General features: G+C 43.3%; 1 protein-coding gene across 1 annotated transcript; it reads left to right on the top strand.

Annotated features, from left to right (window-relative positions):
- Positions 1–30,770: 30,770 nt before the first annotated feature.
- Positions 30,771–98,135, top strand: LOC145417508 (dnaJ homolog subfamily C member 5-like). Its single transcript, XM_080286216.1, has 5 exons — positions 30,771–30,892; positions 43,739–43,877; positions 82,442–82,594; positions 94,805–94,939; positions 98,034–98,135. The coding sequence occupies exons 1-5, from the start codon at positions 30,771–30,773 to the stop codon at positions 98,133–98,135; spliced, it is 651 nt and encodes a 216-aa protein (XP_080142342.1).
- Positions 98,136–131,799: the final 33,664 nt, after the last annotated feature.

Raw genomic sequence — 131,799 nt, 5'->3', positions numbered from 1 at the left:
TCTTCCAATCCCACAAGGTCCTACAACTCCATCAACACCCCTGGAGGAAGTAAGTTCTCCGAATTTTGTTGATATGTATATTGACCTATTATCATTACCTGTATAATTTTCAGGCAAATAACCGTCTTCTACATATTACACATATGACAGAAAGTAAAGCTTCTTTAGCAGTAACTTGGAAAAAGTAGTGTTCATGTGTAGTAGGTTACAACCATAAAAAAACAACCTCGGAAGATATTTACAGTCTGTACATAAAAAAAAAAAAAAAAAAAAAAAAAAAAGGCTTTGAGGGCATAGTCTTTAGGCAAAGGGGGAGAAAACAGTTTTTTTTTTGTGTGTTTTTTTTTCACTTCCGGTAAAAGTAGGTACCGACTGGAAGAGTAATCTACCTTTGTCGTCCTATTACTTGAAAACTATTGGGCGTATCGACTTCCTGTAACAACCATGATGAAGAGCAGTAAATTCTACATATGTTCATATGCAGAATATAAGCCTTTGGGAGCATTTTCTGTTGGAAAAGTTGAGGGAACAGACTTTGTTTTGTTCCTCGCTAGCAGTAAAGTTGGAAGCTCTCGGAGGAGTAATCTCACTTTGTCAGCCAATTACTCGAAAACTCTTGGACGTATCGATTTCCTGTAAGAACCATGATAAAGAACAGTAAATTCTACGTAAGTACAAGACATAAGAATGTAATATCTATGATAAGAATTCGTTGTTACGTAGGCGGGAATATTGCATATGCTATGCACACATCATGAAAGTGACATACGGGCGTGAGTTCCCAGTCGTTTTTGGCGATTTACTCGAAAACTATGAGGCGTATCGAAACCATTTTTAGATCATTAGAAAACTGGTGAAATTCTGCATAATATTATGCAATAAAAACATAACATGTGCGAGAAAAGTTCAGAATTTGAGCTCCTTGAATTTTTTTCAAAAATGGCTTTCAATTTTTGGCTATTTTCTCGAAAACTACAATTCATATCACAAACGGATTTGTCTCTTTAGAAAGCTGACGAAATTCTATATCAATACTTTTAATAACATTTTCCTGTATGAAGGAAAACATTCGAATAGTGATGTTGGGAAGTGAACGTGACGTAGCGAAATGTTTATTCACGGCCGCCTAATGTTGTTTTATTCCTGTTTTTGTTTTTTTGTGGTGCTTCTCAGCTAGAACAAACATCGACGAATAAGATGACATAGGTTTCATGGCAGTATATTGATGTTTGGGTGGAGAAAATAAGGAGAGAATATGTGTTATTTGCCATGCACAGGCAGCCAGGCCAGTGTATCATTAAATCGTGAGGACTGTGAAAACCTGAGGACAAGGGCACCAGGCACACCCCAAAAATTCTCTTCTCGACTAATTTTCACCATTCATAAGTGTATTCATTGCCATAAAACCTACATCTTCGTCTTTGTCGATGTTTTTTCCAGCTGATAAACATGAAAAAATGGGGGGAAAATCAAATACTAGCACCCTAAGGTGAGGAAAATATATACTCATGCACAGTTAAATGAATTCCCAACGTCACAGCTAGAAAGTTTTCCCGGACACCCTATAATGTTAGGACATATATCGATAGAGAATTTTATCAGCTTTCTAATGAGACCAATCTCATTGTTGTATGATGAATAGTTGCAGAGAAAATAAGAAAAAAAACAAGAGACATTCTAAATCTTTTCAAATTTAGAATATGTCGTCTTGCTTTTTTCTTATTTTCTCTGCAACTACTCGTCATACAACAATGAGATTGGTCTCATTAGAAAGCTGATAAAATTCTCTATCGATATATGTCTTAACATTATATGGTGTCCAAGAAAACTTTCGAGCTGTGACGTTGGGAATTCATTTAACTGTGAGTATATATTTTCCTCACCTAGTATTTGATTTCCCCCCTTTTTTTTCATGCTTATCAGCTGGAAAAAACATCGACAAAGACGATGATGTAGGTTTTATGGCGATGAATAAACTTATGAATGGTGAAAATTAGCCGAGAAGAGAATTTTTGGGGTGTGCCTGGTGCCCTCGTCCTCAGGTTTTCACGGTCCTCATGATTTAATGATGGGTGGCCTCGCAGAAAAAGTCGTGCGCTGGAAAACTTACTGAAACTTATCATGCGCAAGAGGGTAAATTTACTTCGATAGAGATAGTTATTCTTGCTAGATTAATGTAGACGGACAAAAAGACAGGCAGACAGACTGACATATAGATAAACTGATATATAGGTATGCTTGTATGATTTCTTTCTCAATTCCCTACATATCATAACAATAATAATAAATAATAATAATAATAATAATAATAATAATAATAAACATGATGCTCAACATAATCACCATCATCATCACCATCATCCGCCATCTTTCATCCATCAGTAACCGTCATGTATCATCATCAACATCGATCATTATCACCCATCATCATCATGCATCATCATCGTCATTATCATCCATCATCATTATAATCTATTATCTGTTATCCACAATCCATCATCACCATCTATCTTCATAAACCATCATTTCTCATTCGTTGTCCATCACCATCATCATCTGTTATTCATCAGCAATAATCAATATCATCATCAGTCTCATCATCATCCATCACCATAACTCATCCTCTATCATCCATTGTCCATCATCATTCATTCTCTAGTATCCTTTGTCCATCATCCATCATCGAACATGCATCATCTCCCATGATTCGTCATCATCATTATCAATCATTATCATCATCCATCTTCATCATCCACGATCAGCATCTGTTCTCATAATTCATCTTTTCCCAAGCGCTGTCCATCATCATCATCACCATTTGTCATCCATGATCCTCATCCATCATCATCCATCATCATCATAATCCATCGTCCATCATTATCATCAATCCTCATCCATCACCCTCATTTATCATCCAACATCTAAAATCCTTCATACTATATATCATCTATCATCCATCATACATCATCGAACATCCACAATCATACATCGTCTATCTATCTATCTATTGCCAGACGCCTCAATCCCGTTTGGGGTGGCCACAAACAAATCGCCTCCAAGTCGCCCTGTCCCCCGCCATTTCATTGCTCTGCTGCCAACTCACACCCCCCTCTCTCATATACCTCTCCACCCCATCCCTCCATCTCATCCTCGGCCTCCCCCTCCCTCTTCCCCCCTCCACCTCACTCACATACACTCTCTTCGTCAGTCTTTCACCCTCCATCCTCTCCACATGGCCAAACCACCTCAGTGTGTTCCTCATAACGCTTCCTATCACATCCACATCCACACCACAACGCTTCTTTATATCCTCATTCATCAGCCTGTCTCTCCATGTGACTATACAGGCTCCTCTTAAATAACTCATTTCCACTGCTCTCACTCTTGACTTGTGTCCTTCCAACAACGTCCAAACTTCACTTCCATACGTTAGAGTTGGTATCACAATACTGTCATGTAGTAACTTATTCACTTCCATGCTCATTTCCCTGTTTCTTATCACTGCTTTCAAAGAACCAGCAACCTATCTTCCCTGCTGTACCCTTTCAAGCACTTCACCCTCCAAACCTCCATCCTTACTCATCACACTATCCAAGTACTTAAACGTACTCACATTTTCCAATTCCTCACCATCCAACCTCGCTGTACATTCACTGACTTCACCTCTCTCAAAGACCATCACTTTACTCTTCCCTACATTAACCTTTAGATTCCGTTTCTTACACACTCTCCCAAACTCATCCACCAAGCCTTGCAACTCCCCTTCATCTTCACTCAACAACACAGTATCATCTGCAAACAACAGTACAGGGAGTTTCCAGACACTATCCTCTCTCACCAGGGCCACTCCAACATCCACTACCCTACCTTGTACCTCTTTTATTACCCCATCCATGTACAGATTGAACAACCATGAAGATATGACACATCCCTGTTTCAACCCAACTTTCAAAGAGAAAAATTCACTTAGTTCACCATCCACACGCACTGCAGCCTTTGCACCATCGTACATACTCTTCACAGCATTCAACAACTTCCCATCTACTCCATATATTCTTAACACTTTCCACAATCCTTGTCTATCCACCCTGTCATAAGCTTTCTCCAAATCCATGAAAGCCACATACAACTTCTTTTCCTTCTCTAGAAACTTTTCCACTAAAGATCTAAGAATGAATATCTGATCTACACAACCTCTTCCCTTCCTAAAGCCTCCCTGTTCTTCTCCAACTAATTTCTCTGTTCTTTCTCTAACTCTGTCAATAAGTATCCTACCATACACTTTTCCTATTATATTAAGAAGACAAATGCCCCTATGATTACCACACACTTCTTTTTCCCCTTTTCCTTTGTACAAGGGAATAATTATACCTGACTTCCAATCCTCCGGGACTCTACCTTCCTCCCAGGCCAATCTGCACATCTTCCACATCCATTCTACTGCTATCTCTCCCCCATGCTTCAGCATTTCACCACACACTCCATCAATTCCCGGGGCTTTTCCCAATTTAACTTTCTTCATTGCTTCCACAACTTCTATCCTACTGATTTCTTCCTGTCTTCTCACCTCCCTCCTTCTCCCAGTCATTCCCCAGCCACTTATACTCGCATTACTTCCATCCTCTATGTTCAACAATTCCTTAAAGTGTTCTCTCCATCTGCTCACTTTTTCTCCCTTCTCCACTAGTAATCTACCATTTTTATCTTTCACTCCCCTGCTAACTTCACTTCCACCCTGTCTTACTCTCTTCACCTCTTTCCAGAACATTTTCTTACAGTCCCTCCATTTTACGCTCAAATTCCTTCCAAATTCCTCATCCACTCTCTTCTTACTCTCTCTTACTAATCTTTTCACCTCTCTCTTTCTTTCTACATATAACTCTCTCTTCTGCCTCTCAACTTCTTCCACGCCCCTATTTCTCATCCATTCATTGTATGCTTTCTTCTTTTGTGCCATAGCCTGTCTCACCTCTTCAGTCCACCACGCTGTTCCTTGCACCCCCCCCCCCGTCTTCTCTTCCTTCAACACACCACATCACATGCTGCACATATTTCTTCTGTAACTATCCTACACACACCTTCCACGTCTCCCATCTGCTCCAATTCATATTTGCCCAATCGTTCCTCCACTTCTCTCTTATACTCTGCCTTTTTCTCATCCTCTTGTAACCTTTCCACTCTCCTTGCAAATACTCCTTCCTCTCGTCTTTCCCTTCTTCTATTCCTCCATCTTACTTGAATCCTAATTCTGGCCACCACCAAGTAGTGGTCAGAAAGTCCACTCCCCCAGCCTCTATAAGCTCTTGCATCTATTACACATCTTCGCATCCTTTCATCCACACACACATAATCAATCATTACCTTCCTTTCATTCAGTTCACCATCCACCCTTCTCATCACTCGCCATGTATACCTGTGGATCATTTTATGCCTGAAGAGGGTATTGGCTATCACCAACCCCCTCCCAGCACAAAGTCCACTAACGTACTCCCATTCTTATCTATCTCAGCAGGCACACCCCACTCACCAACTATTCCATCCACCTTCTCATTACCAACTTTACCATTCATATCACCAATCAAAAACACTCTCTCATTCCTTCCAAACTTTTCCATGCACACTTCTACATTTGTCCAGAACTCTTCTCTCACTCTTCTAGCACGATCTTGCTTTGGTGCATACACACACACAATCGCCCACATTTGTATTCCAACTTTCATCTTTACCCACACAATCCTTGACCCAACTGATCCATACTGTCTTATGCTCTTCTTCCATCTTTTACTCACAACTATACATACTCCTTCCTTTGCCCTCTCACTCTCACCTACTCCTGCACATATACCCCATCCATACTCCCATTCTCTGACACTTTCTCCGCTCTATTTTGTTTCAGTTATTCCACATACATCCACTTTCGCACCCTCAAGCACCTGGACAATCTCTCTCTCTTTCACCTCGTCATTCGCTCCTCTTACATTCCATGTACCCATTACCAAGTCCTTTGTCCGGTCCTGGGTCGTCATCGTTTGGTCAGTCCTTGTCCGAGGCTTCTTGTTTGTTTTTTTAGTTAGTTGTTTTCCGGGGAGGGGCACTAACCCTCCGTTAATCAGCAATATTCACTATCCATCATCATCATTCATTCTCATAAGCTCATCATCATTATCATCGTCATCACCATCACCATCCATCATCATCATCATTATCTATCATCCAATATACTTTATATATCACCCATTCTCCTTATCTCTCATCCATCATCATCATCATCGTCATCCATTATCATCATCATCATCATCATTATTCTCATCCATCATCATGCATCATCCGATATACTTCATATATCACCAGTTACCATCATCCATCTTTCTCACCATCATCATGTCATCCAATATACTTCATATATCACCCATTGTCATCCATCATCCTCATCCTCATGCATCATTCGTTGTCCATCAACTATCATCCATCATCACATCCAATATCCTTCATACATCATCTATCATCCATCAGCATAATCCTCCAATACCCTATATAAATCATCCATTATTGTCATCCGTCGTCTGTCATTCACCATATATCATCCATTGCCCTTCAACTTTTAATCATCATCGATATCATCCAACATACTCGTATATCATCTATCATCCCTCATTAGTTATCATCTGTTGTCATGAACTATCATCATCATTTACCAACATCACTGGTACCTTCAGTCATAAGGCAAAGGTAAGGTGTATCACTTCCGTTTACCTGAGGTTGATAAACATTCCTCACCCACCCCAATCACTGGAGGCGAAACTTGTTACAGATGACAATGCGTCAGTGCCATTTGTCAGGGAAAAGACCAGACATGTTCCATCCTCCCCCGCCACCTGTGAAACTGCCATCTAGCAGTAGTTAAGCACTGCAAGGCCTCATTAGAGAATATAGGTCCGAGATCAGGATGAAGATGTCACCACGCCTCTCCTCATTACCTGCTTAGGACTGTCTTCGGGACAGTGCAGGTCATTAAAAAAAGGTCACACCATAATCCTCAGGTTGAAAGGGTCACTGGTTACAGCCAGTTCATACCTGGGAACCTCACCACGTGCTCCATGTGACACCTCCCTTCCTGGAAAATGAAATTTCGGGGAGAAATATTGTGTTATAAAGTCCTCGATAGACAGTCGGTGAGGACGTTGGTCACCCCTTTGTTATGGTGCATTTCCTGTGAATATTCCTGTAAGAGGAGGGCCCGACGGGTCATCCTCGAGTTTATGTACTTAAATTTGGTCAGGAATTTAAGGCAGTTATGATCGGTGTAGACTCTGATTTGGGTGGAGCCAGAACCTACATAAACAGAGATATGTTACAGGGCTAGTATGAGTGCAAGTAATTCTTTTTCACAGGTAGAGTAATTCTGTTGGGCCTGATTAAATTTCTTACTAACGTAACATACTGGCATTTCCACACCGTGACGGTTATGTTGCAACAACACTGCACCAGCCCCGACGCCACTAGCAACAGTTAATTTGAATGGCTTGCTGAAGTTGGGGCCCTGAAGTACAGGCTGAATGGACAAAACTGATTTTAGCTTAGACAAGGCCTCCTCACACTCTTATTTCCACCCATACTTTACATTCTTTTGCAACAAGGCAGTCAAGGGGTTACAATATCAGAGAAATTAAGGACAAATCTCCGAGTGTAACTTGCCATCCCCACCAAATTTCTGTAATTCTCTTTTGTACTTGGGTTGAGGGAACTGGTTTATGGCCTGAATTTTGGCATTAGGTGGACAGACCTAGCCTAACCCCATCGTGTAACCGAGGTGTTGAACCTGGGCCTTCCCAAACTCACACTTTGTCAAATTAAGACCTAGGTTGGCAGAGGACAGTCTCTGCAATACAACTTCAAGTCGCTCAAGGTGTTTCTCCCAGGAGTCACTGAAAATCACATCATCAATATAAATTATACATTCCTCAAAACCCCTGGTAACGTTGTTCATCAACCACTGGAAAGTGGCAGGTGCATTTCTCACACCATAGGGAATGACTTTGCACTGACAGGTGTTGCCACCAACTGCAAAGCAAGAGATTTCCTGAGCCCACTCAGTCAGGGGGACCGTTTTTTTTTTTCTTTTTTTTTATGTGCTCGACCTGCCAGTACCCTTTTGGCAAGTCAAGCTTGGTGATGAACTGGGCACTGCCTATACTACTGTCTACCCCAGGAAGAGGACAGCACTCTGACTTGGTGAGATCGCCTTCCTATAGTCAATATCGGCCTGGTGGGACCCACAGGGTTTCGGAACCAGTGTGACGGGGGAGCATCACTCGCTCTGGCATGGCACCACCAGCCGCTGTCGCAGCATGTAGTCCAGCTCTGCCTGTAGGATGGGCTGCTTGTGAGGGCTGGCCTAGTAGGGGAACTGCTTCACTGGCTGGGAGTCTCCCAAGTTCATTTCATGTTTGGTAACCTCAGTCTGCCCTGGGGTGTCTCTGAAAACTCCCAGAAACTCTCCAAGGAGGGTGATGAGAGAAACTTGCCTTTCTTCAATCATATGGGAGAGTTTATTAGTAAGTGCCCCCCCCATGCATTAGGACTGTTCCTTCAGCCAATAATGTCCAGTGGGCCACCCTTGTTCTCCTTAGTCTCCATCATAGACATGACACGCTGCGCCTGGGGAGTCTGTGTCTTCTCAGCAGAGGTATTCTTTCATGATATTCGCATGGCACAGTCTGAATCCATCATGCTGGTCTGGAGTCCTAACCACATAATTAACTTCCCCTACTCTCTTCTCTATTGTGTAAGGGCCAGAAAATCTAGCCTGCAGAGGTTGACCATGGGTCGGGCTTAAAGTTAGTACTGTACCTGATCTCCTAGGGAAAACTCCCTGAATGCTGCCCTATGGGAATGATTATCACCTTTTCATCTTTCCCTGGGCTGACTCCAAGTGAGTCATGGTTACCTCCAAACTACCGGCCAGTCTTTCTTTGAATTGGGTAACATATTCCAATAAACTCTCCTGGTCATCAACTTGGACCCACTGATTCTTAAGAAGCTTGAGAGGTCCTCTCACTTCATGTCTGAAAGTCAGCCGGAAGGGAGAGTAACCTAAGGATTCGCTTGAGGCCTCCTGCGTGGCGAACAACAACAGAGGCAGACCCTTGTCCAGATCCTCCTGACTGATACAGAACTTTAATCATGGATTTCAACGTTTGACGGTATCTCTCTAAGGCTCCCTGGCTCTGATGATGGTACGCAGAGGACGTGACCTGGGAGATTCCTAGCTCCTTTAGAGCCTGACGGAACAGTTGGGATACAAAATTACTCCCCTGATCCGACTAGACTTCCTTAAAAAGGCCAAATCAGATAAAGAAATTTATCATCTCCTTAACCACTGTTTTTTCTGAACTATTCCTCAAGGGGATCGCTTTGGGGTATCTAGTGGCCATGTCCATCATAGTGAGAACATATTGGTGTCACGAGGAGGTCTTAGGCAGGGGCCCAACAATATCAACACGGACTCCAGTGAATGGGTCCTCAAACACGGGGAGAGGAATCAAGGGGGCAGCAGGAACGGGATTGTCACCCTTACCCACCAGCTGACAGGTGTGACAGGAGGGTCAATAATAAGAAGACATCTCGGTGGATTCCCGGCCAGTAAAAATGTTGCCAGATGTGGAACAGCATTGTCCTCCCAAGTGTCCTGCTAAGGAAGTCATGAGCCAGAGACAAAATTTCTTGTCTTTACTCATTGGAAGCAACTACTTGGTGGACAATTTCCCACTCATGATCATATGGTACATTAGGGAGTCTCCAGTGACGCATTAATATGCCATTCACTGAGAGGTTATGACAGACAGCTCGACATTGCATTCTCTCTTATTCATGGCCGACCCAGTCAGAGCAGAATTCTCCGGATCCGACCTCTGTAAACTAATCAGTCCTCCATCAACATCAGAAGGTGTGTTATCTATCACAGACTCAGTCAACCTAGCAAGAAAAGTATCTCCAAAAAGGATCCCGTATCTGGTACAATACTAAGGTGACTAACACCTTCATTCTTAAATTCACCCTCTTAGTTAGACTTTGTTGCCATGGATCTCGTCACAGCAGAGGCAGGGAAAAGTTCTGAACACCCTAGCTCCTAACTCTGGGGGTTCCACGACACATAGGGAACGGCACTCACTCGTCCTCCGGCCCATCATTACCTAAAGAGAAAAGTAACCCCTTCGACTGGTAGCTGGTGTTCAGCGCCCAAATGCACTGCTCCTGTTACTAAGTCTGACTGGAGCTTCACTTCTACTAGGGGAACAGTAGCATAATTAGCAATACCCTCTCTATCGGAATTTCAAGGGTGTGTATTAAATGAAAGTGATTAAAAGAATTACAGTACAAACATACATGTAGGTCAGTAGCAATATTTTGTTCCACTGACCGATTTTTTCGTAATATCTAACTGTTTCACGAAAATTACAATGAATCTGTCACCATATCACCATGAAATTTAAGTGTTATGCTAAATGAAAACGGTCATGGTGCAATGATAATGCTTCAGAATTACGTTTGAAGTGACTGAGTTTACAGATATTCCATTGGCCAATAACAAACACCTTACAGTTGATGATAATATTTTGTCTAGAGACAAGACAGTCCTGTTGATATGTTACGTGACCATTTGATGTTCATAACTGAACGTAAATTCCCTAATAATTAATCTTATTGGTCCAGTACATTTCACAGTAAAACTATTCACTCACTAGGTACTCCCTTGTTCTGCAGGCAAATTTTGATCCAGGATTGCTCCAGGCTTTAGCAACTTTTTTTTTTTTTTTTTTTTTTGATTGGTGGCAATGTCTTTAGCAGGCAGTTTTGCAGATCCCTTGCGGATTGTTCCTAACTGAAAACGCTTTCATAGACACAGCCGTGGGAAGCAACCTTGTCCCTCTGTCCACACGAATGTATGCACTTTACCATTTCCATTACCGAAGTGTCGGTCATGTGACGTTAGCGGCCATGGAATGCCATCTTCCTCTATCCTCAACAATCCTGATTAACTCCACATTGCTGATTCTTTCTTTTAAATTGCTTCTTATACTATCCATATACTTTAATCGTTGTCTTCCTCTTGCTCTTCTTCCCTCTATTCTTCCAAGTAAACAGTCATTTTCAAGTTCTTTTACTCTTATAACATGTCCAAAAATTCCATCTGTCTTTTCCTTCTAGTCTTCATCACTTCTCTTTCCACTTCTGCCCTTCTCAGAACTTCTTCATTTGTTACTTTTTCCATCCATGATATTCGCATGTAAGTAGAAGGGTGAGTGAAAAAGAAGCTGGTAGGTAAGTGGGCGTGTAGATAGATGGGTGGGGCAGTAGGTCGGTACCAGTATTAGGTGGATAGATACACAGGTAGGTGGGTGGGTGGATAGCAATACAGGTGGATGAGTAGCTTCGGAGGTGGGTGGGTGGGTAGAAAGGTAGGTAGGTTGATAAGTAGGTGGGTGGGTGTGTACGTGGGTAGCTAGGGCGTTGGTTGATTGGGTGGGTGAGTGGTAGCGTAGATGGGTGTGTAACCAGGTAGGTTTTGGTAGATGCATAGGTTGGTGGGTGAGTAGAGGGCTAGGTAGGTGGATGGGTGGGTAGATAGCTAGGTAGGTAGGAAGGTTGCTGAGTAAGTGAGTGATTGAGCTGATGAGTAGACACGTGGGAGCTCAAGCAGGTAGGTATGGAAGACCGGAAGATAAGTAGATGGGTTGGTAGGATGGAAGATAGGAAGGTACGTAGGTAAGAAAGTATGTGTGTGGGGGGGTAAAGACGTTGATAGGAAGGAGGGTGGGTGGGTGGGAGGGTAGGTAGCTAAGTAGAAAGGAGGTAAAGTGGGTAGGTGGGTAGCTCTCCGCCACATTCAAGTACCAAATCCACCCTAGGGACCCTATGGAAAGAGAGACTGGACAGCCATTACTTTCAGCTGCTTGCTGATTGGTCAGCCAACATGGTGGCATTTTGGTTCAAATGGCTCACAGCCTGGGTGCTGACCACTGAGTTCTATAGTATGGAGGGGCTATCTCCGGTGCGAGCATGTGATTTTGGCAGCCATATTGAAGCACCTACACTCATTGCTTATAATACAAAAACATGTATGCACTGTGACTTTTTTTTTTTCGGCATAGTTCAGCGAATTATATGGGGTACATTTAGTCAATGAGTGTAAAACAACGCCATAAGTTGCTGCAGTGCAGAATTTACGCTTTACGGCAATAAGGAAGAGAAGGGTAATGGCAGAAATGGAAAAGGTAGCGTGGTATTAACGTTGAATGATGGTGATGTTGAAGCTGTTTTACGTCGAAGTACGGTGCTGAAATGGTGTGGGAAGTCGTTAGACTCTCATGTCATGAAACCGAGTGTCCAAAATGATAAAGGCAGGAAGAAACATGGAAATATCTACAAGAGTGTGTGAACGGAAGAGGAGACATGGAGAGAAAGACTGGAGATATTCATGCAGGGACACAGAGGAAGAATCTTCCCGCCAGACCGCAGGGGTCAGTAATGTTATAGAATTAGCAACAAGATATATTTCTTACTTGTGAAATGTAACGTCATCGCTCTTCAATGAATTCCCGTGCCCATTTTTGCACCTGTAAGCTGCACAGTGGACCATGGCACTATATTTTCCGGAATCATCAGCTGCTTTCAAAAACCCACAGAGCAACTCAGTACAAAAACGGGACATCAGGCGTGGTGTAACATGGCTCCCACTACACCAGCCCCACCCTGGTGGCGGCTATATAAATTACGCAGTGCTACCCATGAGAAAGCCACTTCATCCTATAGAGCTCAGTGGTGCTGACTGACTGCAGATTCGTCACCTGCCGGGATACATGATTCGTTGATCACTAAAATGTTGCAAAACTTGTAGTATATTTCGAAATTTGAGCTACTGAAGATTTCAGTTTTAATCTTCATCTCTACATATGGATTTGACTTCAAGGTACACGTAAACCCCGAGATATCCGCCAAATTATAATGCTGACAAATCAAACTGTCAGTAGCCACAAAATGGGTGGTGATGTGTTCTTTAGCAGGTGCTTTTTTGCCCTTCTTAATGGTTTGATTGTGCTGCATTTGGGACCTTCTATGCGACTTTTCCAGCTTCCTTGTGATCCACCAAGAAGGAAATTATGGGACATTAAGGGGAAGATAGCAAGCTCTGCGAATGAGCATTGTCTGCTTTGCTTGGCAAGTTTTATATATTTTACATGTATTTGGCCCACATCTACATAGGGGAGGTAAGCCTAGATAATATCCTGATGTAAACCACAATTACCGATATCAAGGAGAACAACAATCTTTAACTTCAACCAAAACTCCATCAAACTTAAAACCCCCCGGTCAAAATAAGTAAACACTGCTGGTGTTACTCGATCTAGCGTCGTCTGGCAACTCATCCCAGATCTTTATATGCTTCGAAATTAGCCCAGCTGATACACAGAGGAAAACCTCATTTTTATACAGTTTTACATATTAAGAAAGCACCACTTGTGCAAACATTGCATAACAGATGTTCAAAACGCACCAAAAAATATGAAAAGCAGTTAAGTAACCTGGTGTTATCCAGTAGTGATCACTGATCTTGTACATACGAGTACTTGAGTTGGGTGATGTGCTACAGGAGCCACACGCCACTACTCTGACGGGCTTCACTTGCCCGTTTCTATCTATCTATTGCCAGACGCCTCAATCCCGTTTGGGGTGGCCACAAACAAATCGCCTCCAAGTCGCCCTGTCTCCCGCCATTTCACTGCCCTGCTCCCAACTCACCCCCCCCCTCTCTCATATACCTCTCCACCTAATCCCTCCATCTCATCCTCGGTCTCCCCCTCCCTCTTCCCCCCTCCACCTCACTCACATACACTCTCTTCGTCAGTCTTTCACCCTTCATCCTCTCCACATGGCCAAACCACCTCAGTGTGTTCCTCACAACGCTTCCTATCACATCCACACCCACACCACAACGCTCCTTTATATCCTCATTCGTCAGCCTGTCTCTCCACGTGACTCCACAGGCTCCTCTTAAATAACTCATTTCCACTCTCACTCTTGACTTGTGTCCTTCCAACAATGTCCAAGCTTCACTTCCGTACGTTAGAGTTGCTATCACAATACTGTCATGTAGTAACTTTTTTACTTCCATGCTCACTTCCCTGTTTCTTATCACTGCTTTCAAGGAACCAGCAACCTTTCTTCCCTGCTGTACCCTTTCAAGCACTTCACCCTCCAAACCTCCATCCTTACTCATCACACTACCCAAATACTTAAACGTACTCACATTTTCCAATTCCTCACCATCCAACCTCGCTGTACATTCACTGACTTCACCTCTCTCAAAGACCATCACTTTACTCTTCCCTACATTCACCTTTAGGTTCCGTTTCTTACACACTCTCTCAAACTCATCCACCAAGCCTTACAGCTCCCCTTCGTCTTCACTCAACAACACAGTATCATCTGCAAACAACAGTACAGGGAGTTTCCAAACACTGTCCTCTCTCACCAGGGCCACTCCAACATCCACTACCCTACCTTGTACCTCTTTTATTGCCCGTTTCCACAGGTGGATAAATCTATGACAACAACAACAATGGTGATATGCCCAGCAAACATCCATTCGCTGAACCAACATGCCGGCTGTCAAGTCTCTCTTCCTATAGGGTCTCTAATCCGCCCTAGTACATCATCCCTCCCTTCCACCCACCCTCCAGACCCTGTCCACTTAGTCACCCCACCCTACCCACCCACAGTACATGAGGCGTTGTGTGTAGAAAGGGCCCAACACGCCAATCCCAGCCAAACCTGTTTTATTGCATATAACACTATTTTCACCTTTCTTCCATGTGCTGGGCTTGGATGGAAGACCCTTGCTCCACTTGACCTATGGCTCATAGTCTGTACAAAACAACATGTGTGAATCGACCTTAGAGGCTGGGCAGTGGTTGTCCCAGGCAGCCTGCATATATTGGGTCCAATATCCCGTTAACTCAGTGAGCGGCGCGGAGAGTAGGGGGTGGGAGGGTGGTGACCTCATGCTCGGCAGGACTCGTATGCCAATCAGCAAGCTGCTCATGAACACACCCCCCACTTTCACCCAATCATCACCCAGGATGGAGCCCAGGAACATGCCAGTCCATTGCTACACTGGCATCTTTTTACATGTGCATAAGGATCTTCGCACTTTTGCGCTTATTACCCAGGTTTACTGTGGTTTATTCTCAGAAAAGAAAGTGAAAAGTACTGAGTAAGTGTTGGCTTTAGTAAAATTTTTGTTGAAGACACACAGACAGAGGGAGAATGTGAGAGAATGCAGGACACTAACAACAGGACTGTAATGTTATTATTCATAATAATGCTTAATATTATCATTATTACTATTATAAGACTAGTATTGCCTGTATTATTACTGTGTCTGTTATGCTGAATACAGAGTGACTGAAAACATTAATGGTGAATGGACTGAGGGACAGACAGAGGGAGAATGGGAGAAAATGAGGGATAATAAGACCACCATTGTATTACTACTCTGATTATGAATATTATTATTATTAAGATGTTTTAAAACCATATTATTATGCATATGAACATGTACCACCATTTATGAACCAATACTGTGCCAGAAAATACACTCAAAGTTCAGTAAGAGAAGATGGGAACAATTTGGAATTTATTAATTTTTAAGCATTAGTTTTTTTTTATTACACAACAGTAATATAAATTTCTGAACTAAAAAAGTACTAATGCATTTCCATTTTCAAAAATTATACATTTCAGGCTTCAAAAAAAAAAAAAAAAAAAAAATGAAGGCGCTAGCTCTTAAAGTAGTAACTGAGTAACATTCATTTTCATGTTGCCGAACTTCGCGTTTTCTGCCAAATTTTAAAAGTGGCGCGTTGGACCATTTTTTATGCGCAACGCCTCATTATCTACTCACCCGTTGCCCCCTGCCTACCCTACCCATTTACCCACTCTGTCCTACCCACCTACCACACCCCGGCCATTCACCTTGCCTTGCCTGCCCCCCCCCCCATCCACTTCACCCACTCCACCCACCCAAATCACCCAACCTACTTGTCCAGTCATCCTTGCCGCCTCATTCAACCAACTAACTCACCCTTCCCATTCACCCACCAACCTACAGACTGGGCCGCCAAGCTTGAAGCGCCGTATGATGACATACAGCTTCACACACACACACACACACACACAGCTAAAATATAACACTCGCTCTTGCTTTGTGAACGTGGGTGTAAAACCTGTGCATAACGCATGAACACGTCCCTTATTTTTTATGATGGCAACACGTACGGGGGTAATATTTTACCTGAATTTCGGAAAATAAAAAAATAGTTTTACGTGACATTAAATGGGAAACTTAAAAAAAAAACTCCATAACTGACCAAAATTGTACATGCTTAGGTACGGGGGGGAAATTTTACCCCAGTACACTCCTAACGCCCACACTAATAGTCACAGCACCAAGCACATACCTCTCACCCACAGAGCAAACACCAAACTGAAGGTATAGCCTTACCCAGCCTGGTCTCTCTATGTCACATAGAATGCCACGTGATCAAAGTTGGCGTGGAGTAAAATTTTGCCCCCGGACGAGTATTAAGGTTAATGGTGGTATGTTCACTTTCCTGGATCAAAACTGGCACATCTCTGTCTTGAATGCTGAGTTATGTTAGAAGATTAACACAAGAAGAGGATTCTACTGTTTTTAGAAAGAAGAGGTAAGGAGTGGATGTCAAGGTGCAATATATAATTCGTATCCTGCCGTTGAACTACCCGATACCGAATGTAAAAAATGAAAAACTACGACAGTTCAGTTTGGAATGGTTTTAGATAGAAATAAAATACGATAATATTTCCAAACACGGTTATAAATATTTAATTTTATATGAATATATTAAAATATATATTACACGGCGTGTGATTATTTGAACAAATATATTACACGGCGTGTGATTATTTGAACAAATATATTACATGGCGTGTGATTATTTAAACAAATATATTACACGGGGTGATTATTTGAACAAATATATTACACGGCGTGTGATTATTTGAACAAATATATTACACGGTGTGTGATTATTTGAACAAATATATTACACGGTGTGTGATTATTTGAACAATGATAAGAATAGCCTTAGAATAATAGGCCTAGTCTCTGCGGCTCATCGAAAGAAAATAATTTCTGCGACTCACTGTAAGAAGAGTCTATAAGTAAATTTTATTACTGGCTTCAGCCCTTCCACTGTCAAAGATTTTTTATAATAACTAAACATTGGTGTGTTTTCTTGGAAGTATAGTTTGAGTGAGGTAAACAGGCTTTTTTAATTTGACTATCAAGTATAGATTTATAATTACTCTTAAACAGGTGTCGGTTCATCAATACCGTCGGTTTAAAACAGCTGAATAAACGGCTGCACGACAGATGAGTTATTTGACAGGAGCATGTGCATGTGCAGTTCCATGAAGGATCAGCCACACAAATGAAGTGAAAGAGCATTGTGGTGCTGAAGTGGGAGTTACTGAAAGTGATAAGATAAAACTGAGATGATTTGGTCATGTGGAAACGATGGAGAATGAACGACTGACTGGAAGAGTTTATGTCAGTGAGGGGGAGAAGGAGAGAGGGTGACCAAGAATGAGATGGGGAGAACTGAATGGAGAGATATATGATAGAGGACGGTGTGAAAGGAGAGGCAGTTAAACTGCAAAGGACAGGGTGACATGGTGATTTGTTTTCTTCCATCCTTTAACTACCTACCCAGACACACACACACACACACACACACACACACACACACACCGCTCGCTGGTGCAGTGGTAACGTTCTCGCTTGCCATCTGGTAGACGGGAGTGCGCGCCTCGCTCGGGTTGCGAAAATTTTCACTGACGAAGTGGGTGGTTACTGTCCCCCTTAAGCAAGGGGACGGGTGTGTGGGTGTGTGAAGGTCACAGCCTTGCCCTTAGATCGGACTATATTAGCTCTCAGCTCCCTTCCGGGAGGATTAAAGCTGACGATCACGACCAGCAAGTGATCCTGACCGACCCGGTGAATTACACACACACGTCATGACAAGTATATAAACAAGATGATTAAGTTGATGTACTCAAATGTGGATGGAATGGTATCTGTATTATTGGAGATGAATGATTATGTCAGAGAAAATGAACCACATATAATATGCCTAACTGAACAAAATTAACACCAAGGATATCAAATGATATACTAAACTTAAAGGAATATAATATATGGAGAAGAGATAGAAACTTTAAAAAAGGAGGAGGAATTATAATATTAACTAAGAAAAATCTAAAGATCAATGAAATAAAACTAGATATACCATCACAAGTAGAACTGATTGCAGTAGAGATCAACACATCTGAAGGGAAAGTAATTGTAGCCAATTTGTACATGCCACCCAGATCAAACACATGGGAAAGAGACGAATATGAGGACCTGGCAGAGGGTACAATTCAGAGTTTAAGATCATTACTACATAAAATGGAAGAGAAATCGGAAAGAATTATACTAACTGGTGATTTTAATACAAATATGAATTGGAATACTCTAGATATAAATAGCCAAGAAAGCTGTTGGGACCAAAAGCTCCTGGATCTCGTGCAAGAGTTTTTCTTAACGCAACATGTGAGGGAAACCACCAGAAAAAGAGGACTCGATGTACCTTCAGTGCTAGATTTAATATTTACTGGGCAAGAAAATGATATTGACAGTTTAATATATCACCCTCCACTCGGCAAAAGCGACCATGCAGTACTAAATTGCAACTTCAGGATGGCATATGACATAGTTAGCAGCAATGAAAGTTACAAAAAGAGCCTAAACTATAAAAAGGGAAATTATCAAGACCTAAAGAAGTATTTCTTAGAAGTTGATTGGGAAAATGAGCTTAGAGGACAAGATTTAAATGCTGTATATAAAAAATTCTGTTAATTTTATGAAATAGGAGTCCAGAAGTACATCCCACAGCACAAAGAAGCAGTTAAGAAAATACAGAAATGGTTCAATACAGAATGTAAAAAATCAAAAGAAAGAAGAGATTTGTTGTGGAATAGATACAGAAGACACAATAGTGAAAGGGCATATAATAATTACAAACAGGCAAGAAACGATTATACAAGAATAAGGAGGGAAGCCTAAAAACAGTTTGAGGAGGATATCATAAATAAAAGTATTGATCAACCGAAGCTATTTTACAGATACATCAGGAGCTAAACCAAGGTAAAAGATATAATACAATCCATTACGGACGAGGGAATCACCAATACACAAGAGAAAGATATTTGTGAAGCACTAAATAAGAATTTCCAATTAGTTTTTACAGAAGAAAAAAATTTTGAGACGGACTATGTGGAACATGCATGTCCACACATACTACCAGATATACAAATATCAGAAAAAGTAATACAGGAGGAGTTAAGTAAATTAGACAGCGGAAAAGCAAGTGGTCCTGATGAAATTTCATATTAGGTGCTACGAGAATGTGCAAGTAAACCATTATTTTTAATTTTCAAGAAATCCTTGAGTCAAGGTAAACAACCTGATATTTGGAAGAAAGCAAATATTGTCCCCTTATTCAAGAATCGGAATAGACAAAATCCACTCAGCTACCGATTAGTATCACTGACCAGTGTTGTAAGCAAGGTATTAGAAAAGCTTATAAGAAAAGCTTGGGTAAATCATCTAGAAGAACACAATATGATAACAGAAAGACAGTTTGGTTTCAGAAAAGGAAAATCATGTGTTACTAATCTGTTGAGTTACTCTGACAGAGTAACAGACACAATACAGGAAAGAGAAGGATGAGTGGATAGTATCTGTTTAGATTTCAAGAAAGCATTTGACACAGTACCACACCAAAGACTTTTATGGAAACTGTACCATCAAGGAGGAATTTGAGGCAAACTGTTTTGTTGGATGCAAGATTTTCTAAAAAAAAAAGAGAAATGAGAACAGTACTAAGGGGAAACTACTCATCATGGAAAGAAGTGACTAGTGGAGTACCACAGGGCTCAGTGCTGGCACCAATCATGTTTTTTGTGTATATAAATGATATAGACAGTAATACTGGAAATGAAAGCTATCTAGATATGTTTGCAGATGATGCAAAAATACAAAGGAGAATTACTAACAGACTCTTGTAAAGAGCTACAAGAAGAATTAAATAAACTTCATGAATGGAGTAATACATGGCAAATGGAATTCAATGTGGACAAGTGTCATGTAATCAAATTTGGTAAAAGTGGAAAAAGACCTGATTGGGATTATACGTTAGGAAATAAACCCTACACACATCAGAAAGAGAGAAGGACCTAGGTATGATTATCAATAACAGACTATCTCCGCCTGACCACATCAGTGAGAAGGTACGGAACATGTATACACTGCTTGCAAATATGAGAATAGCATTCACATACATAAATGAAGACATGCTAAGAAGGACAATAACATCATTCATCAGACCAACCCTGGAGTATGCATCAATAGTCTGGAGTCCTCATCTCAAAAAACACATAGACAAGATTGAAAAAGTTCAAAGGGTCGCTACGAGATGGATACCAAGCTTAAGGGATCTAAGCTACGAAGAAAGACCAAATAAACTGAATCTACCAACACTACAGGAGAGAAGGAAAAGTGGTGACATGATAATGCTATATAAATGCATATCAGGGAAGGAGAAAATAGACATAAATGATTACTTAACATATGGGGAAGCATCAGCAAGAGGACACCGCAACAAACTGCATAAGAAGAGAGGTGATAAAGACGTGAGGAAATTCAGTTTCCCAAACAGAGCAATTGATCAATGGAATGCACTACCGAATGAAATAGCGTGTGCCAAAACAATTCACAAATTTAAGGATATGTACGATAAATATGGTTTAAGACACGGAACAGTACGAGCTTGACTCATTCCTGTAAAGATACAATTAGGTAAGAACAATTAGGTAAGAACACACACACACACCTATACACCCTCCCACCTATCTATCCGCTCATCTATCTACCCATTCACCTACTACATACCTACCTACCTACTTACCTTCCCACCCACTTTTCTATCGACCTACCTACAAACCCAAACCATCTTCCTATCTACCTTCCTAACCACCTACTTACCCACCCACCCTCCCATCCACTTACCTATCTACCTACCAGCCCACTCATCCAGCTACCTACATATCCACCCATGCACCTACTGTACCTATCTACCAAGCGTGAAGCTACCTACTCATTCACACACCTACCTACCTACCTACCTACCTACCCACCCATGCACCTACTGTACCTACTTACCAACAGTGAAGCTACCTACTCATTCACACACCTACCTACCTACCTACCTACCTATCCACCCATGCACCTACTGTACCTACCTACCAACAGTGAAGCTACCTACTCATTCACACACCTACCTACCTACTTATCTACTTAGCTAACTACCTACCTACGCACCTACCTATGTACCTACCCCCCTACCTACATACCTACCTGTCTTCCTACCTACCTACCTACCCATCCTAATACTCAACCTACCTGCCCACCTATCTACCTATCTTCCTACTTACCTACCCACACTCATCCATCAACTAACTTATCTGTTTACCTGTCCACTCACTCAGCTACCTACCTTCCCATCCAGCCTTCCAACTACCCACTCACTGACCTACCTTCTTCCCTACCTATTTATTTACCCACCTATCTACCTACTCAATCACCCACCTACCTAAGTACCTACCTACCTACGTGCCCATCCACTTGCCAACCAGTACCCAGTCACCCATCCTTCTGGCCAACCTGCCTACCTACCTCCCCCACCTATTTACCTACCCACTTTAATGCACACCAACCTATATATCCACCTACCCACATAAAGTACTTACCCGTCTTCTCACGTACGTACAGTACATAAGTAAGTACTGTACATATCCAGCTACACTTACTTTAAAAATTTTTTTAAAATGGCGTAGAATAACCAAACTTCGGAGTCCCCAGGTGGGGGGGCATAAATGCCCCCATCCGCCCCTCTCCTGGTGACGACTCAGCGAAATGCCTGGAACCACTGTCTGACTCACTTCGTCTTCATTTCAGCAGCATTCGCGACCTTTCTTCGAACTTTCTCGCAGACACCACCTCTCCTCTAAACTTTACCTTCTCTTCCTGACAGACTCAGCTGTCTGAGGCAACTGACAGCAAACCGTTTTCTGTTTCCTCTTACTTTCTCTATACTCATCTCAAAGCCAAAGGTGGTTGTTGTGTATATGTACAGTCCTAAGAAAAACTATCGTTACCCCCAGGAATATTCGATGCAAAACGAACATTAGCTGGGCTATGTGGGCGGGTCCTTGCTGTTCTCCCCTCCCCTATCTAGTGTTGCCATATCACAGTCCCATTACAAGAATTGGAATAATGAGCAAGAATGAGCCATATGGCGGGGAAATATATAGGATGTGTTTGCATTATCCTGAGTGCCCCTCCGTGTATTGATAACGAAATTAGGCACATTTATTATTTTCCTTCTATTCAACACTATTATCTATAGAATACAACAAATAAATTATTTTTAAAGGTATTAAATCTATAGGCATCAACTGTGTTTTTTTTTTTCTTTTTTATGATAATCTAACAGGTGTGCACGAGTTCATTTGTTTGCTTTAGATGGTTGGTTTAATGCTTCAGATGGATGCTTCAGACGTCTAGAGGCTATTTTGGAAGCTGGGGTTGGGTATACAAAATATTAAACCAATGAGACTGAACACGTATTATTATTTTCCTTCTACTCAACATTTATTATATATAGAAAGCAATACATATTATTATTATTACATTGAAATTTGCTAACTTGGCTTGTATCGGCTGAAGTACTATCATACGTCTGGAATGGGTGCACATACTCATTGCCCACCTGCATTTGTGTTGCCGACTCTACACCATTCTGTTATATTTTTATTTAATGAATCGGTGCCGGATAATAAAATGTATTGTCTCTATGCACCCAAACGATCTATTTAGCTTTTATTACCTCTAGCACAAATTCTAATATCTGTGTCTCACATAACCGACCTTGACGGGTTTGCGGTACAAACTTTCCTGTCCCGTCATTCCACAGCACTTTGTCGTTGTGTCATAGTGCATAGCTCTGAAGGGTAACGATAGTTTTTCTGATGACTGTACTCAACAACTAATCTTGCTCTCATGTTCATGAACTTGATTCTTCTGAATTCTCTACTCTCTGACTTTAGCTTTCCAGTCATTCTCTGACTAAGTATATCTGTGCTGTTTACTTATCTCCTAATTCTACTATGAAAAATTCTTCGACTATCTTACTTCTACGATGGAACACATTCTATCCATTTCTCCTTTCTCTGAAATCTCCATTCTAGGAGATTTCAATGTTCACCAACACCTTTGGCTCTCCTCTCCTTTCACTGATCCACCTGGTGAACAAGCCTACATCTTTTCTATCCTTAATGACCTAGAGCAGCTTGTACAGCCCGTATCCCTGACTGCCTTGGAGAAAGCTCCAACATACTTGACCTCTTCCTTACAACTAATCTTTCTGCATACGCTGTTAATCTTTCCTCTCCGTTAGGCTCCTCTGGTCACAACCTTATTACCTTGACCTGTCCTATCCCCCCAGTACGGCCTGCAGACCCTCCAAAGAAAAGTCGACTGTGGCACTATGGAGCTGGAGATTGGGAGGCCCTCAGGCAGTACTTCTTTGATTTTCCCTGGAATGATTATTGCTTCCATGGCCGGGAGCCATCTGAGTGTGCTTTGTGCATTATGGAGGTTATTCTTTAAGGCATGGAAGCACACATTCCCTTCTCATACCCTTTGACTAATGCAAGAAAGCCTTGGTTTAATCACGCTTGTTCTAATGCTGTCAGCAACAAGGAGAGGGCCCATCAAAGGTATCAGAGTCAACCCACCCCTGAATCACATCTTGTTTATGTTTCTGCCTGGAATCGTGCTAAAGTCTGTTCTTCACTCTGCTAAATATAATTTCATCCATAGTAAATGCTCTCAACTCTCCAATTCGAATTCTTCCCGCTCCCTCTGGCACCTTGCCAAAAACCTTTCTAACAACATTATCTCATCATCCTTCCCTCCTCTTTTCTACTCTGATGGCTCTGTAGCAAATTTTCTTCTAATGATAAAGCAGATCTCTTTGCTCAGACTTTTTCCTCCAATTCCACCTAAGACGATTCCGGTGCTGATCCTCCATCACATCCCCTCTCTGACTTCCTCATGGCTGACATTAAAATTTTTTCAGCTGATGTATTTTCTGCCATCACTGGCCTTAATACTAACAAGCAGGGTTGGAAAAAATCACCGAATTTTCTTTAAATTAAAAAAATCGATTTTTTAACATTTAAAACGGATCTTTTTTATTTAAATCAAATTTTTAAAAATCTTTAATGCTAGGTGTTTTAGGCTCGACTTCTCGATCCTTAAACACCTAACATGTAGCAGGGTTCTCTTTCGAGACCGGGGCTTAGGACAAATAAGAGAGAGGCAGGACACAAAAACTCCAGGCAATAACCTTACACGTGTATTACTCAGTCAGACAAGGGGCAACAGCAGATGTTACAAGCACAATATTTGGTTGATCATAAACACTTATATCTAGGCAATGGAATTAGTATCTCAGGATACTATAGGTGAATATACTAAAATAACACTCAAGGCGGAGTATTCTGAATTAGTACGGTCCAAGGTCTCTGAGCGCGTGGAGGAGTTAGAGATGATGCTCATTAGGGGAGGGTGTAAGGCACTGGGGTCTAATTATGGTTATGGTAGTATGAGGTGGAGTTTACTGGTAGTGTGTGCACTTTATTATTTTCTAGCGGCAAGGGACTTTTGGTTAATTATTATTACTAACTCCACGGCTTGGGTATTTCTCTGTGTGATATGATGGTTATAATGCATCAATCTTTCTCACTAGCACTTAGCTTCATGATTGACTATTCACTGTCCGGCTTGTTACTGTTAGACCACTATTATTCCAGTTCTGCTTAAAACACTTGGTCCAGTACAATTAATACACTATTCTGCCTCGCCACTGTCGCACTACAGTATTGTCACAGTCACTGTCTCATGGGTCACTGGGCAGCGGGTGTGGCGGAGAGACAATCTGGCTTTATTCCTGCCGGGGCTGGGGCACCGCCAGAGGAGGCCATACCGAGAGGGCACAGGATCACGCGCAGGGGCGTCTTCTCTCGTTCGGGGCTGCAAGTGGCAAAGGGGTCCATACTTTCTGGGCTGGGGACAGGAGTGTGGCCCTCAGGGCTAGGACTGAACAACTGCCTGAATCTCTCGTTCAGGCTCCTGAAGGAGGTGGAGGTCCTCCGCCGACGAGGCATGGGGTGTTCCCGCCTGGGCGTTCTGGGGATGGCCTGGGGTTCCCGAGGGCTGCAGCCCTCAGAGCTGGGTAGCGCCAACAGGGAGGGGCAGCGGCACCGGTCTGCATTGGGGTCTGTCAGGTGGGTCTCCTCTAGGGCCAGTTGTAGAGAGCAGAGGCTGGGGGAAGCTATAGGGTCTCTCCAGTATTCCTCTAAGCCCTCGGCGTCAGGGGTCGGGAAACTCATCTCATGCTGGGATGGCTCTCTGCCGCTTCCGGCCGTAGGGCCCGGCTACTGGCCGTGGCTTCCCAAGGGTGCAACCACAAGGCACCAAAGCCCAGCTACTGGCCATGGCCTGAGAGGGTGAGTAACTGCCAGCAAACCCAGGGACACCTTTGGAGCAGCTACCGGCCGTCTGACGAAGGCAGGAGCAGCTACAGGCTGACTCCTGCAGGAGGGGTGTGGAGCAGCTACAGGCCGACTCCTGCAGGAGGGGTTTGGAGCAGCTACAGGCCGACTCCTGCAGGAGGGGTGTGGAGCAGCTACAGGCCGACTCCTGCAGGAGGGGTGTGGAGCAGCTACAGGCCGACTCAGGGGCAACACCTTCGGAGCGGCTACCAGCCGTCTGATGAAGGCGGGAGTGGCTACAGGCCAACTCCTTCAGGAGGGGGTTTGGAGCGGCTACCATCCATCTCCGGAAGGACACCTTCTGACAAAGGTGGGAGCGGCTACCGGCCGTCTCTTGGTTACCCTCAGGTCAGCTACTGGCTGATTCCTTAGCGAGGGGTGAGCAGCTACTGGCCGTCTCAAGAAAGAAGACACCTTCAGTGAGGCTACTGGCCATCTTAAGAAAGAAGACACCTTCAGTGAGGCTACTGGCTGTCTCCTGTAGAAGGTGGGAGCAGCTACAGGCCGACTCCATATGGGTGCTGGCAGGAGCTGGACAGACAGCTCCACCCCGAAGGTGGTTCGTGGAGGCTCGTCCGGAAGGTAGTGCAGGATTCCTGCTATGGTGACGGCTGGCGGGCTCTGAGTCATAGGGGCCCACGACCCAGGCTGACTTGGGCCGTCGTCGCACCGAGTCTCGGTGCGCTGCTGCTGTTCCTCCGTGGGGTCCTCGTGGGGGGTGTCTGGGAGTTCACGGGGGCACTATGCTGAATTCCTGGTGGAGGTGGTGTCCGCTTGGAAAAAGTCATGTCCCTGTGACTGAAGGTGATAAACGTGAGTATCGTGGGTGGCGTACATGGACTGGAGGTTTCTGAGGATGGCGTGCCAGGTAGTGGTGGCGATGTTTTCATCCTGCTCTGCATCACAGGTGAGGAAGAGGGTGGAGGTGGTGGTGGAGGAGCGGAGGAGGTGGAGGAGGTGGTGTGGTCCTCGGACTCTGCGGTTTTGACCAAGGGAAGGTGTCTATACAGCCCGTCGGATCCTCATGGTGGTGGTTGTTGCCCGTGGTGTGATGTGGTATTCTATCTATCTATCTATTGCCAGACGCCATAATCCCGTAAAGGGTGGCCATTTGACTTTGAGTTATTTGTTTTATGGGGAGGAGCACTAACCCTCCACGAACCCACTTGTTGACAATGTAGGGAGCCCATATCGTTTGGTTATATGGTTACCACCCAGCATTGTAAATGGTTTCTTGGCTTACAGGAAACCATTTGGCTTATCACTCAATGTAAAGCCACCTGTAAAGGAAAGAAAAGCAATAAGATGTGACAGGAAAGATGGGAGAAATAGGAAGAGAGGAGGGCAGACACAGAAAAAGAATGATAAAGGCTAAGGAAGAAGTAGGCAGCACTACATCAAGTGAGTGGATGATGGTCACCACCATGCTGGAAACAGATGGTAGGAGTCGGGTTTTGTGCCAGGGCAATGCGGCGTAGTGTCTCTGGGGAGTATAGGTGGCTGGGATTTGGGCCTGATGTAGCATGAGAGTGCGAAGTTGTGGGGAAGTGGGTGGGGTGGGGGAGTGGGGGGTATTGGGCAGGTGGGCATGAGGCAGCCAGAGCTGGTGATGGTTGTTTTAAAGGTCGGCATGGGTGACGACGTGAGTGTGCAAGGTGGGTGTGGGTGTGATGCACATGTGGTTGGGCACGGGGTGGTTGAGGCGGGGTGTGGGGAGTTAGGAGTGGGGGTGTGGGGGTGCGGTGAGTTGGAGGAGGCGGCGGTGGGTGAGGGTGGCAGTGGAGGTGAGTGGGTGTGGGCAGGACACGTGGTGCTGGGCGTGGGGGAGGGGGTGGCGGGTAGGGAGGGGGTGGAGGAGCAGCCGGGTGTTGGTGGTGCAGGTGAACTGTCAGGTGAGGTGTGATGCGGCGTGGCAGCGGAAGTGGTGAGCCAGGGTGGGGTAGTTTCGGGCGGCACTCCAATGGTGGGCGTGGGCGAGGCGGTGGGGCTTGAGGTGGGTGGTGTGTGGGGGTGTGAGGACGATCTGGCACTGGAGGTTGGGTAGCAGTGGTGAGGTGGCAGGTGAGGTGGCTTGAGGTGTAGGTGGTGGGGAGGGAGTGCGGTCTAGTGGCGCCATCCCGGTGTTTGGTGATGGGGTGGTTTGGGCGGTAGGAGGTTCTGTGCTCGCGGTGTGGGGTGGGCAGTGGGTGCGAAGCCAGGGGATGGTGTGGGTGTGAGGGTTGTGGCAGGCGGTGTGCGGTGCTGGAACCGTGGTGGCCTGGCAGGGGCTGAGGAGTGGGGTGTGGCGGGTGGCGTGTGTCGTCGGAGGCGAGGAAAGGTGGGGTGAGGTGTGGGGGGAGAAGGAGGGTGTGGTGGTGGGGAGGTGCGGCCTCGCGGTGTTGTCTGGTGCAGGTGACAGCAGGGGGCTGAGCTCGTGAGAGAGTGGTGGGTGGTGAGGTGCGGGGTGCGGTGGGCGGAGAGGCATCTGATGAGGTTATTGGGGACGAGCTGGGGGTCCGTGGGGATGGTGAGGTTGAGGATGGGGTAGGGGAGGTGAGCAAGAAAAAAGAGGTGGGTGAGGATGAGGAGGAGGAGGGTGTGATAGGGAAGGCGAATGAGTTGACCATGTTGGTGGGGAAGGCGAGTGGTGGTGAAGTGATGGAGGTGAGTTGTGCGGGGTGGCAGGTGGAAGGCAGTAGACAGGAGGAGGTGGTTTTAGTAAGTAGGTTAGGGGAAGATGAGGTAAGGGTTCTAGGAGGCCTGTGAAGGGGGAGCAGACTTTGTGTTGAGGGGGGATCGGAAGGGGGGAGGCGATGGTAGTGGAAAAAGTGGTGTGTGAGGTGGGAAGGTTAGGAATAGGGGTAGGAATAGGGGAAGGTAAAACAGAAGAGATAGTGAGAGGAGAGGAAAAGGAAACATGACGTTTCCCCCTGTCGTAGACTGGGGGAGATGTGAGGTGGCTCCCGTCATTACGGTGGGATGCAGGGGCAGTGGGGGGGTGCCTTCTGTGCCTTCTTCTTGGTATTTTCTTTCCCTGAAGCTCGGGGCAATCGGTTTATGGTGGGGAGGTTGGTAGGTGCCCTTGTGTCATTTTGCTGTGCCGGGCAGCTTTTAGCTGCTCACGGATGCCGTGGATTGGGCATTCGTGGCAGCAAGGAGAAAATTCCCATGGGTTGACGGTGATGAGATTCACGAGGAATTGCTTTATTTCGCCGATGCGTTGAGAGGTGGCATGGACGGTTAGAAGGCGCCTCATTAAAATGATTTCTTTATCCAGGTCTCCCGTTGGTTCATGCATTATAAAATGTTCTTTAATGAAACCAGGGAGAATCCTGAGGAGTGTGTGAAACATAAGTTGTTCCTGGGTTTCATCATCTGCCCCCGGGTAGGCAGCGGTGACCAGGCGTCTTGTCTGGATTAGGGTATCATCTACATTCCCGTCAAACATCAAACTATCCAGTTGGGATAGTGCCACCTCTTTCCCTAGCGATGGGGTGATGGCTTGTATCACGAATTTCGTGAAATTCTGCTAGGTGAGCTCCGGAACGATTTTCGGTGCTATATAAGCCGTCACTTTGCCCAACAGCAGGAGAGTGACTGCAGTTTTTTGTTGATCATTTTCAAAACCAACATCTAGTAAAGGTTTAATGATCGTCAGATATGTGTGTACATCATACTGTTCGGGGTCGAACTTAGTCAGTTGCACATGTGGTTTAGTTGCCATTTTTCCGGTATTTCCTGACTACATCTCTTGTATGCCTGGGTCAAGAACCACCTCTGTCCACCAGTGTAATGCTAGGTGTTTTAGGCTCGACTTCTCGATCCTTAAACACCTAACATGTGGCGGGGTTCTCTTTCGAGACTGGGGCTTAGGACAAATAAGAGAGAGGCAGGACACAAAAACTCCAGGCAATAACCTTACACGTGTATTACTCAGTCAGACAAGGGGCAACAGCAGATGTTAGAAGCACAATATTTGGTTGATCATAAACACTTATATCTAGGCAATGGAATTAGTATCTCACAGGATACTATTGGTGAATATACTGAAATAACACTCGAGGCGGAGTATTCTGAATTAGTACAGTCCAAGGTCTCTGAGTGCATGGAGGAGTTAGAGATGATGCTCATTAGGGGAGGGTGTAAGGCACTGGGGTCTAATTATGGTTATGGTAGTATGAGGTGGAGTTTACTGGTAGCGTGTTCACTTTATTATTTTCTAGCGGCAAGGGACTTTTGGTTAATTATTATTACTAACTCCACGGCTTAGGAATTTCTCTTAGTGTGATATGATGGTTATAATGCATCGGTCTTTCTCACTAGCACTTAGGTTCGTGACTGACTATTCACTGTTCCGCCTTGTTACTGTTAGACCACTATTATTCCAGTTATGCTTAAAACACTTGGTCCAGTACTATTAATGCACTATTCTGCCTTGTCACTGTCGCACTACAGTATTGCCACAGTCACTGTCTCATGGGTCACTGGGCAGCGGGTGCGGCGGAGAGACAATCTGGCTTTATTCCTGCTGGGGCTGGGGCACCACCAGGGGAGGCCGTACCAAGAGGGCACAGGATCACACGCAGGGGCGTCTTCTCTCATTCGGGGCTGCAGGTGGTGAAGGGGCCTGTACTCTCCGGGCTAGGGATAGGAGTGTGGCCCTCAGGGCTAGGGCCGAACAACTGCCTGAATCTCTCGTTCAGGCTCCTGAAGGAGGTGGAGGTCCTTCGCCGACGAGGCGTGGGGAGTTCCCGCCCGGGTGTTCTGGGGAGGGCCTGGGGTTCCCGAGGGCTGCGGCCCCCAGAGCTGGGCGGCACCGACAGGGAGGGGCTGCGGCACCGGTCTGCATTGGGGTCCGTCAGGTGGGTCTCCTCTAGGGCCAGTTGTAGAGAGCAGAGGCCGGGGGAAGTTATGGGGCCTCTCCAGTATTCCTCTACGCCTTCGGCGTCAGGGGTCTGGGAACTCGTCTCATGGTGAGGCAGCGGGGTGGCTCTCTGCCGCTTCTGGCCATGGGGCGCGGCTACTGGCCGTGGCTTCCCAGGGGCGTGACCACAAGGTGCCAAGGTCCAGCTACTGGCCTTGGCCAGAGAGGGTAAGTAACTGCCAGCAAACCCAGGGACACCTTCATAGCAGCTACCGGCCGTCTGATGAAGGCGGAAGCGGCTACAGGCCGACTCCTTCAGGAGGGGTGGAGAGCGGCTACAGGCCGACTCAAAGGCAACACCTTCGGAGCGGCTACCGGCCGTCTGACAAAAGCAGGAGCGGCTACAGGCCGACTCCTTCAGGAGGGATGAGGAGCGGCTACAGGCCAACTCAGGGGCAACACCTTTGGAGCAGCTACCAGCCGTCTGACGAAAGCAGGAGCGGCTACAAGCCGACTCATTCAGGAGGGATGAGGAGCGGCTACAGGCTGACTCAGGGGCAACACCTTCGGAGCGGCAGCCGGCTGTCTGACGAAGGCAGGAGCAGCTACAGGCCGACTCAGGGGCAACACCTTCAAAGCGGCTACCGGCTGTCTGACGAAGGCGGGAGTAGCTAAAGGCTGACTCCTGCAGGAGGGGTGTGGAGCGGCTACAGGCTGACTCAGGGGCTACACTTTCGGAGCAGCTACTGGCTGTCTGATGAAAGCGGGAGCGGCTACAGGCCGACTCCTTCAGGAGGGAGTTTGGAGCGGCTACTGGCCATCTCCGGAAGGACACCTTCTGACGAAGGTGGGAGCAGCTACTGGCCATCTCCTGGTTACCCTCAGGTCAGCTACTGGCCAATTCCTTAGCGAGGGGTGAGTGGCTACCGGCCGTCTCAAGAAAGAAGACACCTGCAGAGATGCTACTGGCCGTCTCCTGTAGAAGGCGGGAGCTGCTACAGGCTGACTCATTAGGGGCGCTGGCAGGAGCTGGACAGACAGCTCCACCCCGAAGGTGGTTGGTGGAGGCTCGCCCAGAAGGTAGTGTAGGATTCCTGCTATGGCGACGGCGGGCGGGCTCTGAGTCATAGGGGCGCATGGCCCAGGCTGACTTGGGCCGTTGTCGCTCCGAGTCTCGGTGCGCTACTGCTGCTCCTCCTTGGGGTCCTCGTGGGGGTGTCTGGGAGTTCACGGGGGCACTATGCTGAATTTCTGGTGGAGGTGGTTGGACATTCCAAGGGACACTATGCTGTATTTCAAAATCCGTGATTTTTTCCCAATCTTGTTTGTGCCTTTGGTAATTCTGTCAGAAGAGTACCATACTGGGTCTTTTTTTCCTCCCACTTGCTGCAATGCGTCCATTAGGCATGACAATATATCACTATTCAATTAAACAGACTTACATAATTGAAAATAATAAATGTGAATGCAAAGTGGGAGTATGGCAGTGCACCACAGGCTAGCACTTCTTGGTATGGGGAAGGTTACTCACACTCAAGGTTGGAAAAAATGGCATATATATATATATATATATATATATATATCCCATTGGAGCCCAGTGTCCGGAATATTGGACAGAACTGGGATTCTTCAAGTCTTCATAAAGTAGGGAACCCCCGGGTGGGGACCTATGAGCTTTGCGACTATGAGCCGATAGGCAGAGGGCAGTACGCTTAGTACCCACCCAGTGCCATGCCTCGCCCAGCACCCCTGGGTTCCAATGGGTTAATGACTGGCAAACCTATCAGTCTCTTTAACCCATTGGAGCCCAGTGTCCGGAATATTGGACAGAACTGGGATTTTCCAAGTCTTCATAAAGTAGAGAACCCCCGGGTGGGGACCGATGAGCTTCGCGATTATGAGCCGATAGGCGGAGGGCGGTACGCTCAGTGCCCACCCAGTGCCATGCCTCGCCCAGCACCCATGGGATCCAATGGGATATATATATATATATATATATATATATATATATATATATATATATATATATATATATATATATATATATATTGTTACGGAACAGAGAAAGATAATGTACACTTTAAGTGAGAATACGAAGAGTCACTACTGTCCCGTAAAGTTCCAGGTTCAAAACAAAAGAGTTAGGTAAAATTACAAGTTAAAGTTTAATGCACAAACTAACAACAAAACATTCAGGACTCATAAGGATAATGTAATGGCAAATAAACAGGTTAAATATATGGTTAACTGCAATAGCCTCTATTAACACGAAATTAGCAAGAGTAAATTTATCTAAGTCAGCCCTGATAAAATGAGATACCAGAGAATACTCAGTGAATGCCAGATAAATAATTACAGATACAAACTATTATCAAAAATGACTGACATAAAGATCCATACATGAATTACAAAAACTTCACTAAGCCTACAAATTAAACTTATGCTATACAGTACAAGAAAAAATGCAACAACAGTTATACTCAAATTACACACAGCTGCTAGATGGTTGGAGACTTCTTGAGCACTCACAATAATAATATCTGTACAGGGGAGGACAGAGATGTGAACAAAATGAGGAGCAGATCTAAGTGGCAATGATGCAGAGACTGAGCTCATTATATAGGGGCCGGCAGAGCTTGATACAACTTGTAATAAGGACGCGCAAATGAAGCCACGGGGACAAAGAGATGAAAATCCCGCTGTATAACAGAGAGAACGACTTACTCTACTATAACGGCAGAAGGGGGGGACTGAGGCAGAACACGCTCGTGATCAAACATGCAGCAACTGTGCGTTAAAATTACACAAAGGATGATGAAATCATAGGCTATGTAACACCTCCCCACAAAGAAAAAAGAAATTTACAAAGGAAATTTCTTATTACTCTAAAACAATCTGTATATGGCATTACAGACCATGCAAAGGTCTTTCCTAATGTTACAAAAAATGAGATCTCCCTAGCACGTTCAGTCATAGGTACTTGCCAGTATCCCTTTAACAAATCAAACTTACTTATGTACCTAGCCTTTCCGATCTTGTCTGTGCAATCTTCCACATGAGGGAGAGGGTAAGTGTCTGTTTTGGTTATCTGATTAACACGTCTGTAGTCGATGCAAAGCCTCTGTGACCCACCTGGCTTAGGGACTAGAGTGACAGGAGAACTCCACTCGCTCTGACAGGGCTCAATCATCTTGTGGTCCAACAGGTAGCCAAGCTCCTTCTGGATGAGAGGAACTTTCACTGGGTTCACACGGTAAGGAGGCAATTTAATTGGCTTTGCGTCTCCAACATCGACATCATGCATCAACACAGTAGTTCTTCCTGGAGTAGCACGGAACACTTGCGGGTACTCCTGCAGTAATGCCGAAAACTCCTGCCTTTCCTTGGGAGGTAGATGAGAAAGCTTAGTCTGGAGATCATTCATGATATCAGGATTCTTCCCCAAACTATCACTCAGGCTCATACTGCATGGGAGAGCTTCACTTGCAGACTCGGGTGGAACAGCTACAGTGCAGACTGGATTATTTTCGTCCCGCCTGTGATATAACTTTAGCATGTTGATGTGACATAGTTGCTTGCTCTTTCTACGATCTGGTGTGGCGATGACATAGCTGACATCACTGAGTTTCTTCTCCACGAAATAAGGACCACTAAACTTGGCTTGAAGAGGTTGCCCATGAACTGGTAGCAGAATCAAAACCTGATCTCCTGGCTGAAAGTGGCGTAACCTGGACTTCTTATCATACCAAGTCTTCATCTTCTCCTGAGCAGCTCCTAAATTCTCTCTCGCCAGCTGTAAAGCAGTGGACAGCCGTTCTTTGAACTTCATCACATACTCCAGCAGGTTGACGTCATCTTCCTCCGACAGCCAGCATTCCTTGAGTAACTTAAGGGGTCCTCTTACTTCATGGCCAAACAGTAGTTCAAAAGGTGAGAAGCCCAGTGATTCATTTGGAGATTCTCTTGCAGCAAACACAACGAATGGAAGACCTTTATCCCAGTCTTTCTGATGTTCCAAATAGTATTTCTTGAGCATCGATTTGAGTGTTTGATGATATCTCTCCAACGCTCCTTGGGTCTGGGGATGGTAAGCTGAAGACGTGATCTGGGTGATGCCCAACTCTTTCAGAGACTGCTTGAAAACGTTTGACATGAAATTACTTCCCCGGTCTGACTGTACCTCCTTGGGCAGACCAAACTTTGTGAAGAACCCTAGCATTTCCTTAACCACGTTCTTTGCTGAGATGTTTCTAAGTGGAATGGCTTCAGGATAACGAGTAGCCATATCAATCATGGTCAACACATAAGAAAATCCTGAAGAAATCTTAGGAAGAGGGCCCACAATATCCACCAACACACGGGTGAAAGGCGCCTCAAAAGGAGGAATGGGAACTAGAGGTGCAACCTTTTCGGTCTGATTACACTTCCCCACAACTTGACAGGTGTGACAAGACTTACAATACCAGGAAACATCCCTGAAGATACCTGGCCAGTAGAAGTGTTTCAAAATGCGTGCCACAGTCTTCCTCACTCCAAGGTGTCCTGCCAAACTGGAATCATGAGCCACTCTAATGATATCCTGCCTACAAACACGAGGGATGACAACTTGATGTACAACCTCCCATTCACAGTCGGCTGATGCTGTTGGGGGTCTCCACTTCCTCATAAGTACTCCTGACTTTACATAATAACAAGTAGAAGCACCGGCTGACTCTTCTTCACTGTAAGCAGAGTTAGCTAGACCTTTCAACTCAGGGTCAGCAACCTGCAACTCAACCAACTCTTGACGAGACAAATTATCAACACTACGGGGTACTGCCTCATCTGGTGAGTGGTCCAAATTAGCAAGAAAAGTGTCAAATAGGATAACATCATCATCATCATTATCCTCTAAATCACCAGTAACTTTAGACTTAGCCCTAGTGACAGCACATGCAGGGAACACATCAGGGACATCACAATCCCGGGACGCAGCCACTGGCTCACCAGACAACCGAGGAGCTGGACACACTTGACTTCCACCAATATCATTTCCAAGTAAGAAAGTTACACCTGACATTGGGAGTGTCTCAACCAACCCAACCATAACAGAACCATTAACAAAACCAGACTCTAAATTCACTCTGCACAGAGGAACAGAGAAGTAGTTATTCCCTACACCTTGTAAGATTACAGTTTCATCAGAGAAATTAAAATTAGAGCCTAGAACACTGGTCAGCATAAGGGATTGGCAAGCACCTGTATCACGATATATTTTAACTGATTTCCTGTCATTACTGTCCAGAGGACTGACAAAACCATCAGACAGGAAATTAGGACAGGAACTCTTGAGAGTGTCACCCACGTTACTGCTCAAAAGAGGAGCTCCATCATGAGAATTTAAGTTACCCCTCAAAGCAGGTTCAGTTAACTCAGTTAAAGAATTCTGGGAACTCTCAAGAGTGGACACTAGACCAATTGACTGAATATTTAAAGACTCCTTTTTGTTCACATCACGCCTTCTCCTGAAACATCTCTCCGTAGTATGACCAAGCTTACTACAATAAGTACATTTACTTTTCTGAAATCTAGAGGTGAAGCTGGTATTTACTTCCTGAGAAACATCATCCTTATTCTCTTTCCTGTTACCTGTACTCTGAGTAGAGGCAACGTACTTACTCTCAGCTTTCCCTTTTTCTCTAGAATATCTCTTGTGAGTGAGAACATACTCATCAGCTAAGACTGCATCATCAGACAAATTATCTATTTTTTTCTCATCAAGATATAGGCTTACATCTTTATAAATACACCTTTTGAAATCCTCCAGCAAAATCATCTGCTTAAATTTACCAAAATCAGAATCCGCATTCTTAGAATTTAACCACTGCTCTAACAGATCTTCTTTGATTTTTGCATACTCAACATGGGATTGCTTATCTTGCTTGTAAGTTGTCCTAAATTTTACTCTATAGGCTTCAGGAACAAGCTCATAGGCCTTAAGAATCAAGCTCTTAACTACATCATAATTATCAGATTGATCCTGAGGGAAAGATGCATAAGTTACTTGAGCTTTACCGGTGAGAACAGTTTGAAGGAGTACTGGCCAATACTTTTTAGGCCAATTAAAACCTGTAGCTACCCTCTCAAACAACTGAAAATACTTTGTTAAATCAGATTCATTAAAAGGAGGGACAAGTTTAACATTTTTAGCCACATCAAAATCATCAGAGCTAGATGATCCAGTTCCACCTTGTTTCATGCGATACTCATGGTCTGCCTGAATCCTGGCAAGTTCAATTTGTGCCTGAGCCTGTATCTCTGCCTCTTGAATACGAGCATTTGCCTCATTAACACGAGCCTCCTGCAGGGCTAGCTGTAACTTAGCTAATTCAATCTGCGTTTGCTCATTTGGAGGAGTTACATTAAACAAGCTTTCATTAATCATGTCAACAATCTGATCTTTAGAATGATGAGAGCGAACAACAATTCCCAATTGTTGAGCAACAAGCTTAAGTTCATTCTTTGTTCTGTTTTCTACATCACACACTGTTTGCACATTTGACAAAAAATCTTTGGCTTCATCAAGTGTAGTAATAGTAGCCATCATGAATATATCACAGTCACAAAATATCGAGCAATATCCTTATGATAATATCCTGAATATCCTGATATGAGGTCGCCAAATTTATGTTACGGAACAGAGAAAGATAATGTACACTTTAAGTGAGAATACGAAGAGTCACTACTGTCCCGTAAAGTTCCAGGTTCAAAACAAAAGAGTTAGGTAAAATTACAAGTTAAAGTTTAATGCACAAACTAACAACAAAACATTCAGGACTCATAAGGATAATGTAATGGCAAATAAACAGGTTAAATATATGGTTAACTGCAATAGCCTCTATTAACACGAAATTAGCAAGAGTAAATTTATCTAAGTCAGCCCTGATAAAATGAGATACCAGAGAATACTCAGTGAATGCCAGATAAATAATTACAGATACAAACTATTATCAAAAATGACTGACATAAAGAACTCTACATGAATTACAAAAACTTCACTAAGCCTACAAATTAAACTTATGCTATACAGTACAAGAAAAAATGCAACAACAGTTATACTCAAATTACACACAGCTGCTAGATGGTTGGAGACTTCTTGAGCACTCACAATAATAATATCTGTACAGGGGAGGACAGAGATGTGAACAAAATGAGGAGCAGATCTAAGTGGCAATGATGCAGAGACTGAGCTCATTATATAGGGGCCGGCAGAGCTTGATACAACTTGTAATAAGGACGCGCAAATGAAGCCACGGGGACAAAGAGATGAAAATCCCGCTGTATAACAGAGAGAACGACTTACTCTACTATAACGGTAGAAGGGGGGGACTGAGGCAGAACACGCTCGTGATCAAACATGCAGCAACTGTGCGTTAAAATTACACAAAGGATGATGAAATCATAGGCTATGTAACAATATATATGTATATATATATATATATATATATATATATATATATATATATATATATATATATATGTATATATATATATATATATATATATAGATATATATATATATATATATATATATATATATATATATATATATATATATTTATGGGAGGAAGAAGGAACCAAAGGCCATGAGCCCGCAGTAACAGTTCTTTTCAAGAGAAAAAGAAAATACAATAGAGAGCCAAATTCAAGATCCGATCATTTTGAGATGCCTGGACACACTGCGTTTGAAAGACTGGAGATCATAGGCAGCAGGGAATACAGACAGAGGGAGACAGTTCCAGAGTTGACCTGTTGCATAAATGAAAGACTGGGAGTAAAGGTTAACTCTTGCATTAGAGAGTTGGACAGAAAAGGGATGAGAGTTTGCTGCCAGACGGGTGCTACTCGCCCGTCGTAGAGGTGGAGGAATGCAAGCAGAAAGTTCAGAGGAGCAGTGACCATTAAAGTAGCGATAGAAAAGAGATAAAGATGCAACAGTGCAGCAAAGAGACAGAGGTTGAAGGGAGTCAGTAAGAGGAGGAGAGTTAATGAGACGAAAAGCCTTTGACTCCACCCTATTGAGAAGAGCTGTATGTGGGGAGCCTCCCAACACATGAGAGTTGTACTCCACACAGGGGTGGATAAAACCCCTGTATAGAGTCAACAATTGTGCAGGGGTAAAGAAAGAGCGGAGTCGGCTTAGCACACCCAATCTCTTGGAAGCAGATTTTACAAGAGATGTAATATGATCTTTCCAAGATAAGTCCTGAGTAAATGAAACCCCAAGCATGTTCAAGGATGATGCAGGATTAAGCTGAATATTATTAAACATTAGTGGGTATACCTGTGGAAGATTTTGTCGGGTTGATAGGTGTAATAACTGAGTCTTAGATGCATTAAAAACAACCATATTATTTTTACCCCAGTCAGAGATACGAGCCAAGTCAGACATTAGGTGTGCCATAGCCTCATCCCTTGTTTGTTGAAGTAACTGTTGAGATGGGCGTTGCGGGAACCGAATGGAAAGGTGAAGGGTGGAGTCATCAGTGTATGAGTGGATAGGGTTAGATGTACAGCTTAGAAGATCATTGATGAATAAAAGGAAGAGAGTTGGTGATAGGACAGAGCCCTGAGGAACACCACTGTTGATAGATATAGGAGAAGAATGATGGCCGTCTACAACAGCGGCTATAGAACGACCAGAAAAGAAGCTAGCGATGAAGGCACAGATGGAAGGATAGAAAGCGTAGGAGGGCAGTTTGGAAATTAAAGATTTATGCCAGACTCGATCGAAAGCCTTTGAGATGTCAAGTTCAGTGGCAAAGCTTTCGCCAAAGTCCCGAAAGGAGGATGACCAGGAGTCTGAAAGGTAGGTGAGAAGATCGCCAGTGGAGCGTCCCTGACGGAACCTGTACTGACGATCGGAAAGAAGGTTGTGATAGGAAAGATGCCTTAAAATTTTTCTATTGAGAATTGACTCGAAAACTTTTGAAATACAGGACGTTAAAGCAATTGGACGATAGTTGGAGGGTTGGGAGTGGTCACCCTTCTTTGGGACTGGCTGAATGAGAGCAAACTTCCAGCAAGAAGGAAAGGTACAAGTTGACAGACAAAGGCGTAAGACTTTGCCCATTCATCTATCTATATATATTTCTCTCTCTCTCTCTCTCTCTATTTATCTATATCTATCTATCTATCTGTCTATATCTATCTATCTATCTATCTATCTATCTATCTATATATATATATATATATATATATCATTCTTTATCTATATATCTATATCTATCTATCTATCTATATCTATATATATCTATCTGTCTATATCTATATCTATCTGTCTATATCTATCTATCTATCTTTAATATTTTATTTAAATCAGATTTTAAAATTTAAATTGATGCTTTACTTAATTGGATTTTTTATTTTTTTTTATGAACTTTTTTTTTTTTTTGTACTAAACCTTTACCATTGTCAAATGAAATCATATATTTGTATCATACATTCATTACCCAAAAGTTGCTATGCAACTTGAAAAGACCCGATGCATTAAAGGCTTTCCTAACCGGAGCACTTATTATTATCAAAGAGCCTTCTTTCCTCTGTTTTTTAATATTTGCCTTGTAACAAAAGGCAATCACTTGTGCCTGACTTGATCAAGATCAGTACAGGAAGAGTACAGGCCAAGCAGACTTGATGCATCCGTACAATACACATCCATCACATTCTGTCTCCTTCATTTTTACTGTGTTTATATTAAAAAAAATCAATTTTGATTTAAATCATGATTTTTTTTCACTCTGATTTAAATCATGTGATTTAAATCATAACAATCCTGCTAACAAGGCATATGGGCTTGATGGAGTCCCTCCTGTTGTCCTCAAGAACTATGCTTCTGTGTTTACACCCTGCCTGAGTAAACTCTTTCGCCTTTGTCATTCAACTTGTACATTTCCTTCTTGCTGGCAGTTTGCTCTCGTTCAGCCAGTCCCAAAGAAGGATGACCATTCCCAACCCTCTAACTATAGTCCAATTGCTTTAACATCCTGTGTCTCAAAAGTTTTCGAGCCAGGATTCCGTTGGCTTGAATGATGAGTGAATGGAAGCGTGGCCTATTTGGAGTGGGCAAGTTTGTGCTACCTGGACATTGCTACTCCTCACCCTGCCCTTGGGTGGGAAAGGAGGTCCGGATGATGATGATGATGATGATGATGACTTTCTTATCGCAACTTTCTTTCTGATCGTCAGCATGGGTTCCGTCAAGGACGCTCCACTGGCGATTTTCTCACCTACCTTTCAGACTCCTGGTCATCCTCCTCTCGGGACTTCGGCGAAAGCTTTGCCATTGCACTTGACATCTCAAAGGCTTTCGATCGACTCTGGCATAAATTTTTAATTTCCAAACGGTCCTCTTACTGTTTCTATCCTTCTATCTGTGCTTTCATCTACGAGTATAGCTTCCTATCTGGTTGTTCTATAGCCGCTGTTGTAGAAGGCCATCGTTCTTCTCCTAGATCTATTAACAGTGTTCCTCCTCAGGGCTCTATTCTATCACCAACTCTCTTCCTTTTATTCATCAATGACCTTCTAAGCTGTACATCTAACCCTATATACTCGTATGCTGATGATTCCACCCTTCACCTTTCCATTCAGTTCTCGCAACGTCCATCTCAGCAGTTACTTCAACAAACAAGGGATGAGGCTATGGCACACCTAATGTCCGACTTGGCTAGTATCTCTGACTGGGGTAAAAATTATCTTGTTTTTAATGCATCAAAAACTCAGTTTTTACACCTATCAACCCGACACAATCTTCCACAAGAGTACCCACTAATGTTTAATAATACCCAACTCAATCCTGCATCATCCTTGAACATGCTTGGAGTTTCATTCACTCGGGACTTACCTTGAGAAGATCATATTGCATCTCTTGTAAAAATCTGCTTCCAAGAGACTGGGTGTGCTAAACCGACTCCGTTCCTTCTTTACCCCTGCACAGTTGTTGACTTTATAGACGGGTTTTACTCGCCCCTGTGTAGAATACAGCTCTCATGTGTGGGAAGGCTCCCCACATAGCTCTTCTCAATAGGGTGGAGTCAAAGGCTTTTCGTCTCATTAAGTCTCCTTCTTTTACTGGATCCCTTCAACCTGTCTCTTTGTCGCACTGTTGCATCTTTATCTCTTTTTCTATTGCTACTTTAATGGTCACTGCTCCTCTGAACTGTCTGCTTGCATTCCTCCACCTCTGTGATGGGTGCGTAGCACCCGTCTAGTAACAAACTCTCATCCCTTTTCTGTCCAACTCTCTAATGCAAGAATTAACCGTTACTCCCAGTCCTTCATTTATGCAACAGGTTAACCCTGAAACTGTATCCCTCTGTCCGTATTTCCTACTTCCTATGATTTCCAGTCTTTCAAACGCAGTGTGTCCAGGCATCTCGAAATGAATGGATCTTGAATTTGGCTCTCTTTTGTATTTTTTTTCTTGGAAGGAACGGTTTGTAGGCTCCTGGCCTTTGGTTCCTTCTTTCTTGCATAAAAAAATTAAAACTACCTTCCTTCCTATCAACCTCCCCACCCACCCATGCGCACCGACATCCACAATCCCACCTACCTGTCTACATACCTGCCTAGCCATGTACGTATCTTCCTACCTGCCTACCCATCCACCTACCAACCTACTTACCCATCAACTCACCGACCACCGACCATCACCTACTTGCATACCACTTAACTACTTAGCTTCCCATTGTCACCCACCGATCGATGAACCCACCTGCCTTCCTACCTGCCTGCCTACTTTCCTGCCTACTTGCCTAGTTGTCTGCCTATTTATTTGCCTGCCTACCTAAGTACCTGCTTAACTACCTTTCTTTTTGTTATAATTCCCATGACTGGTACGATAGTTTAAGGTATGACCGATCCACAGATAATATTAGGAGGTGTTAAGAAGTACGAGTAGTAACTCAGGCCTTCATGGCTGGTAGGTCCATCATAATTATGTATTTATAAATTACAGTAACAATATGTTAAATTTCGTTATCTGTTGTGGAAACTAATTATTTGCAGAAGAAACCGGAGATCAGAAAATTATGTCTGTCTATCCGTCCCCATCAGGAACATAGGACCGTGGGGTCAAGATACTTAGTTCGGACAATGAAGGCGAGAATGACCAGTTGCACAATCTTCAGTAGCACTTTGTAAGCAGTAAGCCCTAATCGCTCCTGTCATGTAAAACCATGTGGGCCAATTCAGGTTGGATCGCCATACGTGTAGATCACTATACGTCCATTTATTGATGTGGTTGCTATCCAGCTTTGGAAATAGTTTCCTGGGCTAAGAGAAGCCATTTTGCTTGCTATTCAGTGGAGAGTCACCTGAAGGTAGCACTGCATCAGTAAGTGAGTACCCTCACCTAACACCATAAAAATAGTGGAGAAAAATGTGAACAGTAGATAAAGCAACTGTAGCGGCTCGATGGGTAGCACATTTGGCTTGTGAGGCTTATGTCCCAAGTCTAGAGTACAAACCCAAGTCGTGGCGGAGATTTTACAGTGGATGGTGGTAGTATGTCCATTCATGTGTTTCCATCTGTTTGAACAATCTCGGTTCTACCAATGACACAAAATCCAGTGCACACAAAGACAGTCACAGCAACATTGACTTTCACTTGCATCACTTTCGTCAGACACCACTTCCCCATTCATACGTCGTCTGTATGGGAAAGGGTTAATTCTCTCCCTCCAAATTCTCTCCCTCCAAAGAGAAGATCCGGCTCTGCAGTGGACCTCATCATATGGACTGCTACAGATACAGATTCTTGCATTACTTAACTCCCGCAGTCCGAGAATGTATGCTAATCTTGCTTTCTATCAAAAGACGAATTTTTCATAATGAGACTTTTCGAACTGGAGGGGTTAGAGATAGCTTTCATCGTAAGGGTCACCTTTCAATCGTTGAAAAAGTCGACTGGAGTTAACGAGTAAAATAAAATACGCTATCGATTTGAAGAGATTAACAACATTTCAAAATATTACATGAGGGTCATGGAATCTACAGCAGTGAATAACGAAGTACTTGTTGTGTTTATTGCAGGACGGGTAACGTGTCCTTGTACGAGGTGCTGAACGTGGACCGGAAAGCCACACCAGACCAGATTAAGAAGGCGTACCGCAGGATGGCCCTCAAGTACCACCCAGACAAGAACCCAGACGATCCTACCGCAACAGAGAAGGTCACTGTTCTGTTTATCATCCAACCCTTTATAGTGTCGGGGCCCAGACATTTAGGGCTATACTGACCAACCACTTTTCCGTGATTGATATTATGTGGCAAATACACCTCTGCCACCCCTTGATAAAAAATTCTTACCTGCCATATCCAGTTGGAACAACTTCACCCACAAGACCACCAGACATTCATTTGGTTAATAATACATGGTTACCATCCAACGTAATAAACTGTTTCTTAGGTTACAACCACACTAATATAATTATATGGACTGAATGATTTTCAGGGAATGTTTGTTTTCCGATGTTACACAAAGTTTTGGGACTAATGAACTTTTATGGCCTTATTTCTCATGGGGAAAAATTAAGTGCTAAGGAACCCGACGGTGGAAAACGCTAACTCATATGGGTAATGGAATTCGCGACGATATTACTGGGATTTAGAGTGAGTTGTTTAGTATTCTTCTACAAACTCACTCACACGCCGTGAAAATACTATCTCTGTCGTCAATACACTGCACTGATTGAGAATCCGTTTCCCCAAGAAATACAAGTAGCAAACAGCGCCCAGATGGGGTCATGAAGTTGTATGCATTTTCATCTGTTGACACATCAGGAAAACAAAGGCTGATGGGCCTTAGGGAACGGACTGATAGTCTACGCCTATGATCATCATCATGATCATAATCTTTCTCACAAACCTAATGAGATGGCTTGTGAGAAAGCACATATTTCGTTTTTGTGTTCTTTGTTGGTTTACTTCATAAGTAGGACCGACAGTTGAACATTCATTCCGTAGACTAATAAGCTAAAAATGGGGGCAACCCTTGTCACGTGCATTATCATACACAAACCTGTATTTCATCTGTATATATCGATCCTGTATTAATTCCTTTGCCTCCTCCAACTTCTACACCTCGCTTTCTCTAGACTTAGCAAAGAAAAAACATAAAACAGAAGAACTCTCAAGATAACACCCAGTGAAAAGGACCACTAACCCATCTCCATATCACTGAAACTCTTGAAATTTTGGCTCTGCTTCACACGCAGAAATAACTAGCACATATTTCTTTTTTGTGTTCTTATTTGGTTTACCTCACAAGCAGGACCGACAGGTGAACATTCATTCTGTAGATTGATAGGCTAAAAATGGAGGCAAACCTTGCATTATCATACACAAACCTCTATTTCATCTGTGTATATCGATCCTGTAGCAATTCCTTTGCCTCCCCTAACTTCTACACCTCGCTTTCTTTCATATTCCCTGAAAACATTGGTACATTCTTACTTCTGCACCAAACTCATACAGGATAAAACCAATAGACCTACATTATATCTTCTATTATCCCAAGCAACATTTTTTTTTTCTATAATTATTCTTCGAAAATTAAATGTTTCCATGATATTATTTAACTTAATGTCTTTACACCAGTTGGCAAGACAGCCTTCATTTTTAAAGAAAATGGATAAAATATTAACTAATCACACAATTGTAATAAGAAAAGCCGTGTTTTGGCATTAAACTAACAGAACCCCTCGTTACCTGACCTTTATCTACCTTGTTTTGGCTGTGAGAGAAAATGGTGGCTTCCAAGGAGGACGACGTCATTTCCAGTGTAAACAAACCCCAATGTTTCAAAGGAAATTAAGAGTCTGCCAATAGAGGACAGCTTAATCGCGCACGTCCCCCCCCTCCCCCCGAACTCTCCCTCGTTACCCCCACCAAACCACTGATCTGTTAGGCGGATGGAACGGAGATCAGAAGCTACGCTCACTCTCATGTCTTGCCTTATGTAACGTTTCTTTCATTTATCCTACTATTAGGTGTAATATTACGTGCACAGATCCACCTTCAGTTTCAGGAGAGTAATTATACTGAAGCTTAAGCTGATTCAAGTTGAATGACCCCAATATGTAGAGTCTGGTTTCCAAATTTTAATCCAACGTCTTCTAAATGACATTTTAAAAGCCATGTAACGGCGAGAAGTAACATGATTACTTGCCAGATAACTCCCTCTCTTGTCATCTGGGGAGCCACATATCCACCCATCCACTCATCCACCTACCCACTCAGCCCATCCAACACAAACCACCGATCCCATCCCGGCCACTTACTCTGCCCAGCCACGTGGTCGACCCACCCATCCCACCAGCCCTGGTCATTCACCCTGCTCACTCACTAATGCCATCCACGAAGCACACCTGTCACTGCCACCCAACACATCCACCCACTAGCCTACCCATCCAACCATCCAGCCAACCCATTCAACCACCCAGCCCACCAACCCAACCACCCCTCCAGAGCACCCCGACCTTGCAATCTTCTCAGTCCCCCTGGCGACCTACCATGCCCACTTACTCTGGCGACTCACTCTGCTCACACATTCCGACGATCCATCTTGTCCATCGACCCCTACCACCTACCCTTCCCAATCCACGAATGCCGCCCACCCCGCTTACCCAACAATGCCATCCATCACATCCACTCACTCATTCCTCCCACCGTACCCAAACAAACTCTCCCTGAATATTCACCTACCCTGCCCAGCCACTCTACCTGGGAACCCATCCATCCTATCCACTCACTTTTCACTCCTCCCACCGTCCCATCCGCCCATCCACATGCCCAACCACCCTTCTTACCCTACTACATTCATCCCCCTCCCTTTCAACCCACCCATTCGAATCCGGGTCACCCACCAAACTCATCCCATCCAAACCTAACTTAACGATCCCACTCCGACCACCCACCTATCCAGCCACTTACCCACCCAGCCTTCCCAACTCGAATTCTTCCCGCTCCTTCTGGCACCTTGCCAAAAATCTTTCTAACAACTTTACCTCATCATCCTTCCCTCCTCTTTTCTACTCTGATGGTTCTGTAGCTATTTCTTCTACGGATAAAGCAGATCTCTTCGCACAGACTTTCTCCTCCAATTCCACCTTAGACGATTCCGGTGCTGTTCCTCCATCACTTCCCCCCTCTGACTTCCCCATGGCTGACATTAAAATTTCTTCAGTTGATGTATTTTCTGCCATCACTGGCCTCAGTACTAACAAGGCATATGGGCCTGATGGGGTCCCTCCTGTTGTTCTCAAGAACTGTGCTTCTGTGCTTACACCCTGCCAAGGCAAACTCTTTCGCCTTTGTCTGTCAACTTGTACCTTTCCTTCTTGCTGGAAGTTTGCTCTCATTCAGCCAGTCCCAAAGAAGGGTGACCACTCCCAACCCTCCAACTATCGTCCAATTGCTTTAACGTCCTGTATTTCAAAAGTTTTCGAGTCAATTCTCAATAGAAAAATTTTAAGGCATCTTTCCTATCACAACCTTCTTTCCGATCGTCAGTACAGGTTCCGTCAGGGACGCTCCACTGGCGATCTTCTCACCTACCTTTCAGACTCCTGGTCATCCTCCTTTCGGGACTTTGGCGAAAGCTTTGCCATTGGACTTGACATCTCAAAGGCTTTCGATCGAGTTTGGCATAAATCTTTAATTTCCAAACTGCCCTCCTACGCTTCCTATCTTTCTATCTGTGCCTTCATCGCTAGCTTCCTTTCTGGTCGTTCTATAGCCGCTGTTGTAGACGGCCATCGTTCTTCTCCTAGATCTATCAACAGTGGTGTTCCTCAGGGCTCTGTCCTATCACCAACTCTCTTCCTTTTATTCATCAATGATCTTCTAAGCTGTACATCTAACCCTATCCACTCATACGCTGATGACTCCACCCTTCACCTTTCCATTCGGTTCCCGCAACGCCCATCTCAACAGTTACTTCAACAGTCAAGGGATGAGGCTATGGCACACCTAATGTCTGACTTGGCTCGTATCTCTGACTGGGGTAAAAATAATATGGTTGTTTTTAATGCATCTAAGACTCAGTTCTTATACCTATCAACCCGACAAAATCTTCCACAGGTATACCCGGTAATGTTTAATAATATTCAGCTTAATCCTGCATCATCCTTGAACATGCTTGGGGTTTCATTTACTCGGGACTTATCTTGGAAAGATCATATTACATCTCTTGTAAAATCTGCTTCCAAGAGATTGGGTGTGCTAAGCCGACTCCGCTCTTTCTTTACCCCTGCACAATTGTTGACTCTATACAGGGGTTTTATCCGCCCCTGTGTGGAGTACAACTCTCATGTGTGGGGAGGCTCCCCATATACAGCTCTTCTCGATAGGGTGAAGTCAAAGGCTTTTCGTCTCATTAACTCTCCTCCTCTTACTGACTCCCTTCAACCTCTGTCTCTTTGCTGCACTGTTGCATCTTTATCTCTTTTCTATCGCTACTTTAATGGTCACTGCTCCTCTGAACTGTCTGCTTGCATTCCTCCACCTCTACGACGGGCGAGTAGCACCCGTCTGGCAGCAAACTCTCATCCCTTTTCTGTCCAGCTCTCTAATGCAAGAGTTAACCGTTACTCCCAGTCTTTCATTTATGCAACAGGTCAGCTCTGGAACTGTCTCCCTCTGTCTGTATTTCCTGCTGCCTATGATCTCCAGTCTTTCAAACGCAGTGTGTCCAGGCATCTCAAAATGATCGGATCTTGAATTTGGCTCTCTATTGTATTTTGTTTTTCTCTTGGGGGGAACTGTTACTGCGGGCTCATGACCTCTGGTTCCTTCTTCCTCGCATAAAAAAAAAAAAATCACTCACCAACCAGTCTACCCAGACAACCCACTCCCAACCACTCCAGACACTTCTCGCAACCCACTCACTCCATCCTTATCAACCATCCTGCCCATCCACTCTGGCAATGCACCAATCACCACACCCACCACTCCAACCTCATCCACCTAACCCACCCACCAAACTGACTCCAACACACACACACACACACACACACACACACACACACACACACACACACACACACACACACACACACACACACACACACACACACACACACACACACACACACACACACACACACACACACACACACACACACACACCGCTCGCTGGCGCAGTGGTAACGTTCTCGCTTGCCAACTGGTGGACGGGAGTTCGCGCCTCGCTCAGATTGCGAAAAGTTTCACTGATGAAGTGGGTGGTTACTGTCCCCCTTGAGCAAGAGGATGGGTGTGTGTGTGTGTGTGTGTGTGTGTGTGTGTGTGTGAAGGTCACAGCCTTGCCCTTAGATCGGACTATATGAGCTCTCAGCTCCCTTCCGGGAGGGTAAAAAGCTAACGATCACGACCATCAAGTGATAATGACCGACCCGGTGAATTACACACACACACAGCATAAGACACAATAAAACTCAGAGAGGCCCCATGTGCCTTTAAACGTGCATCACAAAATATATACAGATTTGATTGTTTAATATTGGTTATCCGCCTGGGAACGCCCATCTTTGTCGAGTTTTCATATTCCTCCTTGACCTGTTTCCACTCTTCTTCACACCCCTCATCCAGGTTAATACCCCAGTCCAAATTCTCACGCCATGCTTCTTGAGCCAAACATTTGTCCCTATTATTTACAGGACTCAGCAAACCTACTAGATCAAGGACCTTTTAGTGAGGGTAACTTCGAGAAACTTTACAGGTTTCAATCTCAGCTCAGCAGAATGAATATTCCAAATAAGCCCCAACTCATTCTGAGAACTGGGGATATCATATTCTGGATAGTCCTTACTTGTTATATCATTCAAAACTGGTGTATTGGAACTTCAGCTGCGTAGAGGTAAATTTACCTTTCTACACTGTTTCATCATAAGCTTTTAATGCTTTTGTTTCAGTTTTTGTTACACTGAGTACTGACCATGTAAAATGGCTGTCCTATTTAGAGGCATTCAGCATTCTGAAAATAGTATTTTAATGTTACGTAACAGGAAAGGACTAGCGCAACAACCAAAATGTACTGATCTGAAACGATAAGTTTTCAAAGGACTCTCCTGGTCTGATGAATTTTTAGGTCAGAGGAATTTAGTAAATTTCTGTCCTCTTCTCTTAATCCTATTCTGAGACAACCTTACTTATATCTGCTGTGTTAGCATATGGGTTTTCTCTGAATTTCAGTAAAATATTCCAGTTTATTTGTGAGTGTTGGTCAAACATATATAAACAGTCATTAAGGCTAGCTTTACCCTTGGATGCTTTGATAGCACAATTAAAAACTATCCTTACAGGAGTTTTTACTGAATATTTACTAACTGTGTGGTGACGCGAACAGTGTCCATTCTTATTAATCTGATTCTTCACGTCTGTAAATGTATTTTTCAACTGACCTTTTATGATGTCATAAACTGTCAAGTGGTCAGATTTTTCTCTCAACCTTCTTAAGAGGGAATTTAAATGAGCCTTACCTGCATGATAATCTGTTGGTAACTCAAGGCTACTTAACTTCCAAGGTAAACCAACCCAATGTTGTCTATCGTTACACTTAACAAGTCCAGAGATTTAGTATACAAATCCATGGTAATCTGACTGAGTGGCGGTGGTTCTTCATGATGTATTCCAATACTATTGAAGTCCCACAGTTTAAGAACTGGTTCAGTGTTCTCATTTATTAAATCACCTATTTGGGTTGATTCCAACTCGGCTTCTACTATGGCTACAAATAAGGACTGAATAGGTATGACAAATACTGAGTCTACCAAATTAGCCTACTTTTTGTCTTGTTTAGGAAATGGTAATGAATCCAAAATTACATTATCCCATGGGCTTCTGAACATCTGAACATTTCCGTTTTTGAAGGTTCTATGAAGGACTCTTCCAAAGATGTCTGATCCGTTTTCCAGTTTTATGGAACCCACTGCATCAGAATGAATTTTCTGGTTAGTCACCCTTACTCTTAGGCTCTCCAAGTGGTCTGAAGTTTCCTCCAGTCCTTTGATATAGATCTTTGTCCATCTTCTCCAGTACAGCTGCTGCTATATGGCACACCACCTACCTGATTTGGTCAATAGTTTAACCGAATCAAAGGACTGGAATTCCTTATTGGTAAAAAAAAAAAAAAAAAAAAAAAAAAAAAAAAAGAGTGTAATGGCTTACCTTTGCGTACTGAGGTAACTTTAGTTCCTTCACAACCTCCACATGTGTTAAGGATTTTTGTGCACCAGTATCAAAAAGAGTAGATGCACATACAGTTAGTTATCATTGATTACCTGTACTTCTGTAGCTGGAACTGCAGATGGCAGTATTGCTTAGCTGTGTTTGAAACTGTTATATTGGCACTTGCAGTTTTGTTAACTCCATCATCATTTGCCTTTAGACAGAGTACATTGGTGTTTATCAATGTTGCACTTGAAGGAAATATTCATTCTAGGTTTAAAATCTGTGGATCTGTGTCTTGGGCTTAAACAAATCATTCAGTGTCCCATAACCTTTAATTTTCTCAGTCTTGAGACTAAATCAGGACGTTTCTTGGCCAATATAGTGGAATGTTGTTCACCACAAATGACATATTTCTTATTAGGTTTTACTAGGCTTTTATTCCTTTACTTTCAGGCTTTCATACGATTTTTCATTCTTAGTTCTAGTAAAATTCTCGTCCGTTTTTATAGAACTGATGAAAGTACCAAATTTTTCCTTCACTGTCCCAACAGAACTAATGGCTGGTTAATCTTTTCCTTCACTTTAACTTTCAGGTTACTTTCAGCAATCTTAGTTGTGTCTTGTAAATACAGGTATTTGCAAAGTTGCATTTGACCATCCTCAGTCTCGTTACAGGTTTAGTGAGCTTTTGGTTTCTATTATGGAATACATCTTTGGTTTTAGGGACTAGCTATAGAACCAGTCAGATGGATCAACATTCCAATAAGTACCTAAGGTCTTTAAATTACATTGAACACAATCCGAAAGTTTTGCTGCCAAATCATATGTGGGAATGGGTAACTCAAATTGTTAGTTCATCTAATGACCTACTCTTTATCCCCGTAATTATCCCTGTGGATAGAGCCACTTCATACTTTTCATCTTCAACAGACAATTTCCTTATCAATTTATAGGGCGTGCCTTTGACTTGCCCTAACAGATACGAGAATTTATTAACATTTGAGACGTCTTCTATCATGGAAATGATATTTAAATTTATCCCAGAATATACTCCAGTTTAGCTTACCATTAAATTCTGGAAGTAAAATCTTTGAGGGTGTGGTTTTACAGCGTACACTGACTGTTTCTTTATTCAGTGTAGCCGTTTGATCTTAAAATGATTACACATTTACAAAATAACTTTATAAAACTTCTCGTAATGTTTTATTTTATACATTTTCCTCATCATCTTAAGATCAACTGCCTCCAGCTTGCCATAGGCCTCATCATATCTAGTCCCTCTCTTTTAAAGAATTCAGGAGACAAATTTTTCCTTTAACAGCAAGGTCTCTTTTGCTGCTTCATCAGTCATTGGTGGCTCTCGTCAGTCGTCACCCACCCTTGCCTTTGACATGCTGACTAGTAACTGAATGGATATTACACTGCATGTTTCACTTACTAAATTGATTAGATCTTGATGACAATAGAGACAATGGGGCCCACTTTTCCTTCGGGGTTTAAAAATCGCTGGGAGATTGTTTATTATATCCACATGACAACGAAAATTTTCACATACGAAATAGTTGCTCTGGATACCTGCATTGTCTCGATCATGGAAAGCATATTTATGATAAATATGTAAAGCAAATTCTAATCTTGTTGATCCGTAATCTGAATGAATAATCGAGACGAATATTTATACATGATTCGTGATCAGAGGCAAGCTTTTCTCCGCATACTTAAACTGACGACTGCTCGCCGCCACAATGAAGCACGAATACGGTTACATCTCATATTGTCCCACAGAGTAATTATTGCCCTTTAACTCCGTTTTGCAGTCAGCCATGGCACACATCACAGAAAATCCTCACTCAGGGATGTAAAGATTTTGAGAGGCTGACAATGACAGGCCAACTTACCTATCTTGACCACCCCAGGTGGTTCACTCAGATTTCGTGGCCAATGAATATAGAAATGACTTGCTCTTTGACTCAGTTGTTACTTATGAAGTCAGACTTTGGATGACGACGGGCAGACGCTGGAATGGCTTTCCTTCTGGGGAAGAGTGGACAGTATAACAGAGCAATCTGCCGCCTCAGGATATTTACACTTTGATGACTTCCTCAACAATAATGCTGACAAAATGGCGGCCGTGGATCCTTTCAAGCCCATTTGCAGTTGCCACTTTTTACTTTAATAATTTACGTGAATTAAAACCACGACTTATTACGTCATGAAATTAACAATATAAACGTAACTTTGTGAACTTACATTAGTTTTATTAAAAAAAAAAAAAAAAAACTACAGCCACGCTGAATAATTTTTCCGTTTCTCACTGGAAAGTTCCTCGCTAGCAAACGCTTGTTCGTGTATTTTAACGCATGGACTAACTTCCATACATTACAGTTATTTTTATCCCTCTTTATATAAATCATATGCTCTAATTACAATGTACCTGTCTATGACGTCTGTGGCAGTAGCATTTTATAATTGTATTAATTACGAACCATTAATCAACGAAAGGAGTACCAGTTCCTGGGTTTCAAAGCAACTTAGAATCATCAGTCCATCGTACTTTTAACCATGACAATTATACTGTATCTGCGAGGTATGCATTTACCGCTCTCATGCAGGACACTTTCACTGGGGGAAAATATTTCCAGAAAACCAGACAACAAAAACCTCATCGCAGATCCTGTTAGAAAATGACTGCCACCAGGAAATGGACCCTGCAAGAGTGGCAAAATGTCCGCCATAACCTCTCTGGCCCAAGAACAGGAAATGAGATATGGTGGAAACTTGAGGAAAACAAGAAATGGGTCACAAGGCAAGAAAATATCTAGCTACCAAACAAGCTAGAGAGGACGGTAGTTTCGACCAGTCTTCAAAAAACTGAACTGCTGTGTAGAGGGCTCAGCAGTAAGATCAATGTCCCTGACCCCAACAGGTCACCCCCCTCACCTCCCACAAGTGTGCCAAGAACAAGCGTCCAACATTCATGTTCAGTGAGAGAATGTGAAAGGTTTTTCCGCAAGATCAGCATCAAAAAGGCAACAAAACCAGATGATGTGAGCCTTCATATCCTACTTAAGTGTAATGTTGACCTTACAGATCTGAAGACATCCCACTCCAAGACTTGTGCAGAGAAAAATACTTGGCTTTTGCTTTAAATAGGATGGAAAGTAGTCAGAGTCCACAAGAAAGTCTCCAACTCCAAAGACTACCAACCCATCTCCGTACTCTGTTCTCAGTTAGGTCACTGAAAAAGTGATTGCTATGAAATGCCTCAGCATACCGAGCCGCACAACCTATTACCAAGAAGACAGTTCGGTTTCAGGCCCTCTTGTTCACCTTCTCGTCTCCTTAACAAGGACGGCCAGGAGTCCTTAGATGGCGGTCTCTATATGCTGGTGTCCGCCCTTGGCTCTGCAGGGGCCTGTGATTAAGTATGGCATAGTGAACTTCTGTCGAAGCTGCATTCCAGGGGCATTTACTGCAGCACATTGAAGACTACCACACGAGAAGGACTCTCGGAGTGGTGTTTTCTGGTCTGACTTCAAATCAATGTCAAACTATAGTATTTGTGCCTCGGATCAGTTCTTGGATCAGCTCACTGGAACGTCTTCATTGACGACTTACTTCAACGATATCCTGTAATATTACCCATTGCTAAATTTTTTGTTTATGCCAACAGAAAGGAACCAAAGGCTAGAAGCCTGTAAAAACGTTCTTTCCAAGAAAAACTACACAAAAGACACCCATATTCAAGATCCGTTCATTTGAGATCCATGTGCACCGTGTGTAAAAGACTGGAGGCCATAGGCAGAGGGAAATACATACTAAGGAAGACAGTTCCAGAGCTGATCTGTTGTATACATGAATGGCATATTGATTTATTCTTGCATTAGACATCTGGACAGAAACGAGTGCTGCCAGATGGGTGTTACATACCTGTCATAGCGGGGGAAGGATGCAGACCGTTCAAAAAACAGTAACCACTGAAGTTGTGACAGAAAAAAGATTATGATGTAACAGTGCAGAGAACAGAAAAAGAGGCTGAAGGGTGTCACTAAGACGAGGGGAGTTGATGAAACGAAAAGCCTTTGACTGCACCCTGTTTAGAAGAGCTGTGTATGGGAGGAGCCCACACACGTGAGAGTGGTACTCCACAAAGCGGAAATAAGATCCCTTTATAAAGCCAAGAACTGAGCGTGGGTAAAGGGGGCATGGAGTTGGCTTACCATACCCAGTTTCTTGGGAATGGATTTTGCATGGGAGAAAATGTGATCTTTTTACAATAGGTTCCGAGAACAATAAACTGAAAGGAAAGGCTAAACTGTATATTGTTGATTATTAAAAGCTACTCCTGCAGATTTTGGTGGGTTGAAAGATGTACTTGAGTTTTAGATGCACAAAAAATAAAACATGGTGTCATTTACCACAGTCAGATATATGAGCCAAATAAAAAATCATGTGTGTCATAAGCTCATCCTGTAAATGCTGTCGTTATGTTGTGAAAAACCGGTGGAGATACGAAAGATAGTCATCAGCATATGTGTGGATAAGGTTAGATGTGCAGCTAAATAGGTCATTGATGAAAAGAAGAGAGTTGGTGTCAGGACAGAACAATTCGGAACACCAATACTGATTACTCTGGAAGAACAGTAACCATCTACAAAAGCCAGTATAGAACGACCAGAAAGGAAGCTATAGATGAACGCACACATAGAAGGATAAAAACCGTAGGAGGACAGTCTGGAATTAAAAATTTGTCAGATTCTGTCGAAAGCATTTGAGATGTCAAGTACAATGACAAAACTTTTGCCAAAGTCCCCCATAGAGGATGACTAGGAGTGTGAAAAGTTGAAAAGATTGACAGTGGATAGCCCCTGATCAAACCGATACTGGCAGTCGGAAAGAGGGTTGTGATAGGATAGGCGCTTCAAGAATTTTACCAAAAAGAACATATTTGGAAACTTTATAAGTACAAGATATTAAAGCATCTGAGCGAAGGTTACAGAGCTGGGAATGGTCACCCTTTGGGACAGGCTGAATGAAAACAGACTACCAGCAAGAAGGAAAGGTATAAGTTGACAGGCAGTGGGTTAAAGAGTGCGCCTATCGACAGGGTATCAGCACTGTGCTAATGAGAAATGACAACCACTTACAAATGAAAAGTGACCAGTTCATTTAAATTTAAGGAATTATGAATATTTGAAATATTTGAGAAACTATTATTAGTTATACATTTCAAAGCAATAATAAATGGACCTAATAAAGATGGGCGTCCACACAATGACTTGAAGAAGGGTATAAGATATATGTGGTGTGTTGACCCTTCAGTTTATGAGACATCCAAATTCTTGGCTTCTGAGAATTTTCTATTGTATTTTCTGGGAAGGAGAGTAGAGTAATGCAGGAGGTCAACGAAACACCTGACTGTAGATGATGGTCCTTTATTTATGTTCTGCGTCTCATACTTGCTAGATGACAACAGGGAGGTTGGACTTGTTCCAGGTCTGGGCAAGACTTGAAAACTGCTTAAAAACCTGACAATGGCCATGCTAGACCCAGTGTCAGAAGTAAAATACTCTGCCAAAACTTGGTTGAAATCCACTGCCAGACTTATATCAAGACTTGCACCAAGACTCACTCCTAGACTTGCACCTCTGAAAGTGTTAGAACTTCCAGGTGGTTTCAAACAAAGTAATAAAAGTATTATACTTTAATGTGAAAAGATAAAACTTTTCGTAGGAATATTTCAAGGAATGAGATACTGCAGCTACCCTTTGACCACCCTAACCCCTAGGTGTTAGGGTGATACTTCACAGGACAAGAATTCGTCACCTTATTTCATAATTACAGTTTTTAGTATCAGGGTGTTGTATGTGACTGGCTGGCCTTATCTCGCGGCGTCAAACTGCTGACAACAGCTGTTTCTGCCTCTCCTCAAATACAGCTGCTCTGTACTCTTCTCATATCTCACTATTTCCCGGGCAGATATTACTTTCAAAAGATTACTAACATAGGTATAATACAATCAAAATACCTTTTAGGGGATTAAAAGTCGGTACACTAACTCGTAATAGGGCTAGAAGGAAAGCTCCAGGGAGAAGGCCGTGATCCTGCTCCTGAGAAATCAAAACACAGAAAGAGACCAGGCATCTCCTTGTCTCCCCTCACATCAAGCGATCACCCTCCCCTAAGGGACCCTAATGATAAAATTTTTAAAACATGTAATAGGCGTCCACACTCAAAGTGTGGAACGTGTTCGAGTGAGCGAGCGAGCAAGTCAGGCAGTGGTGAATATTGTCTCATGTAGCTCATCATCTTCCGCTGTATTTCTGACCTGAAAATAATAAAAAAAAACTTACTACATTACACCAAAAATATTCCCTCACATTTGCTAAAACCAATACTCCTCTTGTATTAATTTTAAGTCTAGGGCTTAGGACCTAGCAGGTTAATAATTACTTTGCTTTTTGCTCACTCACCAAAATTACTTTCACCAGATCTTTCGATGTGCTCCGATTCGAATCAGAAATAAGAAATTCAGAGTTTCTTTCATCGATTGGTTTGATTCGGATGCAGTCAAAAATATCCCACAAAAGCCAACCAGAAGGTACTATTTGTTTTGAAAAGGCAAAACCTGGTTGCTCTCAGCAAGTCGAAAAATACTGCTGTGCTACCCATGCAACCTTAGACAATTACTTCTTGCGCATCCGGCTGCTACACTAATCTGCCTTATAAAATATCGTTTCCTCAATTTACAGAAAAACTATTGGGAATTATGGATTATCTATGACATGAAAATAATAGAGGATTTTTATGTGATTTCCAAATTGGTGTCTACATTTCTTGTAATTTCAAAATTGGCAGAGATGTCCAAAAAAGTTTGCTACCGTACCACAGTTTTCCTCCCGACTCTTGCCCCTATTTCTTGCTGATGTGATAAATCTTTTGCTCCGGTACATATGTCGGGGGTCCAAACTGTGACTAAATTTGGTGTATGATATGTTCTTCTAAAAATGTGGATGAATAACACTAAATATATGGGAACTCAATGATAATATATTTGTTAGTTACTATCACTGTAGGGGGTCTTAACTATTAACTAACAATGAGGAATAGCAACTCACCAGTATATGGAAATGGCGTTTTGATTAGTACTCAATATAAATATTCTAGGGCCTAATAAATATGCTGAGTACAGTAAAAGCTTGATTAACCGGAATGCATGGGGATTCTTCCATTCTCGATATGGAATTTTCAGGATAATCGAATGTTACTCTTAGAAATTTTCTGGGAGGTCAAACAAATGAAACTACCAAACTTGGGACTTTATTTCATAAAGTACATTATTCAGTATTAGATACAGTACAGGTAAGATACAGTACAGGTACAGTCACGATTACTAATCTCTGACCAGAGGTGAGTGGCGGGCAGTGTTATGACCACACACAAGCCACGCATTCGAACACGGCCTCTGCACAACTGGGCGGGGCAAAGAACTGTAACCAAGTGGTCTGAAGCGTACCATTCCTCATACCTTTGATATTACCATATTCTTATGGTTTCTCCTCCATAATATAATAATCTGTGTTTATTGACAGGGGCCGACATTGCTTCAATCAATCTGCAATTTAGCAATTTCCAAGAAGTAAAAAAACATGTGCCACTATATGTGGGTATTGGCATCATATATACCACAATAATTATTTATAAATTAACGGCATTAACTGACACACATTTTGACCAGAGGGGGCATGCAGCTAAGACGTCGCGTAGGAATAGGGCAACCATTCCCACTGGATGGCAACGGCATAGATATAAACAAGACTAGATGCCGCATCACCCATTCTTCAGTACAGCGGCTATGCTTCTTTGCGGCAGCCATCTTGGAGTGGTCAAGTATGTAACAGTGAGGCTTGTTTTAGAGTGAATTCAGACTTCGAAAATGAATATTGTTGTGGTGGAGGTGGTGATGGTGGTTATTAATGTGGTGGTGGTGATGGTGGTTATTAATGTGGTGGTGGTGATGGTGGTTATTGTCGTTGTGGTGGTGATGGTGGTTATTGTAGTGGTAGTGGTGGTTGTTGCTGTGTTGGTGGTGGTCGTGATGGTGGTTTTTGTTGTTGCTGTTGTGGTGGTAGTGAAGGTGATTTTTCTTATTGTTGTGGTGGTGGTGGTTGTTGTGTTAATTGTGGTTGTTGTTGTGTTAGTGGTGGTTGTTGTGGTGGTGGTTGTTGTTGTGATGGTGGTTATAATGGTGGCTGTTGTGGTGGTGATTGTAGTTGTTGTAGTTGTGGTGGTCACTGTTGTGATGGTGGTTATAGTTGTTGCTGCTGTTGTTATTGTGGTGGTGGTGGTTGTGGTGATGGTTGTAGTGGTGGTGGTGGTTGTTGTGGTGATGTTTTTTGTGGTTGCTGTCGTTGTTGCTGTTGATGTTGTGGTGGTGGTGATTGTGGTTGGTTGGGTTGTGTTGGTTGTTGTTGTTGTTGTTGTTATGGTGATGGTGGTTGTGTTGTTGGTTGTTGTTGTGGTCATTGTTGTTGTGGTTGTTGCTGTGGTGGTTATTGTGGTGGTGGTGGTTGTGATGGTGGTTGTTGTTGTGGTGGTGGTTATTATTGTGGTGATTGTTGTTGTGGTTGTTGCTGTGGTGGTTATTGTTGTGGTTGTTGTTGTGATGGTGGTTGTTGTGGTGGTGGGTGTTGTTGAGATGGTGGTTGTTGTGATGGTGGTGGTGGTAGTTTTTGTGGTTGTTGTTGAGATGGTGGTTGTTGTGATGGTGGTGGCGGTAGTTTTTGTGGTTGTTGTTGTGGTGGTGGTTATTGTTGTGGTGGTAGTTATTGTGATGGTGGTTATTGTTGTGGTGGTTATTGTTGTGGTGGTTGTGGTGATGGTGGTGGTGATTGTTGTGGTGGTGGTGGTTGCTGTTGTGATTGTGGTTTTTGTTGTGGTGGTGGTTTTTGTGGTTGTTGTGGTGGTGGTGGTTTTTGTGGTTGTTGTGGTGGTGGTGGTTATTGTTGTGATGGTGGTGGTTGATGTGCTGGTGGTTGTGGTGATGGTGGTGGTTGTTGTTGTGATGGTGGTGGTTGTTTTGTGATGGTGGTGGTTGTTGTTGTGGTGGTGATTGTTGTTATGGTGGTGACTGTGGATGTTGTTGTTGCTGTTGTTGTGGTGGTGGACTGGTGCTGGTGGTAGTAGTTGTTGTTGTGGTGGTCGTAGTGGTGGTGTTTGTTGTGGTGACTGTTATGGTGGTGGCTGTTGTTGTGGTGGTAATGGTTGTGGTTCCCGGTTCATCTGAAACGTGAACTCGGTGGACTGCAGACTTAAATTTCCCTTCTGCAACCCACCATCCTGCTTTCGGAGGATAGAGAAGCAGCTGAGGGACGTTTGCATAACCAGACAGTTGAGCCGCTCATGGTATCGGTGTCACCATAGATATATTCCGACGCTTTGTACACCCAAAAGCAGCACAGTGCTGTTGCATTTCTAGGTAAATAGTGGTCAGCTTTGAACATCGTCAGGAACACAACATCGTCTGCCTCGACCGTTCCAAGATGGCGGCCGCGCAGACGCATCTCAAGTAGTGTCATGCGGCATCTAGGCTTATTCATAACTATGGGCAACGGGGCCTGGTATCACTAGAGAATAATATTCAGTTCAAAGTATTATAGTAAATTTTTGTCAATAAGTATTATAAAGCATTCTTACTTAGAATATGTCGTGTGAATGCCGGCTGCTGTGGCAATCGTGGATATTTCTTTGGTATAACCTACCAACAGCATGGTTAAAGGCTCGCCTCAAGAAATAGGTCAGTGAAATAATAAACAGATTAATAAAACACAGTATGAAATTCAACTATAATCACGCACTCATTATAGACAAAAAATAACAGCTATAACCAAATTTGTCATTTCTTGCCATGCATATATTACTTGAGAAAGTAATATAATATGTGAAACAAAAGCGCTTCAGTGATGCCTATAAAATTGTTAATTGAAGCATTAACTCTTTCTGAAACGATGGTGGACTGTGTCCGACTGTGTAGCCTACGCCTGGCCACGACTTTGGCTAACTCTCTGGTCAGAGATTAGTGATCATGAGTGTACACACAGCAAAAAAACTATCGTTACAGGGGGGTCCGATGTGTTTCATACTGAACAACCTGGCTGTCTCGCTAGGGATAGTAAGCCTGACAGTGGGTGAGTTGCCAAATAGGACGAGGTAGAAATATGCATGGAAGAAGCAATGGATATAGCTTATAATAAATATGCAACAAACACACGCAGGGATACCAATGGAGGAGGCTGTTATCAAAAACCTTCATTCGTAGTGTCATTTTATATCGCGCAGAAGGTGTAACGATAGTTTTTTTGTTGTGTGTACACTCGCGCTCACTAATATCTGCCCAAGGGTGCCCCCTTCCTACCTCAGAATATCCAGGAAAGAGGGAAGGGGGGGACGAAACGAGCTCTACCCGCCACTACCACCAGCTCCCGACCATCCCCCATACCCCTACCCAACCCCCCATCCAACCCGTCATTCTTAACCAGTAGTTACCTCTCAAGCTGATTTCATGCTGAACACTCTTGGTGCCACTACTAATACAAAGAACATTAGGATATGTTAAAAGAATATAGCTATCAACATGTTACAGCAAGAAATTAATGCATTATGACTTTGACAGTAAAACAAAAACGTTAACAACGGCCACCTCAGGCCTCCTGTGTTGGGTGCACTGCTTTGCAAGCACACACACACACACACAGAGGGAGTCAAAGGAGGCAGACGTGCGACATCGCCGCTCGGTACCGAACCAACACGGCCAGTGGCATTATCTAAATTAGTATCTTTATATGAGTCAAGCTCTGTACCAGGTTAGACTAAATAATTTTTCATTATTAAAAGAAAAAAAAAAAAAGAAGTTTAAGCAAGACTTGTTCAAACAGAAAAGAGAACCAAGACGAAAGAATGCACTCAGTCAGCTGAGGTTTGTTTAGACTACAGTAGCACGGGGAATGTAAGTACATACTCTGTACTTTTAGTATTGCAAAATGGATACATACTTTAGTAAAGCAAATTTGGAAAAGAAAATTTATAAAGGTAGAAAGCAAAATGATGATTTCTACCAAGAACTGGTTGAAGTGGAGACCCACAATAGACTGGTTGAACGTGTACACAAACTAGAAATGGCTTTCAAAAATGAAATTGATGAAATAAAGAAGCAGATGCACTTGCAAAAGGAAGAAATATAAAAACTACGAAGGGAGGCCAACAAGAAAGACAAAACCATCAGTGAACTAACAGTGGAATTGAATACCTTTAGGAAGAAAATGAGTGAAATGGCAAGTACAGTAGTCAATCACGAGAGTGTTATGGAAGAGTTAAAAAATGACAGAGACAATTAGGCAAGTAAGCAGTCTGATAGACCAAAGCAGTGATATTGAGGAGAAGATAACACAGGTGAATGAAGCTGTGCAAAGCTACAAAAATGATGTGGAAACCACGTATGCTGAAATGGTGAAAGTAAAGAAAGACTTAGAAACAAGGGTGGAGGAAAAAAGCATTAAACAGGAAGTGAAAAGAATAATCCAAAACAATCCAAAGTTAGTCAGAGATTCAGTAAATATAAACAAATCTATAGTAATCACTGGTATAGAAGAGAAAGAAGTAAAAAACAAGATCACAAGAGACAAAAAGGAGATGGCAAATGTAATGAGCTTACTGAAAGAAGTATCAGATGAAATCTTTAGTAAAGACATAGAGGAACACAAAAGGTTAGGGAAATACGAGAAAAGCAGGACAAGACCTCTAAAGGTGACTTTCCAGAGTGTAAACACTGTGGAAGAGATACTAAAAAATGCAAAGAATCTTATGGAAAAAGAGGAGTTCAAAAATGTATGGATAAAAAGATGCCTAACACAAGAGGAACTGGATTTATTGAAAGAGAAAAGGGAGGAAGCAAAAACAAAAAATGTGGGAAGATCAGAAGAGGAGAAGAAGAATTTTTTTTTTTTACAAAGTAATAGGATTGCAGGTACGAAAGTGGTACACAAACAGGATGGAATAAAAAGGAGGAAGGTAGTAAAACCATGTCATGACAAGTATATAAACAAGATGATAAAGTTGATGTACTCAAATGTGGATCGAATGGTATCTAAATTACTAAAGATGAATGATTATGTCAGAGAAAATGAACCACAAATAATATGCCTAACTGAAACAAAATTAGCACCAAGAATATCCAATGACATACTAAACTTAGAGGAATACAAAATATGGAGTAGAGACAGAAATATAAAAAAAAGGAGGAGGAATTATAATATTAACTAAGAAAAATCTAAAAGTCAATGAAATAAAACTAGATATACCATCACAAGTAGAACTGATTGCAGTAGAGATCAACACATCTGAAGGGAAAGTAATTGTAGCAAATTTGTACATGCCACCCAGATCAAACACATGGGAAAGAGACGAATATGAGGACCTGGCAGATGGTACAATTCAGAGTTTAAGATCATTACTACATAAAATGGAAGAGAAATCGGAAAGAATTATACTAACTGGAGATTTTAATACAAATACAAATTGGAATACTCTAGATATAATAAGCCAAGAAAGCTGTTGGGACTAAAAGCTCCTGGATCTCGTGCAAGAGTTTTTCCTAACGCAACATGTGAGGGAAACCACCAGAAAAAGAGGACTCGATGTACCTTCAGTGCTAGATTTAATATTTACTGGGCAAGAAAATGATATTGACAGTTTAATATATCACCCTCCACTCGGCAAAAGCGATCATGCAGTACTAAATTACAACTTCAGGATAGCATATGACATAGTTAACAGCAATGAAAGTTACAAAAAGAGCCTAAACTATAAAAAGGGAAATTATCAAGACCTAAAGAAGTATTTCTTAGAAGTTGATTGGGAAAATGAGCTTAGAGGACAAGATTTAAATGCTGTATATAAAAAATTCTGTGAATTTAATGAAATAGGAGTCCAGATGTACATCCCACAGCACAAAAAAGCAGATAAGAAAATACAGAAATGATTCAATGCAGAATGTAAAAAATCAAAAGAAAGAAGAGATTTGCTGTGGAATAGATACAGAAGACACAATAGTGAAAGGACGTATAATAATTACAAACAGGCAAGAAACGATTATATAAGATTAAGGAGGGAAGCCTAAAAACAGTTTGAGGAGGATATAATAAATAAAAGTAGTGATCAACCAAAGCTGTTTTGCAGCTATATCAGAAGCAAAACCAAAGTAAAAGATATAATACAATCCATTACGGACGAGGGAATCACTTATACACAAGAGAAAGATATTTGTGAAGCACTAAATAAGAATTTCCAATTAGTTTTTACAGAAGAAAAAAATTTTGAGAGGGACTATGTGGAACATGCATGTCCACACATACTACCAGATATACAAATAGCAGAAAAAGTAATACAGGAGTTAAGTAAATTAGACAGCGGAAATGCAAGTGGTCCTGATGAAATTTCATGTTGGGTACTACGAGAATGTGCAAAGGAGTTAAGTAAACCATTATTTTTAATTTTCAAGAAATCCTTGAGTCAAGGTAAACTACCTGATATTTGGAAAAAAGCAAATATTGTCCCCTTATTCAAGAAAGGAAATAGACAAAATCCACTCAACTACCGACCAGTATCACTGACCAGTGTTGTAAGCAAGGTATTAGAAAAGCTTATAAGAAAAGCTTGGGTAAATCATCTAGAAGAACACAGTATGATAACAGAAAGACAGTTTGGTTTCAGAAAAGGAAAATCATGTGTTACTAATCTGTTGAGCTACTATGACAGAGTAACAAACACAATACAGGAAAGAGAAGGATGGGTGGACGGTATCTATTTAGATTTCAAGAAAGCTTTTGACACAGTACCACACCACAGACTTTTATGGAAACTGTACCATCAAGGAGGAATTCGAGGCAAATTGTTTTGTTGGATGCAAGATTTTCTCATAAAACGAGAAATGAGAACAGTACTAAGAGGAAACTACTCATCATGGAAAGAAGTGGCTAGTGGAGTACCACAGGGTTCAGTACTGGCACCAATCATGTTTTAGTGTATATAAATGATATAAACAGTAACACTGGAAATTAGAGCTATCTGAATATGTTTTGCAGATGATGCAAAAATACAAAGGAGAATTACTAACACTGACTCTTATAAAGAGCTACGTTCAAGGATGATGCAGGATTAAACTGAATATTATGAAACATCTGTGGGGACTCCTGTGAAAGATTTTGTCGGGTTGATAGGTGTAAAAACTGAGTCTTTGATGCATTAAAAACAACAAGATTATTTTTACCCGTCAGAGATACGAGCCAAGTCAGACATTAGGTGTGCCATAGCCTCATCCCTTGTTTGTTGAAGTAACTGCTGAGATGGACGTTGCGGGAACCGAATGGAAAGGTAAAGGGTGGAGTCATCAGCGTATGAGTGGATAGGGTTAGATGTACAGCTTAGAAGGTCATTGATAAATAAGAGGAAGAGAGTTGGTGATTGGACAGAGCCCTGAGGAACACAACTGTTAATAGATCTAGGAGAAGAACGATGGCCGTCTACAACAGCGGCTATAGAACGACCAGAAAGGAAGCTAGAGATGAAGGCACAGATAGAAAGATAGAAACCGTAAGAGGGCAGTTTGGAAATTAAAGATTTATGCAAGACTCGATAGAAAGCCTTTGAGATATGAAGCGCAATGGCAAAGCTTTCGCCAAAGGTCCGAAAGGGACCCCTTTACTTCCATGCTCGCTTCCCTATTCCTTATCGTTGTTTTCAACGAACCAGGAACCTTTCTTCCCTGCTGTACCCTTACAAGCACTTCACCCTCTAAACTTCTATCCTAGGTCATCAAACTACTCACGTACTTAAATGCACTCACATTTTCCATTTCCTCACTATCAAACCTCACAGTGCATTCAGTTACTTCATTTCTCTCGAAGACCACAACTTTACTCTTCCCTACATTCAAATTTAGACTCCGTTTCTTGCATAATCTCCCAAACTCATTCACCAAGCCTTGCAATTCTCTTTCGTTTTCACTTAGCAATACAGCATCATCTCCAAACAACAGAACAGGAAGTTTCCAAACGCTGCTTTCTCTCATTTGGGCCACTCCAGCATTCACTGCTCTACCTTATATCTCTTTTATAACACCATATATACAAATTGAACAACCATGGAGACATGATACATCCCTTTTTCAATCCAACATTTAGACAGAAAATTCACTTAGTTCACCATCCAGTTACTGAAGCCCTAGTACCCTTATAGTCTTCACGGCAATCAACAGCTTCCCATTTACTCCACATATTTTTAATATTTTCCACATTCCTTGGGGGGGAGGCGGTGGCTCAATCGGTAGAGAGGTGGCCTGCAGTCCTGACGGACCCAGGTTCGAATCCCGGCTGGGGCAGGGAACAGTTTAAGGATTTGAATTTCATTAAATCAGGCTTTACTGAACTACCAGAAGACCCGCCGACATGTCGTAAAAATACCCCCGCTAATACCAATACACCAGTCCTGCATGAGACAGCCCTAGCATGTATTCAATATGGACGGTGGGTGTTAGCGCCGAAGTGGTGACATGTAGAGGTGTATGGTATGTAGGAGAACTGCTGGGCCTTGATAGCAGGCTGTGAAGCCTATGCCCTGAGTCGGACACATAAAAAAAAAAAAAAAAAAGTCTACTCTGTCATATGCTATCTCCAAATCCATGAAGGCCGCACACAACTTCTTCTTTTTCTGTAGAAACTTTTCCACTAAACACCTTAGGATGGATATCTGATTTACCCAACCTCTTCCCTTCCTGAAATCTCCCTGTTCTCGCCAACTATATAATTCCACTGTTATTTCCCTAACTCTTGTCAATAAATATCCTACCATATACTTTTCTTATTGCACTAAGAAGACAAATCCCCCTATGATTACGACACACTTCCTTTTCCTCTTTTCCTGTGTACAGGGAAATAATTATACCTGACTTTCAGTCCTCTTGTACTCTAGCTTCCACTGCATCCTGTCGTTTTTCCGAACGTGCTTTGTGAGGTAGTCTGTAACAAAGTACAATATAACATTTACTACAATACGAGTTCAAAGATCACAAGTTGGTCGTGATCAACACCGGGTGTACATCCTTGTTGATTCCTTCACTGTGTATCTGGAGCCATCACTAACAGAGGTCACACATCAAGGCTTCATCATTTTGTTTTACTATTCGTTCACAAGTTCCTCATCCATAAACTTGCGTCTTCTGTTTACAACCACTAGTTTCTTCATTGCCAGTGGACCTCCTTCACTCATCTTATTGTCATTAATTTAATTTACTGATTTCACAGATTTCTCTTTATTTTGCTGTTAGTAGTTTCTGAATAGCAAGAATTCCACTATTGGCTAAATTACTTGCAATATACTAGTAACTGTTGACAATAGTCCAGAAGCTACAGCAAAACACGCCCGAGCCCTGCCACTCCCATGTCACCTATAACTGTGATTCATTGACTTGCTTTCGATTGTACTTTATCTTCTGTTATCATGGCATCAGGCGATTTTCAAGAGTACCCTGCATGAAGAATTCCAGTTTTAAAAAAGTTGTATTTTGTTTAGAAGACCTGAGAACTACTTACACGGATATGATTTTGGCATTTGTACGAACATGGCCACCACCGGCTCAACCAACTCTTTGTAAACAAGAATATCCACCATGGTAACTCAGAGCCCCATGGTATGTTCAAACGTTTGGATTTTCAAAGAATTCAACTGGAGCTCCAGGTTAACTTCAGAATGGTCAACCCCACCATCATCAAAAACATTAAAAACGTATATGTTGGAGTTCAGGTGTATTCCATTACCCCGGGAAATAAAGAAAAATAATTCTACGTTGGCTTTCTATTTTTGTTTGTAATGAACATAAATAGGTAACATCTTAATATTCATAATTTTAAAAGTAATTTGCATAAACTAAAATTTTGAATAATATCTTTGTAACGAATGTCAACAACCAATTACGTTACACAAGATTTGTGAAATTCATACTTGAGTACATAAAACTGAGCACGCATCAAGGATATTAACATGTTTCTGCCAACATTATATATATATATATATATATATATATATATATATATATATATATATATATATATATATATATATATATATATATATGGGTGCTGTGGTTGAACCAGTGTCGCTTACTATAAAGTATGCTTGCACCCAGTCGGCTTGCGCAGGCCGATTACACTTGGTTCACAGGCTATACACACATACAAAGCCACTACAACACTACAGTTACACTTACAAGCACTTCTCACCCTACATACAATCTCTACCAGACAACCTAAGCCACTTGATAGAGATACATTGGCTGTATCGTCCCGACTTCAGTCGGGATAGGCCGGTCCTGCAGTGGATACTCAATCGGCTGATGATATATATATATATATATATATATATATATATATATATATATATATATATATATATATAAGGTGGCAAAAGGAATGGCAAGGGTCGGGATGGGTTACGCACTACACCCAACTCCAGGCAGGAGGTTGGTAAAGAGTCTACTGATTGACTAACTAGTCTGATATAGATCACAGATCATACCGTAAATCGACACTCTTACGATGTTCTGTTTGAACGATTGACTCTGGAAAAATTTGTGATCCTCTATGAATCCACCTCTAGACTGGGGTTGATTGTGATGGAAAGTAGTTTATCTCCTTGCTGCAACAGTACAACTCATACATACTGAAATACGTCAGCCACTTAGCACATAGGCCTTAACATAACAGCAGGTATAATCTAGGGTTTGTCCCAGATTTCACGGGGAAGCTGTGTTTCTCTACTTTCAGTAGTGCATATTATAGTTGTTGTTTTTATAGCACCATACACTTCCCTCTTGTCAACTACCGTACTGATTGTCAGAAGTGACTGTGAAATGTTTTTTATGAAAATGTTGTTGATGGAACATTTTCCATTACTGCATTTATTTCAAACTGTCATGAGGCTTGGGTATTCTCTGCATGATACTAATGTTACTGTATTGTTCTAATGAGGTATAATAATAATAATTTACGCTTCTTAATGACAACATGTTCTTGCACAACTATAACTACACATTACGAAGGAAGTAGACAATCACATTTCTGGAAAAAAAAAAAAAATATTTAGCCATTCCAGTAACAACTAAACAAGTTCAGAGTTATGAACTTATCATTCTAAATGTCAGACCATTGGTCCATATTGTGAACAAGCTTTTCCCTTTCATTTTAGAAGGCATCTGCATTAGTATTGTGCATGAGTTTCCGTATAACTTATGCGGTATTCATCTCACCATGGCTGTCGTAAAATAACTACGGCAATAATATTAATCACAGTTTTAATTTTCCCCAACATTCTCATTTATAGCAAACAGGCTTAAGGGAGCAGTGGAAGTACTTCGCGGGAAGGACCGACCTCACTTCCGGGAACTGTTGTCATAATCTTAACGGATTCTCCTATACTGTCATCACGAACCGGATGAGGAAAATCCAGATTCACCTCCGAACTAGATTGTAATCTGCTCGGTGTACAAGACACCTTTAGTCGTTATTTCAGCACTTTATGTAAGTTCACGGTATGGCAACACGTCACAGGGAATTTTGTAAGACGTTAACTTTGAAGGCTGAATAAACTTCTTAGTGTACCTTTCTCATTGGTTGGTGCTTCATACACTATGGATGGCATCAAATTTCCATGGAACACTTCTGCTCTGAGCTACTGGAAGAAACTGAAATTTGAAACATGGACATGTTTTCGAAAAGAGCGGCACCTCAAAAACCCACGGCAGACGTTCAACCTCGTTTCCTTCATATAAGGAGTGAGCTGACGAGGAATGCATTTGGAATATATTTAGTGATATCTCATTTCTGCAATGATCATTTCAATTGCGTTGTGACCTCATTGTAAATCAGCAGTAAGTTTGTGGACGATTATGCTCCTGTCTGCACGAATAAGGTCATCAACTCGTTGAGGACTGGCATCAACCACAACTGTCGCAGGTCGTCCACTGCGTGCTTTGTCTTCCACTGACGTTTCTCATTCTCGAAATTTCTTCACTCACCTTTGCACATTGCTGACATCAATTGTTTCACTGCCATACACCTTCGCAAGCCTTTGGTGGATCTCTGTGAGAGCGCATCCCTCTTTCATCAAGTAATCTGATACAGTTCTCTGTTTTAGCTTCGTATCCATGATGGCACTCCGGCGTTCTTGATGAAAATAACAACAATTAGGTACTATTGCGGACAGGAGTTCTTAGCCACCCTCGTCCAGCCAACCCGTGTATGTGGCAGCGTCGCATTCACGAGCACAGAAGTTGCCTTCGATGCATTTCTGTCGAAAAATATCCCTTCAGCTTTGGGCTTGTACTAATGGATAAAGCAATAGTAATATGTACTTTGAAGGTTTGTCCCTGATAACAGGAATATATCATACTAATTATTTAATAACTTGTTTCTCGTGTAGAGCCAAGCAAGTGACAAATATGTATATTTGGTTCCACTCCACGACTTCTTGTAGGTTTGAACCACCGAACACAGAGTGAACAAGTTCGAAGCATTCATTTGTTTCCAGGAGAGAGAGAGAGAGAGAGAGAGAGAGAGAGAGAGAGCGTGTATGGTGGGCGCCTGTGAATTTTGGAATAATGAGGTGGAGGCAGACTGGCGCAGGGAAATGCAAGGGAGGAGAAACCCTGGATTCGTGTGATCCATTGGAAACAGGCCACAGTGTGAATATTTCTTCCATCAGTCACTAGAACTTGCCTTGTTTTGTGATATATATTTTTTCTTTTTAGGGTTCGTTTCGTTGGAATAATGAATTAGGAGATAAAGCATGTTGATTTAACAAAAAGCTGTGCTTAAGTAATTTGCCTCTCTGTCCAGAGAGAGATATCCAGTTAATGAGAAAAATACTCATGAGTTTGCCAAAAATCTCCAGGTGCCAACCACCAGAGAGAGAAAAAAATGCGAACATAAGGCATTTAACAGAAGTTACGCGGCCTGCCAAATTATTTGACAAAGTCAACTGGCGTTACTCAGAATAAAACCCATCTTTCATTTTGTCCGAGGAGACGTTATCCTGGGATAAATAAACTCCTTCGTTATTAGGCAAAGGAAAAATTCCCTGTTTAGCTCGAGCACCTTATTTACTCATATCGCATAAAATCATGTGTATGTAGCCGGAATGAAGTCTCTTATCAACGGCCTGACAAACTCCCTGTAAAGAGTACCCGGTACTATTTTCTACCGACAGACTGAGTTATGCGGTGAGACTCATCTTTCTTGTAAGGAAATCCACCCCGACTCTGTGTGTGTGTGTGTGTGTGTGTGTGTGTTGAATTGAGAGTCATCTGACTTGTGGTGCATGGTATGCGGATTGGTAGGTTGGTGACTGGGTGGGTGGATTGGTGATTGTGGGCTGGTTGTTTCACAGGCGGATTAGGTGGAGTGGGTGGGCGAGAGGGAGGGAAAGGGCTGTTGGGCTGGTTAAGCGGGGTGGAGTGGGGTTCCTGCATTGTTTAAACGGGGTGGGTGGTGGGGCTACCTGTAGGACAAGGCAACAGACGGGTTTGTGTCGTCCTACTTTTGAGACATACTGTATTGAGTAAAGTTGTGGGTATGTGCGTTGATGGGTGGGTGTGTGCGTGGATGGACGGATTGTGGGAAAACAGGCCACTGCAGTTGGGTGATTTGAGTTAATGTCCGAGTTGAGAATATCGGTGCACAGAGGATATTATTCTGGAATCATGCTGAAGTAGGTATATAAATCCAGTGAGTTACAACAGTTCCATCGAGCAATACGTCTGTTGGTTAAGAGGTCTGTGTTTGAACTGCAGGCATCAGTGGGTGATATAACCACGTCGGATAACAGGTTTATGGGGAATATAGGTTCATTGTGACAAATACATCCATGGGTATACGACCATGTAGGAAACCTGCATCCATGGAGAGATTCAAGGTCGACGGAGAAATTGGTCCGTGGGGAGAAAATACATCAATGGGGAAAATTAGTTCGTGGGAAAATAGGTTACCTAGAAAAGTAGGCGTCTTTGAAAAAAAAAAAAAAAGTCATTAAGGAAAATAGATCCATGGGGGATTGTGCTCCGAGTGGTGAAAATGTCCATTGATAAAAATATTCATGGGGTGAAAATAGGTCCATAGGGGCATACACGTACTGTAAACATACATGGGGATATTTACAATAAATGGGACTTAAAATATCCAACTTTTAACAGCGATCTTTGCCTGAAATTAGGCTTACCAGACCCTATTACCAGACCCTATTAGGCTTACCAGACCCTATTACCACTTTGTCATCCAGTCATTATATTTCATAATTTACCTTCATTTAGTCATTTAGGCATAGAAAGCCAACCGAAACGAAAGGAAAAATCCCTGTTTAACTGTGTTGAGCACCTCATTTCTCCACCTCATTCCTCTAAAATTCATGGGCTCCCGCCTCTCTCTCTCTCTCTCTCTCTCTCTCTCTCTCTCTCTCCTGGTAACAAATGAATGCTTCGAACTTGTTCACTCTGTGTTCGTTGGTTCAAACCTACAGAAAGTCGTGGAGTGGAGTTAAATATACAAATCTGTCACTTGCTTGGCTCTATTCGAGAAACAAGTTATTAAATAATCAGTATGATATAATCGTGTTATCAGGGACAAACCTTCAAAGTAAATATTTCTATTGCTTTATCCATTAGTACAAGCCCAAAGCTGAAGGGATATTTTTGGACAGAAATGCATCGAAGGCAACTTCTGTGCCCGTGAATGCGACGCTGCCACATACACGGGTTGGCTGGACGAGGGTGGCTAAGAACTCTTGGCCGCAATAGTACCTATATATGCTCATTTACTGTGGCGAGTTCCGTCGTTATCAGTAAAATTCTAACCAAGTTATGGGCCAGAAAGCGTTACTCTTCGTACGACCGACTTATAATACACAATTATGCATTTTACTTGTTTCACTGGTATCGCGACCCTTTCAAACCTCGTAAACCAATACATCCAACAAGCCTGCCACCTATTCTAAACATCTGCATCCTAGAGTGGACTGTCTGCCCAGGCTGAATATCACTGGCAGGGTTGCCAGATGTTTCAGAGCAAAAGGGGCCAATTTCTGTCCAAAAAAGAACCAAATTGCTCAGATTGGGGCCAAACTTCATTTTCGAATATTATCGTGGGAAATAATTTGGGTTAAAAATAGTGTAAATCTTCTTTATTGACACAGTAAACACAATAATTCATGGAAAATTAAGTTCTGTAATTGTATCACTTCAGTATCCACATACTTATTCTACAAAAAAAATATTACTCTGCATTATTGCCAACCAGATAATTATAATGAATGATTTAGCTGTAAAGTAGCACCTTGAAAATTAAAGCCCTATCCTTTTTTTAGTAACAACAATTTCTTAAATGAATATCCGTACTTATATTACTGATGAAATTTATAAATGATATGTAAAGACTTAAATTACCATAATGAAACAGATACAATTTTTTTTTTTTTTTACTGAATAAATCAAACCAGTATGAGCACCAGGCAAATGAAATTGTATTTAAGCATAAATTGCCCCATATGGAAAAAGACAGATAATAAAGGTACCGTACATTACTAACCTTCACTAGTCTACAAGCACATTTTATAAGTATTCACATACATCCTCCTCTGTGTCATCATATTTATTACAACTGATATACATCTGAGCTGTAAACAATTTCAGCATCTGCACAGATGGAGTGAAATCCTTACAGTATAGCTCTCTAAACTGGAAGTGACATTAGATGCGTATGATTGCATCAAGCATTTTTGTTCCCGTCCTGTTCCTCTGTTTAAACTTCACTACAGTGACACGATAAAATATTCTCACGACAGTAGCACTGCTCACTGGTGTTATTAAACATGACAGGGAGTACTTTGCCATATCTTGGAAACGGTATTCACCATGTCCATTGCTGTAAGCTCTCGGTCCAGCCCAAAACTGGAGTGAATCATTTGGAATTTTACAGTTAAAAACACTTTCTTCACACCAGTTTTTATCATATTTCTGTATTGCTACTGGAATTGGTCACGGAAAACTTTCATTTCAGAAAAAATGTTTTATAGTTCGGAAAAACAAAAAGGGGCAAAAAAAAGAAAAGGCCATATACACAAAAGGCTCAAACCATTTTTTTTTTTTTTTTTGAGGGCCAAACAGAGTAAAAAATTGCCAGATTTCAGGAGTTTGGCCTCAAAAGGGCCAACCTGGCAACCCTGATCAGTGGCCTGTGTCGTTCAGATATGTCTTGAGTGTCGCTGTGTTAGTATTCGTCTGAAGGGTAATTTGCAACCATAGATTTGACACTGTCTTAGAATGTAATGTACTGTACACTTCTTACAAAATATAGAAATTAGTAAAGCCCTTAATATCATCCCCTGACGCAAAATAATGGCTGGATTCTACAACACAAACATGGAGAACATCACCAAATGCTGGCTTGCCAACCGTCAAGCAGACAGTCACATGTAACATTCCCCAAGGGCTCCCATGGGCTCTTCTCTCACCCACAATCTCCAGCCTATGCATGGATGGCATTCTCACCACAACTGCACACAAACATTTCCTCATACTGGACAGTGAGAGTACTTCCCATAGGAATCCTAAGATCAAGAAAGGTAAGAAAAATGTAGTCATTGTTGAAGACTCTCAAGTAAAATGTCTAAACAGAGCAGTGTACACGCCACTAACTAAACATGTGTGTCTTCCAGGGGCCAGGGTGGGTAATGTGTTGGGAAAAATTGCAAATATCGTGAAGGATAGTGGAGATAAACCCACTGTCTGCCTCAGCGTAGGAGGCAATGATGTTGGTAGGCATATGAGTGAGGTGCTGTGGCACCAGTACAAGGATATGTTGGTTAAGGTTAGCGAGAGGGGAGCGGCCCCTGTAGTGCTGGGTGTTTTGCCTAGGAGGGGGGTTGGGAGGGAATGGTTGCCCAGGACGATAGGTTTTAATTGCCACCTTGATGGGTGTTGCAAAATTAATGCAAACCTTTCATAGCTGGGACAGGTTTTATGGACGGAGTGCCATGCATAGTTGGGATGGGACTCATCTCAGTGGGCAGGGAGTTACTGTTTTAGCTAGAAAGATAGATAAGGAGTTAGATTTTTTTTTTTTTCGGGGTTGAAAGTTGAAGTTGTAACAATTCCACTCAGAAATCGTCATCATCAGGTTTAGATAGATGCATCGAGACTTGCAAATATAAGAAGAATAGTTTAACCATTAGTGTAGATACATTCAGTCAGGCACCTCAAAATAAGTAGTCAATGATGGAGGACAGAATAAACGATGATAGAGGAGCGATACGTGATAGTTCAAAAAATTGTTATATTACTAAAGAGTTGCCCAGTATTTAACAAAAACACAAAAAGTAAATCCCAAAGTAGAGGTATAACTACTCGTAAGAGTCTGAAAGAATACTACACAAATAGCAGGAATTTATGTAATAAAATGTATGAACTGAGGGCTTTAATTTGTACAGAGAAAATAGACATTGCTGCTAATAGTGAAACTTGGATGAATATCTACACGAGAATTATTTGCAGAATATCAGATAAAGTGTCAAACCGTCTTGGAAGAATGGGGGGCGGGGTAGCTATCGATGTAAAGGATTAATTAAACTGTTACATTAAAGCCAACATTAAAGTAAATAGGGACACGGAAAGTGACTGGGTTGAAATTTGTAAGAACAGGAAAAAATATGTCTTAGGAGCCATTTACAGATCTCCAAAATCAAGCAGAGCACATAGTAAATACCTCTGGGAGGAAATTGGGAAAATAGCAATAATTGTAAGGGATCTTAACCTGCCAAGGATAGATTGGCAAAATCAGACAGGGGATGCTGTCAGAGGAAATTCTGGAGGTAGTACAGGATAATTTCCTTTATCAGTATATCAGGGAGCCCACCAGACGTAATAATATACTGTATTAGGTTTGGTTTTATCTAGTAAAGAAAAAGTAATTAGCGATATAGAAGTTGGTGAACGACTTGGTAATAGCGATCCTGGAGAAATTAAGTTCAAATTTATTTGGGATGTCTGTTCTACTGAAAACCCCTCGACCGTTCCTAATTTTCGTCTACGAAATTTTGATGGATTAAGAGCTTATTTTAGAACCGTATTCCATGGGGAGACTAGTTACTTTGGGGAGAGTCAGGTCAGTGGGGAACCCCAGGTCATAGGTGAGGGGCAGGAAATAGATGGCAATCTGTGCCAGGTCACTGGGGAAGCTCAGGTCATAAGTGAAGGACATGATACAGGTCGGAGTTTAGTTCAGGTGATGGAGATTAATCAAGCAGCCGTTCGGCCAGTGAGAAATATAATGAGTTAGTAAATATAATACACAGAAGCCAAGATAGATATATCTCTTCAAAACCGTTTAGAACCAATAAATAAGAACCAAGAGGGTTAAACAGATTAAAATCTCTCATAGGCCAAAGGAGAGGAGTATATGGAAAAATAAAAAGTGGAGAGGAACATTTACGTAACAGACACGCAATTTTGAATAGGGATGTAAAGAGGGAGATATGGAAAGCAAAGCGATGTTATGAAATAAGGTTGCTAGTGAATCGAAACAAAATCCTAAGGATTTTTACCAAATGTACCGTACGAATTATAAAGATAGGATAGGACTTCTCAAAACAGAATCAGGTAACGGTACCAGTGAAGATAAAGAAATGTGCTCGATCCTAAATAATTATTTCATATCAGTATTTAACGAGGAAAATTTAGACCTGGTCCTTCAAGCAGCAAATAATTAAGATGATAATACGGACAATATTCTTAGTAAAGTAACCATTAGCAAAAAGGACGTATTGAAAGAAATTAATAAGTTAAAACCTCAAAAATCGCCAGGTCAGGACGATATATATGCAAAAATTATAAAAGAAACCAAAGAAGAGTTATGACAGCCACTTTTAACGTTATTTAATGATTCTTTAAATTCAGAAGAAGTTCCAGAAGCGTGGAAGACCGCAAACGTAGTGTCCATTTTTAAAAAGGATGATAAAGCAGCTGCATCGAATTATCGTCCGATAAGTCTAACGTCAACCGTAGGAAAAATGCTGGAGTCAATTTTGCAAATAAAATTAAGGAACACTTAGAAAGCTTTAATCTTATAAATGAAAGTCGGCACGGATTTAGGCAAGGACGATCCTGCCTCACAAACTTGCTATCATTCTTCTCGGAGGTCTATGAAGCTGTAGATAGCGATAAAGATTACGAAATTATTTATCTTGATTTTAGTAAAGCTTTTGTTGGGGTCCCACACGAAAGGCGAGTCAGAAAGGTTCGAGCACACGGCATAGACGGCGATATTCTAAAATGGATAGAGTGTTGGCTGAAGGGAGGAAAGCGGAGAGTTTTAATAAATGGAACTAAGTCGATTAGTAACTAGCGGTGCACCACAAGGATCAGTACTCTGTCACTTATTATTTATTACCCGTCCCTCCCCTTGAGGAGCTCAGGAACGGGTATTGTTTCACTCGGTTTGTCTGTCTGTTTGTTTGTTTGTTTGTTTGTCAGTCAATCTGTCTGTTGTCTGTCTGTTAACGACTTTATGCGAAAACTACTGGTGCGATTTTGACCAAAATTACAGAGATGATGGGCTGTGACCTTCTAATCACCTGATTAAATTTTGGGCCAAACTGGGCCAAGGCCCAGGCTGTATGCCCAAAAATGAAAAAAAAAAAAAAAAATAGGGAGGGGGACGGGTAAAAATCGTTATTTTCGCCATAACTCCTTTCAACTTTGTCATATCGACATGAAACCAAAACCTAAATTTGCATTTTTCAAATCTGCCTCCAGTAACATGCCTCATTACATCAGGGGGGTCACCCTCCAGTTAGCGGTAGGGAGGTCAGTGTCAGGTGGGTCGGGCCTTATTCCAAATTTGATATGAGACATCTTTGACCAGATTTTCTGTTGTGTTTATACATCAGCACTAAAATGACTTCCAGGGACGGGTTTGCTGCGTCTTCGCAACGCTTCTTGTTATATCTGTATATATAAATGATTTAGACTTAGGAATCACTAGCAGTATTAGTAAATTTCCCGATGACACAAAAATAGCGCATATCATTAACTCAACTGACGATTGCCTTAACTTACAAAGGGACCTCCATATTTTGTCCAAATAGCAAAAAAATTGACAAATGGAATTTAAAGCTGAAAAATATAAAGTACTTTAACGTAGCAAAGATCCCTGGAGATACTAACTACAACTTAGATAAAGAAATCAGTAAATCGGAATGGGAGAGGGGTCTAGGAGTTATGGTTAGTAAAGACCTCAAACCAAGGCAACAGTGTATTAATGCGAGAAATAAAGTGAATAGGGTCCTAGGATTTATTTCGCGAAGCGTGAACAGTAGGACATCTAAAGTAATACTGCAACTTTATCAACCATTAATAAGGCCACATCTAGCCTACGCCGTGCAGTTTTGGTGTCCGTACTATAGAATGGATATAAATTCCTTAGAAAGTGTACAGAAAAGAATGACAAAATGATACATGATGCTTGGAACCTGTTATATGAGGACAGACTAAAAAGACTAAATTTGCACCCACTAGAAAGGCGTGGAGTACAGTAAGAGGAGACTTAACTGAGGTGTTTAAGTGGATGAAATGAATAAATAAGGGAGATATTAGCAACGTACTTAAAGTGAACATACAGGATAGAACTAAAAGTAATGGTTTCAAATAAGATCAAATCCGTTTTAGTAAGGAAATAGATAGAAATTGGTTTGGCAATGGAGTAATAGATAAATGGAATAAGCTGCCTAGTGATGTAGTTGCTGTCCCTTACATTAAGAGTTTCAAGCATAGGCTAGATAAGCATATGACAAATAAGGGGTGAGTTATAAAAAAATCTTATAATCAATATTAATTCATTCTTTTTCCTTTTCAGGTTGCACTAACATAGTATCTTTTTCTCTTTTCACACTTTACGATAATATGTCCAAGCCAGTTTTTCAATACTGCGTGGTGTTCCTACTGATTTTTTCCTGCCGGCCTCCGCTGGAGGGTTTGGATGGCGGGGGAGAGCCTTCTTCTTTGCAATCCTTATCTCATTCTAGTTGGTCAGTTACTTTTTTAGGAGCTGCCTAGCATGCGCCAACTGGCCCATTGCAGTTATCCACAATTATATTGTTCTTATGTTCTTGTATATACTGTACATATTTCCGCAGCAACCACACATCACATTGCAAACTCAGTCTGCTCTCTGCAACTAGCATTTCTTAACCTACTTTCGATTTGGATCGAGGATAACAGGTTGACGATTGCTGTAACCAAATTCACCACCTCACACACCGCCCGAAACAATCACGAACGCTAACGATATACTTGTCACACACTCCCACACCTACTAAGTTCCTTGGAGTGATATGACACTGGAAACGCCTTCTAGGACCACATAATAGACAAAGGAGTGATGTACTGTCAAACTAAACGCATCTGGGGCACTTATAGGAACAGGCTTTGGGCAACAAACTGAAACACTTTCCCCACTGCATAGATTATTAAATCAGTGATATCCTGGGTTTTCCGGGATGGGCTACCATCCTATCTAACACCCACTAAAAAACATTGCAGACCAAATAAAAACAACGCTCTCTTGATCATCACTGGCTGCACCAATAGTACTGTACTCATACAGCTCACTTATTCTCTGAAACTAAAGTGCTCCTTGTTAGAGAATATCTTGATATCAGGGGCACACAGTTTTAGGCGAGAGTCTGGACAAAACATCCCTGTCATTATATGACAGAGCCACACAACACAAGTAGGCACATAATCTCGATAGGATGGTCGAAAGTAATTGTAGGGAGATAGGGAAGTCGATTGTGGATCGTTATGCACAGCCAGAATAAAGTCGTGAGACGTAGTGTCAACGAGGTGAGTTACAGCACTCTTGGGTTACGGAGTTTTACGTCACAGTTATATCAATAGTGAGTTACAGCGTAACGGAGCGTGACGGCCTAATGACCCTAATGTCGGGCCTTCTCTCTGGCCCCTCTCTCCCCTTTCTTATCTGATGGGAATCTCTCTGACATTATATACAACTTGGAGAGGATGTGTGTGTGTGTGTGATGTAGTGTGTGGTAGATTTCCATTCACGTGGACTAACCGACTAGGGCTGGTTACTCCATGTGTTTGAATACGTCATGAAATTCTTGGTCGTCTGGATTGAAAAGAGATTGTTTAAGATACATCATATGTTGAGAATTCTTGACGGTCTGTGACAACAAGATTGTGGATATACATTATGTGGATTGACATTCCTAGTGAGAAGCTGTGTATATTTCCAGCAGACACTACATCCTGTATATTGTGTTTATGAGATATATACTAATGCCTATATAATGCCTACAACAAAAGCTTCGCTACACAAACATTACGAGACTCTTTTCATTTACATCCCTCCTCCAGACATTCCTACGTAAGCAGTGAAGAAACTACAGACCCACTTCATGCACAAAGCAATGCAACGCCTCGATCAGATCACTGTACTACAAGCGTCTCTTCCTGATGTATAACCATTATAACATAACCTACAGCTGCTTTCACACAAGCGATTTCTGCCGCGGCAGTTCTTGCTACGCGGTTTAAAAATGCATTGAGTCCAATGGGACCATTTACAAAAGTCGGGAGTGGCAAAATAGCCTCCGTGGCAGCTGCCATCGACCTCTCATGGTTCACTAGACTGCGGTGGCAATAAAACTGCCAGGCAGGCTGGTAGCCACGCGTTGCTATGGGTCCATTCACAACTTCACACGAGTGGTTTTGCCCGCGGCGACAGTTACGTTTCAGCTCTGGGACGACAACACCAAACAACTGCTCTGCAGTATCAATAGCTAGCATGTCCTAAAATCGCGCAAATAATTATTTTATATTTTTCAGAACATATTGAAAATATAATTACAGACTTATGAACCCTGTAGCTCTATGTTTATGAACACGGATGACCTTAAACTACAGAACTGTCATGGCATCATCAGCTTTCAGGTCTTCATATAGTGTGCAAAATGCACCTGCAGGAGTTGACAACTGTTCAAAGGATGAATCCAGAATTTCCGATGTTTCTTTTTCCTTTTTTTTTTTTTTTTTTTTTCATGACCTCGTTCATTAAATAAACACACACAACGCTCTTCCTCACGTCCTCCATCATGAAGAGACACTAGTTGACTGACACGCAATGGCTAAAACCGTCCGTGTGAAAGGCTGACCAAAATCGCACATCCAAGCTAGTGGGTAAAACCGCCGGAGCAGAAATCGGTCGTGTGAAAGCAGCCTAAAGCAGAGCTGATCGAGTTCACCTAGTTAAACGTACATCAGGATATCACCAAGTTCTTGAAAAATATCAGCATATATTTGGGTTGGGTGGAACCCCGGATGATATGTGCCCCACTTGTAGAATTGGTTCTCACAACAGAACAGGCATACACTACAACATAGACACAACATCATCGGTGTAGGGAACCATTGGGAGAACCCCATAGAGGTGGTTCGACGGGTCTGCTTGTTTTATCGGATCGGGGTTAATCAACAACAACAACCAATCAGCATTACCTTTTTTTAACGTAATTGACTATGTGCGCAAACAGCCTGGCAGAAGGAGAAGCATTAATGTCGGGTCAGAGAGAACGGCAAAAGGGGCTTCAGACTGTAATGATTGTGTAGGTAACAGACGTATATTGGAAAGGACTTACCTACTGCGGTTGAGCACTTCATCAAGTTGGAAGTGATGAATGTATAAGTAAAATACTGGAATGAATGGTGCTACATAGAGTAAGGTTATTATATACCGGTGCATTAAAAATAAAATGTAATGTGACGGTTTTGTATATTGTGGAATCTACACATGCGGTTACATAATCTGAGAAAAAAGTGATCAATTTTTTTCCATTTTTATCTGTGTTGTTGCAATCTGCCTGCGGTGGCTCAATCGGTAGAGAGGTGGCCTGCAGTCCTAACGGACCCAGGTTCGAATCCCGGCTGGGGCAGGGAACAGTTTAAGGATTTGAATTTCATTAAATCAGGCTTTACTGATCTACCAGAAGACCCGCCGACATGTCGTAAAAATACCCCCGCTAATACCAATACACCAGTCCTGTATGAGACAGCCCTAGCATGTATTCAGTATGGACGATGGGTGTTAGCGCCGAAGTGGTGACATGTAGAGGTGTATGGTATGTAGGACTGCTGGGCATTGATAGCAGGCTGTGAAGCCTATGCCCAGAGTCGGACATTAAAAAAAAAAAAAAAAAAAAAACATAACTCTTGACAGTGTTCATCGTGGGCATTGTCTAATCAGCGTTAATCTTGTAAGTAAGAATAGGTGCCTCGAGATAGCCAGAAGGGGATCCATGGACAACTAAACAAATAAACAAGTTAAAAAAATCGAAAAACACAAACATATAAATGTAGATGAAATGATGAAATCTTACCCGATCTTCTCTCCTCAGTTCAAAGATGTAAACAAAGCCCACGTGATCCTGAGCGACCCCACCAAGCGTGAAATCTACGACCTCTATGGTCACGCCGGCCTGTACATAGCGGAGCAGTTCGGTGAAGAGAATGTCAAGGCGTACTTCTTGGTGACCTCGCCATGGTGCAAGGTGAGAGATAGATTGATAGACTAAGAGATAGGTAACTAGATCGATGGACTACCAGCCCTACACACACACACACACACACACACACACACATATATATATATATATATATATATATATATATATATATATATATATATATATATATATATATATATATATATATATATATATATATATATATATATATATATATATATATATATATATATATATATATATATATATATATATATATATATATATATATATATTTCCAAGGCCTGGAGGGGCTGGGTTTACGATGGAAGAGTTGAGAGGTAGGATGGGACTGGAGTGTATTGGTGTTGTGATGAGGAGATGTAGATTGAGGTGGTTTGGACATGTGGAGAGGATGGGGGATGATAATTGGGTGAGGAAGGTTAGAAGTGTTAATATTGGGGGTGGGGTTGTGAGGGGCAGACCGAGAAAGACATGGGACGAGGTCATTAAGTGTGACCTTAGGGTTAAGGGACTGAACAGGGAGACTGCAATGGATCGTGCAGCGTTGAGAGCCGCCATTAGGTGACCAAGGCCGACACACGCAAGCATGTTGGAGCCTTTAAAAACGAACACGAAAACTCTATATATATATAGATATATATATATATATATATATATATATATATATATATATATATATATATATATATATATATATATATATATATATATATATATATATATATACCTCACCTCTTCTTGGCAAACACTCAGCTGTCTGAGGCAACTGATAGCAAACCTTTTTCTGTATCCTCCTACTTTCTCCATACTCATTTCAAAGCCAGAGGTGCCTGTTGTGTATATATACGCAACAACTTATCTTGTTCTCGCGTTCCTGAACTTGATTCTTCTGAATTTTCTACTCTGTGGCTTCGGCTTTCCTGTCATTCTCTGACTAAATATATCTGCTCTATTTACTTATCCCCTAATCCTACTTACTATCAAAAATTCTTCGACTATCTTACTTTTACGATGGAACACATTCTATCCATTTCTCCTTTCTCTGAAATCTCCATTCTAGGAGATTTCAATATTCACCACCACCTTTGGCTCTCCTCTCCTTTCACTGATCAACCTGGTGAACAAGCCTACATCTTTTCTATCCTTTATGACCTAGAGCAGCTTGTACAGCCCGTATCCCTGACCGCCTTGGAGAGAGTTCCAACATACTTGACCTCTTCCTTATAACTAATCCTAATGCTTACACTGTTAATCTTTCCTCTCCGTTGGGCTCCTCCGATCACAACCTTATTACCTCAACCCGCCCTATCGTTCCGGTATGGCCTGTGGACCCTCCAAAGAAAGGTCGACTGTGGCACTTTGGAGCTGCGGATTGGGAGGCCCTTAGGCGCTGGAATGATTACTGGTTCCATGACCATGAGTCATCTGAATGTGCCTTGCGCATTACAGAGGTTATTCCCTCAGGGATGGAAGCACACATTCCGTTCTCATATCCTCTGACTAATGCAAATCACACTTGGTATAATGCTGTCTGCAACAAGGAGAGGGCCTGTAAAAGGTACCAGAGCCAACCCACCCTTGAACCAATCATGTTTATGTTTCTGCCTGGAATCGTGCTAAGTCTGTTCTTCACTCTGCTAAAAATAATTTCATCCACACTAAATGCTCTCAACTCTCCTACTCGAATTCTTCCCGCTCCTTCTGGCACCTTGCTAAAAACCTTTCTACCATCTTTACCTCATCATCCTTCCCTCTCTTTTCTACTATGACGGCTCTGTAGCTATTTCTACTACTGATGAAGCAGATCTCTTTGCTCAGACTTTCTCCTCCAATTCCACCTTGGACGATTCCGGTGCTGTTCCTCCATCACTTTCCCCCCTCTGACTTCCTGATGGCTGACATTAAAATTTCTTCAGCTGATGTATTTCTGCCATCACTGGCCTCAATACTAACAAGGCATATGGGCCTGATGGAGTCCCTCCTGTTTTCCTCAAGAACTGTGCATCTGTGCTTACACTCTGCCTAGGCAAACTCTCGCCTTGGTCTCTCAACTTGTACCTTTCCTTCTTGCTGGAAGTTTGCTTTCATTGAGCCAGTCCCAAAGAAGGATGACCATTCCCAACCCTCTAACTATCATCCAATTGCTTTAACATCCTATGTCTCAAAAGTTTTCCAGTCTATTCTTAACAGAAAAATTTTAAAGCATCTTTCGTATCACGACTTTCTCTCTGATCGTCACTATGGGTTCCGTCAGGTAAGCTTCACTGACGACCTTCTCGCCAACATTTCAGACTCGTGGTCATCCTCCTTTCTGGACTTTGGCGAAAGCTTTGTCATTGCACTTTACATCTCAAAGGCTTTCGATCGAGTCTGGCATAAATCTTTAATTTCCAAACTGCCCTCTTACGGTTTCTATCCTTCTGTCTGTGACTTCATTTATAGCTTCCTTTATGGTCGTTCTATAGGTGCTGTTGTAGAAGGCTATTGTTCTATCAACAGTGGTGTTCCTCAGGGCTCTGTCCTATCACCACCTCTCTTCCTTTCATTCATTAATGATCTTCTAAGCTGAACATCTAACCCCATCCACTAGTACACTGTTGATTTCACCCTTCACCTTTCTATTCGGTTCCCACAACGTTCATCTGAGCAGTTACTTCAACAAACAAGGGAAGAGTCTGTGGCATACCTAATGTCTGACTTGGGTAAAAATAATCTTGTTATTTTAATGCATCAAAGACTGAGTTTTTACACCTATCAACCCGAGAAAATCTCCCACAGGAGAATCCACTAATTAATAATATCCAGCTCAGTCCTGCATCATCTTTGAACATGCTTGGGATTTCATTCACTCGGGATTTATGTTGGAAAGATCATACTGCATCTCTTGTAAAATCTGCTTCCAGGAGATTAGGTGTGCTAAGCCGATTCCGTATCTTCTTTACCCCTGCACAACTGTTGACTTTCTACACGGGTTTTATTCACCCCTGTGTAGAGTACAACTCTCGTGTGTGGGGAGGCTCCCCACATACAGCTCTTCTCAATATGGTTGAGTCAAAGGCTCTTCCTCTCATTAACTCTCCTCCTCTTACTGGCTCCTTCCAACCTTTGTCTCTTCGGCACACTGTTGCCTCTTTATCTCTTTTCTTTCGTTACATCCATGGTCACTGCTCCCCTGAACTGTCTAATTGCATCCCTCCACCTCTACGACGGGTGTCTAGCACCCGTCTAGCAAGAAACTCTCATCCCTTTTTCTGTCCAACTCTCTAATGCAAGGTTAACTGTTATTCCCAGTCCTTCATTTGTGCAACAGGTCAACTGTGGAACTCTCTCCCTGTGTCTGTATTTCCTACTTCCTATGATCTCCAGTCTTTCAAACGCAGTGTGTCCAGGCATTTCGAAATGAACTGGTCTTGAACTTGGCACTCTTTTGTATTGTTTTTATTTTTTTCTTGGAAGGAACAGTTTTGCGAGCTCGTAGCCTTTGGTTCCTTCTTTGCATAAACACACACACACACACACACACACACACACACACACACACACACACACACACACACACACAACACACACACACACACATATATATATATATATATATATATATATATATATATATATATATCCTAGTTAAAACTTTTGCTGGCTATCTCGGCCATGGCAACTTCCAGAGAAGTGGTAAAATGATGGAAAATACTGTGAAAAACATATCGATCTACGAATTTTTATTTCACCTCAAGCCATCATCAAGCATTTCTGTTTCCTATATTGTCAGCATGACTAATAGTAAATATATAAACAAGGATCTTATTCAAACATAATAGTTAGTTGGGATGAAGGGGTTGCCTAGTTAATAGGTCTGAATAAGGTCCTTATTTATATATTTATTGTTAGTCATGCTCACAATATAGGACAACTAGTGTGCCTGATGATGGCCTGAGGTGGGCCGAAAATTCGTAATTCAATATGATTTTCCCAGTATTTTCCATATTTTTACTACTTTCTCTCTCTCTCTCTCTCTCTCTCTCTCTTTGCTTATGAACACACTATCTATCTATCTACTTATTTTTGAGTTGCTATTTCTTGATTTCCCTATACGTCTCATCGTATTTACTATGTTAGGGGCTAGCTTGCAAGGTAAGTTTCCGTGCTTCATTTTTGCTTTATTCCTTTGTTATAATCAGGACGTTTAGGGCACACTTTCAGTGTACCCACTTCCAGTAGGTCAGTCATTTTATCTCGATGATTATTTAGTTTACTTTAGCGTTAGCCCCAGACATAGTAAATACGATGAGGCGTACAGAGAAAAAAAAAAAAACGTGGTTTTACCTTTGATAATATTTACAGCACTGAAATGTTCCTCTTTCTCATCCTACATAACTATAAGCTACCATACTCCTGAGAGTCTTGATCGTACGCTTAAGCCTTAAATTGGATGCTCTGAATTTTTTGCGACAATTTCTAAGTACACATGACAACAAAGGAACGTTCCTGGCCTCTCCAACTTTTCGGTAAATGAACATTGTATTCTGGATTGTAGGCCAGTCAAGTCAAATAAGTGCATACATAAAGTGTCGGTAAAAAAATTAGGGGTTTGCTTTCTCCTTCATGAATCAAGTGTCATCACTCACACATTCCTAACAAGCTTGCTCAGTGTTACAGGCTTAGGATAACGAGTGGCCAAAGGAGTCCCATGGTAGTTACAATCCCCCTCAATCACCAGTTTCTCCCTCACACACTTCACCCTCATAGACTTTACCTTTGCATTCCTGTATCCTTGACACATCTGTACCGTGACACACTGTACCATTGACACACCTGTACCATGAGTCATGGTCCAGGTGTACAGGATGGTGTCATAGTCCATGACACCTTCCTGTACCGTTGACACCTGTACCATTGACATTTGTACTGTACCAGTGACACCTGTACAATTGAAACACCTGTACCACTGACACCTGTAACATTGACACTCCTGTACCATTTACACCTGTATCACTGACACACCTGTACCATTGACACCCGTACCACTGACACCTGCACCACTGACACGCCTGTACCATTGACACACCTGTACCACTGAAACATCTGTACAACTGACACACCTGTACCACTGACATGCCTGTACCATTGCCACTTGTACCATTGGCACACCTGTACCACTGACACACATGTACCATTGACAAACCTTTACCTTAAACACACCTGCATCATTGACACATCTGTACTATTGACACCTGTACCATTGACACCTGTACCATTGACACATCTGTACCATTGACACATCTGTACCATTGACACCTGTACCATTGACACCTGTACCATTGACACACATGTACCACTGACGCACCTGTACCATTGACACACCCGTACCATTGACACACCTGTACCATTGAGACGCATGTACCATTGACTCCTGTACCACTGACACCTGTACCATTGATACCCGTGTACCATTGACACCTGTACCACTGAATTATCTGTACCACTGGTACGCCTGTACCACTGACACACCTGTACCATTGACACCTGTATCATTGACCACTGACACACCTGTACCATTGACACACCTGCACCATTGACACACCTGTACCATTGCCACTTGCACCAATGGCACGCCTGTACCATTGCCACACATGTACCATTGCCACACATGTACCATTGCCACACTTGTGCCATGGACACACCTGTATCATTGACACACCAGTACCACTGACACACCTGTACCTCTGACAAACCTGCACCACTGACACCCGTACCATTGACACTTGTACCAGTGACACACCTGTACCAGACACACTGGTACCATTGACACCTGTACCATTGACACCTGTACCATTGACACACATGTACCATTGACACCTGTACCATTGACACCTGTACCATTGACACCTGTACCATTGACACCTGTATCATTGACACACCTGTACCATTGACACACCTGTACCATTGACACCTGTACCATTGACACACCTGTACCATTGACACACCTATACCATTGACACACCTATACCATTGACACACTTGTACCACTGACACATGTACCATTGACACACCTGTACCATTGACACCAGTACCTTTGACACATATGTACCACTGACACCTGTACCGTTGACACACCTGTACCATTGACACCTGTACCACTGTCACACCTGCACCACTGACACCTGTACCATTGACACCAGTACCGGTGACTAACCTGTACCACTGACACACCTGTATCATTGACACACCTGTACCACTGACACACCTGTACCATTGACACACCTGTACAACTGACACACATGTACCATTGACACACCTGTTCCGCTGACACACCTGTACCATTGAAAGACCTGTACCAAAGACACACCTGTATCACTAATACACCTGTACCACTGACACACCTGTACCGTTGCCACACCTGTACCATTGCCACACCTGTACCATTGCCACACCTGTACCACTGACACACCTGTACCATTGACAAACCTGTACCATTGACACACCTGTACCACTGACACACCTGTACCATTGACACACATGTACAACTGACACACCTGTACCATTGACACACCTGTACCAAAGACACACCTGTATCACTGATACACCTGTACCATTGCCACCTGTAGCACAGACCTGTATCACTGATACACCTGTACCACTGACACACCTGTACCATTGCCACAACTGTACCATTGCCACACCTGTACCATTGCCACAACTGTACCATTGCCACACCTGTACCGTTACCACACCTGTACCATTGCCACACCTGTACCATTAACACATCTGTACCATTGGCAAACCTGTACCGTTGACACACCTGTACCATTAACACCTGTACCACTGACACCTGTACCATTGACACATCTTTACCACTGACACACCTGTACCATTGACACACCTGTATCTTTTGCCACTTATACCATTGCCCACCTGTACCACTGACACACCTATACCACTGACACCTGTACCACTGACACCTGTACCATTGACACACCTACACGATTGACACACCTTTACCATTGACACACCTGTATCACTGACACACCTACACGATTATCACACCTGTACCATTAACACACTTGTACCATTGACACACCTACACGATTGACACACCTGTACCATTGACACACCTGTACCATTGACACACCTACACGATTGACACACCTGTACCATTGACACACCTACACGATTGACACACCTGTACCATTGACACACCTACACGATTGACACACCTGTACCATTAACACACCTGTACCACTGACACACCTGTACCATTGACACACCCGTACCATTGACACACCTGTACAACTGGCACACTGTACCATTGACACACCTGTACAACTGGCACACTGTACCATTGACACATCTCTACCACTGACATACCTGTACGATTGACACACCTGTACCATTGACATACCTGTACCACTGACACACCTGTATCATAGACACACTTGTACCACTGACACACCTGTATCATTGACACACTTGTACCACTGACACACCTGTATCATTGACACACTTGTACCACTGACACACCTGTATCATTGACATACCAGTACCATTGACACCTGTGCCACTGACACACCTGTACCACGGACACACCTGTACCACTGACACACCTGTACCATTGACACACCTACACGATTGACACATCTGTACCATTGACACACCTGTAAAACTGACACCTACACGATTGACACACCTGTACCATTAACACACCTGTACCACTGACACACCTGTACCATTGACACACCTGTACAACTGGCACACTGTACCATTGACACATCTCTACCACTGACATACCTGTACGATTAACACACCTGTACCATTGACATACCTGTACCACTGACACACCTGTATCATTGACACACTTGTACCACTGACACACCTGTATCACTGACATACCTGTATCATTGACACCTGTACCACTGACACACCTGTACCACGGACACACCTGTACCACTGACACACCTGTACCACTGACACACCTGTACCATTGACACACATGTACCACTGACACACCTGTACAACTGACACACCTGTACCATTAACACACCTGTACCTCTGACACACCTGTACCACTGACACACCTGTACAACTGACACACCTGTACCACGGACACACCTGTACCACTGACACACCTGTACCATTGACACACCTACACGATTGACACATCTGTACCATTGACACACCTGTAAAACTGACACCTACACGATTGACACACCTGTACCATTGCCACACATGTACCATTGCCACACTTGTGCCATGGACACACCTGTATCATTGACACACCAGTACCACTGACACACCTGTACCTCTGACTCACCTGCTCCACTGACACCCGTACCATTGAGACTTGTACCAGTGACACACCTGTACCATTGACACACCTGGTACCATTGACACACCTGTACCATTGACACCTGTACCATTGACACACATGTACCATTGACACCTGTACCATTGACACCTGTACCATTGACACCTGTACCATTGACACACCTGTACCATTGACACCTGTACCATTGACACACCTGTACCAATGACACACCTATAACAATGACACACCTGTACAATTGACACACATGTGCCACTGACACACATGTACCATTGACACACCTGTACCATTGACACCAGTACCATTGACACATAGGTAACACTGACACCTGTACCGTTGACACACCTGTACCATTGACATACCTGTACCACTGACACACCTGTATCATTGACACATCTGTACCATTGACACACCTGTATCATTGACACATCTGTACCATTGACACACCTGTATCATTGACACATCTGTACCATTGACACCAGTACCGGTGACTAACCTGTACCACTGACACACCTGTATCATTGACACACCTGTACCACTGACACACCTGTACCATTGACACACCTGTACAACTGACACACATGTACCATTGACACACCTGTTCCGCTGACACACCTGTACCATTGAAAGACCTGTACCAAAGACACACCTGTATCACTAATACACCTGTACCACTGACACACCTGTACCGTTGCCACACCTGTACCATTGCCACACCTGTACCATTGCCACACCTGTACCACTGACACACCTGTACCATTGACAAACCTGTACCATTGACACACCTGTATCACTGACACGTCTGTACCATTGACACACTTGAACCATGCCACCTTTACAATTGACACACCTGTACCATTGCCACACCTGTACTATTGCCACACCTGTACCATTGACACACCTGTATCACTGACACACTTGTACCACTGACGCACCTGTATCACTGACACGTCTGTACCATTGACACACTTGAACCATGCCACCTTTACAATTGACACACCTGTACCATTGCCACACCTGTACTATTGCCACACCTGTACCATTGACACACCTGTACCATTGACACACCTGTACCATTGACACCTGTACCACTGACACCTGTACCACTGACACACCTGCACCATTGACACCTGTACCACAGACACACCTGTACCATTGACACACCTGTACCACTGACACACCTGTATCTTTGCCACGCGTACCATTGCAAACCTGTACCATTGACACTTGTACCACTGACACACCTGTACCATGGACACACCTGGACCACTGACACACCTGTACCTTGGACACACCTGTACCACTGATACCTGTATCTTTGCCACTTGTACCATTGACACACCTGTACCATTGACACACCTGTACCATTGGCACACCTATACAATTGACACACCTGTGCCACTGACACACCTGTACCACTGACACACCTGTATCTTTGCCACTTGTACCATTGCACACCTGTACCTTTGACACACCTGTACCACTGACACACCTGTACCATGGACACACCTGTACAACTGGCACACTGTACCATTGACACATTTGTACCACTGACACACCTGTACGATTATCACACCTGTACCATTAACATACCTGTACCACGGACACACCTGTACCATTGACACACCTGAATAACTGGCACACTGTACCATTGACACATCTGTACCACTGACAGACCTATACGATTGACACACCTGTACCATTGACATACCTGTACCACTGACACACCTGTATCATTGACACATCTGTACCATTGACACACCTGTATCATTGACACATCTGTACCATTGACACACCTGTATCATTGACACATCTGTACCATTGACACCTGTACCACTGACACTCGTACCATTGACACACCTGTACCACTGACACATGTTCCATTGACACACGTGTACGACTGGCACACCTGTACAGCTGACACACCTGTACCATTGACACATCTGTTCCACTGACACACATGTATCACTGACACAGCTGTACCATTGACACACCTGTATCCCTGACACAATTGTACCACTGACGCACCTGTACCATTGACACCTGTACCACTGACACACCTGTATCAATGACATACCTGTACCATTGCCACACCTGCACCATTGCCACCTGTACCATTGACACACCTGTACCACTGACACACCTGAACTCTTGACACACCTGTACAATTGACACCTGTACCACTGGCACCTGTACAATTGACACACCTGTACCATTGACAAACCTGAGCCACTGACACACCTGTACCATTGACACACCCGAATAACTGGCACACTGTACCATTGACACATCTGTACCACTGACAGACCTGTACGATTGACACACCTGTACCATTGACATACCTGTACCACTGACACACCTGTATCATTGACACATCTGTACCATTGACACACCTGTATCATTGACATACCTGTACCATTGCCACACCTGCACCATTGCCATCTGTACCATTGACACACCTGTACCACTGACACACCTGAACTCTTGACACATCTGTACAATTGACACCTGTACCACTGGCACCTGTACAATTGACAAACCTGAACCACTGACACACCTGTACCATTGACACACCTGTACCATTGACACACCTGTACCATTGACACACCTGTACCATTGACACACTTGTACCACTGACACATCTCTACCATTGACACACCTGTACCATTGGCACCTGTACCACAGACACACCTGTACCACTGGTACACCTGTATCACAGACACCCTTGCACCATTGACACACCTGTACCACTGACACATCTTTACCACTGACACACCTGTACCATTGACACCTGTACCACTGACACCTGTACCATTGACACACTTGTACCACTGACACACGTGTACCATTGACACACCTTTACTACTGACACACCTGTACCATTGACAAACCTGTACCACTGACACACATGTACCATTGACACACCTTTACCACTGGCACACCTGTACCATTGACACACCTGTACCATTGGCACCTGTACCACTGACACACCCGTACAACTGACACACCTGTACCACTGGTACACCTGTACCACAGACACACCTGTACCATTGACACACCTGTACCATTGATACACCTGTACCACTGACACACCTGTACCACTGACACACCTGTACCACTGACACACCTGTCCCATTGACACACCTGTACCATTGACACCTGTATCGTTGAAACACTTGTACCATTGACACACCTGTACGATTGACACACCTGTACCACTGACACACCTGTACAACTAACATATTTGTACTATTGACACGAGTTTACCACTGTCACACCTATACCACTGCCATACCTGTACCATTGACACACCTGTGCCATTGACACCTGTACTATTGACACACCTGTACCATTGACACACCTGTACCACTGACACGTCTGTATTATTAACACATCTGTACCATTGACATGCCTGTACCATTGGCACTCCTCTACCATCAACACACCTCTACCACCAACACACCTGTACCCTTGACATTTGTTTCACTGCCACACCTGTATCGTTGACACACGTATAGGCCTACCTTTGACAGACCCTGTATCACTGACACAACTGTGGTGCGTTTTTCTAACCTGTCGAAGCTCTCTACCTCCTTCTGGCTTATTTATTAGGTAAGTGTCATGAGACTGATGGATGGAGTTGACTAATAACCAAGGAGTCTCATTCCGACTCCATAGCTAAGGTTTATCGAATTACATGCAACCACGACTTAGTATCCAAGTTACGAAAGAGGTTCAGTAGAGTCAGATAAAAAAAAAATAAACAGTTATATATCTATAACTCCTAACTTATGTTCAAAGAATTTTATGCCACCACGACTTTGAATATTAATATTGTAGAATGGCCCAATTTCATCAAGGGAAAGCAAACCATTTTTTTTTTTTTTTGCTTCTTTCCATCCTCGTAGGCGCTGCTCATAGTGTGTGGAGTCATCACTCTTGGCTACTTCGGGTGCTGCTACTGCTGTTTCTGCTTTTGCAACTGCTGCTGCGGCAAGTGCAGGCCTAAGTCAGAGGATGATGACTGCTATCAAGACTCTGAGGTAAGTGAAGTTAGGCAGGCTCTTCAACATGTTCAGGGCCGTATTCTAGGTGGCAGTACAGGTTTCGTAGGACTTCATTCTTAGCAATTTACTCTACATTATTGTATGTAATCTATAACATCTGGGGGTTGCAACTAAGGGATAGTTTTGCTTGTAACAATATCAGACAGAGAAAAGCAGCTGGTCACTCGCCTTAAATGTCTGGACTGAGTAGTGTAGCCCAGGGCCCTTACGCTGTACACTCCTGATAGGGCAGAAAATATTTATTACCAATATACTTTTCATACATACAAAAAGAACTTTAAGAATAGGAAATTGGAATGTTCGAACTCTCAATCAGGCTCGTAAAAGGGAAGAACTTATTTCAATGTTCAGGGCATACAATATAGATATTTTTTGCCCTTACAGGAACAAGGTTGCTTAGAGTTGATAAAATGAATATGGAAGATGGTATTACTTTGTTGGTTTCTGGTAGTACTGATGGAAATCATTACCAAGGAGTAGGCTTACTGTTGAGTAGAGATGCTTGCAAGGCACTATGTGAGTTTGAGCCAATTAATGAGCGCTTGCTTTATCTCGTTAAAAGTCTGACCATGGTAATATCAGTATGGTGGTAGGGTACGCTCCAACAAATGAGGCTGCTGATGAAATGAAGGATGACTTTTATGAGAAGCTGCAGGATGTAGTGAACAGAGTGGCAAGACATGATGTGTTAGTTTGCACTGGTGATTTTAATGCGATTTTTGGTAGTAGTAGGGATGGCTTTGAAGATTGTATGGGTAAGGAGGGTGTTGGTATAAGAAACGAAAATGGGGTACGACTTGGAAGCTTTTGTTTGGCAAATGACCTTACGATTGGTGGAACTATCTTTGAGCATAGAAAAATACATAAAACTACTTGGATTTCACCATTGGTAAATGTTGTAACCAGATTGACCACATTGCAATTAGAAGAAGGCATAGGAGTTATTTGCAAGATCTTTGCGTAAGGAGGGGGCCAGATATAGGTAGTGATCATCAGCTTGTTGTGTCAAAGATTAAAATAAAGCTTAGGAGAAAAGTTAATGGTAATTGTACAGGAGGTAATAAATATGATTCTGATGAGCTGAGAAATGATGAGAACACGAAGGAAAAGTTTCGGTGGGAGTGTAGGTACAGGTTTCTAGTCCTGCAGACTTTGAATCTGAAAACAATGTTAATCAAATGTGGAGAGAAGTAAAAGAGGTTTTGCATGAGAGTGCTAAGGTTACTATTAAGAAAAACGGAAAAGCGAGAAGGAAAAAGTGGATGTCAGATGAAACATGGAATGCAATTCAGAAAAGGAAAGAGGTGAAGTTAAGAAGTGAAGAACAACATGTTGATGGCCAGGTAGTTGAAGTACTAAGAGCAAAGTACTGGAGTTTATATTCTTAAGTAAAAGGACTCGTTAGACGTGAAAAGAGGAGGCTATACGATGAAAAGGCAACAGAGAAAGAAATTAAGTGAAAATGATGGTCAGAGCCCAAGAGCAGCGTATCAGGCCATAAAGGAGTAAAGTTGGTCTGAAAAGAGAAGGAAGGAAATACCTGTACGAGATAGAAATAGTGACTTCTTGACTAAAAAATAATCTGGATATAAAAGGAGGGTGGAAAGATCATTTTGAATCTGTTCTAAATAGACCAATCCCAGCTGAAGAGGACATTTTGCCAGCCGGGAGAGATTTGCAGATAGAAACAGGGGATATAACCTTGGAAGAGGTAGCAAAATCTATAAAGGAATTAAAGAATTTTAAGGCCCCAGGAGAGGATGGAATATTTCCTGAAATGCTTAAGGTGGAAAATGATCAGTTGATGAATGCGCTCTTGAAACTTTTTACTGTGGCTTGGGATAATGGAGGAGTTCCAGAAGAGTGGAAAAATGGAGTGATTATAAAAATACAAAAAAAACGGAGATTTAAGTGTGTGTAGAAATTGCAGGAGGATAACTTTGACACCTGTAGTTGCAAAAGTCTTTTCCAAAATCTTGTTGAACAGAATAGAGCCAGTAATTGATAAAATTTTAAGACAAGAACAAGCAGGATTTAGAAAGGGGCGAGGTTGTAATGATCAGATTTTTATTGTAAGGCATCTAATGCAACAAGCTAGTGAGATGACAATGCCACTTAGTATGTGTTTTGTGGATTTTGAAAAGGCGTTTGATAGTGTTTCACGTGGAGCTGTGTTGAAAATTATGAGATTCTATGGTATACCAGAAAAGTTTGTAAATATTGTTAGAGCCTGAACCGAGGTACTTTTTGTAAGGTAATGGTGGGTGGTTCTTTGAGTGATCCTTTGAAGTTAGGTCAGGAGTGATTCAAGGAGGGGTTCTTTCGCCTTTGCTGTTTGTTTTGGTTATGAATTATGTTATGAGAAAGGTTGTAAGGAGAACAGGTGCAGGAATAAACTGGAAAGAAAATAAGAAGTTGCTGGATTTGGACTATGCTGATGATATTGTATTGACTTGCGGAAGTATTTACAAGATGCAGAGGGTGCTTGATTGTCTGGTGGAGGAAGGAGAAAACATAGGATTGGAAATAAATTGTGGAAAGACTGAAATTATTAATATGAACGTGGAGAGCCAAATCGACTGTGTGATTGGAAATAATGTGACGAAGAATGTAGAAAACTTTAAGTATCTGGGAATGATTGTATCATCTAATGGATCATTAAACAATGAAACTGAGGAGAGGATTAGACAGGCTTGGCGAGCTGTTGGAATGTTGAAATCTGTTTGGAATAATATTATGCTTTCGGTACATACTAAAGTAAAAATTTACAAGTCCATGGTTAGACCAATTTTAATTTATGGGCATGAGTCATGGTACAGTACAATTGCAACAGATCAGAAAGTATTAGGATTGGAGAATAAAATACTGAGAAGGATCCTTGGGGTAAAGTGGCAAGACAGAGTTACAAATGAAAGAGTAAGGGATATTACAAGAGTGGAACCAGTTGATGAATATGTGAGACTGTCTCACTGGAAATGGCTGGGGCACATATAGTGCACCCTCAAATAAGGCGAGTTTATGGGCGGGAGAAACCCTCACATTCTACGATTTCGCATTATGTGGGTCGGAGTTTGAGGCCTATTTGTCGGATTCGGGTGAAGACCCGGCGAAGGCGCTGAAGGAGATCGGTCCAGGTCTTGCTAAAGACGATGACGTCGTCCAAGTAGGCTAGATAAATCTCCCATGTGAGGCCGCTGAGGACAGATTCCATTAGTCTTGAGAAGGCGGCGGGGGAGTTACAGAGGCCGAAGGGTAGAACATTAAATTCATAATGTTTCCCCTTGCTGGTTGAGAAAGCAGTCTTGCCTCTGTCTTCCGGTTGCACCGGGACCTGCCAATACCCCAACTGGAGGTCGAGGGTGGAGAACCAGGAGGTGCTGTACAGAGAATCTAGGGAGTCATCTATGCGCGGGAGTGGAGTAGCATCGTTGGTGGTTATGTCATTAACCGGCGGTAATCTATGCAGAACTGCATCGTGCCATCCTTCTTCTTCACGAGGACAACGGGGTAGGACCAGGGGCTTGTAGAGGGGGAGATGACTCCGGCCTCGATCATCTCTTGAACCTGGTGGTCTTCCTCTTCCCACCTTTTGGGCTTCTTCCGCCGGGATGGCTGCCGGATTGGTGGGCCCATCGTGTGGATCTCTTGAGCCAGGTAGGTGGTATGTCCAATAACGGCGGGTCCCACCATGAAAGGGTCCTGGAAATCCAGGAGGAGGTGGCAGAGGGTGTCTGATTGGTGGGTGGAGAGATGGTTGGGAATGGGGGGCAGAGGGGCGGGGGAGTTGGAGGGGGAGGGGGTGCAGGGCTTGGCTTCTTCCATCTCTTCGATTATAAGCCTCTTAGGGAGGGTGAGGGGCGAGGGGGCAAGGTTGGCAATTTGGACTGCCGTGTGGTGAGGGGGAAGGAAGGTTGGGGGCAGGAGGCAGGCCGAGAGGGTTCCAGGTGGCAGGTGTGGGGGGAACAGGATGCATGTACCTGAGGGCCGGTTGAGGGGCACCCAGGCTTTGTGGTGGGGGGGATGGTGACAGCGGAGGAAATGGTGGTAGGGAATGAGGGAGGGGGGGAGGGGGAAGGGAGGAGGGAGGGGGAGGGAGTCTTCCAGCCAGGGCCATGGCATGCAGGTGCAAACGGCCCAAGGGGGAGGGGAGGCTGGAGGATTTCTAGAACTGGAGCTGTCTGCTGCAGTAATCTTGGTGGCTCCTAACTTCTGTAGCAGGTCCAGCCCCAGATATGCGTCGTAATTGCGGCAGGAAGAGTCAAACACAATGAACTTGTGATGTGTTGAAGCAGGTTGATGGGTGTTGACACACAGGGCCCGTGTTTCCCCGTGGATTGGCAGGGGGCCATCCCCCGCGTCCACAAGATGAGTAGCCGTCGGGAATAGCAGGCCAAAGGTCGACTTATAACGGGAGAAGTAGTGGCTCTACAGGCAGGATCTGGCCGCTCCCGTGTCAACCAGAAGTCTGGCTTTCACCCCGTTCAGCTTCATCTTGTGGTAAACTGGGGGGCGGTATTTGGGGGAAGTGGCCCCTGCCACCGTGAGAACGTGCGGGGGTGGTCCTGAAAATCCAACTGTTGGGGGACTCCTTCTTCTTCCCCCAGCTCCTGCTCCCTGGGTTCGGTACAGTCACTACTCGTTTTACATTGATTCAGTTTATGATAATTCGTTACAACGATGATAGAAAAGTTCCACCCCAAAATCCGATTTGCAATAAATTTCCCGCTATAACGATTTTGCCAATGGACAGCACCAGGCACAGGCAAGGTAACCGTCGCTTGTCTCAGGCAAGATGGTGGCCCTGGCATGCAGCACATTGTTATGGTTCAGGTCCCGCCACCCCTTCAAAGCCCTATCTTTTCAACTTGTTCATGTGTGCCCCCCCTGTTATCATCACTTCTCAGCCAAACATCGTACTACAGTAGACATCGTGTAGCACCAGGCCAACTTTATGTAAGTGTGATTACTGTACTGTATTGTGTTGTTGCAAAGATTTACTGTACGTGAGTAACTCTGCCTGTACTGGTGTGATAGTGTTTCTTCTGGTGAATTACTGTACAGTACTGTGGATTTGTGTGCCCAGTGGTAAGGTCAGTGCCAGTGTAGGCCCCAGTGGTATGGTTGGTGCAGGTATGGACCCCAGTGCTAAGGTTCGTGCAGGTATGGGCCGGATTCCCCTCCCCCTAACCTGTTCCTGTCTGACTCAGAGGCTGACCACTAATGCCTGTAAGCACAGGCTGTACCCCAGCATAGGGGGGGACGACTTGGTGACGACTTGGACCAACACAGGAAGGAATGAAGGTGGATTGTCATTTATGGTTCAGTCATGGTTAGGTGACTTTGGGAAATTTAGTTGATGTAACCCCCGTTTTATAATGTGTTTCAATCTCCCGATTTACAATGAAATCGGTATATGATAAGGTTTGACCTGACATAACCCCATCGTAAAACGAGTAGTGACTATCTTCTGCGTGTGCGGATTCGTCCTCTGGCTCCTCGTTTTACGTTGGCCTGGGGTGGTGGTCTTTCACCTGGCAGCTTTCAATTGGTCCCTGATATCATGCAGTGGGCACCTGCAGCTGCAAGCGGAGAACTCCCAGGGATTCACCAAAATGAGGTTGGGATTCTCCTTGTGACTGGGGGACTGGTGGGTGGGGTGCGCCCTAGGCAGGCTGGGTGCTGGGGTGGGGCTGGTGGGTGGGGTGCGCTCTAGGCAGGCTGGGTGCTGGGGTGGCGCTGGGGTGGGGCATAGGTGGACGTGGCTTGACTGCAGGAGCCAAGATGTTCATGGGGAACTTTTTCACCATATTGATTTGCTGGGGTGTGGGGCAGGAGGTCAGGAGGCGGCGTATGAGTTGGATATCCTTATCCATGTCTCCGGTAGGGTCATGGATTGTAAAATACTCCTTTACCATGCTGGGGAGCACTGTGAGGAGAGTATTGAGAGTGCTTCTGGGTTTCATCATCTGCCTCCTGGCAGGCAGCAGTGACCAGGTGTCTGGCCTAGATTAAAGTGTCATCCAAATTGCCATCAAAAGTTAGGCTATCCAATTGGGATAGTGCCACCACTTTACCTGGTGATAGGGTGAAGGCCTGAATCATGAGTTTCGTGAAATTCTGCCAGGTGAGCCCCAGGACGATCTTGGGTGCGATATTGGCTGCCGTTTTACCCAGCAGAGGGAGTCTAACAGCGATTTTTTGCTTGTCATCTTCGGACCCGATGTCTAGCAAAGGTTGAATAATTGCCAGGTATGTGTGAACATCATACTGTTCAGCGTCGGATTTAGGCAACTGCACATGGGGTTTGACTGCATTTTGCTGGTATTTCCTGATTACCTCTCTCTTATGCCCGGGTCAAGAACCACCGCTGTCCATCAGTGTAATGCTAGATGTTTTAGGGTCAGCTTCTCGTCCCTCTAACGCCTAGTGTGTAGCTGGGTTCCCTTTTCTAGACTGGAGCTTAGACAAATAAGAGAGAGACAGGACACAAAAACTCAAGGCAACAACCTTACACGTGTATTGATAGATTCTACAAGTGGAACAGGTAGATGTTACAAGAGTAATTATACTGAACAATTATAAACCTTAGGCCTAGATTGTGGGTGTTAAGGGGGTATCACACGGTACCTAGAGTCATGGTCTGCTGAAGAAATCATGGTAACCGCCCAAGAAACCATGGTAGCCGCCAAGGATTTCATCGGCAAAACTGGATTTGGTTCAAATCCATTCCTGCTGATGAAACGAGGAACAAAACGTTTTCTCTGATACCAGAGCGAGCTGAATGGAGAACTTGGAGGCTATACTGCAGTATTTTTTTTATTGTTTAAAAGTTATAATTCCCTCCTAGAGTGCCTATTAATTTCCATTATATATATTATTAATTATGAAAGCTTAAATAACCTTTTATATCATGCACGGATGAAATAACAATGTCGATAATTCAGTGGTTTACGGTGGGGAGTGGATACAGCACACCACGCTGGGTGAAAGAGTTTTGTATGTATCTCGCCGTTCATTCAGCATTGCAGATATGATGGCATCTGGGCAGATAGTGTGGAAAAGTGCTGCTGAAATTGCCCTCATTGAAAAAATAAGACCATTCCCTTGTCACAAGAAGGCGGCTCCACAGCCGCCTTCTCATGGTTTTGGCCACCGCCGCTTCTTTCTTCTCAAGTGCCACCACTGCAAGAGCCAATGCGGCAATCATGCTTCCCTCAGCAAATTCAAGAAATGCCATGTTGCGTCTGATACGTGTAACTCTTGTGAGACGGTGGGACAGACTCCGGTATGCCTTGTTTACATTTTGGCGACCGTCGGCGGCGTTTGAGGAGCGTTCGTGATAGGGTTTGTGCCTGGTTCCAGCAAACCAGGAACGTGTTCCGTCGGCAAACCATGATTTCAAGTACCGTGTGATACCCCCTTTACTATCAAGCAAGATACTACTCGGGGCAAGATTGGGTAATAAGAATAGCACTATAATCAGGAGTCCTAGGGCAGTGGGGCCAAATACTATCACTTAAGGGATGCCTAGGTTTTATCTGTTGGGTGGAGTTCTGTTCACTAGGACCATGGCACTGTTTTCACTGTTGGCAGTCTAACTTGTTTGTCCGTCGTGTCGTTAATAATTGTTCTTGCACTGGAGCCTCCGTATGAACTTAGTGTGAGGCTATATCACTAGATGGTAGCGTGTTCACTCAGACAGACACTTATTCCACTGCCCTGCCTTATTCATTGTCTCACTGTTATTTTATTGATTCCACCTTCCTTTTACACTAACACTAATGCTTTCGATGCTCTGATTTCCTGTATTCTGATAATTCACTGTTCTGCCCTTGCTTCACTGTATCATTTTCACTGTGCTTTCACTGTCACTCACTTTTGGGACTGGGCTTAATGGTAGTCAGGTACAAGGGCAGCGGGAACAACTCAGCCTAACTACTGACGGGCTTAGTTCCGCCTCCATATTCAGGGGTCATTGGATCATGCGTAGGGGCGTCCTCTCTCGTCCGCGGCTGCTGGTGGCGAAGGGTCCCGTGCTCTCAGGGCTCGGGGTGGGAGTCTGACCCTCTGGGCTGGGACCGAAGAGCTGACTGAACCTCTCGCTCAGGCACCTGACAGAGGACGAGGGTCTTCAGCATCAGGGTGTAGGGATGTCCCACCCAGGGGTCCTGGGGGTGGTCCGGAGGTCCTGTGGGCTGCGGTCTCCGGTGATCGGGGACGCTGTCAGGAGTGGGCTGCAGCGTTGGCCTCTGTTGGGGTCCGCAGGTGAGTCCTCTCAGGAACCGGCTGCAGTGAGAAAACACGAGTGGTGGTTACAGGGCCTCTCCAGTAGTCCTCCAGGCTGGGGCCTCCCTCTGGGTCATAGTCTCGTGTAGAGGAGTCAGCACCTGATGGAGGAGCGGCTACCAGCTGTCTCCTGCTGTAGGGCCCGGCTACTGACTGTGGCCTTCTAGGGGCACGGCTACCAGCCGTCGCAAAGGCCCGGCTACTGGTCATGGCCTGGGGAAAGGAGCGGCTACAGCCCGACTCGAAGGCACCTTCGGAGTGGCTACCGGCCTTCTCCTGACGAAGGCGGGAGCAGCAACCGGCCGTCTCCTGTAGGAGGGTCGAGCGGCTGCAGGCCGTCTCTTTAAGGGCACCTTCAGAGCGGCTTATGGCCGTCTTCTGACAAAGCCAGGAGCGGCTACCGGCAGTCTCAGGGGTGCTGACCGTGGTTGTTGGTGGTCGGCTCGCCCGAAAGATAGTCTCACTTTTCTGCTATAGTGTCGGCGGGCGAGCTCCGGGTCATAGGGACGCGCGGCCCAGGCGGACTTATGTCCCTGTCACCCGGAGTCAGGTCTCGCTCTATTTGCCCCTCCGTAGGCTCCTTCTGGGGGTGTTGGGCTGTCCTCCGTGAGGCTATACTGCATTTTACTCATTTTATAAATATCTTTGTAAACAGTGTATGGCAAAATTAAACAGGCACCTTACACTCCCTACTAACAACCCTGCTGCTCCCCCAAGTTCCTCTCTTTCTCCATGATGAGCAGAGGGGTATCACTGCACCCCGGTACTGTGCACACACGCTCACTGTCAGTACTTCCACACCCTTTCATTTAGGTAACCATTAATTATATGGCTATCATAATTTTAAGCTACCATGCATTTTAAAATACAGTATAGCTATTCAAAAACAGACCTTTGTCATGAGTGTGAGGTTCACTGTGGAAGGAAAGATTATGTTTATGTCGTCTAATTTAATTATAAATGTTGGCAGTTATTGATCTGCATAATGATAGACCATTATAATAAGCACGTAATTTTTGCCATCACATACCTTCAAATATGAATTACAAACGGGGACAAGCAAAGCACACGTAACTTTATTATTTGTGATTTCCACAGGGCGGAATTGTTTAGACACTTGACAGCTGTGAGATGACATCAACTGGTTGGTGGTAAGTTTAATTTCCCGCCGAGTGACTGGCTGTTCCCCTGAGCATTTTACCTCCCCATGGACGACTTATATTAATATTGACTTACATGAGTTATAAAATTATTTGGGATATAACTAGACTATACACCGTACTTCCCTGACGATTGTACTCTATGTTTGGTGCCATTTGTTTGTAGTAAATTCATGTTTGATACAAAACAAAGAAATAGTGAATAGGATTCATTCGAAAACGAATTGTACCTCTGACTTCGACAGTTTATGATACATATTTAACTTTTCGAGCATCCTCTGTGAAATACTAATTCCATCACATTATTTTTATCTTTATGTCCTTGATTATTAACATTACTGAAGAGGAGTACACCCAAGCACCAAAGTTTCTGTACCCCCCTCGGTGGAAGGAAGTGGAAGTCAGGGTTAGAATGAGGTCAGGCGAACGGACAACCGTGAGTGAGAGTTCGGTAATGAGCTACGAGGCGAATGGTGAGAAACCTAATGACACTGGATTCGAAACACTTCCATGCCATTCACCTGCAAAACATTATGCATTCGTAACATACATAGCATATAACATAGACTGCTATGTTAGCATAGAGTCCTGTGAAACTGGTCCAGACACGACCCATCTGTTTCAGATCCTCATCAAACAAATTAACACCGAGCCCGTTGTATATAAGCTACGATTGGTCATTATCACTACAGTGATAATTATTGTGAATATGTTATTTCTGGATTGTCTATAACTGTAATATAGAATGACTGTGGATTTAATACTGATTCCCACAGTCGCCGTGGAGATGGTTATAAGTATTAAAATTATTTTATTTTGACGAATAAACCACATTGTGATGGGCAGCAGAGAGCATTCACCAATAATTAACTATAACCAGATGAAGCTAGAGGTAAACAACACAAAATATTATAAGACAAAAAGATAAAGCTGTGGTATCTAGCTCCGCCTCGTTATCCAGGCCTTAACCGTTGCTTAACCTCATACGTGCATTGTTTTCCTTCAATCTCTGTCTCTTCTAATACTCGTACTCTTACTTTCCGGTATCCTCTTACTTCGAGCCGTCATATTCCTTGGAGTGTTTCTAGTAGTCCGGTCATATAACTCCTACTGTATTACATTATTCGTCACAAAATCACTCCCACACAAACAACGTTAGCAAAAGACTGCTGAATCTGTTACTACTATTATTGGCACTGCCACTACGAACCCCCATATTCCCACTGACTGTGTCTAATTTCCCTCACATTACTACTACTGCTACTCCTGTGTCTAGTCCACTCTATAATAAAACATACGATTTTCCTTATGTCTGTGTATCTGCTAATCACATTGTCCCTGTCCCACCGTCGACACCTCGTCACTTACCCCTCACCGCCACCCCAGTTGCACCTCCCTCTCTCCCACCCACCATCGACCCTACTCCTTCCCCACCACAGGGATTGTTGTCCACCCTTTAACAGTGAATATACGTGGTATGCATTTATAATTATAATTGTAATAACAACAACATGGCTGTGCAATGTTCCTAACGTTACATATAAAAACGGCAGACCCAAACGTGCCTACTCGTATATTACGGAACACTGATATATTAACCACAGAACCTACCACAGACCATTCTTATCATTACCACTGGACTTTCCCTACAGCACTTCACCATGGTAATGCAACCCATTGTAGTCCTTCGTGGGATCACTACAGCTGTTTGGGGAAATTAACATACTGCACGACCTACAACCCACTTAAATACAGCTGTGACGTTTCACTGACATCCATCAAATAGCCTAGGAGGAGTTAGTGGACAAACGAGCAAGACTGGACAAACAGAGGCCGAATGCCTCACATCGGTACATGACCTGACAAAACTGTTACCATCCTGCTTTGCAGGTGTTATCACAGATATAATAATAATAATAATAATAATAATAATAATAATACTCACACGTTATTAGGCTTGATACAGAGGAAGACAAACACTGAATCAGCATGTGTTGACACAAAGTAGTATCTGTTTGCTATGACAGAAGGTTGCATTGCTGTCGAACATAAATTTTGTCAGTATTGCTATAACCCTCACATTACTGCATATTATGGCACTGCTCAGTTTCATATGTCAAAGCTGTGTTCATGTGTTTTATCAGGGAGATTATGGTGTTTGTCCGCTGTATAATGCCTGTGAACATGACTACCACTACTACTACTACTAATACTACTACTATGATTATGATGATGATGATGATGATGATGATAACACCTGCAAAGCAGGATGGTAACAGTTTTGTCAGGTCGTCATGGACCGATGTGAGGCATTCGGCCTCTGTTTGTCCAGTCTTGCTCGTTTGTCCACTAACTCCTCCTAGGCTATTTGATGGATGTCAGTGAAACGTCACTTCTGTATTTAGGTGGGTTGTAGGCATGTCGCGCAGTATGTTAATTTCCCCAAACAGCTCTAGTGATCCCACAAAGGACTACAATGGGTTGTATTACCATGGTGAAGTGCTATAGGGAAGGTCCAGTGGTAATGATAAGAACGGTCTGTCGTCAGCTCTGTGGTTAATGTATCAATGCTCAGTAATATAGGCTCCTTTGTGTTTACAGTTTTTATATGTAATGTTAGGAACACTACACATCTATGTTGTTAATATAATTATTATTATCGTCCCCCTTTACAAGATGGAGCGTGTGTGTGTGTGTGTGTGTGTGTGTGTGTGTGTGTGTGTGTGTGTGTGTGTGTGTGTGTGATCCCATTATCTCTCATGAACGGCTTGAGCTTTCAACATGAAACCATCAGGGTATCAAGATACTGTATGGTCAAAATTTTGGCCGAGTTCGAAAATGGGCACTCGGGGTCAAGGTCAAGGTCACCAAAATGACTGCCATAGGTCAACTACTTTTTATCGCCCGCCTTTAGCATCATTATATCTGATGAACGGCTTGAGCTGACAACATGAAACTTTCAGGGTATCAAGATATGGCCTAAGGCCCTAAATCTTGGACTAGGCTAGGAGCATATTCTCGCGGGAGATTAGCATTCGGCTCCCAAATGTCTTTCTTTCATTATTAATGCATACCACGTATATTCACTGTTGTAACTTGCAATACTTTGGTGATAGAAACTCCGTGTACAAACAGCTAGATAAGGAGTTTATTACAAGCTCACAGTAAAATAGTCTGGCCGGCTAGGCTGCCTGATATCAACTGATGCAATAACGCCTTCTTCAGGCGTGGGAAAGCATGCTGACCTAGCAAATTTAGTGGGGGCATGTATGCATTGGGGGGGGACATATATACATCGGGGGTAGACATATTGTGGAGGGGGTACACTACTCCCCCGGGTAGCTGAGATGGTGTCTTCTGACACCGGGAGTTAAATGGTGTTTGATTATAGTAGTAAGGCAGGACCGGGAGGGTGTACAAGGGATAAGTATGATACAGGGGCAGTAGGGGAGACATGGCCATGTTGAGGGAAGGGAATTAGAACGATATATACAGATAAGATATACAAGGATTAATAGGTACAAATCCAGTAAGGGTCGAAGGTATATATAAACATAATGGGAATTACACAATAATAGTTTGATACATGATAAACAAGGAGTAGATATGAGAGTTCTATTGTTGTTCTTCCTTCATTTTTTTTTTTTTTTGGTATTTTCTGTAGGATACACTGTCACTCAATAATGCGTGAAAGAAATACCATCATTTTCTAGTAGGTAGAGTGCTGTTCACAGTTTGGTTAATTGTTAGATGGCAATGGAAGTCACTGAATGTGAGGGCACTAAGTACGGGGAGTTTCTACGTCGTGTGTAGGGCGTACTATGCCTGTTGCGACTCTGATTTCCTGGAGGCAACGTTCCATTTTTCTGACACAACAATGCACTGCACAGATGATGAGTAGAAAACCTATGAAAGCGATAACCACAGGGGGAAACACAACTGTTGGATGAACCCATGAACGGCTGAAGGCCAGAGAGAATTGATCCATAATGAAATCACTGTCATTGAGGAAGGTTAGCATGCGCAAGTTAGGGGAGGTGATGGTAATGTTGGCAGATGGTAGGGTAGAAGGCATGTCGAGTGGTTGAAAGATGTCATAGGAGTGATTATGAACAGCCTGGTGATAGCGAGTGGCGTAAGTGATGACGGATTCTGATTTGACGGTACAATAGTCAGGTGCTGTGTAAAGACCACTAGCGGGGACGGAGCGAACGGAAGAACCAGGACACATGATTGTGACAGAGATGGGAACAGCAAAGAAGAAATACTGGACATGGTTGAGGTGAGCATGGGGGACCGGGAGGTCAGGAGCTGGGACAAAAGGACAGGTCGAGTAGATGGAATGGTTACGAACTAGAGCAGACTCACAGGGTGTGGCACTGCTAGGGAAGATAGCGAAAAGGTGGGCAGCACAGAGACGAGAGGTCGGAGTAAGGGAGGAACATTGCTGGAGGTCTGTGGAAGAAAGGAAGGCAACGGAAAGATGATCATGGGAGAGGAGGAAATATTCTGAAGGAACAGATACCTGTAACAAGGAGTTGTTGAGGCAGAAAGGGAAGGGAATGATGTGGAAAAGGTTAAAGGTTATGGCAGAACGGAGAGGAATATGGACGACGATGTATGTGGTGAGAAGAGTGGCTTCGAGAACAGGATAATAATATTCAAGGGAGGAGTAAGGGAGGACTGGGGAGAGACCGAAGGTGGAGTGAGCCCATTCCAGGACAGAACGGAGAGCTGAGACAGGTACTAAGTCGGCAGTGACACGTCCATTGATAGCATCGACCAGGATACGAACCAAGGCAGAGACTTGAGACAAGAGAGAGTCAATGGCTAGCTGGAGATTATCCATGTTGAGTTTGAGGTAGAAGAACTGAGAGATAACGTTGAGATCTGAAAGGTGGCGTTGTAAGATATCGGTGAAATTGTTTAGAGTGGACGTGACTTCATCGAGTTGGGTTGTGAGCTTCTGTAACATAGTGTGTTGGATTTTAATGACTCGGCGTTGTGATTCTAGGGCTGAAGCTAAATGAGTGAGATCAGATTTGAAGCCAGAAATGTCACGGGCTGTAGCAACGCCAAACAAGCCACTCAGAATCTCACCACCGAAGTCGAAGAGACCTCGTTTCACATGAGAACGACCCACGGGTGTCTGAATGGAAAATGTCATTGAGCTCAGTGAATCTGTTACTTATGTATTGCAATTGCCAGGAGAGTGGGAGGAAAAGGTTATAGAGATACTCATTCGGGTTGTGTGTCCCCATGAGGGCCGTGAGATGGTTCCTGATTCCGCGGAGCTGGTGCGCGTAGGCAGGTAGGGCAATAGCTACGTCGGCCAGGGGCGCAAGATTGTAGCGCAAAGAGGCGATGTCTTCGATAAGCATTACCTCGCCTCCCGAGCCGACCAAGGCCCCGGGACGTACTCCACCATCGTCCTGACCTGACCCAGACCCCAGGAGGGTCAGCACTGCCAGCAGGGAGATCGCTAACATCGTACCTAGAAAATCAGGGTAGAGTTAATGGGGGAGGTCGTGAAGAGGTTGATGGGCAGAGCGCAGTTTGGACCGATATTGATTGGGTGATAAATGAGCAGGTGGAGATGGAGATGAAGGAGACTGAGGGATAGGTGGAGACAAAGTAGACTGAGGGATGGCAGGAGGGGAAGAGGGGGTAGGAGGTTGTGGAAGTGACTCTTCCAACACGAGGCCACGGGGTGCTCGCTTTAAGTCATCGACGTGGACCCATCTGGTGTCCTTAGTGGACAGGTCCTGGAGGTGAAATTTGTTGCCTTGTTGAGTGAGGACGCGGTGGGGCCCTGTAAATTTGTCATCCAACTTAGAGGAACGTGTATGGGAATGAGCAAAAACAAGATCGCCTACATTGATGGTGATAGGAGAGGCGGACTTATGTTGGCGCTGCAGCATGTCCTCCTGAGAGGAAGCCAAAGTGGATTGGACATACTGGTGGATTGTCTGGAAGTTGGCCAATTTTAGTTTAACATAATCATCCATGTTGTAGATGGGTTCTGGCTTTGAGGATAAGAGAGAGTATGGGAGGTCCTTGTCAAAACGAAAGAGGACGAAGAAGGGAGATTCAGCAATGGATGCATTGATGGAGCTATTGATGGAAGATGCCACTTGGGGAATCCAGTCATCCCAGGACGAACTATGGGAGCCTAGATGTCTGAGGCACTCTAAGATTTTTCGGTTGTGGCGTTCTACAAGGCCATTGGAAGCCGGATGGTTAGGCACGACATTGCACTTACTGATATGAAAGTGGCGACAGATCTCATCGAGAAGGCTATTGTTGAACTCTGTACCGTTGTCAGTAAGAATGGTATGAGGGGTACTGAACGGGCAAATTACGTGATCTACAAGGGCACGTGCAACGCTCTTCGCGGTCTTGTCGGAGAGGGGTACGAGGACACAGTAGTGGGAGAAGTGGTCGACCGCTACGAACAAGTACTCAGTGCCAGATTCTGTGAGAGGTAGTTTTAAGAGATCGATTGAGACAGTTTTCCATGGTCGTGATGGGATTGGGTATTGTAAGAGAGGTGCTGGTAAGCCGGTTGATCCTTTGTGGCGGTGGCAGGAGAGGCAAGAGTCACAGTGGGGATTGATATCACGGCGCATGGTTGGCCAATAGTATTTGAGACGTGCTTGGCGCAAGCATCGGTCTTTACCTGGATGGGAAGCTTGAGGAGTATTATGAACAATATGAAGAACCTTTGGTATCAGGGCAGTGGGGACAACAAGTTGGCGTACTTCGCGATTGGGCATATCTTTGCCTGTTAGCATTGTTTTCCTGTACAAGAGATCATCATCTAGCATGAACTCATCTAGTGATACTGGCAGAGTAGGTAAGGTCGAGGCATCGGCCGATTCTAGGAAATAAATAACTGTGGACCACATGGGGTCTTGGCGTTGAAAGGTTCGAACAACTTCTGACGTTAGTGTAGTATTTTCAGTTACTTCAGGCTGCAGTGATGTTATAGCTGCTGCTACGTGACGTGAGAGTGCGTCTGCGACTACATTCAACTTGCCTGATACATATTGAAAAGTGGGATTAAAGTCCTGGATGATGACAGACCATCTAGCTAGTCTACCTGTTAGGTTGCGATTCTTGAACAAATCACATAGTGGAAGGTGGTCTGTTTGGATATGCACTGGATAACCATAGACTATATCTCTGAAATGTTTCAAGGACCAGATTACCGCTAGCGCTTCGAGATCTGTGACACTGTAGTTACGTTCAGCGGTTGTAAGGGTGCGACTAGCATACGCTATTACGCGCTTCCTTGATGCTTCATCGAGTTGCATCAAAACGGCACCAAGTCCAGTGCCTGAGGCGTCTGTGCAGAGAAGGAAGGGTGTGGTATAATCAGGGAACGCTAAAATAGGGGCATTTACAAGAGCTGTCTTTAGCTTTTGGAAAGCCTGTGACTGGTCGTTAGTCCAAACAAAGGGCACATTCTGCTTGAGTAAGTGGGTCAGAGGAGCGGTGATCTGTGCATAATTCCAGATGAAGCGATGATAATAGCCACTGAGGCCCAGGAAACTTCATACAGCTTCGGTAGTGGTAGGGTCTGGGAAGGTAATGATCGCCTTAGTTTTATCCTCATTAGTATGAATGCCTTGTGCATCTACGACATGGCTTAGGAATTTGATTTTCTTTCGCAGGAAGTCACATTTACTGAGATTGATTTCCAGGCCTGCGAGCTGGAGGCGTTCAAAGACTTGCTGGAGTTTGGTAAAATGATCAGGGATGGATTTACTCACAACAAAGATATCATCTAGGTAAGCAAAAAGAGAGTGTCCCATCATACCGCTGAAGACTGAATGGATAAGTCGCATGAACACGGAAGGAGCATTTCTCAGACCAAAAGGGAGTCTCTTAAACTGAAAATGTCCGGAAGGGGTGTTAAGGCTGTGACTGGGCGAGAGGACTCTTCCATTTCGACCTGCCAGTACCCGCTGAGGAGGTCTAAAGATGAAAAGACTACGTTATTGTCACCAAGGGATTCTAGCAAATCAGTGAGGACAGGTAACGGGAAACGGTCTGGAACGGTGACAGAATTGACCTTACGATAGTCGACTACTGGTCTAAAGTTGCCGTCCTTCTTTGGTACTAAGAAAAGTGGGCTATTCCATGGACTGACGGAGGGTTCAATAATGTCCTGGTCTAACATGTTCTGTACCATTTGATCTGTTTGCTTTCTCTGGCTGTGAGGAAATCGATACGCTGGTATGTAAATCGGCTGAGTTCCTGGGAGTAGTTCAATCGTATGTTTGACAAGGTCTGTTCTACCCATCGGTTCACCGGGTAAGGCAACCACGTTTCTGTACGAGGTCAGAAGGTCGAGGAGTTGAGGCGTATTTTCTGGGAAATCTGTGCAAGTGAGATGTGAGAGCATATCGGGTGAATGCGTCGGCGCAGATCCCGTAGAGTTAATAGTACATACACCGATTGGCGTATCATCAGTCTGAATAGTAGGAATTGAGGAATCCTGGCACACCTTTACGGCCGCTGGGTATACTAGGAAGTCTCCAATCTTTACACCACTTTTAAGTTTTAGTGGAGCATTTGTGACATTGAGCAAGTACAGGTAGCATAAACTAACCTCTAAGACTGGACACCACGCTGACTCATAAGTCAAGCCATTCACACAACACGTCTCAGGTAGTGTTAGTACATCCACTCCTTCTTTCGCACCGGCAACACAAACAGAGACTTTGGTGAACTCATGCGGTAACAAAATTGTGCACGTATTTGTTACTGCACGTTTCGTCTCTGCGTGTTGGAGAAGATCATTCAGACTGTGTGAGGTAGGTAACTGAGACATGTCTGAGTCAGCGATAGTGTTGTCGGGAGAGGATGTAAGAGCCATGTTCGAGGGCTGAGATGATGGATCAGGAGACATGGAGGAATTTATGTCCTTGCTCGCAGTCAGTAAAGGAATGATCTCTGTATTCTCAGATGATGATAGTGGTGGTTTGGGCTGGGCTGGACTCTTTGGTAGTGGTAGGGACAGAGGTAATTGAAGAACTGATTTGATCGTAAGAACAGGACGGGGACATTCCATAGTGTAAACCGGGAATCCAGAAATGTCTATACTACCACAAGCAGGTAATAATGCAATGGAATGTTGTGCCATGGTGGAGAAACCAATAAGGGCATCTGCGGGATACTGCAAGTCATGAAATTCAATGAGGATAGGGGGCAAATCTCTGTGGAGTTTGACTTCAAGGGTGACTCTTCCCTTAACCTTAAACTCTGAGCCGTTAACACCACATAGGCGAATGTCTGGTGGTTCTAGGAAACTGACGTGGCTGTGATGGCGATGAATAATTTGTAAGGAATTTTCGGAGATGAGATTTACTATAGATCCTGTGTCCAAGAAGAATGACGTTGGTATGTCATGACTGCTTCCGAGAATGACTAAACCCGAGGATGTTATGGGACTTACATGGCGGATGGGGAGTTGGGTTTCTGGTTCTACGTGATATTGGTCCGATACGGGCGCGGCGCTTCCCCCGACTGTGGGAGGTTGAGGTAACGACATTCCTCAGTGGTGTGAGTCGTGCTTGATTTGTGGTATTTGCAGTGTGGACGACGTGAGCGGGAAGGCGTACGCTGTCTGGTTTGGGAGTGAGGACGTCTGTATGTACGGTCGCAACTGGATGCTCGATGTCCAGGATGACCACAGTACCAGCAAAGAATCGAAGATTGTCTGTTTCGTCGGGCGCTAGATTGATCACGACCTGCGGTAGGAGAGCGATGTGTGGCAGGTCTGCCGCGTGTGATGGGACGGGAGCGAGATTGGTCTGGGGTAGTGGAGGTGTGACAGACTGAGGAGGCCAAGGGTTGGGTGGTGCTCTGACACGTGTAGTTCGAACCTGTTCTTTCATGAATGGCTTTAGTGACCTGAATAATTTTATCCCCTGGATTGAAACCGATTTCCAAGGCTAGCTCTCGCTGTTTAGGAGTAAGCCAGTGAAGGAATCTGAGGTAACCAATTAAATCAGCAAAGTTGGTGAGTGAAAGAATTGGAACGCCATTCTTGTCTTCTAACCATTTCGTGCCTACCAGTAATTGGAGCATCTCGCTACTAGTTGCTTTCATGGCAGCGGCAGCTTCGCGGAGCTTGGCATATTGCGCTGGGACGCGCAAGTCCTCATCTAGTTGGTTTAGGAGATTAATGAATCCCATGAGAGACGCGGTATTTGAATGCTGGCAACAAAGGCTGATGAGTTCCGTACGAAAATCAGCAAAGGTACGAATGCTATCGAAATGTCCTGCACGGATCGCGGATCCGATGTCTGATTTACCATGGTGCAAGCGACCGAGGAGGTAAGCTACTTTGAGCGATTCCTCGGTAATTTGTCTATTGTTTATTTCTGTTTCGACTTCTCCGAGGAAATCATAGACAGACCAAGTTGGGTCCTGGCCGGTAAATTTGGGACGATTGGCATTGTCGAGATAGATAGACTGTGGAGGGTTGGCCATGGCTGGAAGTGTAGAAGTGGTGGCAGGAGAGGTGTGGGAGAGAGAGAGAAGGTAGTGGCAGTTAAGGGCGAGCAAGACGGGGTATGAAGGGAGGCAGGAGAGGGAACGACAGGGGAAGGAGTAGAGGAAGAAGAAGGGAGTGTAGAGGCAGGAGTAGAGGAGGAGGTATCTGGATTTACGAGGGTAGGACGGGTAGTAAGTGATTCTGCGGGAAGTGAAACGGGAGTCTCAGGTAAAGGGTGGTGGTACTCTTTGCCACTTCGTAAATGAGTGATTGTGTTAGAGTCGGCAGACGGGGTATGAGCAGGTGATGTTTCCGGGTCGAGAGGGCTGGTGGTAAGCGGTTGACGTGGAAAGTATGACATTTAATGCGGCAATGGAAGATGAAAGGATGAAGATGGAGTATAAATAACGTAGGTGAAGATGAAAACGGGGTAATGAAAATGAGATGGAATATTTACAATAACCAATCTGTAGAGAAAATCGAGGATAATCTCTATAGAAAGGAAAGATATACTATAGTTACACAGTAGAGATGGGAGTGTTGAGATGTATGACGTGCAGGGGTGGCTGGGCGTAGCTGGGCTGGGGCGGGGCGGGGCGGGGCGGGGCGGGGCTGGGCTGGGCGGGGCGAGGCAGGGCGGCGGGGTAGAGACAGCTGGGCGGAGAGGAGAAGAGACGCCACGATGAATCACCGGCAGGGAGTGGCGGGCTTAGGAGGCTCCGTAATGCAGACCAGATGCGGGCGACGGCAGAGGCCGGTGGTGGGTGGTGAGGGCAGATGTCGGCGCAAGGCAGGTGTAGAGCTGGTGAGTTGCAAATGCAGAGAATGGTGGGGGGCAGGCAGTGGGCAGACAGTGATAAGTGGCACCATGGGGGCAGAAGTTATGATGAGTTCGGAACAGGTGCTGGGAACAGATGCAACAGGTGCGTAGGTCGGCGACGGTGACACGTGCGGTCAGGAACAAGGCGTATGGGTGTGGTGGTTTGGGAGGTGAGCACTGGTGAGAAAAATGGTACACTCGAAAAGCACAGCCAAGGTATTGAGGCACGGAGGAGGGGCGAGGCTGGCAGATGCGAGTCTTCATGTATGTTGTTGTATCACTAAAAATCCAAGGAGGCGGTCAGAATGTGATGGTTCGAAACACCGCTGCTACCAAATGTAACTTGCAATACTTTGGTGATAGAAACTCCGTGTACAAACAGCTAGATAAGGAGTTTATTACAAGCTCACAGTAAAATAGTCTGCCCGGCTAGGCTGCCTGATATAAACTGATGCAATAACGCCGTCTTCAGGCGTGGGAAAGCATGCTGACCTAGCAAATTTAGTGGGGGCATGTATGCACTGGGGGGGGGGGGACATATATACATCGGGGGTAGACATATTGTGGAGGGGGTACACTGTTAAAGGGTGGACAACAGGCCTGGTGGCCCAGGGAGGAGGTGAGCGGTAGTGTGATGTCGAAGTGGGGGAGGAGTAGGGTCGATGGTGGGTGGGAGAGAGGGAGGTGCAACTGGGGCGGCGGTGAGAGGTAAGTGACGAGGTGTCGATGGTGGGACAGGGACAATGTGATTAGCAGATACAGACATAAGGAAAATCATATGTATTATCATAGAGTGGATTAGTAATAGGCGTAGCTGTAGTAGTAATAGACACAGTCAGTGGGAATATGGGGGTTCGTAGTGGCAGTGCCAATAATAGTAGTAACAGATTCAGCAATCTTTTGCTAACGTTGTTTGTGTGGGAGTGATTTTGTGACGAATAATGTAATACAGTAGGAGTTATATGACCGGACTACTAGAAACACTCCAAGGAATATGACGGCTCGAAGTAAGAGGATACCGGAAAGTAAGAGTACGAGTATTAGAAGAGGCAGAGATTGAAGGAAAACAATGCACGTATGAGGTTAAGCAACGGTTAAGGCCTGGATAACGAGGCGGAGCTAGATACCACAGCTGTATCTTTTTGTCTTATAATATTTTGTGTTGTTTACCTCTAGCTTCATCTGGTTATAGTTAATTATTGGTGAATGCTCTCTGCTGCCCATCACAATGTGGTTTATTCGTCAAAATAAAATAATTTTAATACTTATAACCATCTCCACGGCGACTGTGGGAATCAGTATTAAATCCACAGTCATTCTATATTACAGCTATAGACAATCCAGAAATAACATATTCACAATAATTATCACTGTAGTGATAATGACCAATCGTAGCTTATATACAACGGGCTCGGTGTTAATTTGTTTGATGAGGATCTAAAACAGATGGGTCGTGCCTGGACCAGTTTCACAGGACTCTATGCTAACATAGTAGTCTATGTTACATGCTATGTATGTTACGAATGCATAATGTTTTGCAGGTGAATGGCATGGAAGTGTTTCGAATCCAGTGTCATTAGGTTTCTCACCATTCGCCTCGTAGCTCAGTACCGAACTACCACTCACGGTTGTCCGTTCGCCTGACCTCTTTCTAACCCTGACTTCCACTTCCTTCCACCGAGGGGGGTACAGAAACTTTGGTGCTTGGGTGTACAGTACATGCCTGACGAACTGAGAACATATTTAGCGTCATTATATGAGAAGCCACTCGAACATTTTATATGAACCAATCACCAGCTTCTACAGCAAGTGGGCGTGGCTTGTAGCCTTAGTAGCGTAAAACCGTTCTTTTTCTTTTTTTAATATAGCACCCTGAGTCCATCTGGCGTTTCAGACACGAAGCAGATCTGATCCTCGTCGCCACTGTGAAGTCTTGGAACCAAGGTTCCCCCCCATTTCCTTGCTCGCTATTGTCGTGGGGGGGCTTCGGAGACGTCAATTGGGTCTTGATGGGTGGGGAAGCTGTGATGGGATCTCTGCTCTACTCTCTCCCCTCTCCTTGGGTCCCTGTCGCTGCCTTAACTAATTTTGCGAGGTTCTTTTCGTTATCCTATTGCTTCTTCCTCTTCCCCTATCATCACCAAATAGTGGAGGCCTTAGGTGATGATACTAGTCTCCGTCCCTTTTGTCATCTCGGGTGAGACTACTCCCTCCCCACGTGTTTGCCGTGCTTGGCGACCCGTATATTCCCTGCACCCCTCTATCTGGGAGTTGAGTCCACCATGGGGCAGGGTGTAGTTCCCTGTGGTGGGCAACACTCTCCTTTGGTAGGGGGATTGGGGTAAGACGGGCGGTCCAGTGTGGCTCCGCTGGACAAATCGGCTGGACGTGTGTTGACTCAGTCAACCTCAGCTAAGGTCAAGCAGGCACTGTTTGGTGGGCACCGCATTGGTCCGCGGCTGCCACCCCACACCAACCCGTGTCCGCATATACCTCTCCCGCTATCCCTTGGGCTGTTGGGTGAGTTGAACCCAACATCAGCCTCCCCTCGTTGAGCTCTGTGGTGGGTGGGGGGTGGGGGGGTGAAGTCTACCAATTCACATTAAATGGATACAATAACTTCTTCTCACCCGATTATGATGACGACCCAAGACCCCTTTTCGACTATGGCCTCGATTTTTTCTCATCCTCCTACACGTTCGATTGTATTAAACACCCCATCTTCCTCGCCTACTGTGTCTTCCACTCTTCCAGCTTCTGCTCTGTCTACTTCAGTCAGCGCTTCTACTATCGTCACATTTCATCCTTACCTTCCTCCTTCACCTCCTGCCTCTAATCCTTCCATGTCCTCTGTTTCCCTCTTCCGACCTCATCCTTCTTCCTATATCCCTGCCCCTTCCCTCACCGCCTCAATTTTTGGTACGCAGACATGGTCAAAAATTTTTAACGTATACAACACGACCAACAACCTCTCACTCCACCTCTATCTCCTTCGACAAGTCAGCAGAGATGTCACCTTCTCAGCCCGTCCAAATGGTTCCCACTTCTTTGTCGTTCACGGCGCTGCCCCAGCCGAGAAGATTACATCCCTGGTCAATAATGCAGGACAACCCATCTCCGTGTCCCCAGACATCCAGCTCAATTCTACCACAGGCACTGTACGTTTACCATCTTCGATGTCCTTCAGCCATTGGGCTTTCCCGGATTGTACTAATGATATTGAACTAATCCTATCGGAACAACATCACCCAATACGTTCAGTTCATTGCTATACAATTCCTCCTTGTAGATGACGCCAAGAGCCTGCTAATATTGTTAAAATAGTTTTTGCCTCTCGCGATCTGCCTCCCACAGTCATCATTGGAGGCACTGTTCTCCCAGTACGTGAATATATTCCATCTCCTCATCAGTGCACATGTTGTTGGTGCTTTGGCCATCCAGCCAAGTACTGCCGATCATCCGCAGTCTGCGCCAACTGTGCACTGGCCAGTCATACCACCTCAGACTGCATTTCCATCATCCGATGCTGCCCAAATTGTCAAGGTGACCATTCTGCCTCCTATCGACATTGTCCTGCCTACCTCTTTGAAACAGAAGTGTCTAGCGTCCGCTTGAAAACTGGCCTTTCCGTTCGTGAGGCTCGTCACAGAGTTCGGAGTCTCGGTCATCAACCTAATGTTACTTATGCAAGTGTAGCCCGTCCTCCTCCCGTAATAACTTCTAATCCCAGAACTATTTCTTCTTTCCCTTCTGCATCTGTCCCCTTTTCATCTCCTCTCTCCTCTCGCCTTCCCACCTCTCACTCTATACCTACTCCTGTAACTGTTGTCTCCTCTTCTCTTCCTCCTAGCATTCCTATTTCCACCTCTCCCTCCTCTCTACCTAAACCCCTTTCTACCTCAATCCCTCCCTTACAGACTCCTCTTGTTCCTGTCTCTAATTCTTTCTCTGTTTTAGATTCCTCTACCCCTACCTCTTCTTCATCCCTTTCCTTACCTATTCTCTCTCCTCTTCCTTCCCCTCCTTCCCAACCTCGTCCCTCCTCTCACTCCAATTCTGTCTCTCATATGGGCCGTTTGACGCCTCTGGCCCAACTTACCATCCAACCCCCATCCTCCTCTAGTGGTAAGCGCAGACTACCCATTGTGTCAGACTCTAAAACCTTTCCTGTCCATCATCCTGCTTCTCCTGCTCGTAAAGTTCGTGCGACGAATACCCGCCCCTCTCGATCGATACACTCTCCCGCGTCAAAGTCTACATCTCAGCAGTCTCCTCAGCCACGTCCACGGACTACTTCACAGCCGGCAAATTGTTGCACAAAACCCTCTGGAGATGACGACAGTGAAACGATTCCCAAGATTATGGATTACATTTTAACCTCTATGCCAGATTCAGCAGACAATGCTGTACCCTCTCCTTCCACCCACTCTGTTGAAGTTCATCCTGTGCCACCTGACCTCTCTCCTACTCCTCTCCCTCCTTCATCTCCCCCTCCTTCATCTTCTGTCTCCTCCTCCTCTTTACCCCCCTCCTCTTCTACTTCCAGTAATCCATCCCCTCTATCTCTCTCCATGCCTCCAGGCTATGGTGACCGTCCTGCTCGTTCACCAGTTCCACCTTCTACCCGTATTCCTACTATCGTAACAACTCGATGATTTATTTTTCTGTAATATATTTTACTTCCAGTGTACTATATTTTACTCCCAGTGTAATTTATTTTATTTCCTATGTATTTATATTTTACTTCCTGTGTATATTTTTTATCTAGTATTAATTTCCTTTTATCTTTCCTAGACACTATTTCTCTTTTAGGTGTTACTTTTAGTTGGTGTTTTAAAGTTTTAGTAACATACATAGTCTTACGGCCCACTGCAAACTTCCCGACCAGACCTCGTTCTTCCAAACAGTTATTAGTTTTTATTTTACACAATGGCTTCCATCATACAATGGAATGTCCGAAGTTTTACTACACATCGGCCAGACCTCCGATTTTTTATTTCTCAATATAACCTCCCGATTCTCTGCCTACAAGAGACATGCCTCACCACCCCCCCTCCCCCCATTCCGTCTTATTCATATCTGAGTCTACCACATTCCCAGTATGATACCTGTCTCCTGAAGCATGTTGACATTCCTTTTCAAACCCTTTCGATTACGACTACTATCAAATGTACCTTCGCCAGAGTGTTTCTATCTCGGTGGATTACAGTGGTCTCACTAAATCTCTCCCCTTCAGTGCCCATCAGTTTTACTGACCTCGATCAACTTTTATCTGACCTTCCCCCTCCTATCCTGCTTTTAGGTGATTTTCACTGTCGGAACCCCCTCTGGGGTGACTCTGTTTTAACTGCACGTGGACGCTCCTTGGAGGATTTCCTCCTTGCCCATGATTTATACATTTTTAACACTGATTCCCCAACCCATTTTGACAACCTTACTCGAACTTTCTCTGCCATTGACCTGTCCGTCTGCACCCCAACGCTTTCCTTGGACTTCACTTGGTCGGTCTTGAATGATTACTGTGCCACGGACCATTTTCCAATCCTCCTAACCCCCACGTCATACTATCCGGTCCCCGGCCCTCCTCGATGGCGTTTTGATAGGGCAGATTGGGCAACCTTTACATCCCAAGCTGTTCCACCCACTCCTCTTCTGCTCTACCATGATCCAACTGCTGTGCTTTCCTGTTTCCGTGCCATTCTCCTTATGGCTACCCGAGCCTCTATTCCGCGTACCTCCCGTCCCATGTCATCGAAATGTGTGCCATGGTGGAATAACCAATGCAATTCAGCCCTCCGGGTCAAGAGGGCCAGGTGGAAGAGCTTCCGTAAGAAAAAGGGCACTGTGTTGGAGGTCCAAGCATTTATGCTTATTCAGCAAGCTAATGCTCTCCTTCGCCGCACAATCCGTTGAGCAAAAAAGGAGAGCTGAATGTCTTATGTCTCTACTATTGTTTCAGACACACCCATTCCACGGATATGGTCCCGCATCAGGAAAATAGCCGATAAAAGGTCACGAACCCCGACTCCAGTCTTCACCACCAATGATGGAGCCATAGGCGATGTTTTTCAGGTTGCCAATCTTCTGGGTCACCATTTTAGTCAGATTAGCAGTGGGTCCCATCTCCCCCCTACATTTTTAACAACCAAAAGACGTTCAGAACGGACGCCCTTACAATTCACACTGTCGTCAGATGAGGCGTACAATGCCCCTTTCTCCAGCTCGGAACTCAAAGCAGCTCTAACTGCTTGCGGTTCTACCTGTGAAGGACCTGATGGCGTACACTACAACATGATAAAACATCTGTCCCAGCCGGCCCTTCACTTTCTGCTTAGAATATATAATACTATATGGTTCACTGGAAACTTCCCTAATGAATGGAGACAGGTCTACCTCCTACCATTCCTAAAACCTGGCAAATCTGGGTCGTCACCTGGAGATTATCACTCTATTGCTCTTGTTAGCTGTCTATGCAAACTGATGGAACGTATGGTAAACTCTCGCCTAAGGTGTCATTTAGAATCACGTGGTGCGATCTCGCCCTTACAATATGGGTACCGCAAGGGGCGGAGTACCCTAGATCCCCTGATGAGGCTAGCAATCTTCGTCCAGCAAGCCTTCACTAACTCAAAGATGGTCATAGCTGTGTTTTTTGATCTCGAAAAGGCCTATGATACGGTCTGGAGGTATAACATTCTCCGTGTTCTACAACACTCCGGAATTAATGGCAATATGGGGGTCTTCTTACAGAACTTTCTTTGTAATCGGACCCTCTGTGTACCCCTTCAGAATGTCTTATCCCGGCCTTATGTACAGCATGAGGGTGTCCCACAGGGATGTGTGCTTAGCACTACTCTTTTTATCCTTGCAATAAATGATATCGTTTCATCTCTCCCACATGGTGTTCGTGCCTCATTGTATGTAGATGATTTTGCTATATATACCACTGGAGCAGATGTCTTGGCCTTACGAACCCTGCTTCAATCAGCTATAGATGCTGCTGCAGGGTGGGCCACGGATCATGGATTTAAATTCTCCCCCACGAAATCTTGTGCTATAACTTTTACGACCCGTCATTCAATCCCTCAACCCCCTCTTACACTATATGGTACCCCCCTGCCATATCGATTATCAGCCCCTTTCCTTGGCCTTGTCTTTGATTCTCGACTGACTTGGTCCCTGCATCTCACTTCCCTTAAGACCTCTGCTTCCCTCAGAATTCGGTTATTATAAACTCTTAGTCATATATCCTGGGGTGCAGACCGTACAACTCTGCTCCATCTCCATACTGTCTTAGTTTTGTCGAAGATTGATTATGGCTCTCAGGTTTATGCATCTGCCTCATCTTCCCCCCTTCGGTGCCTAGATTCTGTTCACCATCATGGTTTACGTCTGGCGTTGGGTGCTTTTTGCTACACCTCGGTTATGAGCCTGTATGTTGAGTCGGGTATACCCGCTCTGTCCTCCAGACGTGACAAGCTAACTCTCCGTTACCACATTCGCCTTCTTCAACACCCATCTGCAGGTTTTCCTTCCTCTGTTATGCACCTCTCCCCTCCTTTTCTGCCCTCATTAGCTTCATCTTTTCCTTGTAGGGTCTCCAACTTACTTGCATCCCTTTCTTTCCCTGCTATTTCTGTTCTTCCTCTGAGAGATTCTATGTTTCCGCCTTGGCTTCTTCCTCGCCCTATTGTTTGTGATGCCCTGCTCTCCCGCCCAAAGTCCTCTTCCACCCCACATGAACTCTGTAATCTTTTTATGGATCATATGCGTTGTCACTCCTCAGCAACCCCAGTGTATACAGACGGCTCTAAGTCTTCTGTGAGCTCGGGTTTTGCTGTTCTTTTCCCAGACTATACCTATCAGATCCGCCTTCCACCAGTTGCCAGTATTTTCACTGCCGAACTGCCTGGCCATTTTACTGGCCCTTCGTGTTATATACCGTTCCAGTTTACACACTTTTGTTATTTTCACAGATTCACTTAGTGCACTACATGGTATTCAGTGTGTCCTGGCCAGCAACCCGCTAGTGTTGGAGATTCAGGAATGGTTGTTCGTATTACCACCAGATTGAAGTCTGTCTCCTGTTGGGTCCCAAACCATGTTGGGATACCGGGTAATGAGAGGGTTGATTGCCTGGCACGTACAGCTGTCACCTCTCTCTCTGTCACACCTTGGCCTATCCAAGTAACTGATTATTTCCCGATTGTTACCCGTCTCCTTGGCCAACGGTGGCAAGCAGAATGGACATCTACAACTGATAACAAACACCGCTCCATCACACATACTGTCACTCCCTGGCAGTCGTCCTCCCATCGCAACAGGCGTTGGGAAACAGCCATAGCCCGTTTGCGCCTTGGTCACACGCGTATCACACATGGCTTTCTAATGTCGGGAGGCACTCCTCCGACCTGTCAATGTTGCCAGGCTCCAATCACGGTCCATCATCTTTTGCTTGATTGCCCTCGGTTCCACGCCGTGCGCAGACGGACTCTCCCGTTCCTTTACTCCCTTGGACGTCCCCCTACCGTAGCCGATCTTCTTGGCAAATCCCCTGTGTTTTCCATCATACACCTCATGCGCTTCCTATCTCAAACCCGTATCTTGCCTCACATTTAGTGTCTACCCCGCCTTCCCCTTTGCTTTTAGTGCACCTTAGCATACCCGTCATTTTTATACATCGGTTTTAGTGACATATAGTCCTCGTGGGCTTAGTGCTAGTTCTTATTACTTACTTACTTGGAACCACGTCCTTCCGAGTCCAGCTTTATTTTGCCCCGACCTAAACAACACTGCTATAAACTCAATGGCAAAACAAACGAGCATCACTTTCTGGGCAAATGGTATAAATAATATGGTATTTAACCCCGTGGATGTTAATCAGATACTCCTTGAATAGAAGAAATATTGCACTTGAATGTTAAAACATTACAGGGATAAAGTAACTATTGCACTTGACTTGTACACTGGTGGATGTTTCACTGTGATGAGGAGTGCATGAAAATTATAGTAGCACGTAACTACTTCAGAGATGGCCAAAACACTTTGAAGGTACCAAAAACTTAGTAGATACCTAGACCATTCAAACGGAAATGATTCCCCCCTCAAAAAAAAAAAAAAAAAAAAAAAAAAAAAAAAAAAAAATTTACTTCATTTCATTGTAATTAAAAAGATATTACTGAAGGAAGTTTTTCACTGCGAATGCATATTTATGCATGGAAAAGCTGATGCTGGCATGTGTATGGCGGCAGGCTGTAAATAAGTTAGTGATAGTGTGGCAATAGGCATGTTGTAAATGAAAATATAGAAAGTACCTACTGCTGTGTTTAAAATTTAGTTGCAAATTATCATCTGTGTTTTATTAACTCAGCTAACCAAGTTGAGCAGTGGTAATGTATTCACCCGTGTCTGTGTAAAAGATTTCTTAAAGAGGGATCAGATTTCAGTGAAGTCTGGTAGATAGGTGGAAACTGAGCCAAGGGAGAATATACTATATTAGATTTTGAAGTTGACCTGGATCCGGGAGCAGGAATAAATCATAAATTCTATTGGCGTTGGCAGACGTATGAGCTCTCAGATACTGTGTGACTGTGTGACAACTCAGACTAGGAGCGTAGAATTAACAGACTGTGAGACCCCCAGAAAAGTATTTGTCTGGTAGGAAACAGGAATTACAGCAATAAATCATAAATTTTAATGGCGCTGGCGGAGATATGCGCTCTATTTGCTTTGTAGTTGCTTAATGTCTTATCACTATGTCATTTTGCTTACTATATAATACCATGGATTAATATAACAGCACTGGATTTGTATATATTTATAATCCACAGTTTTCTCTAACTATTGTTGTGAATTTAAAAAAATAAGCCCTAGCCAGAATTATGTGCTTCCGAAGAAAATGGATTATTCGTAGCAATCACAGAACGCAGCCTAAAGGCTGTTGTTTAATAAGAGCTTTTGCATGAAACGAAAATATGATTAACAGGTACCGGTACGGTTACTTATTAGGGTATCTCATCATGATTTTATTAAAAAAGTAATGTAATATAATGTATACAGAGACGTGATGAGACAATGAACATTGCAGTATTTTATATTAATCCCTTTCAAATGACGATATTATTTTAATCACATTAACAAAAAATATTTTTATTGGAGAATTTTATTGAAATCCAGTATGGGACGAGTTGATAAATGTTATATCTAACATCTTCAGTTTGAAAAGTCTTTCCTAAGCTTAATACAATGGACTGGAGATACCAAGCATTTAATATGTAAGATAAAATCACCGTATGTAAGGAGTTACATATGTTATTAGAACGTCTGATATTGTCATACTATAGTCGCTGCGCGCGACTCTGAGGTTGCTATTATCGTGCCCTGCCAACTACCATTCAAAAGTACGTCTGATTTCGTGTATTCAAAAGTACGTCTGATTTCGTGTATTATATGTGATTCGTGTATAATATGTTCGTGTCTAATAATATTCGTATATAATATATTCGTGCTTAATATTTTGATCCGTGCATAATACGATATGAAATCGGTCGCACTTTTGAATGACAAGTTGCCAGGATACGATAGTGACAACCTCAGAGTCGTGCGCAGTGACTATAATGATATAATAGTATGGAAGGAAGAAGTTTGTGCCCACATTAACATATGAACGTGAAACTTTAGTGTGGCATGGAAAAAACTAAAAGTCAAGAGAAATAGCAGTAGAAATGGGGTTATTGAGGTAATGTGTGTGAAGTGCGGAGAGTTGATAGTGTGATTCGTGAAAGACAGAGTCAGGAAGTCTGTGTACGTCCGAGTCGAAGATTCTACGACTGGATATGGGCATGCGTAGAGAATGGGTGTGAATACGGTGGTAACAATGGCATATCTTAGTTTGAATGTGGCAGGTGGCGGAGTAGACCAAGAGGGTAATAGATACGGTAAATGAGTATATGAGAAAACAAGGTATGGAGGCTGATGAGGTTAGGGAACCGACAGTGGAACGAGCTGGTTGGATGACTTTTGTACGGATGAGTGTATGAATAGGTTTTGGCACAACTGTTTTTCCAGGTGAAGTTAAAGTCGCTGCGTTGACTATCTGATAGGTGGTAAGCGCCTATGTATGGAAAGAAGTGCCTGTGAGGTAGTGTCAGATTTCTGGGGGCTTGAATTGTGGGTGAATGAGAATGTGGGCCATTCAATTGGACAGTCGTTTGTGCTCCTCAATTAGGATTTTTCTTGCTTTGTGGACTCTGACTCATCCCATCCTTACGTAGGAAAGGAAGTCGGGATGGTGATGATGATGGTGAAAAAATATAAATACTGAGATTATTATGGCGTTGAAAGCTTGCGAGGGCACAGGACTCACTCACCGACTCTCGGTCCAGATTCATACACTGAACTTCCTCCCATAACTATTTTCCTTTGCAAGAAAACAGAGAGAGAGAGAGAGAGAGAGAGAGAGAGAGAGAGAGAGAGAGAGAGAGAGACGAAAGAAGAGTCTGCTCTCTCTCTTTTCCTTCTTTTGAAAACGAAACAGTGATCGTTTTCCCTCTCGTGATTAAGACATGCAGGAAAAACCAAACATGGTAAAATTCTGCATTCTACTTTCCCTTTCTGTAAAAACAGATCTGAGTTAGGAGAGGGAGTCGACCAAGTCTGATTGTAAATCTCAGCCTCTCAGCCCAGTCAGGAAACTTGGCATTCGTTTCATGTTTCGTCAAATTTTTATTCTGTGGCGACGATAATAAGCTACTACAAACGATATTTTCTCTTCAGTGATAATTTGACCACCATGTTTTATCGTGTTCTGCTATAAACATTCATATATGTCCACCTTGTTCTTACCTTAGTATGTATTAGCTACCGTGTCAGCAGTAAAGATATGTTTTTAATGTCAGACAACTTATTCATACTGTACTGTACCGTCGATTCATTTATTGTATACACATTTTTTCCCGGTATTCCTTCGCGTCATGACAAATATGTTACCACAGATATGATTTCAGGAAAGAGGGAGCGATGATGAACGTGAATATGGCAAAAGGGATGCAGATGAGCCGGTAACCTCACAACCTCTGTCATCCACCAGTCCCCATGGGTAAGTCATAGTGAGGAAAGTGCACTGGTCTGTCTCAGCATAATAATGTACGATACATTTATTAGTCATATTTTCTGTTCACCCTGTAATCCCACTCTTAGCTGGAGGGAAGTCGTAGCCATGGTTTACCACTGAACAAAGAACTGTTATCTTTGTTGAACTGGTAGTTCGAGGCTTGGTTAAACTGCACGAGGAACAGCTGGAAGTAACACTGTTACTCGTGCCGTCCAATAAGACCTGGAACCACCAGTACGAGGCCTTCATTCCATGTGAAACCCTGGCCACGACTTCCCTCCAGCCTCGGTAGAGCATGTGTAGAAAGCATGGTTCGTCACTGTACATCAGACTTCTCAGTCCAAGGTTGGCATTGATTAAATCATTGATTATTTTTTGCTTAAAAAGTCATGATTTTTTTTTTTTCATTTTTTAAAACTAAAAGTTAGCACAAATAAAATCTGAAGGTTTATAAAAGTAGTGTATAATTTTGTGTTGGCATTCAATTATTCAGATACTTAAGCATTAAGTTAGCAGATTTTGGAAAATGGTGCCATTAGAAATTGCTACATTGTCTGAATGAAAAAATATTTTTACATTTGTGTAAATAATTATTGAAATAATTTGTACACCTGAAATTATGTGCCATAAATCAAAAACCAAAACCATAAGAATAGGTAGGCTATGCTTGGTCACTTAAGGCAATGTCATAATAATATCAGCTTAAGATTTTTGTGTGGTAATATAATCAATTTTGGAATATGCTGTCTTGATTACCACTGGCAACTCAGTCTTAACCGGTAGTGTACAGACAGGACTTGAACAGATATGTATCTGGATTCTGGGCAGTGGCTTTCAGCCTGAACCATCAGTGGATAGACAGGACATGAAGTTAACATATTCAGTATACTGCTTTTGAAATATTAGCTATATAATAAACAGAAAAATCAAATAAATAAAAAATCAAATAAATTGAATAAGTAAAAAAATCATTGATTTTTTTTATATTTTTAGAAAAAAAAAATAATCACCAACCCTGCTTCTCCCTGCGTCACAGTCAAAGCTAATCCTCAAGGCCAATACCATATGCTCTCTCTCTCTCTCTCTCTCTCTCTGACCTGCTCAGGTGGAGACTTACAACTGTCAGCACTGATAACAGTCACAGAAGGTGGCAGATTTTGGTTGATGTGGCTAGAAGTGTGTTCAGGGGTATAAATGGCCTGACAAATCCTATTATAACGATCATATCACAGTGTATGAGATTCCTTGTCCATATCATCTGAAGTGATTAGTATATACAGTACATGTATGTAAATTGTATCCATATGGTATATAGCTGCAGTACTCATAACATAAATAATTTTTTTTTTAATAATGTATAGTATTCAGTTGGGGAAGAGTGTCGGACTTGGCTCAGGTTAGGTGAAACATGAGTGCCCTGAGGCAAGTGGTTTCAGAAATCTTATTAATAAGGTAGTAGGTTAAAAAATTATGTACACTCAAGAAAACAAACGTAATCATATACTATTAGAGTAAACACAAACTCATATGTTTTGCAGAATCAGAGTTATATACACAGTCAATATCAGACATGGAAGCAGACGGAGTTGGAAGGGTTCGAACGAATCCCCTTTTCCTTTGGAGGTTCGAGTAATGAATGATCGTGCAAGAAAATATTTATTTTTAAATAATTGCTAAGTTCATGGGCACGTACCGTTAATATGAAAAATGAAATGAATATTTTAATGCACATATTAAAGAAGCCTCATTTCCTTCGCTCTGACACAAACTCCCCGTCCCTTCTACATCTTACGCACCTCCTGCTAGCAGTTAGACGCACATATCCCGTCACCGTCATCCACACCCATAAATCCACGCACACCTAGCTCTCTCTCTCTCTCTCTCTCTCTCTCTCTCTCTCTCTCTCTCTCTCTCTCTCTCTCCTCGGTTAGTTAGGTTAGATTAGGTTAGGTTAGTTAGGTTAGTTAGGTTAGGTTAGGCTAGATTAGTTAGGTTGGGTTAGGCTACGTTAGTTAGATTTCTTAGATTAGGCTAGGTTAGTTAGATTAGGTTAGTTATGTTGGGTTAGGCTACGTTTGTTATGTTGGGTTAGGCTAGGTTAGTTATGTTGGGTTAGGCTAGGTTAGTTATGTTGGGTTAGGTTAGGTTAGTTATGTTGGGTTAGGTTAGGTTAGTTATGTTGGGTTAGGCTAGGTTAGTTATGTTGGGTTAGGCTAGGTTAGTTATGTTGGGTTAGGCTAGGTTAGTGAGGTTAGGCTAGGTTAGGTTAGGCTAGGTTAGTTAGGTTGGGTTAGGCTAGGTTAGTTAGGTTGGGATAGGCTAGGTTAGGCTAAGTTAGGCTAGGTTAGTTAGGTTAGGTTAGGTTAGGTTAGGTTAGGTTGGTTAGGTTAGGTTAGGTTGGTTAGGTTAGGTTAGGTTGGTTAGGTTAGGTTAGGTTGGTTAGGTTAGGTTAGTTTAGGTTAGGTTAGGTTAAGTTAGGCTTGGTTGGTTAGGTTAGGTTAGTTAGGTTAGTTAGTTAGGTTAGGTAATGCTCGGTTGGATAGGTTAGGTTAAGCTAGTTAGATTAGGTTAAGCTAGTTAGTTAGGTTAGGTTAGTCTAAGTTAGCTTATGTTAGGCTAGGTTGATTAGGTTAGGTTAGCGTAGGCTTGGTTGGTTAGGTTAGGTTAAGTTACGCTAGGTTAGGTTAGTTTTTTTTTTATGTGAGGAAGAAGGAACCAAAGGCTAGCAACCCGCAAACAGCTCCTTCCAAGAAAAAAAAAAAAAAAAGCAATACGAACGAGAGTCAATTTCGAGATCCGTTCATTTCGAGATGCCTAGACACACCGCGTTTGAAAGACTGGAGATCATAGGAAGCAGGAAATACAGACAGAGGGAGATAGATCCAGAGTTGACCTGTTGCATAAAGGAAGGACTGGGAATAACGGTTAACTCTTGCATTAGAGAGTTGGACAGAAAAGGAAGATGAGAGTTTGTTGCTAGACAGGAGCTACGCACCCGTCACAGAGGTGGAAGGATGCAAGCAGACAGTTCAGAGGAGCAGTGACCATTGAAGTTGCGATAGAATTGAGATAAAGATGCAACAGTGCGGCGAAGAGACAGAGTTGAACGGAGCCAGTAAAAGAAGGAGAGTTTTTGAGACAAAAAGCCTTTGACTCCACCCTATTGAGAAAAGCTGTATGTGGGAGGCCTCCCCACATGTGAGAGTTGTACTCTACACGGGGGAGAATACAACCCGTGTATAAAGTCAACAACTTTGCAGGGGTAAAGAAGGTACGGAGTTGGCCTAGCACACCTAATCTCCTGGAAGCAGATTTTACAAGAGATGCAATATGATCTTTCCAAGATAAGTCCCAAGTGAATGAAACCCCAAGCATGTTCAAGGATGATGCAGGATTGAGCTGTATATTATTAAACATTAGTGGGGACTCCTGTGGAAGATTTTGTGGTGTTGATAGGTGCAAAAACTGAGTCTTTGATGCATTAAAAACAACAAGATTATTTTTACCCCAGTCAGAGATACGAGCCAAGTCAGACATTAAGTGTGCCATAGCCTCATCCCTTGTTTGTTGACGTAATTGCTGAGATGGACGTTGCGGGAATCGAATGTAAAGATGAAGGGTGGAATCAACAGCATACAAGTGGATAGGGTTATATGTACAGCTCAGATGGTCATTGATGAATAAAAAGAAGAGAATTGGTGATAAGACAGAGCCCTGAGGAACACCAATATTGATAAATCTAGGAGAAGAACGATGACCGTCTACAACAGCAGCTATAGAACGACCAGAAAGGAAGCCATAGATGAAGGCACAGATAGATGGATAGAAACCGTAAGAGGGCAGTTTGGAAACCAAAGATTTATGCCAGACTCGATCGAGAGCCTTTGAGATGTCAAGTGCAGTGGCAAAGCTTTCGCCAAAGTCCCGAAAGGAAGATGACCAGGAGCCTGA

Source organism: Coenobita brevimanus, chromosome 110 (genome assembly GCF_032717465.1).
Source record: "Coenobita brevimanus isolate Jiangsu-jjx chromosome 110, ASM3271746v2, whole genome shotgun sequence".
In the NCBI taxonomy this organism is placed as follows: domain Eukaryota; kingdom Metazoa; phylum Arthropoda; class Malacostraca; order Decapoda; family Coenobitidae; genus Coenobita; species Coenobita brevimanus.
This window is presented reverse-complemented; position numbering and strand designations above follow the sequence as displayed.

What these genes read in the sequence shown, in the direction of transcription:
- LOC145417508 (XM_080286216.1), top strand. Translation starts at nt 30,771, where the DNA reads ATGGTGAGGCAGCGGGGTGGCTCTCTGCCGCTTCTGGCCATGGGGCGC. An exon ending in ACTGGCCTTGGCCAGAGAGG is followed by an intron (nt 30,893 to 43,738) that starts GTAAGTAACTGC and finishes TGTTTATTGCAG; the next exon opens with GACGGGTAACGTGTCCTTGT. An exon ending in ATCCTACCGCAACAGAGAAG is followed by an intron (nt 43,878 to 82,441) that starts GTCACTGTTCTG and finishes TTCTCTCCTCAG; the next exon opens with TTCAAAGATGTAAACAAAGC.